The sequence below is a fragment of the Pipistrellus hanaki genome (genome assembly GCF_964339955.1).
Source record: "Pipistrellus hanaki genome assembly, chromosome: 5".
NCBI lineage: Eukaryota > Metazoa > Chordata > Mammalia > Chiroptera > Vespertilionidae > Pipistrellus > Pipistrellus hanaki.
In genome coordinates this window covers 19,565,210-19,698,439 of record NC_140507.1, presented here as the reverse complement: position 1 = coordinate 19,698,439, position 133,230 = coordinate 19,565,210, and the positions used below count along the sequence as shown (strand labels likewise).

General features: G+C 44.4%; 2 protein-coding genes and 3 long non-coding RNA genes across 14 annotated transcripts in view; 4 read left to right on the top strand and 1 right to left on the bottom strand.

The window, feature by feature from the left end:
- Window positions 1-9,202, top strand: part of LOC311622823 — an 18,116-nt gene extending 8,914 nt beyond the window's left edge. Inside the window, exons 3-5 of one of the 2 annotated variants that reach the window (XR_014795032.1) lie at window positions 3,248-3,332; window positions 5,984-6,117; window positions 8,662-9,202. This is a non-coding gene — a long non-coding RNA (uncharacterized lncRNA). Of the gene's footprint in view, window positions 1-3,247; window positions 3,333-5,983; window positions 6,118-8,532 lie in introns of both variants that reach the window. The other variant, XR_014795033.1, reaches the window with a different exon arrangement.
- Window positions 9,203-25,928: 16,726 nt separating this feature from the next.
- Window positions 25,929-32,977, top strand: LOC311623711. The gene is made up of 3 exons (XR_014795201.1): window positions 25,929-26,030; window positions 28,931-29,011; window positions 32,290-32,977. It is a non-coding gene; the product is annotated as an uncharacterized lncRNA (long non-coding RNA).
- Window positions 32,978-35,967: 2,990 nt separating this feature from the next.
- On the top strand, window positions 35,968-48,703 carry LOC311622826. The gene is made up of 2 exons (XR_014795036.1): window positions 35,968-46,492; window positions 46,564-48,703. It is a non-coding gene; the product is annotated as an uncharacterized lncRNA (long non-coding RNA).
- Window positions 47,427-86,515, bottom strand: CSNK1A1 (casein kinase 1 alpha 1). Of its 6 annotated transcripts, XR_014795031.1 has the most exons (12): window positions 85,787-86,515; window positions 85,032-85,138; window positions 71,914-72,040; window positions 69,003-69,101; window positions 66,618-66,701; window positions 62,699-62,838; window positions 61,388-61,466; window positions 60,060-60,134; window positions 57,760-57,866; window positions 56,660-56,808; window positions 52,711-53,091; window positions 47,427-52,002 (listed from the first exon to the last, which is right to left on the bottom strand). XR_014795031.1 is itself a non-coding variant. In XM_084884221.1 (11 exons), exons 1-11 carry the CDS (start codon window positions 85,907-85,909, stop codon window positions 49,871-49,873), a joined length of 1,098 nt encoding a protein of 365 aa, XP_084740347.1. In that variant the 5' UTR covers window positions 85,910-86,515; the 3' UTR covers window positions 47,427-49,870. The 6 variants fall into 6 exon arrangements, 5 of the variants coding, with proteins under 5 accessions (XP_084740347.1, XP_084740349.1, XP_084740351.1 ...); XM_084884221.1 differs by lacking the exon at window positions 52,711-53,091 and having other exon boundaries at window positions 47,427-49,878; XM_084884223.1 differs by lacking the exon at window positions 52,711-53,091 and having other exon boundaries at window positions 47,427-49,878; window positions 56,696-56,808.
- A 15,070-nt stretch (window positions 86,516-101,585) lies between these two features.
- ARHGEF37 (Rho guanine nucleotide exchange factor 37) lies at window positions 101,586-132,943 on the top strand. 4 transcript variants are annotated; one of them, XM_084884218.1, is made up of 13 exons: window positions 101,586-101,979; window positions 112,082-112,278; window positions 114,285-114,408; window positions 115,082-115,229; window positions 118,362-118,561; window positions 120,306-120,436; window positions 121,114-121,218; window positions 123,176-123,286; window positions 124,218-124,547; window positions 126,460-126,588; window positions 127,610-127,805; window positions 129,220-129,377; window positions 130,058-132,943. In XM_084884218.1, exons 2-13 carry the CDS (start codon window positions 112,093-112,095, stop codon window positions 130,265-130,267), a joined length of 2,028 nt encoding a protein of 675 aa, XP_084740344.1. In that variant the 5' UTR covers window positions 101,586-101,979; window positions 112,082-112,092; the 3' UTR covers window positions 130,268-132,943. The 4 variants fall into 4 exon arrangements, with proteins under 4 accessions (XP_084740344.1, XP_084740345.1, XP_084740343.1 ...); XM_084884219.1 differs by having other exon boundaries at window positions 101,705-101,979; window positions 124,221-124,547; XM_084884217.1 differs by having other exon boundaries at window positions 101,705-101,979; window positions 124,221-124,547; window positions 130,052-132,943.
- The last annotated feature ends 287 nt before the right edge of the window (window positions 132,944-133,230 follow it).

Genomic DNA, 133,230 nt, shown 5'->3' with positions numbered 1-133,230 from the left:
ACTCTCATTCCATCAATCTCTCTTCCTTTGTCCTCTCTCCTCTCTCTTCCTTCTCCTTCTCCCCAAATGATCCTTCTCCCTTCTCCCCACATCTTCTCAGAGTCAGCTCCCCTCCCCCACTCCCTTCCTTGGATCCTGTTTTTGGTGGTTGGAGAGAGTAGCATATCTGCGCGCCACCCCTCCTCCCTGCCCCCCTCCCCACCCCCCACCTTCTTAAACACTATTTACAACATAAATTCCAAACATCCGCCATCTGGTTCTAGGAAGGGCCAAAAGATATTTGGGAAAGGAAGTCATGATTATTCCATGTTCAAAGCCAAAGGAACTTAAAGGCTGTCCTCTCCCTCCTTCCTGCGGGCCCCTTTGTTAAGATCTGAGCCATTAGGATCCCTCAGTGAGTAGAAGGGGTCAGTCCCAGCAGGGCCCCCACCTCTCTGCATCTGCTCTCCATGCCTCAGTCCCCTCATCTGAACAATGTGGGTGAAACCAGCCCTCATGCTCTGAGGCTTCAAGTCCTGATGTAAAAAATCCACCTGATCCAGGTCACTGGGGCTGAGCAGTAGGCTGGGATGGGGGCAAAGGAAGTCAAAAGCTCCAGCCTCAGTACTTGCTGCCCAGTGTCTTCTCTCTCTCTCTCTCTCTCTCTCTCTCTCTCTCTCTCTCTCTCTCTCTCTCTCTCTCTCTCTCCCTTTCTCCCTATCTGCAGATCTATGCTGACCATTCACCTTCCTTCATACTGACACTCACACCAAGGGGACAGCATGGGGTCCAACCATCCCCACTTATCTGACGCTCAAAAGACTCTGGATGCCATGGAGTCCAGTCCACTACCCACCATCATGATGAGGCCCAGAGAGGGAGAGACACTTGTCCACAATTACACAGCACATCTACAGAAGACATGATACCTAACACATCCCGTCCAACACATCCCAAGAGCAACCAACGCTTGTGCTATCTGAAAGGCATGGTCCAGTCAGAGTTAACTGGAGCCCTGGAGCTCCCAGTTCTTTGCAAAGTGGGCAGGCCAGAGGGGAGAACTAACTCCTTTATCATGTTTTTTTGGTTTGGGTTGTTGATTTTTTTTTTTTTTTTTTTTTTTTTTAAGCAAACAGCATGTGAGGGAGAAATACTGCTGGAAAGAGGTATAACAACAAATGAAATGAGAAGTCCCCTGGCCAGGGCCCACATGGCCTCCACTGATACTAAAAACATTTTCTCTGTTCACAACCCCCTTTCCACACCGACTCACACACACCTGACAACGTGCCACAAGATACTGTCTCCTGTCGTTGCTCTGTCAAGACAATGCCATGAAGTGTCTGGGGTTACAGAGGAGCCTAGCAAATGCACTGTGGGCTGCCTGGAGCCAATCCTGATCCTGGCCCTTACTGGCTGTGAGACCTTGAGGGAGTGCTGTAACCTCTGGGAGCCACAGCTTCCTCATCTGTAAAATGGGGGTAAAAACGGCACCTAACTCCTAAATGATTGAAGGAACATATGTGAAAACCAATGTAAAATAAAGAACATAGCAAGTGGGAGGCACATGGAAAGCACCCAGTGAGTTAGCTGTAACACCCAGTTGTGGCAGTTTTTGCTCGACGCCAGCATGTCCCAATGTAAGCCTGATAGGTGGCAGCTACTATCATTGTCACTGTTTTCCAGTTTCTGTTCTCACTGGAAGGTCAGAGCCATGAGGCTGTTGGTCTCTACCCCCACCCTCCCAGAGCCCCAGCTACTCCCGGGCCAGGCAGGTCTGGGCCCCTTTCTTCCCTTTTTCCTGCCTCATTCTTGTTTCCGCCTCAAACTGCATTCCCAGGGCTTGCTCCAAAGTCCCCAGGCAGCGACCTTCCCTGGGGAGGAAATAGGGAGCGTGTGAGGCTGCTGAACTCGGCTGGGGTGTCAAGGGGATGGGAGGGCACTCTGGGACAGAAGCCTGGAGCAGCCCACACCGAGGCGACATGAAAAGGGCTCCACACGGTGGCCCCCACCGAAGCTCCCATGTCTTCTCTGGGTACCCCTTTGGGCCTTTGCCTCATCCTCTTGCTTCGACTCCTCCCGTGCCTGGGCCTCACTGCAGGGCCGGCCCCATGCTCCTAGTGGAAATGGCAGCCACGTACTGTGGGCTTGCTACGTGCCAGCAGCTGTGCTTGCACTAGACATTCCACCTTCACAAGCAACTGGGAGGCTGGAAGCCAAGGTTCAGAGAGGTGAAGCCACCGGCCGGAGATCACACAGCTAGAGAGTGTTAGGGCGAGAGTCCGGTGCAGGTCTGCCCAGCTCCAGGGCCTGTGTCTTTTCTGTTCTTCCCAAACATGGAGCCCCGGGGGAACAGCAGCTGTCCTACGTGCACATGCTTCAGGGAGTCGAGGAGGGGCCCTCCTGAAAGAACCAGCGTGGGCTGGGTCCGTGCACCCGCCCAGAGCCCCACCCTCAGCTCCCTCCCGCTGCCTTGCCATCTGGCGCGCAGATGTGGCCCAGTCCCGGTTTCTTGGAAAGGAGCGAGGCCAGGAAAGGGCACAGGGGCTTTTGCAATGACCGTAACGACGTGAGCTTTGTGTGGTGGTCCTCCAGCCAGCTGCTGCCCACGTTCAGGAGACAGTTGGGTTGAGCATGAGCAGCCTTGGGTTCAAGCTGGCCTCTGACACTCCACAGAGGATGACCGGGGCTCATAGTAGAGCCTCTTTGAAGCTCAGCGAGCAGAGGCAATTCCTGCCGCCAGGTGGTTGTGAGTGCTCCTGGAGTCAGGGAGGGAGCCCTTTGCAGGCTGAAGACCGGGTGCAGCTGGTGGCCCCAGGGCTGCACCTGGCCACAGTGTGAACCCCAGGTTTTGATCTCCCCCTTCATGGCTCTTTTCCCGTGTGTTAGGCTGGAGGTGGCATCTGAGGGGCCTCTGGGGAATCTCCTTCCAGACCCGTTCTTTCACTGATGTGGCCTGAGTGTGCTCAGAGCAGGGAGCCTCCCCTCTCCTCGCACCGAACCCCCCAACTCGGCGAGGTTGGAGCGGCTCAGACGACTCCCTTTGAAAGCCAGGCAGGCGAAGCAGGAATAACGGCCACCGCCTAGGGCCGGAGAAGCCGGCTCTTTGAAGCCTGGAAACCCTCAGCAGGCTCAGCCCGAGACTTCCGAGGACCCAGCAGCAGCCAGATCCATCCTCAGCCCCTGGAGCTGGCAGCCTGGCCAGAGCCTGTAAAGGCCACAGGACATCCCAGCATCTCCTGACAGGTGGCATCTTCATTCCTTTCAGGAAAGGGCACGGAGGAGCCAGCACCCCAGAGGAGCCTCCTGAGGACCAGAGGAAGGCAGGCAACAGGGACCCTGGAAACAGAACTGTGAGTGCTCCCCACCCCACGTGCCCAGCTCCCACCCTGATCCACATCTCAATCTCACACACACACCCCACCCCATGGCAGCTCCCGTGGTAACCCGGGCCCACGGGATCCCTCCCCATCCCAACCCTCAGAATGACCGAGAAACCAGGCCTCAGATGGGAGGAGTGGGCGGAAGGCCCCTGCTGGTTGACGGGGTGCCGGCAATTCGGGGCTGTTGGGTCTGGGATGAAGGTGAAACACGTGAGACCAAAGGAGGAAACAACCAGGGTTCAGATACCGACCCCATCCCATGCCCTGTGAGCTCTGGGGAACACAGAACTTGGAAATGCGGGGAACCACGCCAGTCTTCCCGGGAAAGGAGTAAACAGGTTGAACTCTAGAAGCAGGTAGACCTGGGGGTAGGGAGCCTGGTGATGACAGAGCCAGCATGAGGGGCTCTGACAGGGCCCGCCAGCTCAGGTGTGTGCCCTGGAGCGCAGTGCTGGGCACATGTGGCTACCATAGCGGCTGTTTTTACCACCATCTTATTCTCCCCGTGTCTGCCCGTTCTTAGTGCCCTGCGTGTGGAGCAGGCAGGGTGACCTACTGGCTCCCTAAGACAGATGGAGAAACGGAGGCCCAGGGAGGCGAAGGAACTCACTTAGAATGGCCCAGACAGCCAGCTGCAGAGGGGGCTCCTGGCACCAGCTCGTGTAAGAGCGGAAAAGGTGGAGGAAGACTTGGCGGTGAGCGGAGGAGGCCAGGAGCTGACATTCGGGGGACATGTGACAAGGCCCAGGCCCGGCTTACATAATGCAGCACACCTGCTCACTTCTGCACGCCCCACACGTGTGTGCAAACGTGCACCCCGGCACGGCGCACACACCCAGCCCCCTCTCGCTGGCCAGCAAGCCCGGAGACTGGGTCTAAACAAATTGGATTAGGAGGGCTCCAGGCACCTCCTCCCGCCACTGTCCCGCGCAGACACTGAGCAGTCCTGCAGAGCTGCCAGCTGGGGTGTCTCGGCCGCACTGACAGTCAGTCCTCAGGACCCCCCCTCCTGCCCCCCCCCCCCCCGTCCTGCCCCCCGGCCCCAGGAAGAGGGCCAGGGTCCGAAAGGATGCCACGGTGATGGATGGGCTGAGGGAGGCTCCAGGGTTAGCTCAAGAGCACACAGGATGTGAGTGCTTGTGCGAGGCTCGTTGCTGAGCTGTTCCCAGCAGCCCAGCCCCACCCCCACCTCCCAGCCCACCCTCCCCTCCTGCAGCCTCTCCCACGGCCACTGCAGCTGGAGCCTGAGCCCTGAGCTGAACCACCGCCCTGATCCAAACCACCCTCCCCTTGGCCCCACACCTGACCCGAGCAGGACTGGACCCTGTCAATCCAGCCCAGGAGACAATGGCCTAGGGATGAGACATAGGCAGGCACTTGAGAGGGAAGAAGGAACTTGTGAACAAAAAGACAATGGCACCGTAAAGGCTTTCGCATTCACTGTTTTTATTTACTCCTCAAAATGTGCCTGGGAATTAGAAGGTTGCATCCATAGCACAGATGTGACCACTGAGGTTCATTTATTTTTTAAAAATATGTATTTTATTGATTTTCTAGAAAGAGGAAGGGAGAGGGATAGAGACCCAGAAACATTGATGAGAGAGAAACATCGATTCAGCTGCCTCCTACACACCCTCCACTGGGGATGTGCCCACAACCAAGGCACATGCCCCTGACCGGAATCGAACCTGGGGCCCTTGAGTCCGCAGGCCGACGCTCTATCCACTGAGCCAATCTGGCTAGGGCACCACTGAGGTTCATTTAGTCAGTGATTCCACAACTCCCCTTTCCTGAGCCCTGAGTCTGCACCAGGCCCTGTGTGAGGTCCGGGGGACACAGAGATGGATGTCTTAGAGCCTCTGCCCTCATTGTTTAATGAAACAGTGTCCTCTAGCTGGTCATTGGGCCTTGGGGCCTCCCTGGTCTCCCAGGGACCAGCTGCAGCAGAATCCCCTTTCCATATGGTACATGTGAGCGGTTGAATGTTATCACCAAGAGGAGCCTTAGCAATCCTCCCAGTCAGAGCACAGACCCTGAAGTCAGATGCCCAAGTTCAAATCCAGCCTTGCTCCCTTTTTGCCAGATAGCGGTATCCATTAGCCTCTCTAGCCTGTTTCCCTTCAGTGAAATAGGGATACAAAAGCTCCCCACCAATGGGGCTGACGGTGAGGGTTAACTAGGATTTTCTACACCCTCATTGGACACAGGGAGAAACAGGCCAGGAGAGAAAAGGGCGTGGCCAGGGTCACACCATGCATTTGAGGTGACAGAACCAGGTGGATTCCCTCCTCTCCACCCCTCGTTTCTATGGAAATCCTCCCACTTGGTCCATCTCCTGCAGCCCATAGGCCACAGGGGGCCAGGTTGCACAGGTGACTATGGGACCATGTCCTGAGTCCCACCCTCCCTCCACCCTCAGTCCTGCCCCCGCCTCTGCAGCCCCAGAGTCCCAGGTGGCCAGCGGGCCCCCGGCCCTCAGTGGTGGTGGAGGGTGGGGGAGCGCAGCGGCGAGCTCCCAGCCCAGAGCGGCCTGGCCATATAAGGGAAGGAGCCAGGGAGGCCTCCTGGCTCAGGCCTGGCGAGAAAACCCAGACAGCCACTGTTTATTTTCTCCTTCCCAGCCTCCCAGGAGCTTCCCGACAGAAGACAGAGGTTCCCCCGGGCTCGGAGACATTTCCTGAAGACAGTGGGGAGCAGGAAGGAGGAACGGCTCATTCGTGGAGCAGCCCCCCAGACCGCCAAGGGCCAGCACCAGGTAAGATTCTGAGGTCACCTATTCAAATGCCTCCTTTGACTGAAGGGGAAACAGCCGCAGAGAGGAGACGTGCCTGTGAGGAGCAACTGAGCCAGTTGGTGATAGAACCCGAATTCCCCAAGTGGCCCCTTGTCCCCTGACTAGGGACCCAGAGCCTCTTGTGGGGGGAAGTGACATAGGAGGGCCACCGGCCTCCTTCTCAGTCAGGCCAGTGCTGTCTGCAAGCCGGGAAGACACAAGAGTCAAGGGAAGAGTTTCAGGGGCCAGGGAGCCAGGTCCTCCCAGCCCAGCCACACCTCCTCTTCCTCCAGGAAGCTCTCCCAGCTTTCCCCCAGGGCAGGACCCTCTCTGTCCTCTGAGCCCTCTGCAGTCCTTTCTCGGGCTCACGTCCCCTATTTGCCTTGCATTTTCTTTCCATTTCCACCTGAAGGCACTCCTCGAGGGCAAGGATGACACCAAGTTCAGTCCCGTCTCCCCCTTGGCACGCAGAAAACGGACTCGGTGTGCCGGATGGGCAGGTGAAATGGTTAGACTGTCTCAAACCCAAAGAATTGGTCAGGGCGGTGAGACATCGAGCATAGAGGCTGAAATGGGGGCCCTGGGCCGGCTGTCCATAGTGAGGAATCCCAGCTCAACTCCTAGCTCCCTGCCCTCAGAAAAGTCCCTTCCCACGGAGCCTGGGGGATGCATGGGGACTGACCCAATGACAACATTCAGTAAATGACTGTTCTTAGCACAGTCTGCACCCTTAGGATTTTTCTAGACGTAAAGAAACAACGAGGCAGCTTATCGCCACAGAGGAACTAGAGGCCAAACCCTCCCCTGGTCAGAGGCTGTGCCTCAAACCCCGGTCCCTGCGTCAGAGGTACTCCCGCAGGAGCGTGGGACTGCCCCGTCCACTTCCTGTTCCTACACCCAGGAGAGCTGCTCTTTTTTCAGTGAGCCCGGTGGGACAATGGGATGTGCTGGAAATAGCCCTTGGCACCCCCACCCCCTTCAAGCTGGACTGTGACCTAGAACCCTTCTCCTCCCCTTCCGGGTCCTCCATGCGGCGGCGATAACATCGCCTCGCCCGCCCCCTCGCCCCCTCGGCTGCTCTGAAGATTAACTGTGTGGCCCAGATTGCCGTCACTCAGGTGCCCTTTTTAAAAATGTTTACAATCGTAACATTTTCAAGTTTAAGGTGTCATTGTTAATATCTACATCTAGTCACTAAGGATGAAAAACTGTAACACTGACGAGATGAGAGTCAGAACACAGACAGTGAGAATGACCAGGGGTTATCGTACTCTCCCCGGTACCCTGGCGTGCGAGGCCCTGGGCCTGGGGCTGATAAGCAGGCGTGAGGAGAGTGGCGGACGGAGAGGGCCGGGCCGAGGCTTCTCCTCCGGGGAGACAGGACTGAGAGCGGATGGACAGGCTGGAGTCTCTCTGTCTTCCACAGGTAGTTAGTGCCGAGGCCGAAGGCTCTCCCCCGACTGTTCACTCCCTGTGCTGCACCCCCAAGTCAGAGCTGGTTTTGGTGAAAGGCTTTTTTTTTTTTTTTTTTAATATATTTTATTGTTTTTGTACAGAGAGGAAGGGAGAGAGATAGAGAGCTAGAAACATCGATGAGAGAGAGTCATTGATCAGCTGCCTCCTGCACAGCCCCCACTGGGGATATGCCCGCAACCAAGGTACATGCCCTTGACCGGAATCGAACCCGGGTCCCTTCAGTCCCCAAGCCGACGCTCTATCCAGTGAGCCAAACCGGTTTCGGCTGGTTTTGGTGAAAGGCTTTGAGGAAACCTGGGCACCCACTGGAGCAGGGGCTGGTTTACCTGCTTGGTTCCAGGCAGCAGATGATCCCTTTTTTGGAGCAGCCCTTCCTGACTCCTGACTGAGACCTCCACCTGGGTCAGGAGAGTGTGCCCTCTCGCAGGGCTGAGGGGAGCATCGAAGAGAGGAGGGACAGGCTGTTCCCAAGGCTGGTCCTGATGTTGGAATACCCAGACCAGCGCAGTTTGCAGAGTTCCTACAAGAATTCCATGTGAGAGGCAGGCAGTTCTTTGGCTGGCCACGCCTCAGGAAGGGGCTGCTTGCTTAGGGGGCCCCCGGGGCTGACCAACCTACCCCAAATGTCAGAGCAGGGGAGAAGGCTCTCTGGATCGGGGCCTGATTTCAGACTTCTGCTAGAAGCATCGGAGACGCGTTTTAGTATCAACTGTGTTTTTCCTGCTCACTTCCAGCCCTGAGGAAGGGTTGCCCACCCCCACTTTGCCCTGGCATCCCTGAACATTTATGTTATCTGGCATCAAGGCCACCTCAGTGGGCATCCAGAAAAGAAGGAAGATACTCTCAGGGTGCCCTGAGATCTTGGGGGACAGGTGGAGTGCAGGGGGGCTCTGCCTGCTCACTCAGATGTTCCCACCCAAGCCAGGTCTGAAGAGGAAAATGAATGACCCACATGCCAGTCATTCATCCCCTGGGCCCGTCATCATGTACGAAGGCATCAGCAGAGCCCAGGTCACCCCTGCATTAACCAGAGGCGGGTGTTGTCCCCAGGGAACTGGAAGTCCAGCCCAGTCACAGCGAGATGCAACGGCCCTGACACCAGAGGGAAGGAGGCTGAGGAACACGATCCAGCTACCGGCCAGGGCTGTGGGGTCCACACCGTCTGAGCTTGCTCTCCGTGGTGAGTACCGCTGGCATGGTCCCCTCCCGTGCGGCTGGGCCGCAGCCCATGAGTGCCAAGTGGTCTTAAACGAGACGGCCGCGGCAAAGGATCAGGAAAAGGGCACAGGATGTTTGAGGACATGACCCGGGTATCCTGAGGTCTGAGAAAGTGAGGGAGCTCGTCCCTGAAGAAGTGGCCTTTGTAGTCGGCACTGAGCCCACGCAGAGCAGATAGGCAGTGGGGTGGCATGGCACCTGGGAGCCTGAGGTGGTGGGTGCAGGGCTCCCTGGAGGAGAGGCCCAAGGGGAAGGGGTCTGCCTTTGGTGATGGTTTCAGAATCTAGCTGGAGGGTAGTGGGAGCTCTCTTGGGATTTTAGGAGGGCAGAGATAGGACCATATTTGCATTTTGAGAACTCACTCTGGGTGGAGGGCAGGGAGGGGTGGGTGGGAAGTCTGGGTGTTGGGGGTAGAAGCAGGGAGAGCAGGCAGGGGCCGTGGCAGGCGTTGGGTGGTACAAAATGTCAGTCCAGGGCTGTGCTGTTTGTCTGGGATACACCGAGCACAAAGGAGGGGCACGGAATCAACATATTGGGAGACTCCATTTATTGGAATGTCGAGAACAGGCAGCGCTAGAGAGACCAAGTGTGGTCTGCCCAGGGCTGGGGCCGGTGGGGGTGGGAGGGGCTGCGTGGTAAGAGGTTTCTTTCTGGAGGGATGAAATATTCCCAAGCTGATTGTGGCGATGGTTGTGCAACTTTGTGATGTACTTACCCCCTTCATTGTACACTTTAAAGGGGGAGAGGATCTCATTGCCATAAAGCTCTTTAAAAAATAAGCAAATAAGAGGAAAGTTGAGGTTTGGTCCCAGAGGGCTCAAATGCCAGGCCAACGAGGGGGGTGGGGGGTACAGTCGCCTGAGGGGCAGAGAGGGTGGAGCAGAGGCCCATCCCAGCTTCCCTGCCCGGGGCCTCCCTGCCCGGCCGCGCCTGTCCCCCAGCCTGAGGTGCAGTGCTGCATCTCTGGTCAGTTGGGAGTCTGAGATGAAGCACTGTAGCTCAGGAAGGGAGAAGCTGTTCAGCGGACACCCACCGGAAGCGGTAAGTGCTGGCGTTGTGGGGGAGGGGAGGGGACCAGGAGGGGCACGGACACTTCCCATCTCCAGACTGTCAACGGCTTGTGCTGAGGGAGTCTCTGGACCCCAGTCTCACCCATGCCACTATCTGCTTCATGATTCTGGGCAAGTCCTGGCTGCTCTGAGCCCCACAGTGTGTCCATTGTAAGATGAGCGGTTGGAGCATTTAGTGTGGCCATTACCCAGCACCCTGACTCTGCTTTTTCTGAGCCGTGGCGGACCCCGCTAATCTGTCAAGGTGTCCATTCTTGAAGCACTCAGATGCAGCTTCAGAATCCTTCTCAACACTGACGTCCCATCAGGGACTCAGAGCTGAAACCCACTACCATTTGGGGGTTGGACAAAATCCTTCCATCCTAAAGATAAAGTCCAGAGCTTTGAGCCAGGCTCGACTCTCTTGGAGCTGCTAAGCTTGCTCCAGGCTAAAACCAACCCAAACATCTCACAAACGCCTGCTGTCTCCTAGAGGCTTCAGACCAGCAAGGAACAGCAGAGGAAAATCACTGGGCTAAGCACAATTTTATTTAACCTCCCAACAAGCTTGGGATGTGGGTAATGTTATGGGCCCATTTTACAGATGAGAAAACTAAGGCTCAGTTAACTAATTTTCCCAGGGTCACACCTTGATAGTATTGAAGCCAGGGTTGTAGCCTAATCTGTCTGCTTTCAGATCTGTATTGTTACCCAGTGCACATGACATTGAAACCTGGGGATTGGGGCCTGGAGGTGAACATAGTAAACCCTGCTCTGGTCTTGTCCTTACATTTTGGATCACTTTCAGCAAAGACAGGCCCAGACACTTTCCGTCAATCTTATCAATTCTCTGCTCCCGAGCCTCCACCCCCTAAATTGTATTTATCTCAACTAATCCAGTAGGTCCTCTACAATCCCATTTTATCGTTGAGAAAAGCCAAGGTTAAGTGACAACAACCATAGAGGAAGTTGCCAGAGGCCAGGGACTGGATCTGCCCAGTTGGTTTAGAGTAAAACCCTCCCTCTGGCTGGAGACTCAGGAATGCACACAACTCATGGCTGTCCTGGGAAGGGGGGCCGGCTTGCTGGATGGATGCTGGTCAACAACGTGGCCTTTGACCCCAGGGAAAGTACTTTCCAGGCCACTGGGAGTTCCAGTCACTACGCCTCCCGGAGCCACATCCTGCGATACGGGGCGGGCCCACGCCGGCCTCTGCAGACGGGCTGGATGCAGAAGACACTGCAGGTGGTCCCGTGGGGACGTGGCACTCTCACCTTGTCCTCACGGTCCAGTTTTCCCAGGAATCCCTTAGATACTAAGATGGGGATTCCTGGAAATACTGTTCTTGAGGTCATGGCTTAACAGCTGGATTCGCCTCCTCCCCATCCCAAAGTTGCCCCCGGGGCCTCGGCTCCAGCACAGCAGGCGGGTCAAGTGGAGGCCTGCGCTGGAGGTAAGAGGGCTTGCAGACTGTGTTCTTGACCTTTAAGTTGCTTTTCTTTCCATTTGGTCTATTTCGTAACATCCCTTTGAGGCTGGATGTGGGAACTTCACCACTGTGGCACTCTTGGGAAATTCGTGCCGGCACTCAGCTGAGCTGTGGTGGAGCCAGGGCACCATACGGCACCAGTTTCTTCCCTTCTCCACCCACCCTCGTCCCACTTCCCAGCATGCCGGATGGTGGGGACACAGTATCGTTTCCACTTATTGAGAAACTAATAAATGCACATCGTATTTGTAAAGTTTATTAAATCAGTTAGGTAAACTAAAAACCACGAGTCTTAGATCACTTTGGAATGGAGCCATAGAAAAAGGAAAATTTTTTCAAGGTAGAGAAGACAAAGCTCAGAGCACCCTCTTGTGGTGATGCCTGCCTCTGCCCACTCCAGGAATACTGTGTGCTTGTGCGCGCGAGCGCGCGCGCGCGCGCGCACACACACACACACACACACACACACACACACACACAACCACAACCACTCACACCTGCAGAGACTCCTCCCCACTAACCCGGGACCGCTGTGGCCCCATCCATCATCTCATTACCAAGGATGCCTCCATCAAAAGTGTACTTTTGCATCCATACCCTGGCTTCTCCTCGAAGGTCATGTAACTAGTGAGGCTCAGAGAGGTAAAGTGACCAGCCCAAGGTTGCCCAGATAACAAAGGGCAGAGCCAGGAATGGATTCCAAGTACAGTAGACTATGGCAATTCCTTAGCCAAAAGCAAAAAGTACAGGACAAAAAAAAAAAAAAAAAAGACTTTCTAAATAGACATATGATATGCTAATTAATGACTGAATGCCAAAGACTGGGAGTGGTCCAGGCACAAACCTAGAACTTTTTGCAAACCCTTCCTGGTGCTTTCCATGGGGTTGGTAGAGACAGTAGGTTCCACGGCCCCAGAATCCTCAGTTTGGGGTCTGATCCCCATATTCCCAGGGGCCAGGTGGCTCCCACACGTGTCACAGGCTGTCATTCTAACGGGCCTCACTGAAGGCATTTTATGAAGTATGAGATCCCTTCCCCTCAAACACAGAGATTACTGCTGGCCTGACCATGAAGAAATATGAGTTGGTCCTAATAATAATTAATAATAATAACAGTTTTACTCACTGACTACATACAATTTCCCAGACACTGTGCTAAACGCATCATGGGTGTTATCGCATTCAATCCTCATAACAACCCAGTGAGGTAGGTCCTATCGTTTCTCCGTTTCACAGATGAGGAATAAGCCAAGTCTCAGAGAGACACAGAGGCTTGCCTAAAAATCACACAGCCTGTAAGTCATGAAACCGGAATCAAACCAAGTCTGTGTTTATGCTGTTAACCTGCCCTTGTCCCCTTCCTCCCACTGCCTGGCCGGAGGGTGGGGGGAGTGGCGGGCTGACCCCGATGACTTCCTCTGTGGAAGGGCGGGAAACAACCCTTCCGTGAGACCCGAGTGGTCTCTCCTGTGCTCTGTGACTGTAATAAAGTGCTGCACCTTGACTTGTGTCCTGTTTCTTCCTGGGAACGTGGTGGAGGGAGGGGACTCGGGGTGCAGGGGGAGAGGGGGTGCCAGGGGAGAAAGCAGGGAATGAACCTGTCAGCCTACTCTAGTTTGCTAGGACTGTCACAGCCGGTGCCACGGACTGGCAGCTTAAGCAATAGAATTTTACTTTCTCCGAGTTCTGGAGGCTGGGAGAATGAGATCAAGGGTCTCGGGGCTGTTTCCTCCCGAGGCCACGCTCTCTAGCTTGTAGACGGCCGTCTTCTCCCTGTGTCTTCACTCTGCGTGTCCCTGTCCTAATCTCTTCCCATAAGTACACGAGTCACATTCGACTGGGCCCCACGTGAATGGCCTCATTCAACCTTCATCATCTCTTCAAAGACCCTGTCTCCAAACACAGTCACATTCTGAGGTCCCGGGGGTTGGGGCTTCAACATGAATTTGGTCCCAACTTAGCACATAACAGCCGCCCCCTCCCTGCCCCAGGGAACCCCGGGTGCCTTCACATTGCCAGAGCTTCCAGAGACCAACACTGAGAGCAATCAGGACCCACACGGGGAGTCGAAAGCCCCAGGGAGCTGCCATGACAAGTCTGGGAATCCAGCTATGGAGGGTTAGAGGCGGGAGGTACGGTCCATTAGGGTGGGACCAAGGTAAGAACCAGGAGCACGTAGGGCCCAGACACACAGCAGCCACTCACCTTCAGTCCCAAAGGTGTGACTGACCAGATTACTTAAGGGAGTCTGAAATCACACCCCACATGGGTATCAATTCCCTTCTTCCTAGATTCCACCCCCTAAATTATATTTTTCTCACCTAACAGGCCTCACTGAAGGCATTTATGAAGTATGAGACCCCTTCCCCTCAAACACAGAGATTAGAGCTGGCCTGACCATGAAGAAATATGACTTGGTAATAATAATAATAATAATTAATAATTAATAATTAATAATAATAATAACAACTTCCACTCACCAGGGTATTAGGGTTCAGAGTAAACTCTGGACTTCAGCTGTCCCATAGGCATTGTGGCCAACATGTGGGGACATTTTAAACACAGGTCCCCCACCTCTGGCATGATCCTCCAAGTTCAGCTACATTTCAGGAAAAACCCAACAGCCTGACAACCTCTTCCCCAGCTCCCCACACCATCCTCCGCACCCCAGAACAAGTTGAGAGGACACCTGTGCCTGCCCTTCACCACTGAGGAGTCAGGTCCGTGAAGATGCGGTTGTGAGGACAGACTCCTTGGCACGCACCAGTCTGAGCTTCCGCACTGCCCTTGCAGAATGCCAGCGCTGAGACCATTTCTCAGCACAGCCCTAAAGGAGCAACACATTCCTGAATGCTGTGCCATGGCCCTCCATCCATGGGGAGAAGGAACTGACACCCCAGGGACAGGTCCTGTGACAGATCCCCAGGAAGAGGCCCAGGCTCTGCAGCAGTGAGGGAGGCCAACACCAGGTCCCTCCTGGGAGATTGGCCACTGGGACAAGACTTGGGCAAGGGAGATGGTGCCCTCTTGTGACCAATCCTGGAAAAACAGGCTTCCTTGCTTAGAAGGACTTTCTGTTATTATTATTAACTAGAGGCCCAGTGCATGAAAATTCATGCACTCAGTGGGGGTTCCTCAGCCTGGCCTGCACTCTCTCCCAATCCGGGAGCCCTCAGGGATGTCTACCTGCCATCTTACGCCGCTCCCCAGAGGATTGGTCCTAAGCTGGCAGTCAAACATCCCTCTGGCAGCCTGGAAGCCCCTGGGGGATGTTCGACTGATGGCTTAGGCCAGTTGGACATCCTTACATCCTTAACGCTGCTGAGGAGGTGGGTCAGCCCAGCTTGTGGCTGAGTGGAGCTTCCTCTGTAGGAGCACACTGACCATCAGGTGGCAGCTCCTTCATTGAGTGTCTGCCCCCTGGTGGTCAGTGCACAGCAGTTCCCAGTTATTCAGCCATTAGGGTCAATTTGTATATTACCCTTTTATTGTATAGTATATTATCAGTAACCATTGCTTAACACATTTGCGTAGGATTGTACATCTCAAAATGCACTTTTCTTCCCATGACCTCACTTAATCCTTGCTATGAGATGCATATCATCATCATACTTTTGCCAAGGCCCATAGAGGTCAAGCAATACTTAATAAAACAATAACAGTAGTAATAATAGTACCTATTGTTTACTGAGCTCTTACTCTGTGCCTGGCACTTTGAATCTGATTTGTGAGATTCAGAGATTTGTGAGACTTGTCCTTCTGGTGCAGATGGAGAGCAGTTCAGAGCATTATACATGTGTCTGGGGTCCCATAACTGCTAAGCAGCTGTGTTAGGAAGCAAGCACCAGCCCCATTTCCAGGCCAGCCATCTCCCATGTGAGCTTGGAGACAGCATCGTCCAATCTGAGCCCCGGAGCCAACAGCCTCTCTGGAGGGGCCATCTCCTGCCTCCTGGTGTGCCCCAAGGAAACCGACACCCCGGACTCAGCAGAGATTTTTTTCCTGCTTCAAGGAGAAAGGTTCTGGGCTCCCTGCGACCTGCCTCTCTCAGAAGCGGACACCAGGAAGGGCACCCTGAGATTGCTGTAGGATGTGGTCTGATGATCCAGATAAAGGATGTTCAATGAGACGTTCTGGTCCTAAAAGAAAGCTGCTGAGTGTGAGGAAGCCGAGGGAGGCCGGAGGAGGACAGTCTGGCCAGCTGGCAGCCTGTGCACGCCAAGGTCATTGCTGCAAATGGACAGTGGCCAAAAATGGAGATCCAGGCCTGTCCTTGCATTTTTCACCCAGACCGCCCCTCTCAGGGTCACGGAAGCAGGCAAAGTAGAAACCAGCTGCCGAGACCAGACTTGCTCTTTGTATGTGAAATATGGGAATGGCACTCAAATGAATCCACTCTGGGGACAGAGGCATGTCAAGTATACTCTAGCCTGTGGAAGGCTGGAAAGACCCAAGCCTACGTTAACTGAGAGACTGTCCCCTCTGAGCCAGACCATGTAACACTCCTAAATCCCAGGACCGTGTGTTTCCTTAGCCTGCTCATCCCAGAACAATTTCTGACAGGGAGGCATGCACATGTGCTCGCATACCTCCAGTGACAAGGACCTCACCACCTCACCAGTCATCACTACGGTCGGTCTTGGTCAGCGTGGAGGTCCTTCCCTTGCTGAAGTGAAAGCCTTTTCATTTCCCGGGTTCCTCTGCTGCCCATGAGATTTACACATAGTAGCTCTGGCTTCCTCTAGGTTGGCCACATATACCCAGACCCCCAGTGGGCCTTGGGGACTGAATTTTTAAGCTTGTTTCTCTTCTTGCACAACCGAGCCCTGATTTCAAGACCCCACCGTGTCTTTGGGGTCAGGACCCCTTTGAAAATCCAATAAAAGCTGTCAGCTATCTCCACGAAAATCACGCATGTCCACACAAAACACGACATACCAGAGGGTCCGTGGACGCTGTGAACCCTCCTTGAGTGTGCACCCCAGCTCCTACAAAGCGGTCGGCCTTTAGGTTTCATCTTTGCATTCGACAAATGTTTACAAAGGGCCTATTGTGTGCCAGGCACTGTGTAAGGTCCAGGATGGAGGCGTAAACAAACCAAAGCCCAGCTCCTCCAATTTAGTCTAGAGAGGGAGACAGACACAAACAAGAAAACCAATGCGTGGTCAGGAAAATGTTAGACTGCAACAAATTCAGGAAAGCGAATGAACCCAAGCGCTACTGTGAGTAACAAGATGAGAATTGGGAGGTCAGGGAGGGCTTCTGGGGCAAGTGGCCTTTCAATGAGAACTGATGGCAGGAAGGCAGTGGCGACGAAAGGGTCTGAGGGTCAGGCAGGAGCAAGGAGGGGAGTCAAGACCCTGAGGCAGGAGGAGCGTGGGATCTTCATGCAGGGAAACGGGGGGGAAGGGGGAAGATGCTGCAGGCTGGAGTGAAGGTGGGGGGGAAGGGTTGAGGGACAGGGCCCAGGGGTCAAGCCCACTGAGTGCATATCTAAGTATAGTGAGTGACCCAGGCAGATATTCTAAAATATCATTCTTAAACACGGCAGAAACATGTTCTTATATCTCAGTGAAGAGCCCTGGACACGTCAAGAAGACCCTAATAAAAGCAGTTACCTAGAAAAGCTAGATTTCTCAATGTTCACATTTTAGGTTGTTTTGATATTTGAACCACACATGTATATCCCCTGTTTTGGTTTCCTGTGAACGCCATAACCAATTACCACAAGCTGGGGGGCCTGAAACAAGAGGAATGTATTCCCTCGTAGCTCCGGAGACCAGAGGTCCAAGATCAAGGTGTTGGCAGGGCCATGCTCCTCCTGAGGGCACAAGGCAGCCTCTGTGCCCCGCCCTTCCATCTTCCGGGGGGGGGGCTCCGAGCTTTCCTTGGCTGGCAGCTGCATCCCTCTGATCTCTGCCCCTCGGTGTCTCCTCTCTTGTCTGTCAAGTCTCCCCAGTGTCTCTCTCTCTTTCTTTTTTAAGCTAATTCTCTTCTCTCTCTCTCTTTTAATGTAGTTTTATTGATTTCAGAGAGAAAGGGAGGAGAGAGAGATAGAAACATCAATGATGAGAGATAGTCATTGATTAGCTGCCTCTTGCACACCCGCTACTGGGGATGGAGCCCACAACCCAGGCATATACCGTTGACCAAACTCAAACCTGGGGCCCTTCAGTCTGCAGGTTGATGCCCCAGCCACCGAGCAAAACCAGCTAGGGTGATTCATTGATTCTTGCATGTGCCCTGACCAGGAATCAAACACAACCTTGGTGTATCGGGATAACACTCTAACCAGCTAAGCCACCCGGCCTGGGCTCCCTGGCGTGTCTCTTATAAGGGTACTTATCATTGATTCAAGGCCCTGGAAAGTCCAGGATGATTTGTTCATCTCAAGATCCTTAATCACATCTGGAAAGACCCTTTTTCTAAATAAGATCACATTCACAGATTCCAGGAGTTAGGGTGTAGACATACATTTTAGGGTGCCACCATTCAACCCGTCACAATACTTATTTAAAAACCTTGTTCTAGCTTGGCTGGTGTGGTCAGTGGTTGAGCATTGACCTATGAATCAGGAGTTCATGGTTCAATCAGGGCACATGTCCCACTGTACAGGTTTGATCCCCAGTAGGGGGCGTGCAGGAGGCAGCTGATCTATGATTTTCTTTGATGTATCTGTCTCTCTCCCTTCCTCTCAGAAATCAATAAAAAAAAAATCTTTTTTTTTTTTTTTTTTTAAATCTTGCTCTAGCTCTGGGGTGTAGACAGAGCAGTGGATGCCAGCATGGAGGGAGAGGAGAGCAGGGAGTCGGAGGAGGATGGGTATGTGTAAAAACAGAATCACAGGTCTTGCAGAGGCATCTGACAGAGGAGGGAGAACAAGTCAGAAAGCAGCATCCCCACCCCCACAGCCTCCCGGAGTCTGGCTTGAGTCAATGGGCAAGCTCTGCTGCTATTTCTGAGGATGGGAAGGTTGGAGCACAAGAGGGCTGGCGGGAGGTGAGAGGTGAGACACAGCAAGGAGACATGTTAGGCATTTCAAGGTAGAAGGTACGCGTAGGTAGCTGGATGTGCACACAGAGAGGGCTGCCCAAGCCTTTAAGGAAATGAAGCCTTGGGTGGCCAATAGGCCCAGGCTGCAGAAACCTCATCACCGCCCACGTTTCGAAAGCTCCGAGTCTGCTGACGACGCCGGGCTGTCACAGGGGGTGGCTGTGACTCAGATGGGAAATCTAGGTTTCTCCCATCCTACCCTTACGCAACCGATTCTTTGAACCTAAATGCAAGACTCCTCGTCTCCCATGTAAATTTCAAGATCCCTCTGACTCATCTTTCCGCATTAATTCTGCCTCCAAACCAAACAGGACGGAACACACAGTGTGATCCCTCTTGGCGGGGGAGAAAATGACTGTGTGTGTATACATTTATGAAGCGACGCTAATCCCCGCTGAGCTGAGCGTTCGGCTGAGCACTGCAGACTTTATTTAATTCTCTCAGTAACACTTTGAAGCTGGTGCTATGGTGATTCTCATTTTACAGAGGAAGCAAAGGGGGCTCAGAGAGGTGAAGTAACTTGCCCGCAGTCACCCAGCCAGTAACTGTTGGGACTAGGACTTGGACCCTGGCATCCTCGGCCTTCGTGTCTGTAATCATCGCTGTCGCCTCCTCCTTTATGCCCACGTGCGGTTGTCAATGCATGTGAAAATGTCAAGGAGGTTCCAGAAAGCTACCGTATGGTTGGTTCTGAGAGCGGCGTGGGAGGGAGTGCCCAAGATATGGTTTTGCATGGCTTTGAATTGTCTGCAGGGAACACACGTTTAAAACTAAATTTTAAAATTAGGCATCTGTTCATCCAAAGGAAAATTTGGAGGAACATCCACCAAAATGTCGGCAACAGTTAAATCTTGGAGTGTGGACACGGTAAACTGCCCACCTTCTACATTACGTAATTCAGTGTTGTTTCCTGATTTTGTAAGCAGAAAAAGTAATTAAGGCAAAAAAAAAAAAAAAAAAAAAAAAAAAGGCTAGAGAGGAGGGTGACTCAGCAACTCTTCTGGGATCCCTAGCAGTTCCCAAAAGAGGTCCCATCTACTTTCACGAGCCCCTTCCCACCTCAAGCCCCCCCTCCCCCTTCCCCGCCCCTTGCAGGCATCCTAATCAGAAAAACCTGTGCTGCCTCTCTCCTCCCAGCCTCCAAGCCAGGCTTCTGCTGACCAGATTCCACGTGGCAACAATCTCCCTTCCCCTCTACCAGAAGCTGTGCAGTTTATGGACCATCTTCCCAGGCCAGCTCAAGTGCAATCCCAGCGACCCTGTGAGCTGAGTATGCGCATGCCCACTGTACAGATGGCAAAGCTGAGTCTCAGATCAGCTAAGATCCTGGCCCAAGATCACATCACCTGACTGTGATTGTGCCTGAGCCCGAATTCCCCGGCCAGGCTTGTCCATCCCTGCATCCGTTCAGGTTCCTGTCGGGAACTCGAGTTTCGGCACCTGAAGCTGGCCTGTTGGGTCTTGTTTAGCCACATGAAAGAGCAGCTGTGTTCCGGTTCTCTGAAGAACCCAGCCCTGTGGCACCCCAGCGTGCTCAGCACAGCCAGGCCCCCGAGACTCCCTGGAGCCTCTCCGGCACAGCTCAGCCCGGGCCTGCGCCTGAAGAGAGAGCCCCGACCAGGAGGGCAGAGAGAAGACTGGGGAGGGGCAGACACCCAGCATGCTTACAAGGCAGGAGCAGGCAAACCCTCCAGTCGAGGGCGAGGGCGGTGGGTAGGGTGTGGCCTGGAGAGGAATCCTGGGCTTCCCCAAACCAGTTCAGCTCCTTCTGGTGAATGTTTGCAGAGAGCCCACTCTGTGCCAGGCCCTGGGACAAGCAAATGGGATGGAGGGATTAAGTGGATTTAGCTCCTGCTCTCACTTAGCTCACGAGCTGTTGGGGAGGCCAGCCCAGAAGGAAGACCATGCGATGGGCCTGCAGTGTGGAGGAATGATGTTGGGGATGGCACTGGGCCCCGTGGTGTGGGGCCTTCGATGCTAGACTAAACTGTCTGGGTCTTCTCTTGTCTGCCAAGTAACCACGGGATATTCTCATGCCCATTGTACAGATGGCAAAGCTGAGGCTCCGACGGGAGGTCTTAGAGCAGGGGAATAGCTGACCCAGTCATCTCACTTAGAAATGGAATCTTAGACCCTGGCTGGGTAGCTCAGTTGGTTAGAGCATTTCCCCGATGAGCCAAGGTTGCAGGTTCAATCCCTAGTCAGGGCATGTACAAGAATCAATCAATGAAGGCATAAATAAGTGATCAATGTTTCTCTCCCTCCCTTACCCTAAAATCAATAACTTAAAAAATTTTTTATGGAATCATGTGTTCTGTGACCTGTGACCTGAAGGGCTCCTGAGCCATCACTGAGGTGGGCACAACTGGGGATGGGGTAGCATAGGAAAGTGGGGACAGACGCCTAGCCCTGGGTGGGACCCTCTAGGCTAGGGGTGTCAAACTCAATCAGAGAAGGGGCCAAAATCTAAAATCCAGCCTAAATTGCGGGCCGAATGGTTTACTGAACAGTCATAAACTGACAATGTCATAAACTGACAGCGGAGTGCAGTGATGACAGCGCGGTGCGGGCCACATTGCAAGGCCTGGCGGGCTGGATTTGGCCCGCGGGCCTTGTGTTTGATACATGTGCTCTAGGCTGTAGGGAGGGCTGCAGGGAGACTGGGTGAGGCCCTCAGAGGTTAGGAAGCTCAGCTCCAGAGAAAGAGCAGGCAGAGTTAATGGGCTGCATGGGGAGTGGGGCTGCTCACGGGGGTGATTTCATTTTCTTGTGGCTTTTCTGTGTTCTCCCTTTCTTTGCACTGAGTGACTAGAATACGGTGCCAAGCTGGTGTTGTTAAAAAATCCTGTGGAGGGAATCTGGTGGCCCTGTCTCACCTGAGGCACAGGAACAGCTCCTAGGCAGCTGGAGGGAGCGAGCAGGACTGGTGGGGGAGGCTTGGTCGGACATGGACACAGCGAGCTGTGGCCCTGGGCAAATCTGGCCCCTCTGACCCTCGGTGTGTGTGTGGGGGGGGGGGGGGTAATGATGCGGTGGCAGAGGCAGTGGATAGAGTGGAGGCGTCTGCCCCGCCCCCCCATACACACACCCTCTGGCTCCCAGGTGTGTCTGTCCACGTCATCCTCTGCCCGGGCGTGGGCCAGCTCAGCACAATCTGGCAGGACCAGCCTGGGTGCCCAGTAAAGACAGGTTGGGTTCTGGCCCTCGCTGCCCGCCTCCCCAGCCTAGCCCAGCTGCCCCAATTTGTGGACAGCCTACTTCCTGTGGGGCAGCCCAGTCAGGTGAGGAAGTCTAGCTCTTTCTGATCAGGAAAAGGCCAGGACTCGCTCCCCACTGAAGCCCTGGGCACCTGGAGGGCTCTATGAGCTCACTGAGTTCCCCGCTCTGGGCCTCAGTTTCCCCTTTGTCTACTGAATCAGTCCACTCCATACTGAGTAGGAGACCTGCAATAGCATCCAGGACCTGAAGGGCTCCTGAGCCATCACTGAGGCGGGCACAACTGGGGATGGGGTAGCATAGGAAAGTGGGGACAGACGCCTAGCCCTGGGTGGGACCCTCTAGGCTGTAGGGAGGGCTGCAGGGAGACTGGGTGAGGCCCTTACCCGCCTTTGGGAGCATCCAGCAGGGCCCCTCGGGAGCCCCCAGTGGCAGCAAAGCTGGAGGGGAGACTGCTCTGCGTGGTGAGGTGGGGCCTGGGCTTCCCTCTGTGTCCACCCGGGAAGATGCCCAGGAGAGGGCGGCAGAGAGCAGGATTCAGCGGAGGGAGCCGTGACCTTGGAAGTCTGCAGAACGGAGGCCTGGGGATTCTCAGCCTTGCGGTGTCAGGAAGATGGTTCACGGGTACCTCTGCTGCATCAGCGTCCTCTCACCTGGGCCCCCAGCCGCCCACACCCCCACGCTCCCCAGTCCCAGGAGGGGCCCGCCCAGGGCGGCCTTAAAACTGAAGGAGCAGCTGTGACCAGCATGGACCATCCATGGCACAGGGTCACTGTCACCTGCAGGAGCAGTGGGCTCCCTGTAGGGTCTTGAAGTGATCCCTGTGTGTTTTCTACAGATCATGCTGGTGCTGTGGGGAGGACAGACCCACACACACACTCAGACACGCTAACACACATTTTCACAAAAATCACGCCCTGCTCACACTCAGCTACATATATGTACCAGCACATTCATATACTAACACACACATTCCAATGCTCTTACACTTTCACACAAATAAACCCTACACCTGAATGCACACACCCATTTTCACACCACACACTCGTAAGCACTCTCACACTTGTGTACACACACAGCCCACACACATTCATACTCTCAAACACATGCTGATGCACACCCATTTTTTAAAATATATATATATATTTTTTTTTATTGATTTCAGAGGGGAAGGGAAAGGGAGAGAGAGCTAGAAACATCAATGATGAGGGAGAATCACTGATTGGCTGCTTCCTGCACACCTCCTACTGGGGATTGAGCCAGCAACCTGGGCATGTGCCCTTGACCCGAATCAAACCTGGGACCCTTCAGTCTGCAGGCTGGCACTCTAGGCAAATCGGCCAGGGCTGACGCAAACCCATTTTCCCATACAGTTCATACGAGTACTCACACATGCAACTCTTACATCTGTCAGCCACTCACAGTATTGCACACTCATACACGCGCCCCTCACACATTCACACGTGTGGGGACCTCCCTGGAGAAAAGAGCGGGTGGAGCCAGATGGAGGCTGTCAGCTCTGGTCCCTCAGGCATCTGGGACCCACTGCCACCCACCCACTCCCCACGGGGATCTGAGAGGATGGTTTGGAAGATTAAATTTCAAATAAAACAGGATAATGGAAACGATGAACTGGGAGGTAGAAGCATTAAAAGCATGACCTCGTTTCTCTAGGCCCAGGCCTTCGGACCTGGGCCCCCAGCCGTCTGAGTTCAGAGCCCCAGGCACACAGCGCTGCTCTGTGACCATCCCACTGCCCTCCGGCCCTCGGAGACCTCTCTCCCCCCAGGACTCACTCCCTGCCAACATGTCTAACTCCACCTGGGCTGTTAGGGCACCCCAACATCCACAGCTCCCCAGCATGTGAATGAGGCTTCAGGATACAAGGAGCTTTGGATTCTGTGATGCAATAATTATATGTCCATGCAGCTTGAGACGCTTGGAATATGTGATAAGACTTCCTCACATTTGTATAGCAGCACTTTCGTAATAGGAATAGGAATAGAAATAATATCCCCTTTACAGAAATGGAAAGGAATACATAAAATGCAACTTAATGGTGCAAGTTAAAGATAGGAGAAGAATAAAGAAAAACAAAGGCAAGTGGATTATAAGCTATAAGGAGACCAATAGATATACATCATATATGTGCAGAGCGTAATGAGGTACTTTGCTGCCATTTCTCAGGTGCTGATGCCCCGTAAGGCCCCAAATAAGCAGGGGGAGCCATGCCATTAAATCCTCATGAGTATCTCACAAACTCTATATTGTTATTTTGCAAATAAAGACAGCGAGCTTAAGGGAGGTGAAGGGCCCTTTCGAAGGCCCCAGGGGCCCTAATAGTAAAGTCTCCCCACCAGATCAGACCCAATGTGTGCCCCGCACCCTGGAATGTTCTTCCCTGCCCCTTTCTCAACGCACACACCCATTTCCTCCTCCACATCTCCGTTTAAATGTCACCTCCTGGGAGGGCCCCTCCCTGACCCCTCACCTTCCCTCTCTGATCATTCCTTGGTGATGAGTGTTCTCCTGTGCATCCCCCTCACCGAGCCGGGATGGCAGCTGCCTTGTTCGCTGCTCCATGGGCAGCACCTGGTCAGAGCCCAGCACATGCAGGGACTGACGCGTTGGTGAGTGACTGACAACCGTGCTCAGAACCTTTAGATCGCCTCGCCTTCCTGGAAGATGTCACAAACCCTTGACTCCCAGGACTGAAGTGTCCCTCAGAGCTCACCTCATCCCATCCCCGCCTAGTAGAAAGGGGAAACGGAGGTCAGAGAGGGCAAGGGGCTTGTCAGGGTCCCACAGGGGTAGACACAGAGCTGGGGGAGAGCAGACCCCACCCCAGGCCACGGGCGGGCCTAACGGGGGGAGGTTTATAAAGTGAGACAGCACAGCACCCGGATGGAGCTGGGGGGAGGGGCTGCTGAGAACAATGTGGTGGCCGGGAGGAGGTGGAGAGGCCTGCTGGCCTGGCCGGGAAGGAATCCAGAAGGGCCTTGCTCGGTTTCCTCCCTGCACAGGGGGAAGTAAACACATTCCTGGGCTGTGCAGGCATCCCCCGCTCCAGACACTCCACTGGCTGGTGAGCTGCGGAGGGGAGGGCCCCTGAGAGGGTGCATGACTGCCTCAGGGTCAGGGTGGCATATGGTGGCTGGTGCCCTGTGCCAGGCTGCCTCCTGAGGACATAGTGTCTCTCTCCCCACCAGCCCTGTGCAGAGGCCCAGGGACAGCTGGGCTAGGACCCAGCCGGGCTGGGCCCCTCTAAGGATCAGCATGCGGTACCTGCACTGGCAGGTCAGAGAGGAAGAGGGCACTGGAACCCGGGTCAAGGCCGGGACCGCTCCTTACACACACATGGACTCACCAAGGCCCAGAAGAGCAAGGATTGCCCCAGGTGCCACAGCAAGACCAGAACCCAGGTCTTAGGGACAATGATTCCCTGCCATCTCCCAGCCTCTGCAGCCCCCTCTCCCACCCATCCCTTCCTCCCCTCAGCTCTGTCTGGCCCTCTGCATATGCTGATTCTTCCACCCAGAATTCCCTCCTTGAACTCTCTGGACCAGGCAAACTCCTACCTGCACTTCAAAACCATTCTGAGCTTTCCCAGCGCTCAGAGCAGCTGGCCTGGGGGCAGGGCGGGTCCCACCACAGCAGTGCCAGCCAGGGCTGCAAGCGCAGCAGCTGGGAATCTGGCCTCTTGGCAGCACCAGCAATGAGTCACGGGGAGTGGAGAGACGGGAAGGCTTGGTTGTCACCCTGAGTAAGAAGTTTGAGAGTCACGGAAAAGCACCCAGGATCTGGGTCGGGAGACTCGCCCAGGCCCGCCAGCCTCTCTCTTCAGACAAAGAACCTCCGAGGGAGTGCTCAGCCCTCGGAGAGACATTGTGGAGGCTCAGACTCCTGAGTCTGGAGGTAGAGCCACAGGGCAGAGTTTAACACGTGTGTCAGCTGCATGTGATGGGTGGTAGCTGCGCCGGGCACGATGTTAAGGGGGATTCGGAGGAAGGGAATCCGGTGGTAGAGCCACACATATTTGATACCCCTGGGCTGACATGTCTCTAAGGGCCCAGCCTGTCCTGTGATTTGAATCAGCAGTTCTCAAGCTTGGGCAAGGCCTGAGGGCAGGCAACAGGGCAGGGCCCCACCCCTCCAAGCCTCTGGCCGCCGCCACCACCACCACACACACACACACACACACACACACACACACACACACCCTGGCACGCCCCTCAGAGGAGATAAGGGCCCTTCCCAGGCAAGGCAAGTGGGCCTCTGCGGCCCTCTCCCCTCTGTGGGCCCCAGATAAACATTCCTTCCAGCTTGTTCCAGCCGCTGGTTTTCCTCCCCGGTTCCTGCTCCTCTGCTGCTGCTGCTGGGTTATTCCCGCCAGGTCAGCACCCAACAGACTCCGCAGGCAGGAGGCTAAGCTGCTTCCTGCCTGCTGCTGGGAGGGGCAGAGAGGGGAGGGCAGGGAGAAAGCAGCAGAGGCTGGGAGGCCGAAGTCCAGACCCCAGCTGATAAGTAGCCTGGGTCGGTCACTGCCCTGAGAAGGATGTCCTATTGTGCTTCCTTCTTCCTCCGGAGTGTGGCTCTGTCCCTCCTCCAGCGCCAGCTGTAAAATGAGGGAAACAGTACCCGATGTACTGGGACCGATAATGGCAAAGGGATTGTGCTGGGCTGACTAGCGTACACCCCACCATTCACGTTCACCAAGATGGGCGCATGAGTGAAGAGAATAAAGTCTTGGCACATGAGAGCCGTGAAGATGGGGTCCTACGGGATTAGGGCAGGTCCCCGACTGGTGTCTTTATGGGAAATTTGGGCCCCAAGACAAAACACGAGAAACCCACAGAGAGGGCAATGGGACAGCGGAGGCAGAGGCGGGAGACGCGCCGTCACAGGACAAGGGATTCTGGAAGCCACCGGGGCGGGGAGAGCCGAGGAAGAGTTCTCCCCGTGGCTTTTAGAAGGAGCATGGCCCAGCTGACGTCTTGTGTTTGGTCTCCCGGGCTCGGGAGTTGTGTGAGGATAAATACTGTATGTGAACACCCAGCTCGGAAACAAAGACAGAGGTGCCTCTGAGCCTGGGGCGGCCACACAGTGGCCACTCAATTAAGGTGACCTTACACTCAGTAGAAGGTGCCCCACAACTGCGCCTGGTGTGTTAGTCTCTGGCCTGCCCCCTCTTCCATCCCCTTTGCCCTCCTGAGCAGTGGCCTTCCCTACTCCCAGCCCAGGGTGCCTCCCTCCCCTTGGGCACAGAGTCTGCCATAGCCGCTGATCCAGGCCGGGCAGGAGGGTGGATGCCAGACTAGACGTGTGGGGGTGGAGGGTGGACGCCAGTCTCACCCAGGCTGGCTGAGACCAGGCCCGGAAAAGAGCAGTGTCCCACCCGCTGTGTGGAAGACAAACGTGGGCAGGGGCCCTCAGCAGCCGCTGGATTCTAGGCTCCATCCCACCAGGTGCATTTGAAGATCGAACTGGCTGGATAACATGATTTGTGAATCTGGCAGCATACTAAGAAGGGCACTTCAGGAGTGGTACAAAATGGAAGGTTTTTACAGGCAAAAAGGGGGTGGGCCAAAACCAGGATAAGAGTGGATCATTTCAGGCAAAGTCACCTTCCCTGAGGGGCGGGCGGGGGGTTCTCGCAGACAGATTAGCTCACCAGTGCTGACTAGGACATTCAGGCTAATTGGTTTAAAACGCCACTCCCGGGAGAGGTTGAAAGTGTCTTGAAGTTAAGCGTTCCGTTCCGTCCTGGTGGTGCTTAGCAAAAGCGATTCCATTTTGGGTCTGTTGTTTCTATGAACAACTCCCAGCTCCATGAGGGCAGCCGCCAAACCCACTCTGTTCCTCCAGCTCCTGACACAAGCCTGGATTCCTCTGTCTCCGCCGCTCTTTGTCCACCGGACAGCTTCTGTGTTTTTGCTCAACTGTTCTATTCTAGGTGCCAGGTCCCATTCTACGCGCTTAGATAAGTAATGAAAGGCTAACGCCAGATTGCAACAAACTCACACATGTTGTCTTAAAGTCCCATCCCGGTCCCCCAGCTGAAATCTGTTACTGGGCCCCCAGCTGAGGGCAGGTGTCCCAGGGAGGATGCCACACTGCACCCACCCAAATGGCCCAGGAAACGAGTTCTCACTGGAGTTGGCTGTCCTTTCAGTCACCCCGACTCTGTGACCTCGCGGCATGTCCTCAGGAGCCCCCCCATGACATCCACAGCCGGAGACGGGGACTGGACAAGCCTGGAAGGTGGGCTCAGCCCCCATCCCTCAGCCTTCAGTGCAGGAACAATACCTTTGACTGGAAACCGGTCCAGGGGGCTCTGGGGACCTCACTGATAAATCAGCAGGCATAGCTTTTACCTTCCACACCCTGCCCTAGGGCACTCCCAGGGACTGATGTGTCAGGAATTGAGAAATTGAGGGTTGTCACACCTGGGTGTATCCTTAACCCAGTCAGCTTCTCTCCTCTCTCCCTACTTCTCTTTGTCGATAGAACAGCTTCTGTTTTTTGTGGTCAACTGTCCTACTCTTTGCCTTGAATTCGTGTTTCCCAATAGGGTCTACTTGGGGAAGTTAATTTTCCAAACAGACCACCCTAAAGACTGGTGAATCTGCCTATAGATTGGGTCCTCACCCACCGTCCAATGGGCTGCCACCATGGAGGTGGGGTCACCTGGCACACAGGACTGAAGAGGCTGAGGGCGTGGTGGGCAGGCTGAGGCTGGCTTGGACAAGTGCTGCCAACAGTCTTTTTATACCTGCAGAGCCTAGTTCCCTCCCGAGGCTCCCATCGGCCCCAGGAAGGGCCTCTGAACTGCCCCATAGATTCGAGTCAGGATGTGATTTTGGTGCAGTGCAAACCCACCACCCCTTACTCTGTAACCATGGCAGGCATTACCAATCCATCCTAGCACCTGCCCTCCACCCCGTTCACTGAGCTGAGCACCGAATCAGGTAGACTTGGAATCAACAAGGTGCTTCAAGAAGCAGTGGCCAAGAGATTCCAGGTGACATGAAATAAGGAGACAGGATGGGACAAACTCTGGACTTGCCCAAAGGCTCTGGTATGGCCTGAGTCTGAGCACTTCGCTCAAAGCAGAATGTGCAGGCCGGGAGGGGTTAGTGATCCTAGGGGAGGTTCTAACTTGGAGGATATTGGCATGGGCCAGGCTTGGGAGGGTTGGCCCAACCCAAGAGTGATGCTGGGGGTGAGATGCTGACTCACTGGCTCTGGCTTTGAAGTTCATCCCCTGAACTCCTTTTGTCTCTGTCTCTTCAGGGATTCAAACAGGCAGCTTTCCCCACACCTCAGAGGTGCTCCTCAGCCAGCTCACCGAGATCGGCCGTGGGCTTTGAGAAGGTACTAACACATCACCTTGGTGGGGGCCACCCCAAAGGCACAGGGACCAGGGTGTCTGTCTGCAGAGGCACCCAGTATATCAAAGGGGGACCACTATGCATTGGGAAATTGAAGGACTTCTTAATCCTTAATACATTCACGTCATCTGTGCGTCAAGGGCAAGGATGTGCAGGGCTTCCTCAAACTGTTGGATTTATTTTGACAGATGGACATAGGCGTTAAAAAATAATTCACCCACCTGTGGAAGGAGATCGATAACAGAAACGAGGGAAGGGGGCCGGGGATAAGGAAACAGCCGTGGTTAAAAGGCTCCTGACTGAGGAGCTCGGGGCTTAGCTTGTCAGAAACCAGAGCGGTTAGGAGCTGGGAGGACTTGTTTGCTACCTGCGGGCCCCGACCTCACCCCACACAAAGGTGGACTCCAGAGGGGTTCGTCTCCATGGAGAGGAAGAGGCAAAGCTGTTCAGTTGGAGAAAGAAATGGAAGGGAATGTCTTTGTGACCCTGAGGCAGGGAACAATGCATGAAACAAAACTCAGCAAGTATTTGGTTATAACAAAAATTCAGGATTTGAGTTCAAAGAGCACCTGCAGGAAAGGGCCTAGACAAAGAGACTCAGAGATGTACGCACTGTCGAAAGCAGTCAGGGGACTAACACGTAGAATACACCCGAGAACCCAGGAGAAACAGAGAGAAACCCAAGGTGTAGTCTCAAAGAACTCAGCTCAACCTGGTGGGCCCCCTACTGAGCCACAATCTTGCAGTCTCAACCGCATCCCACGCTTAAATGTCAGACAAGATAATGTGCACTGCATTCATCCGATACAAAGGCCTTAAGTTGTGAACGTTTGCAGCTCCTTCCTCAACCACTGGCTCGGCCCTTCCTTCATGAGGCCTTTAGAGATGAGTGGAAGCAGAGAAGACATAGGTCTGGGTCTGGGTCTGGGCCTGGGCCCCGATCTCCCTGCTCCTGTGGGAATGTAGCCCATATCAGGGGAGGAGGGGTAGGAGCACACAGCCCCTCCAGAACTTTCCTGGGCCCACCTCAGCTCCTCCATCATCCCAGCTGTCTCTCTAAGGCCCTGGCAGAGTCAGAGTCAACCCTGTTTCCTCACCTGTAACATGTGGATAAAAATAGTCCCCACCTGTAATAGCTTGCTAGGGCTATTTACAACCAAGGACCATCAACGGAGGGTTCCTTCTGAGGGCTGTGAGGAACAAGGTGTTCTAGTCCTCTCCCATAGCTTCTGGGGCTTTGCTGGTAACCTTTGGTGTTCCTTGTTTTTGTTTTGTTTTGTTTTGTTTTGTTTTTTGTTCCTTGGTTTTTAGACAAGTCACCCAATTTCTGTCTTTATCATCACGTGGCCCCCTCCCCGTGTGTGTGTGTGTGTGTCCTTTTAATAAGAACCACCACAAGTCATTGGGTTGGGACCCACCTTAATAACCTCATCTCAACTTGATCTTTTTGTAAAGACCCTGTTTTCCAAAGACCATCACGGTCACCGGAAATGAGGGTTGGGGCTACATCTTTTTGGAGGACACACAATTCAATCCATAACGCCCCCTCCAGAAATGGTGGATTTTTAAAAAACCTTGTTGATTGATTTGAGAGAGCTAGAGAGAAACATCGATTTGTTGTTCCACTTATTCATTCATTGGTTGCTTTTTGTATGTGCCATGACTGGGAATCCAACCTACTATCATGGTGCATCTAGACGATGCTCCAACTAGCTGAGCTACCTGGCCAGGCAGACATGTTGACTGGATTAAAAGAGCTAATACATGAAGTAATCACTCAACAAATGTTCTTCCTTATCAGTGTTATTCCACTGCGGTGGCTGCCAGCGTGTCCTGTGGGCGAGGTGACTGCCACAGGACAGAGTGACTGTATCCCGGGAATGTGGCCGGTGCTGGCTCCAGAATTTCACTGTCAGGATGAACTTAGGGGTGACAGGGAGTTAGCATGCTCACCTACAGTTCTGAAATCTCACATACGAATCCACAAAGACAGAAATGGTTCTGAAGACACTTCCCGTGTGGCTCTGAAATTCTCAAATGATCCACCCACATCAAATACACTTGCTGTTGTTATCAGTCCTTTGTAGTGGTTTGTAGGAGAGGTGACGGTCATCGCTGGCGGGGGGTGGGGTAAGTGCACCCTGGACACGGCCACCGTGGTGCCACGTCACTGCGGTCAGGCTGAGTCATGAAGTGACGTTGGGATCCTCATAATGTACCCAGGCCCCCTCCATGGGCCTGAGCTTGGTGTGTGGCCGCGTGGGTAAGGACAGCAGCTTTCTGGCGGGGAGGCACTAGACCATTGTAAGTGAGTGGGAGTGGCTCAGACTTCTCCATCTGCAAGAGCAGGTTGAGTCTCAAATTGGTGCCTGCCTTCTGCTGTTAAGCTACTTCTTTACTCAGCACTTTGTGAAGCTCAAGTTCAAAGTCCTGAATGAAAGATCTGATAATGAATCCTCTCCGAGGAGGATACAATGGTTTCTTTATGGTGCTTGTAAAAGGCCCCTATATATGTGTGCTTCCTTATATTTCTTCCGGGTTCCGGTTGCTTTCTGTGCCATTTATAAAAATGTTTTAAAAAGTTGGGGAAATTAGGCCGAAACCGGTTTGGCTCAATGGATAGACTGAAAGGTCCCAGGTTCGATTCCAATCAAGGGCATGTACCTTGGTTGCGGGCACATCCCCGGTAGGGGGTGTGCAAGAGGCAGCTGGTCGATGTTTCTCTCTCATCGGCGTTTCTAGCTCTCTAGCTCTCTCCCTTCCTCTCTGTGAAAAATCAATAAAATATATTAAAAAAAAAAAAAAAATTGGGGAAATTAGCCGAAACCGGTTTGGCTCAGTGGATAGAGCGTCAGCCTGCAGACTGAAAGGTCCTGGGTTCGATTCCGGTCAAGGGCATATACCTTGGTTGCATGCACATCCCCAGTAGGGGGTGTGCAAGAGGCAGCTGATCGATGTTTCTTTCTCATCGATGTTTCTGTCTCTCTATCCCTCTCTTCCTCTCTGTAAAAAATCAATAAAATATATTTTTTTTAAAAGTTGGGGAAATTGAGGCCTGAGCAGGCAGCAAATAGCTGTGGATTGGCAAAGATCCCAAATAAAGACAACTATGGGGGAGTGTCTGGTGGTTTAAGCCATAATAAAAATAACTAGCACTTAGCAAGCATCTACTATTCCTGAGTACCAGACATATGGATCGTGTTCTTTCATCTTCACAGCAATGCCACACAGTCATCCTATAATTATATGTGTGTTTTCCAGATGAAGGAAGGAAATGAAGGGTTAGTGGCTTGCCCAAGGTCACCTTGCCAAGAAGTGGCAGCTGAACAATTTGAACCCAAGCCTGATTCCATGATGCTGGTTTGGCTTTGATGCTGGGCTGTGATGAGGTCCCCAAGGCCGGAGCAAAGCAGCTGAATTTCTTCAGTCCATTCATCCAGGAAAAGCCGGGGCCCAGAGGGCTGAGTGTGGAGTCTCCCATGTCCCTGTTAGGCCTTAAGATGTGGAGAGGAATATATATATAGAAATAAAAAATAAAAAAAACAATTCCTGTGACACAGGACAATATGGGGAAGCCTTGCAGACACAATGCTGGGCAAAAGTCGCCAGACACGAACAACACACATCCCATGTGGTCCCATTTAAGTGAAGTTCTAACGGGGACAAAGCCAGTCCCGTGGTGACAACATCAGGAGAGTAGTTGTCTTTGAGGAAGCCTCCTGCGTGACAGAAACTGCTCACGTCTTGACTTGGGAGGCTCTGACCCAAGTGGACATGCGTGGGAAAGGTCATCAACTTGCACGCTCCAGGTCATAGCTTCTATTGCATCTAGTTTGTACCTTGATTAAATACAAAAAAAGAAACCAGAGGAGATTCAATAAAGAGTGGCGATTGGGAACAAAGGGATAAACTAAGCTTCCTTTCAATAGTAAAAGTGTGGTCCTGGCCAGGTAGCTCAGTTGGTTAGAGTGTCATCCCCATAGGCCAAGGTTGGAGGCTTGATCCAGGGTCAGGGCACTGCAGGAGCACAGCTCCCCAGACGCCAGGTATTAGACAAGACAGGAGACGTCGTAGGCACATACAGAAGAGGCTTTTTTGTAGACTGAATAGCCATTGCTTCTACAGGAGCCATCAGACAAAGCAGTTCTCCAAAGCAGCCCCACAAAGCAGCCTAGCCCAGTTGGCTGGTCAAACAGAAGAGGCTGTGTGCCAGTTGGTGATGCTCGTGCTACGGTAACATAATCAGGTTACATAAGGCTGTGCTTGAGAGTACGTATACTGCTACTACTGAGTCATTGCCCTCGCACATGCGTAGGGCAAAGGGGCCTTTCACCTAATAATACTGCTGTGTCCTCACCTGCATGCATGGGTATGGCCTTGATCATCAGTGTACTCTCATTAGGGTTCCCATAGGCACATACAAGAATTGGCCAGTGAATGCATAAGTGAAACAACAAATCAATGTTTTTTTTCCCCTCTCTCTTTAAAATAGATTTTAAATACTGATTCTTTTTTTTTTTTAAATATATTTTATTGATTTTGTACAGAGAAGAAGGGAGAGAGATAGAGAGTTAGAAACATCGATGAGAGAGAATCATTGATCAGCCGCCACTTGCACACCCCCTACTGGGGATATGCCCGCAACCAAGGTACATGCCCTTGACCGGAACCGAACCCGGGACCCTTCAGTCCCCAAGCTGACGCTCTATCCATTGAGCCAAACCGGTTTTGGCCTTTAAAATTGATTTTAAAAACTTTTAAAATTCATTTATGCATTTCTTCGTTTATCTTTTCAGTGTTCAACAGGCTTTTGTAGAGGGCTTGCTATGTGCCTGGCACCATGCTGCATCCTGGGGATACAGCAGTAAATAATCTGACAAAAACATCTCGTGTCATTGTCCTCCTAGCCAAGATTGAGATTATTGTTACTTTAAAATAATAAGTATACAGTATGCTTGTTGAAGAAAAACAGGGAAAGGGGTGAGGAGTAGGGTGGTTGGAGAAGACCCTGAGAAGGTAACATTTCAGCAAAGATCCTAGCGCTGTGCTCCAGGTCGTCTGCAAGTGCAAATCCCTGCGACAGAAGCTGCCTGTCTCTGGCCAGAGGGAAGCTGTGAGGGGTCAGGGTGGCTGGAGGGTGGTTGAGGGAGAGCCATAGATTGAGATTTAGGAAGTGACAGAGGGTAAAAGAGAGTGTAGAGTGTTCAGACTTGTGCTTTACCAGAGTGAGGTGGAGTTTTGAGTGGAGGGCTCAGTGGATCTGGCTGAGTATTAGTAAAGGGAGAGCGCTGCTGGCTGCCACCCTGGAGAGAGACTGTAGGAAGGCCAGGAAGCCCGGGGCCAGTTCTGGGTTCCCTCACTGCACTGCGTCTCTGCTCTCCCACCTGTGCTTCTCCAGGGGGACCTTGACCTCTAGGCACTGAGAGACAGGAAGGGGCCTTGCTGTCCCCTGTGGAGGCCAACAGGACCGGCTAGAAGAGGGAGAGGAGCAGCCCCCAGCCTCTCTGGACAGGGTGTGCGAAAGCCTTTGGAAAACGCAAAATGCAGACATGGACTGCTTCCTTGTGATCCTCCTGGAGGCTTCCCAAGGAGGCAGAGGTTGCTCGACAAGGCTCCTGGCTGGAGCTGGAGCAGCAGAGGTGAGATGGAGACTGACATCACCCAGGCAGGGCCCCCTCCCCTGCTTCGGGAACTGCTGACCTCACCTCTCCTCCTCCAGGTGGGAGAGGTGCAGAGCACCCTGTGGGGCGGGACAAAGGGATCCCTCCTATAGCAAGGCTCTTTCTCCCAGGGCCAGGAGGTGTTCTTTCACAGGGAAGTCTGGACTGAAGGGAGGAACTCTGCATTTGCAGGCCTGGCTCTCCCATTGCCTGCCTGCCCGCCCTGTGGCTTGTGGACATCAAGCTGTGACTGAGCAGAAATTCCATCTCTTGAACGTGACCCTTCCTCCTTTCTGTCCATCCACTCCTTTCCTTAATCATTAAACCCTAGGACATCAGAGTCAGGTCAGCATCAAATCATCTTAAGAACAAAGCCTCCGGTCTGTTGACCACAGAAACAGAGCTGTGGTCAAACTAAAAAATATAAATATATATATATATATATATATATATATATATATATATATATAATTGATTTTACACAGAGAGGAATTGAGAGGGACAGAGAGTTAGAAACGTCGATGAGAGAGAAACATCGACCAGCTGCCTCTTGCACGCCCCCCCCTCCCCACTGGGGATGTGCCCACAACCAAGGTACATGCCCTTGACTGGAATTGAACCCAGGACCTTTCAGCCCCCAGGCCGACACTCTATCTACTGAGCCAAACCAGCTAGGGGTAACAATAACTTCTTGACTTCAGTCGTGTTTCGGCCCAAGGCCCATGAAAGTGGAACAATCCTACGTACCACACCCCCATGAAACCAGACGGAACACGGCCCTGGCTGACATGAGACCTGATCTACTGCTCCCTACTCTGGCCCGGTGTAGGCAGTTAGACTTGAGCTAGGATGATGGGCCAGGTACAGAAGATCACCAGGGTGGAAAGCCCAAAGTGTCTAGCAATGGACAATCAATTGTAGGGGGAACCTCACCTCTGGGGTGACTCTCCCTCCCCTAGCATATCCCTGGTTGTGGGGTTTGGACCCCCTGACATGTCCTCCATAGAGATAACATCTAGGCCTCAGTTGAATTTCAGCTCCAGGCCCAAATACTCAACAAAATCAGACTCGGGACCAGCTGCATCGAATCAAGACCCCCTGCTCTGGTGCTGGCCAATCAATCAGTGGAGCCCACAACCCTGAAAGGACACACCTGGAAAACTGCTGAGTATTCTATTGAGATCTTCCCCCGGGGCCTCCCCTAAACTCTCCGCCCTTCAAACCCTTACGGGAGGACCAGGTGTGCTCTCCCTGCAAGCCTTTCCCTTCGCCCTTCCCTTCACCCCTCCCCGCCCCAGGCACTTACCATTAGCTCCCTCACTCCTGAGCCCCAAGGGCCCTCTTTTACCTCTATAGCTTGTTTCCTAAGTCCATTTCTTTTAGGAATTATTTTTCTACCTTTATGATTTACCAAATAAATGTTCTTTTACAGTTTGAGTCTTGGCTCTGAATTCTTTTCTAGCCAGAACCCAAGTACCAAGGTTGCTGAACCCAGTTTTGGTCTGACCCCCCTGGTCAGACACCTGGTGCCGGTTCACCGCCTCCAACAGCCCCAGCCAATCAGTAGAGCCCATGACCCCAACTCCTTTAACGATTTAGCGGTCTTTTCCCCTATGTAGTGCATCTTCTGGAAGCCATCAGGGAACCAGGTCTTTTAGTCTGGCTTACCTGTGACTCCAGGCTTTGCACCACTTTCTCAACTAATAAACTACTTTCTTTGCTACAAACTCCTGTTTGAGTATGATTGGGCTTTGATGTATCAGGTGAATGGAGCGCCTTAGTCCGGTAACCAAGCTCCCATTCTGGGCTCTTCTCCCTCCTGCAAAATATAGGGCCTGGCCAGAGTCCCCAGTGACTTTTATATATATTATTGATTTTTTTACAGAGAGGGAGAGAGAGGGAAAGAGAGCTAGAAACATCCATGAGAGAGAATCATCAATCAGCTGCCTCCTACACACCCCCCTTAGGGATGTACCCGCAACCAAGATACATGCCGTTGACCGGAATCGAACTTGGGACCCTCCAGTCCACAGGCCGACGTTCTATCCACTGAGCCAAACCGGTTTTGGCTCCAGTGACTTTTTCTTTCATTTTACAACCATATCCAGAGAGCCCACTGGGATCAGGGCCTAAAGGAAATCGGTCCAGGAGTATCCTAGAGCCAAGCCTAGGGTCAACCACTGGCATCTTTCCTGAAGGGTGAAGGGTAAAGGAGGGTGAGGCTACCTGCTGTGGGTGTGTCCAGGGTAGGCTGTTTTGCCTTGTCTTCATGGTCTATGTCACCTCCCCAAGGAAACAGGCCAACCCTTATATTTAAAGACACAGTAGAGCCCTGCCTTCCAGAGCCCTGAAGTCACCCCTAAACCCTTGCAGACACACTGACAGGCTCCCGGTGGCCTACGATGTAAAAGCCTGTTTCTATCATCTGGCCTTCATGACACACACACACACACACACACACACACACACACACACACACCCTAGTTGAGGCACCGCCCCATCTTTCCCCTTCCCCACCTGCACTCAGCTCTTCAGAATTCTCCTTGGCCTCCTCAACCCTCAGGAGACATCCCTTTCCACCCGCAGCCCTTGCTTTGGCTCTGCCTGGAAAGCCCTCAACTCCACCAGCGAGACGTTTGCAAAGTCCTTTATATTGACCTGTTTTACAAAACATTATTGAATTCCCATAAAAATTTCATGGGGCAAGTGTCATCCCCTCCTTTAGAGCTGAGAAGGTGAGTGATTTGCCTAAAGTCAAAACAGCTAGAGTGTGTGTGGCTGGAAGCCATGCCCAGAGCTCCTTCCACTCCCCCACCCCCCGGAGACTCCAGTGCTGAGATCTTGACCACACACGAGCTTCTCCCAGCTCCTGTCTGCAGGTGGGTCTCTTTGCTCCAATAGACCTGAGTTGTCCGAGGCGAGGCTGGGGCTCTTTCCCCGGTGCCCCCGGGAGCATTTCCCATTGCCCATCTCAGGGCTGAGAACAGGCTCTTCCCCGGGCAGCCACCCCAGGCTGGACTGGTTTTTCCGGGTGGCCCCAGCCTTTTCTCCACGAGGCAGGTAAGGCTAACTGCTGCCCAGGCATGCAGCGCCCATGACTCATCCACAGCAGGGCACCACCCCAGCCGCCCCCTGAGAGCTGGGGAAACCAGCTGGGTGGGTCCAGCTGGCAAAGCAGTTGGCCTGCCCACTTTCCCTACCAGCTCAGACCTCAGCCATGTGGCCCTTGTTAGTCCAACTGGGACGATGATAAACTTAACATTTCAATCCATCAAAATCCACCTAATCTATCATGTTCCCCAAGATCATGAGAAAGATTTCCTAGTGCCTCAAATTCTGGGCAGCGCCTTCCTCTTGGATATTAATACTGGCAGATAATATTAGTCAACAGCTCCCTGTGTGCTTGGCACTCTTCTGAACATAGCAGCTTTCGCCTTCCCCTTGATCCCAGGTAAGAGGATAACACAGAGCAATGTGTATCTAATTGTTCAGATGCAGCAACTGAGTCTCAGGTGGAGAGGCAGCTAACCAGGGTTTCTGTCGGGAACAGAGTGAAGTCTAGCAAACCTCATCTTCTGTCTCCACTAGTATTTCCAAGGCCTCAAGCAAGTTGCCTTCCAGAAGCTCAGAGGATTCTGGCTTTTGTTTCAGATCAAAGGTTAATGCAAGAGGAAGTGACTGATGTACATACACAGCTTTGATGTTATGACTTCATCTTTATTAGAAATGGGAGCCAGCCAAGGAGAGTGAGTCCTGGTGAAACCCGAGATAATGAATGTGGTCAGAAAGAGGCGAGAATCCAAGTAGGTTTAGAGACAAAAGCCAAGTTAATGCCCTGAACGAAAATGCTAACGGAGGTGAATTGGAGCCAACGCCACAATTCTCTAGAGTGGTTTAGTGCAGTGGTCGGCAAACTCATTAGTCAACAGAGCCAAATATCAACAGTACAATGATGGAGATTTCTTTTGAGAGCCAAGTTTTTTAAACTTAAACTTCTTCTAACGCCACTTCTTCAAAATAGACTTGCCCAGGCAGTGGTATTTTGTGGAAGAGCCACACTCAAGGGGCCAAAGAGCCGCATGTGGCTCACAAGCTGCAGTTTGCTGAACACGGGACTAGTAAATGGGATAGAGCCAGCTAATTCCCTATGCTGTGTCAGAGCTGATTGTGACTCAAAAGCTGACACCGAAAGTTTTCAGGAGGAGAATGTTCTCAGAGGCCACGTCTTGGTGGATGCTGTTTTTGAGAGCCACACCATCATTTCAGACAGCTGCTTTGATTTGCTAATTACACAGGGTGAGTCTTTATCCCACAGAGAGAGTCAACTAGGAGAGAGGTGGTTCGAGTGGGAGACAGAAAACAATCCTGCTTTTCAGCTCTAGGGAGTTTCTGGCACCAGATCCAGAGATTTAAACCTGGAAAGAGAAAGATAGAAACGGAAGAAGAATCCCAGGGACTCCAGGAGGGTTTAAGTCCCTGAGGGCTGAAGGCAGCCGGGGCCCTAGAAGCTTCTACTCTCTGGGGCCTCCAGCCAGTGGGCGTATGGTAAAGCTGCTCCACCTGGTTCTAGAAGCTCCTTCAGGGAAGCAGCCTTAGAGAAAAGAGGTCATGGCACAGCACTGGAGAGAGCTCTAATGGAGTTGCTCACTGATATTCGATCAAAGCACTCTGATTTTTGGCGTCTATAGCATACCCAGGAGATACTGCGGCTTTGGTTCCAGACCACCGCAGCATCGGGAGGATGGTCAGCTTAGTTTGGAGGAAGAGAATGGAAGTTGTCAGATTAGGCCTGCAACACACTGACGACCCTTTGAAAACTTTCTTCAACACGACATATACATACACATGCCCAGGATCAGGCATTGACAAAATTCCTTTTACAGCAGGGAGAAGATTACAATTCTGTATTCAGGAAGCTGAATCTGGAGAGTATGTTGGAGCCATTTAAAAGTTTTGAGTCTAAAATCAGCATGTAAGAATTTATTTTGTTTTACTTTTTGCATAGGTCCAAGATAGATGTGGCCTGGCAACAGACCTTGAAAAGAAATAATGAAGGACTTTAATTGACCGCAAACCCAATGACTCAACAGCTCACTGGTGTGTGTGGAAAGAAGGCTAATGCTATTCTAGTCTGCATTACTATGCAACAGCAGCTTTCCGGGTCACCTTTTTGTGCTGGGCTCTGTGAACACAAGGGAAAAAAGAAGCTATGGCTTCTGCCCTAAAAGACTCCTCTTCCAGCAGGGGAGACAGGCTTTCCTTCCGAATTCTTTTGCCGAAATAGAACTGTAGCCGCCACCTCCCCCCAGCGGCAAGCAGCTGTTGGTCATTTATGGGAAAGTGGCAAGGCTAAGCCCTCAGCAAACAGGCAGGTTATTTCTTGCTGTGTTTACACATTTCCTAGCAACGAGAATGCATGGCTTGCTTTCCTGTGTGACAAGTCCCAAGGAGAGGCGTGCCAGAGAGCCATCAGGGTTAAACTCCAGGCTCTGCCTTCCTGGATCTGGCCTGCGTACTCGCCAGTTCCAACAGCAGGCCCCCGACACACCCAACTTTCTCTACAACGGCACTTGCAAACAGTCCGTGACCAAGAAGGTTAGAACTTCCTAAATACTTGTCCTTTTCCCTATATTGATGAGGGTTCGTGGCAGATACATTTTAGGTCTGGCCAATGGTTGTTGGGGGGGGGAAAAAAAAAGATACACATCACTCCTGCCGAGGCAGTTGATTGCTGGTGTGCCTCCAGATCGAAGGAGAAATGCATTTTCCATAAAGTCACTATTCTAGAATTTGTCCACGCCCGCAATTAGCACGAAGTACCTTGACTAATACAGCTTCTCCCTCCACCTCCGGCTGACTTTCTGCTGGCCCTCTTTTGTAACTGCTCCCCATCCTTCCTCAGTAATGCATCCTTCTTTATCCTCGTATGCCCCAGAGCTTTGTGTTCAACCTTCTTCACATCGAGCAAAACTGAGCCTGGAAACACTCCCTCCTAGTTCCAACTGTCGCCCTTGTACTGACAATTCTCCATTCTACTACAGCTCTCTCACGCAGGGCACTTCTGACCCCAGCCTGTTATTAAAAAGTGTGAGGCTTCCCAGGATTTAGAGGAGTTGATAGAAAATGAAGTCCTTGGGTTATGTAAGCCAGACTTTTCTCCTAAACCATTTTTTTTTTAAAGTTTGCAACTTACAGGGATTCTAACAATCACTTAAAAAGTAATTCTAACTCAAGTTCTGAGAGTTACAAACCAGGACAAGGAACTTTGTAATCGAGCCAGTGGAGTGCTGGGGTGGGAGTGGGCGGGCAGCCCTGGTTATATAGGGTTTCCCATTCCCCACCACAGCTACTTTGAGTTAACATGTCACCAGGTGTGGAATGGGGCAGGGATGTTTCAGCCTTCCACTGTCTGGGGCAAACATTTTGACGTATATGGTTTTTTTCTGACCACTCAACCAGCAGCATGGTGACAATCTAGTGATTATTCTCTTTTTATAGATGAGGAAACTGAAATAGATCTTTACACTTAGGTCTTTTGCCAGTTCATTTTGGCCCGTTTCTCACTTCAGGGCTGATTCTGCAGGTCTGGAGCAGGGCAGAGAATTTGCATTTCTAACAAGTCCCCAGCTGCTGCTGGTCCGGGAACTAAGGATAACTGCCCTGGGCTTGGAGTAGTTTAGTGACAAAAGGGCATCAGCTGGGTTCAGTCCTAGCCCTGCCACTAATCAGCTGTGACCTTGAAGAGGATATTTCATAGGCAGATCAGAGAGAGCTTCAAAATGCAATGACCTTTGTTTACTTTCCATGCATTGCTATTTTCTTGCTTATCCATCTTAGCTTGTTATCACTCTGTATATCTTGAGACAAAAGGCATAGCGTTGGCTATATCTATACTTTGAAAGCTGCAAAATCTTATCAAGGCTCCTGACAATGCACACTTGAGTAAAATTAATGTCTGGAATTTCCCTTCCTCATGCCCAGTTATAAATATAGCACATTTCCTGCTAAAGATAGAAATCAAAGATGGACAAGTGGCATTTAAAACATTAGAATATATTTAGACCAGAGGAGATTATCAGCCTTAGCATCCAACAGACTTGCTTCAATGTGATTGAGCCCAAGGAGTCCTCACCACAAATTTGAGGCTGTTCTTACTCTATCCACCTCCTCTGTCCCCATTTACCTCATGATCATTCAGATCTACTTGTAAACCAATAACAATGTCTTTAGATAGATGTGGCTGGCTGAGACTTTTCCTCTTACTCTAAACTTGACTCAGGACAATCTCGTCATCTGACAGATGTGAACCTCTAGCACTCACCACCTGTATCACTCATCTTGGCTCTATTACACTATTCACGTGGATGTGTTTTGCTATACCATTCTTCCAAGATTAGTTTCTTCAGGGTGAGTCTACTTGGCCTCATAAAATCATACTCATCCTTCAAGATGTAATTCTGAGATTATCTTCTCTGGTCTCTATCTGCTCCACAAGTATTGCATTTATCTTGGTAAACATCCCATATTGCATATATCCCTGGGAGTAGCAGTTTCTGGCACTTGAGACTCAGTAAATGCTCCTTAATCAGTCATCTATTTGAAGTAAAATTAATCCCTATCATTGTTTGTGTAGAACTTGCACTTTTGTATAATAGGCTAAAAAAATCCATGCTGTCACAAAATTCAAGATAAAGCAGCAGTTCTTCACTAGTTGACAGGGACAGCGGGGTAAAGAATGCTAAAAATTGTTGAAAGTATTTTCAGATTTTTTTTTTTTTGACACACACACACACACACACACACAATCCAGAGACTAATTTATGTTTTTGTCTACATCTATACTACCACTCTTAACAGAGCTGCATGCTAGCACAGTGCAAACCAGTCTTGCAATTAAAAAAAATATTTACTTAGCAACTGCTGAAAGCAGTTTCTAAAAATATTCATCTCCCCCCTTTCTTCCAATCCTAAATGTCTAACGTAGCACTTTATCACCACTATGACTTGTGCCACTGTCCATTGGCAGAGAACCAATGGACGGCTGCCTGACATCCCAGGAATTGTTTCCAATGCTTATTCAAACTATTTCATTTCTTTGAATCAGTAACATTACTGACTTAATATGGCAATGTTAAGAAAGCCTACATTTTTTTTTTGCCCAGATATTCTACTCCATAAATGACATTATCAGGACAGTAAAGTACTTTAGTACTTGGGGGGAGAGAAGCCCCTTTCAGTAAATACCAGTATATTAGAATAGCCTATACGTAAAATCCTAGTTACATGGAAATGCTCCAAACATGGGAATAAAATATTCACAATTGCAAGCAAAACTTAATCAAATTTACCTAGAATACAAATTTTACTAATGCATCCTATTCTTGAATATCATAATGTATCTTAAATTCACCTCATATTAAAAAATTTTCGTTACCTGATTTAAAAACAAACAAACGTACTTTCAGTTTTTATTAAGACTGTAGTAGCAAACTGGCTTTTTTTTTTTTTTTTTTTTTGCTATCAATACACAGCTGAGATACTTTGTGATAAATAGGTAAAGGTTGGCTGACAAATGCAATATAACAATGCTCTGGCTTAATGGTGTCACTAAAAATGTTTTAAAAAATGTGCACAGTACTATTTGGCCCTGGTGAAGGCCCTGGTTGTGGGAACCTTAACACACCTGTACATCTTTTTGGGCTTTACTTTCACCAACTGATCTCCAAAAGGCCCAAGAAAACAAGATCTAGCATTTAGTCCTAAGTGTGGACCCTCACAATCATTATTAGTGGAGGACTTATTTCTAAAAACCGTCCCATCACATCATCTTATTTGATATTCATTTAAGATACACAGACATTATCTTTTAAAAGGGCAAAAGTTCTCATTTAAGAAACTAGAGAACTTAAGCACCCCCTCCAATCTTGTGCTTCAGTATACTCGAATGTAAAGTGGGTCCAGACTTACCTCATAGAAGTTGAGGATTAGGTAAATTAATACATGTAAAAAACTCAGAAAAATACCTAGCAGATAGCATTGATATATATCATTCTGTATTTTAAATGGTGATAAAAAATAAAAAGGGGACATCATGGTTTTAACTGTATGAAAACTTAAGGAAATCAAGGTCCAGGCCTGGCTATGAAAAATTTACCAACCCATCTCAGCTTAAGTAGTCCCACGTGTTTCTTGGTTATCTAAAGGGAATGACAAGTTAACCGTTTCTTGCAAGATATAGCAATCTTTAAAATGGGGATGGTCATACTTCCCCACTGAGAATGAGGATAAAAATGTTAATGTCTGAAGTGTTCAGGCCAAGTATTTTTAAGCAAGTAGGCACCTCAATGGTCCTGGCCGGGCAGGTCAGTTGATTAAGAGTGTCATCCTGATGTGCCACAGTTTCAGGTTCACAGGTTAGGGCACACACAAGAATCAACCAATGAATGCATGAATAAGTGGGACAAATTGATGTTTCTCCTTTCTGCCCTAAAAAATCAATAAAATAAAAAATTGTTGAACTCCCTCAACAAGTAATGTGATTGTGTATAGATATTTTTAAGACAATGTATACGTTCTGCTCATCTAAGTTGTACTTGCTTTTAGGTAAATGATTGTCTGATGCATTATTACATTTATTAGCTGACATTCTAAGAGCTTTCCCTTCTCCCCATTTTTTATATCAACACTAGAGGCCTGGTGCACAAATTTGTGCATGGGTGGGGTCCAGTTGGCCGGCCCAGATGGGGGCCAGCGGGGGAGAGGGCCCAGGGTAGTTGGCCAGGCAGCCCTGCCCCAATTGGGGTGTTGGGGGCGGGCCGGGATCAGGGTGGTTGGCTGCTGCAATGCACGTCATAACCACCAGTCGTTCTGGTTTTCTGCCATTCTGGTTGCTGGGCTTTTATGTATATAAATGAGAATTTTGAATTCTCATTCACTGTTACATTACTACCATTATTTGAATAATGTATTTGACGTAGATTTGGTAATAAGAACCCACCAAGTGGTTCCCATGCCCTTTGGACATGCACCATCCTTTTTTGAGATTTCCTTTCTTCCCGGGAACAACAGAAAGTACAAGGTTCATCTTGTACTTTCTCTGCCCTGGGATTAAAGTTAGACATTTCTCCAAGAAGCATGGTTCCTTTCTGTATGTAGAAATTGAGATCTGGATATTAGGTGTACACATTCCTGCTGTAGTTACTACAGGTTTTAGGTCCTCAGTGAACACAGCTGCAAAATAAAACATTTCAAACACAATCCCAAAGTCATGAAAGACAAATTAAGGTCACTACACAGACCCACTCAACAACTGAACACAATACATGATCCTTGCTTTGGATCCTTCAGAGTTTGATACTAAAAAGATTGGATGTCAAACCCATGTCAATATTAAAGTGTCCTGATTTTAGTAATTGAACTAACCACACTAAAAGTATTAGGTGTTTAAAGGGACAAGATCTGTAACCTATTTTCAAATGGTTAAAAATTACAGAACAAATGAGATAAAATGTTAAACAGCCTAAGGGAGAATCACTGTCCTATTCTTGCATTTTAATATCAAAATTAAGTTACAAAAAGCTTAAAAGCAATTTGTAAACTAAAGGATTACAAACCACTGAGATGGCCTAGTATGAAGCTTATTTGTTTTGTGAAAGTTTGATAATTTATTTAGTAGATTAATGGGGCAATTTATTCTTTCTTCAGAGACAAAAGCTTTTATCTTAACCGAGGATAAAGTTAAAACAATTTATATTAATATTTAAAATGGTATCAAAAGAAACTTTTACATTTTACTGTGGGCAGTTTTTGCGAGTAACTGGAAGTAGTTCCATATAGCTGCTCAATTTCAGCCTAATAGGGAATGATCCTTTAAAACTTCCCCCAGATAACTGAAGTTGGAGAACTGATATTTGGAACTGAAACAGACACAAACCCCTTTTAAACCCTACTATGATTCTTGTCACCTTCAGCAAAGGTGATGATTCAGTCTTTTTCACGATTTTGATAGAATAAGGCATAAGCTGCAGATTCCGTCTTTTCACTACCAATGGATGAGCCAATCCTCTTCGTTTTTGTCTGAATTTCCTTCCAAAGGGCACTTCCAATTTTGTCCATCTCTTTAATGGCCCTGCAGTTATTTTATTATCTTCCTGACATTCTCAGTCCTATCCTTAGCTCAGATTTTTCATCTGCTGCTCTCACCTCTGTCTAGATTTCTAACCTACTCTTTCCAAAAGCCTTGAACAACTTCAAGACTGAGTTGGCTGTCCTTGCTAGGTGCTCCAATACTTCCTCCTTTGCAATGTTTATACTGTGGTATAAAATTGCTCTTTTCTACACCGTGAACTGTTAGGATGGGATTATTTTGATCACTTCTGACTTCCAGCTCCAGACAGCCCAAAGCAGTTCAGTTCATTTCTTCAAACTCTTCTGCATATATTTACCTATGAAAAAGTACATGCTTGGGAGTGATAAATGACTAAGTAAAACAGAAAATCCTAAATTTAAATAACTATAACACACACTCTGGGTGGCCACCTCACTATGAAGAATGTGGACCTACTGGTCTAATAAGACTTTCTCCACATCCATTTTATTCTTCCATTCATTCAGAAATCACTCAATGTGTCAGATGCTCTGACTCAGATCTTGGGGTAGTACGGACACCAATTAACTCATCATGCTCCCAATACTTAAAGTAACCAATATTACAAACGTTTCTTCATTATTTTGATTGTACATTAGAGATAGCAGGAGTACCTCAAAAAACCTCTTCAAGTGATCTGGTTAGACAAAAATAAAAGGTAGACTGAACCCATTCACCCCACCAGGCTGGAAAGGAGCACTGAACCCATTCACCTCACTGGGCTAGAAGGAGCACTGAATCCATTCACTCCACTGGGCTGGAAAGGAGCAGAGACCAAACCAAAAAAACTAAGTGGGAATTCTCAGGTCTCTTAAACTTGCTGAGTCTGTAGTACCACAGAATTCCAGTCACTGTGGGTCCACAGTGTCAATCAAAATAAAAGGCATTTGATCAACAACTTGAAATGTGTCTTACAGTTACTCTAATAGCTGATACTGCTAATTTTCATTATATTTTTGCATATACAGTAACCTCATTTCAGAAAACAATCATTTTACTTCAATTACATACTGGTTAATGATTAAATACAGAATGCATAGCCTGATTAAACTTATACTCGATGCACCACCTCTAGCCTTTCCAGATAAAAAGTAGACTAAAAAGTTTGTCATTGTTAACATATTCTAAGGAGGAAGTGGAAAAATTTGTTTTGGGAGTTAATCCCCAAAATGTTGTGAGCAATAGAAATGTGATTAAAGTAGTCCCATGAGTCTATTTTAAAGGGAGAGCACATCTGAGATGCACCACAGACTGCTATGCTGAAGCGTCTAGGCCGCCCCTTCTTGAAATTCTCAGGGTTCACTCTAGACAAGTTGTCAAGAACTTATTGATAGCTGGTTCAGCAAACATCAGGGAAAACTATTGGCTTGGGTTCTAGAATCCTTGTTTGTTCTTTTATTATAATGAAATTAAGTTTGTAATTGTTACAGTGTACTCTGCTTAAAACACTATATAGTACTGCAAGGACTGGTAGAGATTAAAATATCTCTTAATATTTGTTGATAAAATATAATAAAAGCAACCCCCCAAGATTCTACTTGTAGGCCTTAGGAGCATGAGCACAACCATATGGGGAGGAGATAACCAGTCTCTCCCTTCATATATATTTTTTTATTTTCTTGTTATACCTTCCCAAAACAGAGACATTCAACAGTAGTTAGAATGGCCATCTCCCAACATTAAAAAAAACCTGTACCCCCAAACCCCAATGGGTGAACAAAGTAAATAGTAGTAACCTAGAGTTCAGCTGAGTGAGCCATTGTGGAGCCTTAAGTGGTGAGGTCTTCCAATTTCAGAGTGATGTGTCTTCAACTTGTATCATCATTTTAGTGGAAAAACACAATTTAATTTTGGTGAAATGAGATTCATCTCCCAACAGGATTAGTAAACAGCATTCACTGAGTTTCACATTCTTCTTTTGTGAACTGTGAAGGAAATGAATGGTAGCTAGAAGATCAATGGGATTCCAGCTCCAGCTGTAGATGGAATGACGATATACCAGGACAAAAACACCTATATTTTGATTTACAAAGCTAACAGCAGTTATAAATCTGCAACTTAATTACAGACCAACTACACCACAACCTTTTCAAATGGCAAAAATACAAAAAAGTGTTACAAAAATATTTCAGAAAAAGTGCATAGTCTAAGTGCATAGTAAATAAAAGCACTGAAAAATATCTTGCTAGAGGGAGTTCAGCTTGGAAAAGTTATTACCAAAGCTAAACATTTTTATTTTACACAAGCTATACTCAAAAATAGCTTTATGAGACTGATTTCTGGCTAAAAGTTTCAAAGGGTTTATTAGTCAAGAAACAAACACGTTAACTGACGTGGGTGGATAGAAAAGAAGCGAAGCTGCCTACCCCACAAGTTCATACTCATGATTTCTGCAGTGTGATGGTGCTAATATATCCTTTAATAGCAGAATGTAGTCATCATGGAATTATTGCTAAAGAAGTTTTCAAATAAAAAAGAAATATTAAGCTTGACACAATCTGACCAAACTAGTGTCAATTTACAATTTCAAGATTATTTTACAAAACACATTTTTTACACTATAGGCTCCTGGCAGCATTTTCAGACGAAAGTACTTTTAAATGTATTCTGACATGCTCTAAATGAATAAATTACAGTTAAAAAAAAAAAACACAAAAAAAACCCTGTCAATAAACCTTTCTTTCTTTTAGGTCAGAAAAAGAAGTCTGGCATATAAGATTGAGGGAAGTGCAGAAAAACTACAGAAAATGAGTGGGTTAGGGAGGGTCAGTGATCACATTAATCTCACATGTGATGTTCTCCAAGGTTAAGAATCTGCTCAGAGCCAATTAACAAAAAATTTGAAGAAAAACTTCATTCTGCAGTTAAACCCTTTAATGCTTTTTATTTATTCAGAATCAGTCCCGCTGTTCTTCTGAGGCGCTGGAGTTACAATAACCAAGTCCTAGCAGTGGTAGCACTAGGTATTTGTGCCTGCAAGTCATTAAAAAAAAAAAAAAAAGTTTAATTTGAGTAACAGTTTTATCACTAAACCTAAAATGATTTGCAAAGGGATTTTATGTAACAAGTGGCTTGAAGTAGTCTATTAAAAAATTGGGGAGATTTTGATTTCATAGTGACTCAGCAAGGCATTTTTGTTGTTTAAAAAAAACAACCCTCATTTCCTTACAGAAAGTTTTTAGTTTTTAATGAACTTGTAAACAAAAAAGCTCCCGTTTCAAAATAAAAACAAAATCCCAGATCATATAGATGTTTACAGTGATTACATTTATCTAAGCAACATACATACATATTCAGTTTTAAGATGTTAACTAAATTTCTGTGACAAATATGCTTTTTTTTTTTTTTTAATACCAAGAACATTATAGAGTTAATGCAGAGTCCTAAGGATAATCTAGTAGTCACTAAGTTTTTTTCTTAAGTCTTCACTTTAGATGCTGTTATTTCTAGCACAGGTAAGCAGGCAGTCTTTCATATGCTCAAACACTGGAATCTTTGGTTGCTACCATATCAGCTGGCTTGCAAACAAGAAGCCAACCATTTTAAGAATGTTTTAAGTGAACAACTTGCAAACCCCAGGGGTGGATAAACCCTAAGAATGCACAATTGTGAGCATTTACAACCATCACAACTGTGGCTGAAGACTGTTCATGCCGTTCTTCTGAAATGAGATCTCAAAGCAGTATAGTTCAAAGAAAAAGATTTTAACAAAAAATTGGCATATGCACAATTTCTCCACCAATTTGTGGTGCCAACCATTTAGTTAACTTTTCCACTTGAAAAAATGCAATAGAAAACTGGACACCATGTTTCACTATCTCAGTTAATATTCACAATTACAGCGGCTACAACTCGGGACACAGCATCACCAACGCTGCCCAGAGCCAGTTTATACTGAAATTAAGTTCTTTACACCAAGTAAATGGTTGTCCACAACCACTGGCTAGTGTACATATGAACTAAAATTTCTAGATTTTGGGAGAAACAAATGCTGCTCCGATCATCTGCACTGCTTCTTCTGTTCCTTGATTCATGCTTAGAAACCTGTTCAAAAAAATAAAAAACAGGAATAAAAGGTTAAAATTCCAAGTTAAAAAACAACAACTCTTAAGCCACACCCAAATTAAGGAAATTAGGTAGATCTGAGCCAATGACTGCTTTAGAGTTGTGACTGTTGATTTTTATCTGTTTGAAAATCACGAGCTCTTTTTAAAAACAAAACAGAAAAACAAGAAACATTGTTGTTCCTGATTCTTCTAGATAGGAACAGTGTACAGTGATCCCATTCAGCATACAACCCTCAAGCTAGAGAAATGACTGTAATTCCTATAAGCCTATTTTTTTAAATTTGTGTTTCTAGTACCTAGAACATATGTTTACAACTATTTGTCAAATAGATGAAAAACGGATTGCTCTAACAAATGGAAAGTATAGTTTTAATCATACTATGTGTGAGTAGGATTTTTCTGCACATTATTTCTGATACAAATAAGGAACAATAAGTTTGAATAAATGTATTCAAAGCATAATTATTTGAGTTATTCCACTGAACACAAAACTAATTATGGTTTTTTTTTTAAAGAAACCTCAGATTCTAAAATTTTTTTTAATCTCCATCAGTTGCATTAAAAAGAGAAAAAATCAACATGATATAGAAAAATGTTAGTTACATGCAAACAAGTGGTTAGAATAAGATGGAACTTGGAGACATTGTAGAAAATAGGTTAGGCAAAGTTCTGAAAATTAGGTACAGCGGCAGATTCGGAAATTACCGAAAAATCAGTACAGCGGCCTGGCAAGGTAAAAAAGGCTAGGTTTTGTCTCTGATTTGAAAAAGTAGACAAGCTGCTCTTTTAGTTTTATTTATTGTACCTCTCATGCCTTCCCACCCTGCACACACCTCCCTCTCAGCCACAATTAAACTCTAGGCCAGTGGCCCGCATGTTTGACAGGCTTGCTGGGCTTCCACGTAAAGGCTCGTTACCCTGATAGCCAGCTCTATTTGATCTCCTACTTTCTTAGCACAAACCATGTTTCTGTCAATCACAAACTGCTCCTCTTTTGAAATATTCTCTCACTTGGTAACTAGGAGTTTGTTTTTTATCTGAAGCCAAAAAGTCCTCATTCATTCAATAAATATATTGTGCTAAGCCCCCAGGACAAGATGTCAGTGCTATACTTCCTGTCTCTCCATAGTGCCTAATAGAGGCTAGGAACAGAACAGGTCTTTAGTGCCTATCCCAAGTACTGTTCATAAACCAAATGCCAAAAATAAAAGATAAGGAACTTTCTGAAAATGTACTTTACTACAAGGAATATCATTATCTGGTATATATTATCGATAGGATTAGCAAGGTAAGCCATTACCAAAAAAAAGCTATCAAATCAAACCTGATTTAAAAAATCTGACCACAATCTGTAATCCAATCCCAATTTTAAAATAGAGTATTTTAAAGCAAATTAAAACTATGTATGGATTAGTAAAATAAATGACCTCTTTTGTGATGAGCATTTGATTTAAAGTACTGCAATTATTGTTAAATGCCATAAAAAAACTTTTCACAACTATGAAAATGGTTGGGTTTTCTTTTATCATAGCTTGCTTACATAATTATATGGAATAATTACTATGTTGAATATCCAAACAGCTTTAAATGAAAACCATAGTCACTAACAAACTAAAAAGGAAATGTTACATTGGAGGCAAAATATGAAAAAAACTAGTTTCTTTAACAGGGATAAAAATTATATCTAAGTAATAATTTTATCTGTTCATCTTTTAATCTGATTTGAAGAACTGCTGGGTCAATTAATGATTACAATTGTTAGGGATTGGTTAAAGGCTAGCCTAACAATATTCCTGGTACAATACAGCAGTCAAATCCAGATTTAACTTCAGATTAGCCGGTAGTAGGTGGGACACTCCGGCCAGGGATCAATGTTTCTCCAGTGAATTGTCCTAAGATGTTATTACAGTTTGTTCAGAAAAAAAAATCTCAATAGGAGCATCCAGGAGGTATCCGACATTCCATCTTCAAGTACTAAGCATTCTTTTCCCCAGTGTGCTTGGTTTTGGTCTTGTGGTTAGGTGGCATCGCCAGGCTTCTCAAAGTCCAAGCCCATCTTCACTGCAACAACAGTTAAAATAAAAAACGGGTGTCTTTGTTCCTACAATAAGAGGGGAAAGAAAAGTTAAAACAGGTCTGGAGGGTTAATGTGACAGATTAAAAAATTAATAACTATATTTAAGTTTCTTTCCAAATCTGTGAAAGAAAAAAAGTTTATTTTTATGTAACTAACTAGGAGATTCTATCCCTCAATATGAAAAGTATGTATCTGCTCCCATTTGTGAATTAAATTCAGATGTCCCTGAATATTCTTTTATAGACCCACAAACTAGTTCAAAGGGATTTTTATTAAATTAAGGTAAGGCTTAAAAGTTTATGATGGGCTTTTAAAATTTAAAATCCTTTCACAGTATATAACATTAACTTTAAAAATTTTTTAGATATAATATTCATATTCATCATTATGCAATGTCATTTATATTAATTAACTTTTCCTATAACGTGCTTGTGTGGTTTTCTTTTTTTGGTCACACAGAATCAAGCAGATAGGCAGTATAAAAGTTAAAGAAAAACAAAAAACCTATAGTAACTCTCCCTTCTCCACAGAAAAGCATTATATTAGGAAAGATAAAAGAAAAATATTTTATCTTTATCACTGCAAATAAGATAAATGATAACTTAAGTATACCAGGTATACATCATCCCTAAACTGCATTAAAAAAAACAGACTGATGATCTGATTTCTTGTCTTCCCTGTCACAGAATTCATTCTGCTATAGATTTCTGAGTTTGCAGAATTTTAAAATACCTGTTACAATTGATTCCTTCCCCAAATGGTAGATGGTCTGCATTAAACGCCACTGAATCACAGTGACACTGTATTCTTCTGGGTCTTCTGAACCGCCGTATCATCCAGTTTGACAGGTCCAGCAAGCCTTGAAGATGGGCTTCAAATCATCACAAATCAACTCTTGCACACTCATCTTCATTTCCTGTTCATTTGTGTTAGTTCTCTTCTCTCCAGGCTTATTGTTCCACAGTGAAAAAAGCTGACAAAAATTTCAGCAAGCAGATGCAGCTCCCTTGTACTTCCTTGAACTGAGTGTATTCAGAGCACACCACTCGCTCCAGATATTTCAAGGTCTTCCCCTGTGATTTGGGTTACGTTGCTAAGTGACCAGTCACGTTCCTAGCAGCAATTGGTGAAGTCAGAAAAAGTTAAGCTAGACATAAATGGTACGTGAAGCCCAGTAAATACTGGAAGGTAATTCAAGGAAGACCATAGATATGGTAGGATAATGTGATGGAAAACCATTTTTAATATTTTTTTAATGCCAGCAACTTGACATCCAGGTATTTATGACAAAATTATGCTTAGTACTGATGGCTGGAGTAGTGAACTGACTGATAGATGGGTTAAGGTGATAAGAACAGTAGACTTATGTGAGGATCAACCTTTGATTTACTACCTTCTGAAATTCTCCCATCTCTGCCCTTAACTAAAGAAATGAGCAACTTAATTGGACTGGTAATATCTTGCAAATATTTCCTTCTCCTTTACTTTTTAAATGTCTTGAAAAGTACTTGGAAGTATATTAGAAGTGAATCTTTTCTTTTTCTCTTTAACATGTATAAAAACAATAATTATAATCATGTGATATCTAAGCACTGAAAACTAAAACAGAGCACAGTAGGCATTAGGAGAAACATCTTGTTTCTTATATCATTCTTTTTTTAAAATATATATATTTTATTGATTTTTTTTTTTTACAGAGAGGAAGAGAGAGGCTCAGAGAGTTAGAAACATCGATCAGCTGCCTCCTGCACACTACCTACTGGGTATGTACCTGCAACCAAGGTACATGCCCTTGACCGGAATTAAACCTGGGACCCTTGAGTTCGCAGGCTGACGCTCTACCTACTGAGCCAAACCGGCTAGGGCTTATATCATTCTTTTGATGAGCTTTGGAATGGAACATTTCAAAAGATCTTTTCTTTAGCAAAGTGATTAGGATAGAAGCCTATTACGTATAATAAACCTTTTTTAGCTGAATTTAGACTTAAAAGTCTGGACATTTTTAAATGAATTGCTAAAACAAGTCATTATAGCTTTCTATGAAGAAACATTAGAGATTTTTCAAAAATAAAAATAATCTCATAAAATATACAAGTGAATGCCACCATTTGGGGGATTTTTCCAGCAATACATATTCCTGTGATACAAAGCTTTACTTGCCGAAGATTCACTTAAGAAACTGGATTCTCTGATGTGAAAAATTCTAGAAATATAACTCCGTGCACAACAAATAGACAGGATTTATTTGAAAAGCACCTTATAGCCCTGGCTGGTGTGGTTCAGTTGGTTGGAACATTATCTCATGCACGGAAGGGTCTCGGGTTTGATTCCCTGTCAGGGCACGTAACCTAGATTGCAGGTCCAATCCCTGGTTAGGGCGCGTGAGGAGGCAGCCAATCGATGTTTCTTTCTCACTCTTCCCCCAACTAGAGATTGGAATCAGGAATAAGCAATCCAGACCAACTTTCAAACTCAATACTTCAACAATTTCTTAACGGATGTATTACCCAGAAATGGTTGGGGTAAAGATAAGGGGAATTGATTCCCTTTACTCATTTCATGTCACCTTCAAACCCATTAAAATCCCGTTTTGTGTAAAATTTGCTGGGGCACTAAGTTCTACATCCAAAATAAATGTTTTCAAGAAGTCAAAAATCAAAAAAATTTTTGTTCTTTGTATTCTGTGGAATGACACATTTTAGTTGAAAGCAACTAAATATTTTGCTTGGAGTCAAATTATACCTCATGGACATTCATCTCTGAAAGTAGTCAATGACATGTGATGTGTGTTAAGCAAAGTCCATTTTAATGTAACAATTCGTATAACCTCTGTGTTGTAATGCTATAAGATTTTTATAAGATTTTTAAGTTGCTTTTTATAAAAAAAATAGCTACGTACAAAGTAAGGATTAAACTTAAGTTTAATTTTTTCCCCCAAGGAAACATACTAACTCAGTGGATCCAACTGTTCATCTTTAAGACCTGGATAGGGCAGGGCAGGACAAAAATTTTACTTGTTTATTGAGTAAGAAACACACAGTAAACTAACAATGAAACTAGCTCAAAATAAGGTATAATTCTTTCAGAAGGCTGCTGAATGCCTGAAGTGAAATGTTCTAGGTCAGCTGAGATTTCAATCTAATTTTAGTTCTAGAAACTGCAAATCATGATGATCCTATTATGCTAGCTAGCTTTAGGCAAAAATTTTGTGAGAAAAAGCAAATATACTATAGGTGTCAGATGTAACAAGGTCTCAGTTTAGAGACTCTAAGTTCTTCTACATTCTTGGTGCTATCATTAGTTTTACAATGATTAAAACACTCAACAGGGGCAATTAAGTCCCAACTGAGATGCACAGGCAGAACACTGGGCAAGCATTAGTGTTTGCTATCCTGAGCTGAAATTTCATCATCTAAGAACCCTCACTACATTAAAACTTCAACTGTGAATCTTGCCCAATATGGAAGCATCTCAACTTCATTCCTAATAGATGAGCTGCTGGGATGAGGATGACATCAGTTAATTATACTTCTTAAAGTATCCTCAGATTAGAGCCTACTTTTATATTACAAAAGAGTTTTAACACAACCCTAAAAATATGGATCAAAGAAGACCAAGTTCAGACTAGAGCAGTCATTTAGAAATTAAACAATGAAAGCCCCCAAACCAAACTTTACCTGCCCTCTACTTCTATTAATAGAAAGTAGGCAGGTGTTAGGAGGTAAGCCCCAGAAAGGGGGGAAAAAACAAACAAAAACCAGGAAACACAGGAGTCGAACTGTATGACAACAGCAATGGAGCTGTTCCCTAACAGTTCTTCTCCTATTAGCACCAAGAGTGTTGGAGAAAGACAGAAAGAAAACAGACTAGCAGTTCAATGGCATTTGCCCCAGTTTTTTTATTTGTTTCCAATTTGCAAGGCCTAACTGCAGAATTCAAGTCCACATCAGACTCCTAGAGGCTGAATATTAGCATGATTTAAAAAAATAAAGCTAAAAGTAAAAGATCATTTGGAAATTAAATAACACATGTAGGTAAATATTAGCTAAGAGATTTATGCATCGAGCTTTTCAGTTATTTGAGCATATAAGAGCTTAAACTAGATGCTCTACAACTGAGAAGATAGACACTTTGGGGGCAATGCCAAACTCAGACTCACCTCTTGAAATCAGACCGTATTCACAATATTCCATTTAAATGCTAAAGCATTAACATGCAGAAAAAATTCTTAACTGTTAGTCTGAAAGAAAGTCAAGACATCATGGCTAACCAGCTTCATTATTAATAATCAACAAGTGTTAGGTCTAGGATTTTGGATTTATTGACTATACCATATTCCCAACACCAAATGTTTATTTTGGAAAGAGTTAATGAATGAGTAAAAAAGATGCAGTTGTTAAAAATGACCCAAAATCCCAAGAGGAAATGATATAATATACACACATATATGTATATACAAATACATATACATGTATATATGAACAAGGACATTTCGGGTTTAAAGTTAGTAGTCAAATTTTCCAAGGACGTTTTTTTTTTGTTTGTTTGTTTTTAAACAAAGCCGAATTTTTATGTATTTTAAAACCACCTCCTTGATCTAACACTGTTAGAAATGAATGAATTACCCAATTTTGTGTTCAATTTTTTTCCCTGTAACGTCACTTGGTTCTTGGCTACTAACCTTTCATGTTACTCTTGGTTTTGTCAGTTTGCTTGCCTGTGGGGGTTTGGGCCTGCTGACCCTGCCCACTTGAAGAGGCTGCCTGCTGTGCTGCTTTCTGCTTTAACATTGTCCAATCAAATGTGTAGTCATATTGGTGGTTCAGGGTTCTGGAAAATATAAAATTATATGTTAATCCTTCAATAAGACTCTAGTTTAAAACACAACTGAACTTTCAAGACAGGGCATTTTTTTTTTTTTTTTTTTTAAAGAAAATGAATATTTTCTCTTAAGAGTAATAACTTTCAAAAGATTTCTTTCCCTATTGTTTTTTTTTTTTAACCATTCAGATAATTAATTCTCACTTTATTCATGTCATGATAAAGTGGGAGGAAAATTATGTCACCAAATTTGGTATGCTATATTTGATAAATCCTCTTCCCTTAAAAAAAAAAAAAAAAAAAAAAAAAAAAAGCCTTCTTTAAAGTTTCTTAAAATGGGCAAGAGGGTGGGAATGGAAGGCAGCATGAATAGCAAAAACACTGTCAGTTATTTTGGAGGATAATCATAACAAGGGTAGGAAGAGGGTAGGAATGGGTCTCTAAGTCTGTGAGAGAGATATCTATGCTGGTGGTTTGGGAAGAGTCTAAGTTTTACAAAGTATTCTTAAGCTATTCTATTTTCTAGGGTGAACATCTAAAAATAAAGTCATGAATATATTATATATCCAAACCCTAGAGTTTGGCCTGCCTCCACACTATCAAATACCCTATGATTGATATTTTAATTGCTTTTCATTTCGGTATTGAATAAATCTCCAAAGTTGGAGAGTCCATGGACCACCAATGTCACTTAGATGTAACGTAAAATACAATTATTGTGGAAAAGTTTGATTCTACTTTGAGCCTGATTCAACTGTTTATCCATCCCAAACTAAAATAATTTCAAGTACATTAATACTATAAGTGGTAAAAAGCCAAACAAAATCAATTTCTTAAAAATTTTACTCATGTTGGCTGGGCCCACTTTAATTTTCCACTTGTCAGAATAATTGTGTTAAGTAAATTTAACTAATTCCCCCTTCACTGGACTTTAGAATCTTAAACACCTTAAAAACGGACCTGAAAAGAATGCGGAATAGCTGCCTCAGATACATGTAATCAGGGGCTTCCTCAAAGCGCAGCCCACGACAATAGTTTAAGTACATGGCGAATTCTGCAGGGAACCCCTGTAAGTTCAAGAGTAAAACACAAAGTTATAAAACAAACTTATTTCAGGATAGAAAAATAAATGCTCTTAAATACAAACAAAATATGTATTTGAGGAGGGGGTTTATTATTTTACTGGACAATCTGAAAGTAAAATAACTGACTTGGTATCCTCATAAAATTAACAAAAGTTCATAATCTTGACCACTTTATTATTACTTTATCATTTAATTGTGGTAGAGAAATATTTTCCCCATTAACATTATATTGTAAGCATCCTTTTGTTAATTTCCAATTGCTTCATAAACCTCTGAGTTGGCTGCATAACAATCGACATCATAATTAACTTGTACCCTTTAACTAGACATTTAGGGGAGCCCAACTTTTTTTTTTTATAAACAATACTAATAATCACATCTGTGGGCATAAACTTTTTCCATGTTCAATTTCCTAAGGAAGATTCTCAAAGATGTTTATAAACATTCTAAGGCTGTAGATATTAGTCATCAAAAGTATTTTGCCACCAGGAATGTAAATGTGCAAAGCATTAAAGTAACAAAAATCCCTACATCTCTTCTCCTTCAGTAAATGTGAAAGTGAAGGGAGGTAAGTTAAAAGTCTCTTTGCACAACTTTACGATTTCAATGAATTTCTCACATCTACAATAAGGCAGGATAGAATGGATTTATTTGCAACATTTATTTTTATTGACTGTATTGATATAAACAGCTTTAAGTTTTACAAAGTATTCTTAAGCTATTCTATTTTCTAGGGTGAACATCTAAAAATAAAGTCATGAATATATTATATATCTTTGTTTTTTAAACTCTTAACCAGATTTAAAACTCCTCACTATTTTATCATAATACCCAATACTTTTGTGTTTAGTACACCCTGAATCAATTGTGACTAATCCAAAAAAGATAGTCACAGCCCACAATTTCTACATCAAATTAAGATGTAGTCCACACGTAGAGACTATTATAATCCTTTCTCTTCTGGAAAAATGGCTGACTTTTCTAATGAGCCAAATGAAACTTTCTGTTCCATGGAAAATATGTCTATAGAAAATATGTTTTGCTTCTTGAAGCATACAGGCTTTAAAGTTACTTGGGTGAATTATAACACAAAAATGTCTTATTTATTAATCTAAAATTCATTTCATAATTTGAAAAAAATGAATCCCAAGGTGTCTCAGAAAAGATCATAGTCACCCACTCCATTAGCTCTTCTATTATAGACTAGAGGCCAGGTGCACGACATTCGTGCACTGTGTGTGTGTGTGTGTGTGTGTGTGTGTGTGTGTGTGTCCCTCAGCCCGTCTGGGAGCCCTCGTGCCGCTGGGGAGACAGGCTGCTGTGCTCACCAGCCGTCAGCCACAGGGCTAAGCAGAGCTCTAACTGCGTGAGAACACTGACCACCAGGGGGAAGCTCCTGTGCCGAGTGCCTGCCCCCTGGTGGTCAGTTGTGTCATAGTGACTGGTCATTCTACCTTTCGGTCAATTTGCATATTACCTTTTTACTATGTAGGGTATGTATAAAAGGGGAAAGCAATTTTATGAATGGGGAGACACATAAAGATATCACCAATTACCTCCTCCAGAGTACTATTTCAACTAATGCTGATTTCTACTTTCTATCATCCAATTATGTAATTACACATTATTTTCTCATTATTTCAGTTATTCAATAGCCTAAAAGACAACCATGTGGTCTTCTTTCTGTAGGAAACCATGGCTAACATGGTTTCCCACAGAACATCTTTCCATTCTAAATTCATGTGCTTCTCTATAAAGTCTGAGATTTCAGAGAAATAAGCCTGATTCATCTATATTGTCACACATGTGCTATTTTATATTCTGTTCTGCTAGCCTTTGTTTCCCTACTCCTTTTGTACCAACTGTTGATGTCCTTTTTTTACTTAGAATATTTTTAAATGTAATTTTTCTCATAAATTAGTGAGGCTCTATTAGAAAAGTTTGCCTGCTCTCTTATTTTCTCTATAATTTTTAACAGATGACAGAACTCAAAGAAACCAGAAACAGTAAAACAAACAAACAAACAAACAAACAAACAAAAAAACCCCCACACATACTTAATGGCAAATGGCTAGCTCCTAAAAGGATGTTTATGTTCCAAAGCTGGCAAGTAAAGTGTTTCTTTTTGTTCTTGGATCATTTATATTAAAAACAAAATCAAACATACACACCTACCTTACATAAAACTTCCACAGGAGTGGACATCTTCTTTTCACTAATTTTTTCATATTTTTGTTTCTTTGTTGCAGCCTGTGGAAAAGAATCAAACCACACAGACATGTTCAGTACTACTGAGATCCTTACTAGTTTAACATACTAGACATAAAATGTAAACTTAAGATTCAAGAGATCATAACTTACGATTTAAAAAAAACCCCAAAGTACAACATATTTAAGTCCCCTGCCCCCTCCAAATGGTTAATTTCTATGAGTTTCTATTTCAATAACATTTTTAGCTATTAAGAGAGGGTGAATCTAATAGGAACATGAAATATATAAGATTTAAATAAAACATGGGTGGTCAAATTTGAAATTTTCTTAACCCATAGCCAGCACAAGAGCAAAGATGTAAGCAAATCAACACAAAAAAATGAGCCCATCATTTAGTGACATTAATATCTTGTGTCGCCCGGCCAGTGTAGCTCAATGGTTGAGCATCGAACCAGGAACTAAGAGGCTATCAGTTCAATTCCCGGTCAGGGCCCATGCCTGGGTTGCAAGTTCAATTCCCTGTGGGAGGTGTGCAGGGAGCAGCCGATCAATGATGTTTCTCTCTCATTGATATTTCTATCCCTCTATCCCTCTCCCTTCCTCTTAAAGAAGGGAAAAAAAGCAATAAAAAAATATAAACATAACTGGTGTTAAGTCAAAATACTTTTCCAATGAAAAAATATTAATAATGAATAAAGCTACTCACACATAAACACAATTTCCTACTCTCAGAGATAACTTTAAAAAAAATTACAGAAACCATTTTCCTTTAAATAATGAATAAAATATTAACATAGCCCATTCAATTCTAAGACAGAGACTTAGCATTAATACACACAAAAGAAATGTCAGGATAATTGAATAATAGAGCTAGTATTACTGGCTAAGCCAGTTTTACTGTACACAAAAGTATAATGGCAACACATCAAAATGAGAATGTCTCCACCTAATTTCTTAGCCCATGTTAACTTCTATCCAGATAAAGCTTCTGGTTGCCAATGGGTACCTGGCCTCCTGTCTCCCAAAAATTGTTCTTCAGGTGTGAATGTCGGATTCTATTAGCTTATTCTTACTGAAATGATCAGATTTTATTTCCCAATAAAAAGTAAAAATAAAGTATTTCCATTTTAGAACACCTCATATTTGAAAGAGACTTAAATAAAGATCACCCCAAATATTATTTTTATTCTTAAAACAAGAGGGGGTGTGGGGTAGAGAGGGAAATATCTGTAATACTTTCAACAATAAAGATAAATTAAAAAACAAAAGCTGGTCATTTGAGTCTGGTTTACCTTTAATCCTTGCCATGGCAGGCTGGTTCTATTAAAATACATCAAAACATATCCTAATGATTCCATGTCATCCCGGCGACTGGAGAAAAAAAAAAGTAAATTTATAATCTGAAATTATTATGAAAAACATGTGAAAGAAAGCCAGGTACACAGAAGAATTTTGTCAAGTGAGGAGCAATTTGATGTCTTGTACAAGAAGGTACATAGTTAAGGTAATAAAAAAATTCACTAATGGGTTACTTCTAAATAAAACCCATAGAATCCCCAATTATAAAACTTAACATTTCCTTGCAACTTAATTTTTAGAGAAGAGCAAAAAGGATTTAGCTAAACAACTTTCCAAACCAAAGAGCAGGACTCTTGTTAAGTTTTGCAGAACCTCATAACTTTATCAAGGCTGAAATAAATTAACAATGTAAACTTAATTAAACACCAATATGATCTCTCTTTCTCTTTCTCTCTCTCCCCTTGAACAACACAAGTTTGAAATGCAAGGCTCAACTTATGTGCAGACTTTTTTCAACTGACCACATTCAACAGAACAGACCCACTGTAGTGCAAACCTTACTTGTTCAAGGGTCAACTATCACATACATACATACATACATACATACATTCATACATACATACATACTTTCAGACAGATCTGTATATTTAAGAACTGGTAATACTTTGACCTATAGAAAATGTGAAATCAGTTTAACCCAGAGTAGTCAGATATTCATGGATATTTTCTAAAACTTGGCTTAAGGAGCAAAAGATGATTTATAAAAGAGGGAGAACATGAAAACCTAGAACTCAAGCAGAGAAACAGCAGATTATGAAGATTTATTCAAACTAGATGCTATTAATTTATGGTATGAAAGAGTAGGTCAGAAGAAAATCCACCAACCCCTTTTGGTTCATTAGTACTCAGATAACATTTTCCTTGTAAAAATAACCTATAGTCTTCTTCCAAACTCAACTTTCACCACTACAATATAAAAGCCCAAGATCAGCATTAAGAAAATGAGTACTATCTTCAGCTGCAAATATAAACATCATGATAAAATTGCATTTATGCATATAACTTTTTATCATGCAATATTTTTCTTCCCAAGGGATGAACTTCAACAAAGAAAACAAAAAGGCCTCATTTCACTGGCTTTTCTGCACTGGCTAAAGCAGCAAGTAAAAGGATTACTAAGCACCCTTCAAATCCTCAGCTAAGAGACATCTTTAGATACTGTAAGAAACTAACGGAAATATTAAAATGACACATTAATAACATTAGCTATGAATTTTATTAACACATTCAACTGTCAAACTCACCTCTGTTCAATACCAAGATGTGCATTGATGCTAGCATATCGGGCAGTGCCAGTGAGATTTTTATCTTCTCTGTATGGTATGTGTTGCCTTGTCCTGTTGTCTCTGTACTTTTTGGCCAAACCAAAATCAATAAGGAATAACTTTAAAAGAAAATGAAAAGACATTATTAGGTTTCCACCTTGTTTAATTAAACTACTTTTTATTCATTAAATGGCATCTATTTTCTTTGTTCAAATACATCAAAGTATCATAAGTAGAACAGATAATGAACAAACTTAACACTCCAATAAGCTTTTATTAGTCCTCATCAAGTTTTTAAAAAAAGTCAAGTGTTTGATTCTGTCAACTGAACAATTTTACAGGCTCAGTTCATTCCACACCCAAAAGCCTGTGTGCTGTGTGCCATAATGGAACCCGATATCCAGTTACTATTGGTAAACAAGACAGCTCTTAAAGTTTGATACTGACAAGGAAAAACAAGATTTTTTATTAACAACAACAAAAAAAAGCATTTTTTTTTAAGCAAGCATGCATTACGTTCTACTACGTGAAGTGACATTTATGCATTTGATCAGGTTAAACTCTAGAAACTATAACAAGTAGACCTAAAATCTTTAAAAAATACTTAATATCAAGGTGGCTTACAATCAGCAGTTTAGATAACCTAACCAAACACCAAACTAATATTGTATTATAAAATAAAGTTTAGTGCTCTCTTTCAAATATATGGTACAAAGAGATTAAGATACTCATTTATAATGTTGATTTTTTAAAAGTAATTAAAACCTTTAAAAGAGCCCTAGCCGGTTGGGCTCAGTGGACAGAGTATCTGCCTGCAAACTGAAGGGTCCAGGCTCGATTCCGGTTGAGGGCATGTGCCTGGGTTTCGGGCTTAGACCCCAGTGGCCAGTCGATGATTCTCTCTCATCCCTGATGTTTCTCTCTCCCTCTCCTCTCTAAAATCAATATTAATAATAATTAAAAAACACCTTTAAAACAACAAAACTATTTTTGACAAAAAAAATCCAACATGTTCATATTTACTACCTAGCTTCTAAAGTAAAATAAACAATATTTACTTAAAAGTATAGCTTTATCATAAAACCCCATTAAGATTATTAAGCAAAGCAAGTCTACAGGCCCTTATACTAACATAGCCCTAGTTCTTTCCATTAGGCTGACATTGGGATTCCTTCTGTCAGTTTATAATTTGTTAAATGCTGGAAAACTGATTATCTAGTCTGTTAGGGTTTGTGCTAGAAAATAAAGCAAGTTATTGATTTAAATGAAAAAGATCTGACCAAGTGTTTCTCTTAGGAGGATGAAAAATACCTATTTTAGGCAGGCACTGTTAACCTAGTCTCAGCTCTAAGCTGGATCAAAAAGACAATGAGGTTGAGCTTCTGTAACTGTTAACAATATTTATTTTATTTACTACTATAAAAAATGAAGATTAAATTTTTTAGTAAAATGTAATTAAAGAAAACTCTTACAAAAATACCAACTTAAGCAACTGAGTTAAAGAAATATGAAGTGTTATAAAACACACAAAAAAACTCATGCTGTTTGTCTTATTATGAATATCAGTTTAGTACACAAGTTTCAAAATGAGCAAAATATTTCTCTTAGGCAAAACAGAAATTATATGACTTAAGCTCCGCAGATTCACATTGAAAATCAATCAAGGGAAAAATAAACACAAAAGAACATCCGGCCTCAAGGTATTTAAAAAACATCCCTAAGAATTATGTGGATTTTGAATAAAAAATAATTAGGACATAGAATCTCCTCTAAGGGCTATTTTCCAGAATTTCTTTGTTCAGTACTTCAAAGTAGAAAAAATAGGAACATCTCTGACATGATTATGTCTGATAGCTTCATTTGTGTCTAAATTGACAATCAGAAGCTCTATTTGCAATTCAATAATCAGACACTTTTTCACAACTAAAAAGTTCATTAGAGTATTTTTCCTTCCACAACTATAAAGGATGAAATGTAATGAAGAAAACAAAAAACATTCAAACACTATCTTCTTAAACATCTCAAACATTGGTATCAAAACAAAATACTACAAGGCAAATAAATTTAAAAACTTCTCTTGTAAAATCTAAGTCAGGAAAAGTAATATCACTGCCAAACAAAGGTATCCTATTTTAAGAGCAAACAATTGAAAATTAAAAAAAAAAAAATTTAAATTTCTTGGTAATTCATCATTTTCTGGGATCTATTAAACATCTTTAGTAGCTCTTTATGTTTTGAATTTAAAAATGAATGTAAACATATAATGAAAGTGTATACTTGAAACCACATGATTCCAAGGATACAAACAGGTGCAAATATGTAAAGATAGAACAAACAAGGAAGTCATTATTTAGTAAGTCATAAGTAATGCATTTTTATAGGTTTATATGTGCAAAGAGAGGCCTAATTTCTTTGGTGAGTCAAGCATATTTTCTGTGGGTTTTAAAGATATGTATGTTCTAAGTAAAATTTTTGACTGTCTTAAAGAATACAGCATGATTCTTCAAAGGCATGTGGAAATGAGTTAATGTTGAATATACTGGGATAATGCTATTCGGTAGAGATGCATTTGCTTCAGAAACATTACTGCCAATTTTAGTTTTTAGTATTTGTAACAATTTATCCTAATTAGGGTCACATTACCCTGCCCTTCCAAAAGACTTAACAAAGTCACCTTTCCTTACAACCCAGCTAACCTATAGCAAATATAAACAATTCAAAAAAATTTAAAATAAAATGTGTGAATTAATGAGTAAGTAAAAAAGAAGAACCAAAATTGCCTTACAATGTGCCTTACACACTTACAACATTTCCCTCTTTTCCCAACCAAACCTAGTCAACACAGATGGTACTACTTCTTTGTCCATGAATAAAAATAATGTAAATTTATGAAACCTTTATAACATCAGGAGAAGGTGGTCCCTAAAATATGCTGGGTAGTATGGACAAAAATTAAACATCACTCAGATGATGCATGTGGTAATTAAGGAACTATAACATATGCCCATATATAAAAAACAATTTTCTTTTTAAAATTACTCGTGGCAATACTTCCTTCTCAGTGTATCTTACATTGATAAGGGTCCATTTGCTCTGGAGCTTCAAAATTTATCTACCTAAATTTTATGATTAAAAAAACTATTATTTAAAAAGAAAAAAACCCCACCTCTTTCCCCTTGTTTGTCTAAAAATTCATCCAGTAAGAAAGCTGTCTAATATCTATAAATGTAAAAGATTGTGAATAGTTCTGCTTATGTTTTTAAAAGTTAGTAAATTATGTTTATCTAGCCTGCCAAACACTAAATAATCAGATTATACTTTCATTTAATTTGTGTTATTAATGGTAATTGTTTAATTATGTTATTGTTATATTGTTAGAATGCAATGTCTTCTATTTCCAGAGCATATGTTCTGAGGTAAATCAATTCTAGAAACCCTGGAACTGAAATCTGACCTACACTTACCTGAAGGTCACTGGGGAAGGAGAAGAGAGTTAAGACACAATATATTCACCATACAGTACTGATGTATTTCATGCATTGAGTTATACAACTCCAAATACATTTTTAAACTAAAAAGTCTGTCTCAAGTTTATCACTAAGAATTTCCATAGTAGACTAACACATCATTTTCTCATATGGATGTTAGAGATCTAAACACAATCCTGTTTTCATTAGGTTTTCTCTAAACTTTAGAAGTTTAAGCGACAGCCACAAAGAAACATCTTAGTAATGTTATGTTTGCCAAGTATGTCTGAATAATGCCAACGTAAGAGGTGCTTGAGAAAGATCTACATTCTCCAAAATTAAAACAAAACAAAAATAATCAAAATAAAACAATAAAAAAAGAAAAGCACATGAATTTGGGATTGAGTTTGGAATAGGAGACAGTTTCAGACCTGGTTTAATCCTGAGAAAGATGGGTCCTGAGAAGTACTAACAGTCATGCTTCTTTTCCTCTTCCCCACTGGAGATTCTAAACACTAAACAGACAATAGAGGGTGGCAGTGCATCAAACAGTATTGCTTACATTGCAACAATGGCCGGCGCAGACAGGCAACACCGAGGCATTAGAGAAAGAACAGGGTAGCCAAATGCCATCCTTCTTCCACCAAGCACTGAGCTTCTCAGTTTTCCAAATAAGAATCACATGCTCAAGAACATTTGAATTCTGGAAAATACTCAGGTTCTTAATGCCGCTATAGTGTCACTGCCTGAAACAGGGATAGCAATGGTGACATTTGGCTCTTTAATTTTTTAATAAAAAATGGGGAATTTGGATTTGTAATCTTTAGTACCATAATCTGCCCTTCTCTCCCCAAAAATTATACAGGGGGGGAAATCTTCAGTAAGGAAGAGGTAGAAGGCATTTAGTCACCTTAAAAAAATTTATTTTCATAAGCATGCAGGGCTGATTACTGGAAGAGATGAGCAAATTCACTAAGATTGGAGTAGCCACTCCTAAACATCAAATTCAGAACAATTTTCAAAATAATAAATTTTACTTAAAAAGTCAACCTCAAAAGCCCCCCCAAACTATGTTTTCCAATTAATAGAGAACTACTGGAACAAGTTGACCAAATAATCCAGTCTCATACAACTGGCATTTTTCAAACTACAATACAGAAAACACTAAAAACCAACTACCGGTACATAAACAAAACACTAGTCTAAAATGTTCAAGAACATTTAGAATTTGAGTCTTAGCTAAGTTAAAACATTGTGCTTCTACCCTAAGGGCTCTCTGAATCTGTGTAACAGCAAGTAGCTCCACAGTATCCTATTTAATATCTCTAAAGAGGACACAAAATCCTAAAGATTTTCATCGCTGGGCAATTTAGAATTTCTAACACAACTATGTGATTAACAATCTACTTTATAGGGAGGAGGGGAGGAAGCAAAGAGGAATTATCTAGATCATAATTTTGTTTAAGGCAAAAACCATGGCCTTCAATGTCAATACAGATCATATGAGGATAACAGATCTTAGATAGGGGGGAGGAGGGGAAGAGGGGAAATGGGAAGAAGAGGGCTGGGATATGCCCAAAAGATTAGGGTCAAACTGACAAAATTGCTCCAAAATTAAGACCAGTAAATCTTTTCAATTATATTACCAGGTTTGGCAATAACAATCAAGAACCTGGATGCTTCAAAGAAAGAAGCAACATAATATTAAAAAAAAAATGATGATGCAATTTGGGAATGGCAAGGTAAGTTATATATAGATTTAAACACCTTATTTTTTAAATATTTAACTCAGCTTCCAACAAAAAAAAAAATTAATTTCCTAAAACTTGGTCAGACCAGCATTAATTACATCTCACACATTAACAAATAACACCAGCTCTAATGGTAATAGCTCCAAGTTGGCATTCATACAGGCAAACAAAGGTAAACATATATAGCTAGACCTAAAACACCAAACATTTCCTAATGGTTTAATAAATCAAATGGGAATCTTCCTTCCAAAACATAACAAAACAAAAAAACATAAAAAACAAAAAGCCCCCAAGTTGTCCTGAAGTTGAGAATTTCTATCAGATCATTAGATCACAATAATGCTTAGTGTATTGCCAATGCTGCCTGTCTGCCCGAGCTCAACATTGAATCAATTGATAAATAAAGCAATTCACTCAATACACTAATAATTGCAGAAAAAGTTAACACAATTTAGTTTCTAACTTCAATCATGCGTCACTAGCTAAAACTCAACCATCCCAGAAAGTTCAACCGCCCTGAGACCCAAATGAACACTAATTTTGGTGTATGAATATTCATTCCACTTAATATTTTCCTTTGAAAGGGGGAGAAGGGATAGAGAACCCACCCAACTTGGCACCCAAGAAAATGCCAACTACTTTTGAAGCAGGCCCAAAAGTTATCCTTTTAAATACAGAAATCCAAGGACTAAAGAATGCTCATTATCAACTATGCTTAGTCAGCAAATGTCAACACTATGGTTTCCACGCTGGCACAAGCACATATGAATACAAAATAGCTAAAACTGTTCAATAGCTCAGTAACAGATGGTTATATTTTATTATAAAGCCCTTGGGAATTTTATATTTCATATAGATAACTAACCTTGGTTGGGTAAGTTGGAGAAGATTTATTTCAAGTTACTAAGTTAATAAGAGTTAGCTGATATTCTTCTAGTACAATATTTTAAAGCAATTATCAACAGCAAATTAAATTTACTACAACTTTTTAAAAAAATGTGTTTACCAAAGCAATTCTTGGAGTTTTTACTTTGTGTTCTTTCATGCAAAGAACATTTGACTAACCTTATTACAGTGACGCCCAATACCCATTAGGAAGTTATCTGGTTTAATGTCTCTGTGTATAAAATTCTTTGTATGCACATATTCAATTCTACTGATCATCTGGGGAAAGAAAAAGGGAAGAGAAAATTAAGTCGAACGATTTGAATTAAACAATAAAAGCTATCAATTATGATTGTTTTAAATTGAAATAGAAACACTTTATTAATTTTATTCTTGTTTGCTTATTTATTTTTAATTACACATATCCAAAACATTCCTGGAAGTTGGTAGCAAACAAAATAACAATATGACTTTATATAAAGGAAGACATATACATGCTGAATTGCCTTTGTTTAACATATTTTGGCCCCCGCCCCATTTTTTCTCCACATTATATAATCATATTCAAAATCTGAATTACCACCATGCCATTCTGACAAGTTTTTCTTGAAAATTCTATCAAGTCAAATGGTATAGGTCTTAGCATTCTTTAATGGCTACAAATATTCTATGGTATAGATTAAGTTTTCCCCCATCATCCCCAACTCACAGTATTGCTAGTTTCCAGTATTTCCCTACTGTAAGCAATAATGCTATTAGTAAACTTAAATATCCTACCTACTAGTGCTTTTATTTCTATGGACTATAAGACCCACACAATTTCAGAGAGCTGCTGGGTTAAAGAGTATTTTTCATTTTGATAGGTGCCTTTTAAAATAGGTTATTAACAATTCATTTTTAACAAGAGTATATGAGAGTATTTTTTCCCCCACTAGTAAAGTCATTTTCAGTTCTTTCTAAATTTTGCCACTTTGACAATTATTCCTAACACTTATTTGGAAATCTTGCCACTTTGACAATTATTCCTAACACTTATTTGGAAATCTGTTCATTTGTACTGATCATTTCAATTTACTATTCTATAAACTGTCAATATATATTTTTTGTCCATTATTCTTTTGACTTGTTCTTTTCTTGTCAATTTTTCAAAAATTCTTTGTATACAATAATCTTTTATCTGTAATTTATTATGTGAATAGATTTAATTTTTAAAAACCTGTCTTTTAACTCTTTATGATATCTCTTCTAAAATAGTTTTAACTTCAAATGATCAAATATGTCTACCTATTCCGTAAGAGATACTTAGAAATAGTTTTATTTGACAATGTTCGCCATAGCCAGACTGCCAACATTACCTCTTTACCCATGTTCTTGGTCTTCTCAGTAGTACGTTGTCAAGATTATATTTTTTTATTTGTCCCCATTTTCCTGAGTTTTTATTACTATGAATATAAAGATTCTGAAACTTGTTTACCTTGACAAATATCTTTTGAAGCCAAATCTGTAATCTCTGGCTTACACTGTTTATATTCTCAAAGAAGTAGATAAATGAAATGTCCAAGTACCACCTTGTTCATTAAGGAAATAAAACATTTGGCTCACTTAATGTACACATTCGTCCTAGCTAAATAATATCCTTCATTAAACTGTGACTATTAACTCACTGGGAAAACACTGGGGAAAGACAATGGCACAAACCTTAGGCTAATTTGATTGTTGCCTATTATCAAGACTTAGCTGTTACCTGCTAAAACAAATGCTTTCCTGTATCCTGAATTATTCTTTATCCTTTGCAACCAGTGTACCCAGAATATACTTTTATCACAGAACCTAGAACATTGTATTTTTCCATTTTTTTCTAATACTAGTAAACTCTAAGTTCCTTGAAGGAACTAGTTAGACTTCTTCATACCCTCTCTTCCCCCAGTGCTAATTACAGTAGCAGGCCCTAAATGTTTCCTTATTAATGCCTATGTGTTTTTGAGGCTACAGAATATAAAACTTTTTTTTTTTAGAATATAAAACTTTTATTAGGATTTACATGTTAGTTCAAGCATATTAAAAGGTTTTTAACTTTTTAATGTGTGAGCCCATAATATGCCACAAATAGAACACTGTACTTTACAAATATGTTAAACGTGGGGAATATCAGGCACTGATTACAAAAAAAAGTGAGCACTACTTTCTAATCCTTTAAATTTTTATATTTAATATTTTCCCTAAAAATCTACCTCAAATACTAGTTCTGTTTATCATCTCATTTTACTTTCTTATGATTTCTGATCTAAATTTTTAAAATGTTTTTCTCTGCCACAGCAATTTTACACATTAAGTTAACGTGACCCAATTCCAACAGTTTCCTGTCCTTAAAGGTATCTTGACCAAAATTTAAAATTATACACATTATCTGTTTCTAACTCCATTCCCACATCTTAAAAATCTTTAACACAAATTTTCTTTCTTATTCTCTAAAATTAAAAAAAGAAAAATCCAAGCTCTGGCTTTAAAACAATTTAATCTAACACTAGCCAATGCATGGATCGAATTCATGACACCTCAAAAAATTCCAACTTTGCTTAAATTCTACCAATGGCTGAGTTTCTATTATTTTGAAAAACATCTATTTGGCAATTTTTTTTAAATTATATATATATATATATATATATATATATATATATATATATATATATATATATTTTAGTGCCTTTTTTATTAAAATATAGCTTTCATAAGATTCCAGACCTAATACAGAGCATTCAACCTGTTTAACCAAAATTTCAATATGTACATTTATCTATATTTATATACTACAATCTGAACCCTTTCTTCAAACAAAATCTTGTAAGGAAACTTGCTACATTTAACACTAAAACAAATGCACTTCATCTAATAGAGCACCATGAAAACTACGAATCTAGAGTGAGTAGTAAACCAGCATAATCCATTTTTTGTCCTGTACTGCTAGGAAAACATCTACAAGTCATATCATAGTAGTACACTTGAATGAGCATATCATACTATTTTATCTTATTTGCTGATCCTAAGGTTAAACAATGGTGAACAGTTGTATTCTCATCAAAACTTCACATACCTGGTCAGCTAACATAAGTACAGTTTTCATTGTGAACCTTCTTGAACAGAAATTGAAGAGGTCTTCAAGGCTGGGCCCAAGAAGATCCATGACTAGCACATTGTAGTCTTTTTCCTGACCATACCACCTAACAAAACAAAAAGGGAAAAGGAAAAGCAACGGCATTATGAAAAGCCGATTATCACTTAATACCACCAAATTTTTTAAAATTCTTAAACCTTAAGAATAAGTTTTCCTCCTCTGGTTCAGATGATGAACCCACTAAGTACATTGTGAATACAAAGTAAGGGTAAAGAGTCTTTTCTTCCGTCAAGTGACCCCATTGACCTATTAAGACAAGTCTTGCCTGGCAGCCTTAACACCCCTCTTACGGCAGCTGAAGTTTATACACATCTGCCACGGATTCCTGTGACCTTGGGCAAGTTCTTTAATCTCACCTGGTCTTACTTTCTAACTGAAGAAATGAAGAAGACTATGCATAGCAGTCATTTCAAAACATTTCAGAAAGCAAAGATCCCTAATATTATATCTCTTGTCCCATTCCCCACCGAGTATTTAATCAATAATTACTTATCATTTTTCTTTAAAGTAGTCACATTTTTTGTTTAGTTTCAGATTACAGGTAACAATCAGTATTACCACAAAGATGAAACTTGTTTTCCATGGGAATCATGTTTTCCTTATCCCATACTATATTGTGAAAATATTTGTTCCCAATAACTGCTAATTTCAGAGACTTCAAGGGCTTGGAATTACTGTAATAAATGATTTCAAGTTTCTATCTATACTAATAAAAGCCTAAATGGCCCTCGCGCACAACATCATCACAAGATGCTCGCCACAGGATGGCTGCCCGCACAGCAGAGGCGGGGCTGGTGGCTGCTCTGAGTGGTGAGGCCTGTGGGTCCCACAGTGTGGAGGAGGCCTGTGGCGACAGGGGAGGACAGTTGCGGGCAACCATGCCAGCAGGGGAGCAGTTAGGTGTCAATCAGGGCGGCAGGCAGAAGCGATTAGGGGCAATTAGGCAGGTGAGTGGTTAGGAGCGAGTGGTCCTGGATTGTGAGAGGGATGTCCCAGATTGGAGAGGGTGAAGGCTGGGCTGAGGGACCTTCTCCCTGTCCCCCTCCTCCCCCCTGCATGAATTTTGTGCACTGGGCCACTAGTATGACTATAAACATTACTGCCCTAACCTGTGTGGTTCAGGCCCAGTTGTTTGGAGCATCATCCCTTTACCAGGTCTGATTCCTGGTCAGGGCACATACCTAGATAGTACGTTCAGTCCCTAGTTGGGATGTGTGCTGGAGGCAACCAATTGATGTCTCTCTCTCTCAAATCAATAAAAAAAGTAAAAACTAAAAAACAAAAGTCCATATTCCTTTTTACACTTCAGCTTCAACTGTTCTTGAAAACTTGATGCATGAATAACTGCTATCAAACACAGAAGGAATTTATTTCACACCCTCTTTGCTGAAATAGGTATGCTGGTGGGGAAAGAGTTTCTGCTTAAACTTCTAGAAATTTTGCCTACTTAGCCTAAGAAAAGCAACAGATGTGGCTATGGCAGAATTGGTCTGCCCTTTTTTAACGGTATGTAAAAAACATTTTATTTCCCCCCCCCCATTTTTTTTTCCATTTATTATCTGTGTACATAATTTACCATTGCCCCCATGTAGCAAAATTTTAATATAAACCTAATTTATTCAGGTTATAAAAAAAGAGAACTTTTCTATACAACAACACCAAATCCAGAAAGAGTGAAGGCATTAGGGAAAAGCACAAAAAGTCAAAGGCAAAAGGGAAAACATAAATTAATTCTCATAAGACCCCCATCTCCTCTGTACATCAGAGGTTTGCACCAATGGCTTGCTGACAAAGCTGCAATAAACAACCATCCAAGCCCAAATCCAAACCTGAAATGTAAAAGACACAAATTCATACTTCATATATGCATGCAATTAATTACACATAATTTCACAAACACTTTTTGAGAAGTGCTTTAAAATAAGCCTTAACAAAATGCTCCTATAATAATTACATGAGCTTAAAAAAAAAAAAAAAAAAAAAAAATCAGGTTTTTTTACCAGGCCAGTGTGGCTTAGGGGTTGAGCATTCACCTATGAATCAGGAGGTCATGATTTGATTCCCGATTAGAGCATGTACCATGGTTGAGGGCTTGATCTCCAGTGGGCAGTGTGTAGGAGGCAGCTGATCATTACTGATGCATCTCATTACTGATGTTTCTATCTCTCCCTCCCATCCTCTGAAATAAAAAATATATATATATTTTAAAAATAAAGTTATTGGGTATTTTTCTCCTTACTTGCTTAGTGTATAAGACATATCCACTATTCTCAATGTGAAGATTTTATAAATCAGCCATAAAAAATAGTTTAAAAGTAAATGTTTCAAAGGCATTTCCTCCCCATGGAATAACCATGCATTTCTAAAACAGTTACATCTTCCTGCTGTGTGTATGTCGGTTATACTTCCTTTTGGTCTCAAGGAACTTATAATGTACGGTAGCTTATTTCTCTAAAGCTAACACCTCATACTCTCTCCATCTGTGCTTTCCACCTGTCTGACTCATCCAGACATTATTACACACAGATTAGAAGCTAGGAACAGTCTTCTGTTTATCTGAATCCTATTTATTCACTTTCTATCTTCACCTCTATATTTCCTATTTCTATTCTGGGAGCTTCTATTGCATCTTGGAAAAAAAAAAAAAAAAAAAAGGTACCTTAAGGTCTGAAGAATATGCTCTAAGACAGTGGTCGGCAAACTCATTAGTCAACAGAGCCAAATATCAACAGTACAACAATTAAAATTTCTTTTGAGAGCCCAATTTTTTAAACTTAAAACTTCTTCTAACGCCACTTCTTCAAAATTGACTCACCCAGGGGGTGGTATTTAGTGGCAGAGACACACTCAAGGGGCCAAAGAGCCGCATGTGGCTCGCAAGCCGCAGTTTGTTGACCACTGTGCTAAGAGAAGGCAAGGTCCACTTTTTGTTCTCATCTCCTTTCCCCTGAACCCATATCCAGACTAAATCTAGTTTAAAATATTAAGACACACATAAAAGCACAAATGTAAGCACACATTCACAAGTTACTGGGGCCGACAAAAAATGTTAACATAAAATGCAGACCAAAACATCACAGGAACAAAATTTGTCCAAAGAAGCCTCATGAAAATGATCTGTTCCAGTCAGATCCTGAAGAAGGGACAATATTCTGAAAGGGAAGGTAGAAGAGAGCATGCTAGACAGGGGCAAGAACAGACCTACTGAAGAAGAGTCAAGGTGGCTGATAGCTTCGGACTATATTAGACAGGCCAGTGGTCGGCAAACCGTGGCTTGCAAGCCACATGCGGCTCTCTGGCCCCTTAGTGTGGCTCTTCCATAAAATACCACGTGTGGGCGTGCACATACAATGCAATTGAAACTTCGTGGCCCATGCACAGAAGTCGATTTTAGGCCTGGGCGAGTCTATTTTGAAGAAGTGGCCAAAGAGCTGCATGTGGCTCGCAAGACGTGGTTTGCCGACACTGAGCCAGGCTAAAGAGTTTTTAAATTTTATAAATAACTAGGGGAATTATCAAGAGTGTGACTGGAACATAATTTAATTAAATCAATATTTTAGGGTTAGCCTTGGGAACAGAATGCAATATGAAAATAAAAAGTAAGGAAAGGAATAACAGTGGCATGGAGACCAATTAGAAGTGTCAACAGTTGGAGATTTGAGGCAAGGGTTTTTTTTTTGTTCTGTTTTGTTTTAGGATTCTCTATAAAAATGGAAATATCTTAGAAAAGAAATGACTAAAATAATTAAAATAAATAAGTAAATAAATAAGTAAATAATGTGTTGCTATGAGACCTAAGGACTTCCCAGAGCAACAAACCAGTGTAATTATCTTAAGTATGCAGTTCAGATTAAAACACCCAATTATGTTCCATTTCTATGAATAGGACAATTACAACAGAAATAAAATGTATTTGTTTAATGTAGGTCCTCCCCTTTAGAGTATCAACTTGATAGGTGTAATGGTTAATTTTATGTGTCTACCTGACTGTGGTAAGGTAAGCTAAGTAAACCATTATTTTGGGGCGTCAGTGACAACTAGCATGAGTCAAGAATGACATTTGAATGACAGACTAAATAAAGATGATCATCTTCCCCAAGTTAAAGGGCCTGAATAGAACAAAAAAGGTGGAGGGAGGGAGAATTCACTCTCCTCATGGTACCCACACTCCTGCTTTTCAGGCTTTTAGGCTTAGACTACAATTAAACTGGTTTTCCTAGGTCTCCAGCTTGCAAACCAACAGATCACAGGATTTATCTCCATAACTGTGTGAGCCAATCCCTCCTAATCCCTTTCAATACACCTATATATAACCCATTGGTTTTATTTCTCTAGAAAATCCTAACACACACACAAAAAGAATATCCTAATACAGTAGATGCAGACACTGTATCTGTCTTGTTCACAACTCTATATTCCCAGCTTCCAGCACAATGCCTTATATACAGGAAGCTCAGTAACATTTGCTGAATTAAAGAATGAAAAGCCAAGTAAGAGGCTATAAAATTAAATGCTTGATTTGACAGATAAGGCAAACAAAAGGAGTACAGAATACTCTGCACTGAAAGTTTAAAGTCAACAGCAAGCACCTATTCACCTTTGATTCAAATAAGCCAAACAATTACACAACTTTAAAAGTGAAAGTTCTTATATAGGCAAAGGTCTTTTTTTCCCCTATGCCATTTATTTTCCCATCTTTAGGTTATTCATGTCAGTCCTCAATAAACAATGAAAAAGTATAAACACTGAATCAGTGCCATAATATACCCATGTTCACAGCATCTACATTTTCAAGACCCTGTCTCTTACGTTTACTTTTGACAAGACATCATCATCCAAACTGCTCTCAGACCATACCACTGAGTCAACTAAATATATTTAGTAAATGTATATTTACTAAACATTATATACTGGGCTTCATTCCATAGCAAAACCCCAAACCTTTTAAAAATCTCACTTCCTGTCTGTTTCTTGGATGTATATTACCTCTTCCTAAAAACTGATTTCTTGTGACTTCAATAGCCCATTATCCCAATTCTCCCCTTGATAAACTTTGAATTCCACCGGTCATTCTTCTCAATTTATTTTCTCTGCTACCTCTTCTATCATGATTTTGCTGGGATCTAAACCCAGCCCTAAAATAAACAAACAAACAAACAAACAAACCCAGTCCTAATTCCCTGGCCTAAGTTTAGTTCTGTATTTTCTGCTACTAACTTCAATATATAAATGAGCTAAACTTGGGTTACCCTGTCACTATAAACTCAACATGTCTTTTCATAAAAGCCACCTAAAGGACAGAATGGTCTATGAGGAGAATCAAAGTTTTGCCACCCCAAAATATGCCTTTGTGGATACTGATTTAAGCTGGTTATTTAAAAAAATAAGACACTGAATTAACCTTTCACTCCCCCCTCACCTGCCTAAAGAAATGCAGATAGAAACTCATGCTTAAAGGAAGGAAACATATTCTTAGCATCATAATAAGAAATGTGGAAGAGTAAGAGAAACCTAGCAATGCCTGTTTGAACTTTGTCTGTGTACCATTGTTTCTGGGTGGCCAAAAAGAATTTGTTTACCACCTTTGTTCTTTCTCATCTACCTGCAAACTGTGGGCTTTAAAATCTCAGACCTCTGCCCCCATTTCTTTCTCCTTTGTCCAAAAGGGCACACACTGGTAAAAACCTCAACAGCCTAATGCTCCTTGGGGTCTCATATTTTTTTACGGCACCCCTGCACATACATCCACAATAAATTTTGGATATTTTCTCCTGTTAATATTTCATGTTACCTTGATAAGCTCAGCTAGAACTTAGAAGGTGGGAGAAATTATTTTTTGACCCCCTGCATTATCTGACAGAAATTAACTTCCTAATGTTGCTGAGCTAGAACCAAAATAAATTCTAAAATGCCAACACCACTGAGATGCTAATAGACATCTAAACCACATGTGTCAAACACAAGGCCCGCGGGCCAAATCCAGCCTGCCAGGCCTTGCAATGTGGCCCGCACCGCGCTGTCATCACTGCACTCCGCTGTCAGTTTATGACATTGTCAGTTTATGACTGTTCAGTAAACCATTCGGCCCGCGATTTAGGCTGGATGTTAGATTTTGGCCCCTTCTCTGATTGAGTTCGACACCCCTAATAAACTGATGAATGTTCACAACAGCAAGCCTTTACTGTGAAATTAACGGACACTGGCATTTAATGATTGGAATTCAAACCTAAATACTCTAGTTTACTTTTTGTAAACTGGCTGCCAGTTAGTGAGTGCAGCTGAATATTTAAGAAATCCAATAAAATAAAAGCCTATTATGCTAAGTGTCTGAGTGTTGACCAGTTGCTATGATGTGCACTGACCACCAGGGGGCAGATGCTTAGGTTAGCTTGCTGCTGGTGTCCAGCTGATTGGGACTGGGCCAGAAGGATCAGAGCCCTCCCTCCCTAGGTCCCTCCCTGGCTGGCCGGCCCCAATTGGGACTGGGCAAGACGGGTGGACACATCCTGGAACTGACTTGCAGTACCTCCCCGCCCCAATGATGGACAGAGATGATGAATATTCCCATAGGAACTGGAGTTAATGATGCATGGTACTCCTAAAATTCTATGTGTGAGCCATAACTTTCTACAGGGCTCCATTAAAAAAAGTAAATGCAAATAGATAGAATGAATCATGCCTTCTCTTTACCCAGCACTATGCTAAGAATCATAAAAGATACTTTCATCAACGAGACATAGTTCTTTCCCTCAAGAAATTTCTAGAATGCTTTCCTGTAGGAATGCATCTAAGTGAACAGGAAAATGATTCACATATTGTTTTTCAGAAATCAAAGCATTTGATAGTATGAGATTACAGGTAGTTTCTAGTACTGTGTTTCCTGGTATAGGGTTTCCTGAATTAATCTAACTCATAGGAGGCAGCAAGTAAGAATCCTTATCCATTTGTAGTTCTAAGAAAACATGGGGGTCGGTGGGTGTGAACAGGAAGCACTATTATTAATCTGTGAAATATGGTAGAGTACAGTGTTTACTAAACTTTGCTGTACACCAGAGCTTTTATAACTTATAATGACTAAGTCATACCCCACACCAATTAAATCAAAGTAAGTAGTTCAGGTTAGCTAGAAGCCAGGTGTCAATATTTTCTAAAGTTCTCCAATATGCAGCACAGTTGGAGAACCACTGGTGTAATTGAAAAGCAGTAAAATATATTCAAATAACATATTAGTATGTGACCACTGAGACTCACAATTTACATGAAACCCCAACTTAGGGGATTGTTGTAATGATTAAATAAGACCAGGACATTTAAGTTATTAGTTTTTAAAATCAGTACTTTTTAATGGAAACAACATGACCAAAACTCTGTCACAGAATTTTGAGACCCATTAAAATAACAAAGTTTAATGAGAAAGAAAAAAAAAAGGAAAGGAAAGGAAAGGAAAGGAAAGGAAAGGAAAGGAAAGGAAAGGAAAGGGAAGGGAAAAGAAAAGAAGACCAGGACAATGCTTGAATAATGGGCAAGTATTTTTTTCTCTTACATGAAGTCATAAAAAGGAATGTTTAGCCACAATGAAGTGAACCAACTACCCACTTATTTCAATAGTATTTATCAATGTGGCAAACATACATTAAAGGCAACCATACATTAAAGTTAGAACACATCATTACATCAGAGAATGAAAGAGGTATCTTTTATCCTTATCATCCAATCAATTTATGTAACACATTTAAAAAAAAACCTCTAAGACCTAGTTGGTCTTACAAAATCCCTTTTATAAATGGAAGCTGACATTACAAATTTCAGGTTCAGATCTATATGAGAGCACAGACAGAATCCTAACTCTCATTGTAACTTTTCCCATTTTCCCTTTATATTGAGGAATGGAATATGCTAAACCTTTTTGAACAGCACTTCCAAAGTCCCCATTAAAACAACACATTCCACTGATACCTTACAGGAAAGAAAAAAAGCAGTATCCTAGTTCTTCAAAAGAGTAAGGCAAAGAGCTCAACTGCTACTAAGCATTCACCACCCCACCTGATTATTTTATTAGGTAAGTATAACAGTATAGTTCCTGTTAATAAATATTACTAACCTGCAGCTCTGCATAGACAAATAACAAAATTCAGAAAAAATATGTAACTGTAATCCAAAAGATCAAATTAAAAAAAAAAAAAAAAAGAACCTACATTGTCACAGAGTAGCTTTATCAAAGATTAGCAGTATTTTTTTTTAATCAAATATTCTTTCTCTCAGTAGGAACTACACCAGTGCATGTATTTGTTAAAACAGACTCAGTGGCACATTAAAATCTGAACATTCACTCTGTAAATTACACCTCATTTTTAAAAAATCCCATTAAGACATGCATTAGTTCATGTTGTATGATTACTGGTCATTCAAAATTTCAAGAACTATCTGAGATGATACTGGAAATAAACTAACAAAAAGCATCATTTAAACTAGCTAATTATTTGTATTATGAAAGCTATTAAGGTACTCATTTAACCTCAGAAAAACTTCTGTTAAACTCAAGCACCAATTTTAATATAAACATAGTAATTGTAAAATACCCAATTTGTAATATGTGCTTCAAATTCTAGTTTTGTTTTATAGCATTCTTGACAATGACAAATGAGAAAACCTTACTAAATGCTACTTTTAGGTACAGCTTAAATATATTTTGAAACAAACTATAACTAAAAATAAACCAAGGTAGTAAATTCCATGTACTACACTACACATGGGTTCACAAATATTTACTCCAATTTAAAATACAAAAAGTTTTCATCCTGCAATCCAGATTGAAAAGGGAGAACAAGAATTCTAAGCACCTAAACAGTAATACAACCAATACATTTATAGAAGAGCTTTTCAGTTTCTCTGTATGAAGCCAATGCCATAAAGTGAAGGTGGCAAAGTATGGCTCTGCAGCATCAAAGGAAAAGGTGTGGGGCATGTGAACTGGCATGACTTGACCTTGGCATAAAGGTGAAAATGGTTCACAGGAAAATTCAGAGTTAGGAGATTCTAGTACCCCTCTGAAAGTCAACATCTAATTTGTATTATGAGCCGTTAGGCTGTATCTCTCAGGTCTCTTCCAGTCAAAAATGCTACCTAAGCATCATTACATCATTTCATAACTAGGAATCCATTATAAGCTAATAAAGCATCTTTAGTATACTGTGGATTTAGTTACCCTATGAGTTCAAATCACATTTCTCATGCATTCAGTGATCTTTCTAATAAAGACATACCCAGTACAGATGTCACCTTTGTTCTCTTATAACAGCATTAGAATTTATTTACAGGACATATCCTCAGTGCCAAAAAGCTAAGATTAAAATTTAAGCTGCTTTTAAAACTGAAGAGGAAGGATTAATTAGTACTTTAAAAATACCTTCTAGAGAATACTTGACATTCGGGGGGGGGGGGGGGGGGGGGGAATTAAAAATACAAGGTAACAATTCTTCTTTGTCCCTCCCAACTTCTTTATTCATAATTTCCTTATAAAAATAGATTCCACTAATTTACTTCCTTCTAAATGATAACCTATGGAGATGTCATTTGTAAGAATCTTTAGTGGTGTCTCATCCTATATAATAAAAGGCTAATATGCAAATCGACTGGACAGCGGAACGACTGGTCACTATGACATGAACTGACCATCGGGGCAGACGCTCAATACAGGAGCTCCCACAGGGGGAGGTGCCACTCAGCCAAAGCCGTTAGCCAGGCTCACAGCTGGCGAGCGCAGAGGCGGAGGCAGAGGCAGAGGTGGGAGCCGCTCCTGCCTCCATGGCAGTGGTAAGGATGTCTGACTGCCCGCTTAGCTCCATTCCCGATGAGGGCATTCCCCAAGGGCTCCCGGACTGCAAGAGGGTGCAGGCCAGGCTGAGGGACACCCCCCTCTTGAGTGCACAAATTTCATGCACTGGACCTCTAGTAACTAAAGAACTTTCATAGGTAAGATCTAAACATGACATCAAACTGTGATGAAATGGTTTAACTTCTATCTGAAAACAAGTCTTAAAATGTCAGGGCTGAAATTTCTGAGATCAACTAGGCCAGTGACTTTAAGTAGGGAAACTTGTTCAAACAGATCCCTACTCAAAAGCTCATATGCAAAACTTTTTCTAGAAGAGTACCGGTAGGAAACCTTAAACCTTTCTGTCCGCAACTCTCCTTTCCCACTCTAACAAAATTAGAAAATTACTAAGTTGGTAATATCCTTTTTATTTCACAGATGTAACAAAATGATAGGCCCAAAGAGGTTAAGGCACCGACTAACCCCAGATTACTCGGTCTACACATGGCAGATCTAGATCTTGGTTTTACCATAACTGTTTCTTTGGAGAACACATTAATTCAGAGTGCCACAAAGAAAGAGAGTGTTATAACAGAAACACAGTAATTTTAATTGAGTTTCCAGAGGCCAATTCACAAGGTCCAAGGATTTCAGATTCTTAAAAATATCAAGAGACTGAATGTCATCCTCTCACTCTTGCTCTTTACACTGGATGCTATGTCTCTAGGTAACAATAGATACTTTAATAAGGTCCTTACTAGGTAAGGGGACCTGATTAGGCAGATCTGCTATGTAGGTCAGGTAATTTGCAGTTTTTTTTGTTTTTTTTTAGAACTATCAGAGTATATTAAAGAAAATGGGAGTTGGGGGGTGTCAACACATCAACACATCTAAAACAAAGGATAATATAGTTTGCCTTATTCAATCTAGCTGAAGTCAGTTTAATTCACTATTTACCAAATAAATATTTGAGTGTATATGATGTGTAGGTAATGTGGGTAAAAACTGCCGCCCAAAGAAAGACTTTTCTAACTAAGTCTTCCTTAGTCCTTACTGCTTCAGTGGGGAAACAATTCCTACACTTAAAACCAATGAACCACTTTTGTGTCTATGTACCATTCCTAAAACAAATTTACTCCTTCCCCACCCTCATCCAATTACACATTTCTGCCTGAGACTACTCCCAGAAGCCACTCTCTATTCTTGGATGCCTGGCCCAACCAGTTCACCAAGCTCTCCTAGAGCCAGATCCTGAAATCCCATCTCCTCTCCCAGAAAGCCTTAACTTGAAAGCCAGGTTAATCTCTCTAGTTCTACCCACACAGTTTATAACTACCACAACTCTCCGTACACATCTTACAATAGATGCCTATTAGTTTGTTCACAATTTCCTTTACTCATTGTTTATTCAGTATATTAACCATTACTTTTGTTAGGTACCAGTGTCATTATTAAATAAAAGCTACTGGATAAAAGGGCATGTACTTAATTTGGGTTTAGCACTGAAAATGCCAGGTGCTTAATGGTTTTTAAAAAATGCCTTTTGAAATGATTCCAGATATATTAAATTCAACATGATTTGTGAAATTTACAAGATATCCCAAAATGGATAAATCTAAAAAGCATTATGCTAAGTGAGAGAAGCCAGACACATATACTAGTATGATTGCATTTACATGAAACTCCAGGAAAAACTAGTGATGAATGCAAATCAATGGGTGCCAGTGATGGACAGATTACATGCGAAGGGAAAAGAGTTTAACATTTTTAGGCTAATGTAACTGACATTTTCTTTGAGAAGGAAAACACGGAGGTAACACGGAGGTATCAAAAATTTCATTCTTCCACAGTAACAAACTTACTTTCCCACAAAGCAGGGTGTTTTGTTTTTAGGGATGGGAATAATTTAAAATCTCAAATCTGGATCATTTTAGATTTCACATTAATCTTTATCTCAAACGATAAACCTGGCATTTTCTACCAAATAATTTACTTTATCACTTAACAACCAACAGAACATTTCATTATTCAATTTCTCCATTTAAAATGTCTATCAACATTGGAAATTATTTCAGGATAGTGTTAAATTGATTGTTTCCACATCAGAATGAATGTATGTAATCTAGTTCTTAATTCAAGATTGGAGGAATAAATATTGGAAATTGAAGCCACAGTACATATCAATTCCACTTAATTCTCAACTACCCCTGGATCTTTTTGTTATTTTTGAGTAATTGCTGGGTTTTAAGCTATCTTTTAGTATCTATTCTAGGAAAGGGCCCTTTAATCTCAAAAGCCAAACTATTCTAAAACCCTTTAAACAATTTCCCCTGATGTGACTGGCGAGTTACTGACAACTCAACAGGTTAAAGTTACTTATCAAACTGTGGTTTCGTGATCAAGCTTTCTTTGAACACAACTGAGACTGAGTATGCATTTCAACATAGCGCTGAGCTCCAACTGCCTTTGCCATTACCCACAGACATTTAAGTGCCCAGACTGAAATGTAGCCAACCCTGCCATTCTTGAGAGTAAATTAACACCTTGGGAAGGGCTTCCTATAGTATAATTTAGTAATTTCACGTCGCATCTGCTGCAGAGATCAGACTGTCATTATGCCACCTCCTTTCTTGAACCCCCACCACCACCCGCAGCTTTCTTCTTGGCTTTTCAAAGGTTTAATCCACTCAGGACTGCCCACGGGGGAACCCGGGCACCTTCACTTGGGAACCCCACGCAGAGAAAAGGGCAGGAAAATGCGGTTGAGTCACGTCGCTCCGCCATTTTCTAAGCGGAGGAGGAAGACATGTTGGAACAAAAACACAACAAAAGAGCAGCCATTTCCCAGGCCGGCTCCGACAGCAGCCCGCGCGGGCCGGGCCGGTCCCCTCGGCACCTTCAAGCCCTCCTCGCTGCACACCCCTAGCGCATCCGGGGTGCCGGGCGGAGGGAGGGGAGCAGCCTCCGACCCTGCAGCTCACCCGCAGGCTCCCGACCCGCACGCAGCGCCCCGGGAAGGACGACGGCAGCTAAAACCGAGCAGGGTGTAATCCACTGGAAACCGACATTAGGTTGACAAACTGAAATGCACTCAGTGATGGTGGTGACGAACGGTTCAAAGACAACCCCTGGCTCAAGGCAAACCCAGGTGTAACTCAAATCCCAGGGCCCGGATGCAGCTCGGTCCCCGTTCCCGACCTGTGCGTGTGCTTGGGGTTCTTACCGTATGTGGGGGATGCCAACCCCGCCCTGAAGGATTTTATAGAGTTTGCTCTCGTACAGCAACTGCGGGTGTCTGGCCTTCTGAGACTCTAGCTTCACTGCCACTTCCTGCGGAGGGGAGAGGGGAGAATGGCATCAACATCCCTGTGGGCTCAATGTCACTCGCAAAGGAAGGGAGACATGAGCAAAAGCTCCAGCTCGTGACCAGAAGGTGAAAGAGGGAGGCCGGGGGGAGAAAGCGCTCTTTGTCAGGATTATAAAAGGAGGCTCCGGCCTCAAAGGCCTTTTCACAGGGGGGCAGTGACGAAAGCCGCACGTCCTCTCTCAAGTGCAGGGAAATGATTCATGCAGAAAGCGTAATGAGGGGTTAGGAAGACACCGGGCGATCGGAAGCCGTCCTAATTAGAACAAGAAGACCAGTCGGATTAAAAAATAATATATATAAAAATAATATATAATATGTTTATGGACATATATCGCTGGAAAAAAGGTTTTGCCGTTTTCACCTTAAACGACGGTAAAACAGATTACAATCCTGGGAAACTTCCCAGTTCACCCAAGCTTTCTATCGTGGTCTTTCCCTTTTAGGGCAAGAGCGTGGGAGAGGTTCCTAAGCCGGGAAGCGGGCTCCCTCTGGACCCCGGAGCGTGCGGTAGGGGTGGGGGCGGGGGTGGGGGCGGAAAGGCCCGAGCGGTTGGGGCTGGGGGTGAGGACGGCGGGCGCAGCGTCGTCGCGAACCCCACCCCGGGAGATTACCTCGCCATTGGTGATGTTGATCGCCAGATAAATGTCCCCGAAGGAGCCAGACCCGATCTTCCGTACCAGTTTGTATTTCCCTCCGACAATGAATTCGGCCTTGGAGCCGCTGCTGCTCGCCATCGTGGGAGACAGAGGCGGAGGCTGGGGCCCAGCCCCGACACCCCGGAGAGGAGGACGCGGGCCTCTGGGCTGGTCCCCTGAGCACGGCTGCGGAGGAAGGCGGCAGGGGACCGAGCACGTCGGCTTCTGGCGTCACAGGGCCCCGAATCCGCCGACGGGAGCCCGATCGCCGCCGCCGCCCAGTCCGGTTTCTTTCTGCTAGGTTGCAGTTTTAAGCGGGGTTCTCGCGGCTCCCAGGCTGGGCCACTTGTGTCCGGGCGGCCGCCACTGGCCTCGCTCTCGCGGCGACGTCGCGGGCTGGAAAAGGGGCGCGGTGAGTTAGGGCGGTGATACCGCTGCCGCCGGCTCCCGCCCGGAGGGACCCCTGTCACTCCGCCGACGCCGCCATCTTGTTACTCCGGCTCTAGCCAACGCAAAATGCCCCCAGTCCCCGGCAGCCGCTTCTTCACGGCGCAGAGCACTCTGGGAAAGGCGTCTCGGCACTAGCCCCGGAGGGTCGGCTGTGAGAAGAGGGCGGAACCGGACCCGTGAAAGTCGCGGCTCACGCTCCATGCGTCACCCCGTCACCGCCCAACTGCTCATGCGTACTACAGCCCGGCTGACTGCGCAGGCGCGCGGTGGCGAGCTCCTCGTTCCCGCCTCCCCCCCCCCCCCCCCCCCCCCCCCCCCCCGGCTCATTTTCACTTCCGGTCGTTGGCTGGTCCACTCTTGCTACCTGTTTGTTAGTCACCTCGGCAACGCCCGGCCCCTGAAAGGCCTTGCGGCGCCAGGCCTCCAGAACAGTTAAGAGAGGAGTCACCTCCATTTTTCTTGTAAGGTGTAAGCTTCAGGTCTTGGAGTTGAGTATTATTGACCTTTGCTTTCTGAAGCGGTTTTAAACCTTTGATCTTTCCGCCACTCCCTCCGCCCTCGACTGACCTAGTCCAGCTCAACTTGTTTTGAAAGGAGCTGTCGCCCCTGGTGGAGAGGTAGAGAAAAGCAGCCCGGGACTGGCTGGGTTTGTTCAGGGCTCTCCAAAAATCAATAAGAACATATTTAAAAATAAATAAGTAGCCAGGCCAGTGTTGCTCAGTGGTTGAGCGTGGACCTTGAAACCAGGAGGTCAGGGTTGGATTCCTGGACAGGGCACACGTCCTGGTTGTGGGCTCCATCCCTAGTAGGGGCATGCAGGAGGCAGCCCATCCATGATTCTCTCACCATTGATGTTTCTATCTCTCCCTTTTCCTTCCTCTCTGAAATCAATAAAAATATATTTATAAATAAATTAATTAAAAAAAATAAAGTACTTTGTGCTGAGGTCTTATAAAATGGTGCTAATGGTAGGTAGCTGTTTTGTTAATATTCTTTTTTGACAAAATTAAAGTTGACATTTTAAGTTAAAAGCTTTTGAAATCTCACACTCTGGAACCCATTAGTTTAAATGACTTTTAGAAGGCCTTCCAACTGAGATTCTATGATTTTGTGTATATATTTGATGTTTCCTCATTTGTTTCCAGCACTGACAAATACCCAGCAAAATGATATGGGTGGCCATAGCCTTTTCAAATGTTATTTCATTTTATTCCATCTTAAGATTTAAATTTGTCATACTTAAAGAAGGACAAAGGTTGGTTTTTGTTTGTTTTTTAAGAAAGTGAAGCTCTTAGGTGTCAGTTATGATTCAGCCTTTTCCTTAAAATCATGTATCATTTATGATTTACTTTCAGCCTCAGCAGTTGAAGAATTACCTGTTTTAGGTCCTGCTATTTTAAAGTTACAAGACATTCTGTGCTTATTGAATCAGCAGCAGCTTTGGTGTAATGGAAGAAGTCTTCTAAAATGTGCCAAAATGCAAAATACTCCTGGATCAGATGAATTCACTAAAAATGTAATCAAAAGTATAGGCCTAGGGTGGTCTGGGTGAAGGAAGCGGGGGAGGGGAGCATGGGAAATGGGGACATTTGTAATACAATCTGCAATTTAAAAGTATAGGATAAAATTTTAGACTTTGAAGAAGATATCACATCTAGTTCAATAATCATATTTTTAAATGCTTTACAATTTTCACATATCAATTATGCCCTACTAAGACAAAAGTGGTTTGCCCAAGATGATATGGATGATATTAGAGGCAAAAAAAGGACTAGAACCCCAACCTCTAACAGAAAGATAAAAAGGAAAGGGTAGGATGCAAATTGGGACAGTCATGCCACAATGATACTTCTATGTTTATAGAGAGGTCAAGATGAATTGAAAAAAAAAAATGTTAAGCCCTAGTGTTTACCTAAGAAAAGGTCACTGGTAACCAGAGTATGTTTTGAGTAAAATGATAAGGACAAGCACCAGAAGTATAGCTAGATGTTGTAAGAAGGAAAAATAAAACACAAGGGCAGCCTGCCAATTTCTAGAATTGATTGGTGCAAATAAGTAGAAAAAATGGAATGCCTTAGAATATGTCACTGTTTCAGGTGTTAACTGTTACACAGCCTCATGTACAATGGGTTATCAGATAAGTTAGTGGAGTGATAGAAAACAAGAAAACATCAGAAATGTCCTTTTGGGTCAGAGTGATAATCCATTCAGCCTGTTTTCCAGTCATTGGCTATGACAGCATTTTCTGTGTCCCTTCCCTCCTCTGCTGTTATTCAGAAGGTTTTGTGAAAGTAGACTGCTGCATCTGTGATAGCAACTTCAAAAACATTTGAGATATTCCATGAACATTTCTTACATTTTATGTAGCCATTTATTTCAATCAATTTTATTTGAATTTATGCTTTTGACTCATAAGGCTTCAAGACTCTAAAGATTGATAAATTTCATGTGTATGTGATTAATCATTTAAATATAAAATATTCACTATTCTTTTCCTTATAAAAGTGACATATATTCACTTGAAAATTTTAGGTAAATCAGAAAAAAGAAAACAAAAATCTCTTAGAGATAATCAACACATGTTAACATTTTGAGTTATATAAATGTACAGTCTTTTTTCTGTGTATGTCATGTGTGTATATTGTATGTATATGTGTGTATACATATATTTGATTTTATTTCTTAAAACTTGCAACAAGTAATCATAGTGTGCATTTAGTTTTGAGACTTGTTTTTTTCATTTAGTGATTTGTTGGAGTCATGGTCCCATATGAGTAAATAATCTCTCAAAATATCATTTTTAATGTCTATATATTAAATATGTATTATATTGATGGAACAATATTTAACCAATCCCAAGTTATATTGCAGTTATTCTCAAACTTTTGCTAATAGTATAAATAATGCCTTAATGAATATTCCTGTAGTAAATCTTAGCTCATATCCAAAATTAATTGGTTAAGGTATATTTCTTGAAATCCTACTAGTCTTAAAGCCCCTTATATAATAAACAACAACTTCTGGTTCTGTTTTGGTACAGTTTGTGATGGATAAAACTATGTTCATGTGTTATCCTATTTTCTCCTTTCTTACACTTATCTTCAAATTTAAATTCTAACCCTTCACTTTCTTAAAAGTGGTAGTTGGATTTTGTCTGACCACCCATTGTTGAAAAACCCAATAAACTTAGAAGAACTCTTCGCAACTCCCCTATTCTCTTCCCCACACATTTCAAAATCTCAAGAATTTTGCAAGTTCTGTGGTTTGTGATGTGCTCATACAATTGAGAATGTCCCTTTTATGGACACAGCTAACAGGACACATTTGTTGGTTTGGCTATTGGTGAAACAATTGTGTTTTATAGATATTTAGGTTTAGTTGAAGGAGGGGAGTGGGTAGTGGGAAGAGTGGAGGGATTTGTTTCCTGTAAGAGGTCAACGGACCCTCAAAATCAAGAATATATTTAATCAGTTATGAAAACAGAATAATCTCATATATGTTCAAATCTCTCATATTTTGCATGAGCTCAAGTTTCCCACAGAAATAAATGTAAAAGGTCTTAGAGATGGGGAAGAATTCCATTTGTCACTGTTCCAAACAGATTAACCCAGGCTTTACTATAGAAATAGTTTACATTTTGAGTTAGGCATTTCAGTGTACTTTGTTAAATGAGAATGCGTCCTTTTCTACCTTTTGTTTACAAATAAAATGTTGTCATCTACATTTAGAGTAGTAGAAAACCAGGAAGTTTTCCTAACTTTAAGCAAGAGCCATGGAAACAATACAAGAGTAGTAGAAATTTATTTTATTTTTAAAAAGTAGTTTGGGCTGGGAGAGGAGAAACCAAAGTATCTCTTTATTTGGGTATTTAAGGGCTAGGTTAAATAGTGTAAGGAAATATATGCTGACCTAAGTTGTCAAGAAATCTGAATTTTAGTTGTGACTGAAACAGGCCAGTAAACCAGGACAAGTGGAATAGGGAAACTGAGACCAGATAGTTAAATAGCAGTGTACAGCCATCTAGAAAATCCCTGTGTTCCCTAAACCAAGAACATCTACACTAATAAAAGAGAAATATGCAAATTGACCATACCTCCATGGCGCCCACCAACCAATCAGGGAGTGAGTATGCAAATTAACCCAACAAAGATGGTGGATTAATTTGCATATGCAGCCTGGTGGGGCGGGATGCCTACTATGAAGGGGTAGGCAGAGGCTGGAGGGAGCTACAGAAGTGAAGACTTGCAGATTCCCTGGCAGCCGGGAATAAGGACTTGTAGGGAGTGAAGCCAGGGGAAGGAAGGCCTATTCTTGCATGAATTTTCATGCAATGGGCCTCTAGTTTAAGAATAAATTATTTACACTTCTCCCCAACTAGAGGGTAAATAGCTTAAATCACCCTATTCAGGGAGACAGCAGAAATCCAGTTAGTGCCATTTGCCAACCATACCAAAGGACACATGAAGTTAAGAGAATAGCCTAGGCGTTTTTCTCAGTGGTTAGAGCATGGCCCAATGACTTAAGGGTTGCGATATGATTCCTGATCAAGGGCAGTACCTTAGTTGCAGGCTCGATCAGGGAGAGTTTGGGAGGCAACCAATCGATGTGCCTCCAGCCCTTTCTTGTCTCACTGTCCCCTGCTTTAACAAACGTTCTCTAAAACTCACCTGAACTCATGCTGTGAAATTTTTCTGCAGGAAATCAAGAACCCACACACTACCCGCTGGCCCTAGGCATACCCATTTAGGGCCAGGTCCCCTTTCCAGTAACAACTCTACCTTAAATATTTTTCTAGGCTTCAATTTGTAATCTTTTTTAAAAAAAGTCAGATTCTAGCTTTAAAAATATTGTGCTGACGCCTGGCCAGTGTGGCTCAGTGTTTGAGCCACGACTCATGAACCAGTCATCTGTTCAATTTCTGGTCAGGACACATGTCCAGGATGCAGGATCCCTAGTAGTGGGCGTGCCAGAGGCGGCCAATTGAACTTTGTCCTTCTCCCTTGCTCTCAGTAAACTCAACGGGGAAAAAAAAAAAAAAAAAAAAAAAATTATGCTATTTACTGAAGATGACTTGTATACTTTGGACTCACAAATTAGAAAAGATTGGGAAATATCTTTTAAAAATATTTAAGAAAGGCAATACAGTCATCCCTCAGTAGCCATGGTGGGTAGGGGGATGGCAGTTAGACATGACCAGTATGGAAGGTTCCATATCTAGCAAGGAGCAATTATAAGGTGAGATGTCTCCTCCAAGGTGACTTTTCCTCCCCTAGCATACCACTGGTCATGTGATGTAGGACCTCCCCTCCCCCACCCATGCACACACCTTTCATGGTTCTGGATAATAGCCTCCTACTACTTCCATAAAAGCCTTGCACTAGCACTCCCTTAAGCCTTAAGCCTTAAAGATAACATCTAGATCTCAATTGTGTTTCAGCTCCAGACCCAGAAATGCAGGAAGGCCAGGCAGGGCAATGCCATGGCTGCCATCAGGACTGGCTGCCAGCAGGACCGGCTGCCATGACAAATGACCCCCTGCCCCAGCACCTACTGATCAGTGGAGACCAGGACCCTGAAAGGACACACCTGGGAAGCTGATGAATGTTCTATTGAGATCCTCTCCTGGGACTGCCAGATAAAAACCTTCAACACACGTAAGAATTTTTTTGTGAGTTTATTTGAGCCAAACTGTTGACAAATGCTGGGAAGCAGAATCTCAACGGATTGAGATAATGCTCTGGAGAATGGCAGTTTTGCACTTGTTTTATAACTACAATCAAAAGAGGAGATATAGGTGGGTTACATGAAATACACTGGTCATCACCAGATTAGGGAGGCGGGAGAAAGCAAAGCAGGGGGTGGGGGAACCTCTGGGGTTTGGTAAAAAGTGAAATGATAGACGCATACTTCAATGAGGGGATTTGTGGTCTCTGCAGAGCAGTGCCTGTGCTTTGGAGGGGTCCAGGAAAAGAAAAATTACTTTGACATTTCAAGGATTTGTTATCGTAGATACAAAAAGACAATAGGCTCAGCTAAGATAAAGATTGACCTTTCTCAGGGAAGATACCAGCCAAGGACATGACTACCCGCCATAAATTGCTTTTAGTTAAAAAGCGTTAATTTTAGACTGTCTTTGTCATTACTTTAGGTCTCGGGTGAGTTTGCAAGGCCACCTCGAAGGACTTCCCTGAGCTAGTCAACATGTGGCTCCTTTTCATCCATAAGACAAAGGTCTCTCTCTGGCACATACCTTTCCCCACCACCTTCTTTCTGGAGGCTAGAGCTCTCTCTGGATCAAGCTGGGATCTTTCTCCTTTCCTTCCCGCAGGCGCATTTTTTTTTTTTCTTTTTTCCCCTCTGTGACTTGCTTCCAGAGTCCAGGCAGCCTAATTGGCTTACTTCCTCCCTGGCTCACTTGATTGTGATTTTCTAGATAAACTTTCACTTATATCTGAGTTCCTTGGCTCTGAATTATTTTCTTATTAGAATTGAAGTCTAATATCTGGTCCTGATCGCTGCTAGAATTTCAGGATTCCCAAGAATACCGAAGTCCACAGAAGCTCAATTTTCTTATATGCAGTGGTGTAATATTTGCATATAACCTATGTACATCCACTCATACACCTTAAATCATCTTTATATTACTTATACCCACTACAGTGTAAATGCTGTGTAAATAGTTGTTATACTGTATTGTTTTGGGAATAATAATAATAAAAATAATAAAAAAGTCTGTACTTGTTCAGTACAGACGACCATTATAGGCCTAACTACATAGTACGTTTCAGCAAAAACGTAACATCCCCTCCCCCAATATTTTTTATATGTTTGAATTCACGGATGTGAATGAAGAACCAGAGTACAACTATAAAGGGCCAACTATAATGCTATCTTAGTTTTCAGTACAGCTCTCTCTGGAGATGAGGGAGGGGCCTCACTTAAACATAATCTCTCAGTGTCCATATTCTGCTGCATGGTGATCAGTCAGAATCTGGGTCCTGTCTTCCAGCTGAGTCTGAACTCCCACAATTTTGAAGGCTGACACCCATCGCTTCCATGGTCCTTGTTAGTCTTAAAAAAAATCCTTGCTTATTCTCAAAGAGAAAAAGTATGAAATGATTTTATTTTTCAACAGTCTTATTCTTGGCAAGGAATGGTATTTAATAGTGAAAATCAAGCAAAGCTAGTTTTTCTCCTATTATATTACTGTTTCCACTAGCCCCACCCCTGCCTCTTAGAGTTGCATTGAATTAATGCCTACAGCTTTAACTCTTTTGTCTACAGTGAACATTCTGCAGCGTAATATTTAAATGCCAGAGATATGTCCCGACAGGGAGGAAATTAAAATCACTAATGTTCCTTGCACTCATTGAAAAGCTTGCTAAGGCCAGGACTTGAAAAGTACTATAAATGATGTAATTCCTAAGTTTCCCCTGTGTTCCCCAACCCGACTCCATTATCTTGTTCTGGTCACTCTGTCTGACCTGGCAATATTTAGATAATCAAATTGTACTTTAAAATCTCTGTTTTAATCAGATGAACCATTAATTCCTGGAAATGCACTGTGATGCATGGCATTTGGGGATATTTGTGCTAGCTATTTTTATTTGGGAGCATTTTATTAGTGTGTTGAAGTTTCTTCAATTTCTGTCCCCCTTTTCTTTCTCAGACGTTATCTTCCTCTGCATTGTTCATTAGCAAGGGCATGGAACTGTGCTCCTTGTGACTCATTATTACTCACTATAGTAATCTATTCTTCCTTGTGAGACTAAATTTGGAAGATGCTTGAGTTGCCATTCCTGAAAAAAGCCAGTCCTAAGAGCACATCCTGTTAACTCTCAACTCTCCATGCTAATACCAGGCATCAATGATAGAAATCATAGGAAATGAATAGCTGCTGCATTTGATTCTGGCTAAGCCTAGTATCACCCCAGAAAGATTTACTATAGTCAACAAAGCCAGGGGTTTGATTGAAAAAAAAAAAAAAATTAAAAAGCCAGGGGGGAGGGAGGAACTCTGGATTGTAGGGCCCCAATGCACAAAGCAAAAAAGTCACACTATATTTATATAACCCTTTACAATTCATGAAGTATTTTATGCTGCACTAACTGGTGCATGGCCAGTATTAGAAGTAGGTAAACCAGCTATTGTTATATTCATTTTGTGTGTGAGGAAGCTGCAAGAGGTGTGGTAACTTATCCAACATCACCAGCTTTTGAGAACTCCCCATCATCCACACCACTGTTCTGTGATATGTGCTTGTTCATCCTTGAAGTTAGTGTGTCCTGTCCAGACCCCGGTACTGTGTTAGGTCTGAACAGGGAGCACATTAGCAGTCACCACCACAGCAGACCTACATTCAATTTAAATCACCCCCTTCCAACTGAGTGGCTTAGCTCATCTGCCACTCAATTGATCTCTTGGGGTCCATATCTGCAAGTTGGTGCTCAGTCAGGGTCTGGGATCAGACCTTCAACTGTGTCTGAACTCCCACAATGTTGAGGGCTGACACCCACCTCCTCCATTGCTGAGTCTCAAACCAAGTAGTCTCTGGCTCTCTAGCTGGTTCCTTGATCCTGGCTACCTGATCTCAGTTATGTACCTCTATCTGCCTGTCCCCACCAACTATCCCTCCTAGACAATGATGCTTACTCCTGCCTTGCCAGTGTTAGTTACTCCTGTCTCTCATCTTTTGAGATTCTGAAGCCACTTCATAGATTTAATAATAATCTTAGCTACCTCCTGGACTTTCTAGACCCTTTTTACTTCCTATAGGACTCTGAACCTGATCTGAACTCCTAAGAACGTCTTATCTGTTGTGTAGGCCAGGCAAATGATCGACATAGGCCCTTTCTACTTACCTGTCAGCCCCCTGTAATCTATATGAAATTAATACTTTTTAATATTTCATTGCTTAGAATTTCAAATTCTATTGACCTTCTAAGCCTGTATTTTCTTGTCCAACACAATCATTGATTGCCATAGGTTTTACCCTAGTTGAAATAGGATATCTAAAAGCACTTTGTTTAAGCCATAACCCTTGTACAAATATACTCTCCTGCTGTTATTGTTAGGCAATTCAAGCCAAAGATGACCTTTTTTAACCTTCCTGTTGGAGGGGAAAAGGCTGTTAGCTAAAGTAGGACCTTCACAATTATTGTCCAAAGCCCAAATAAGGCAAGTATAACAACAACAAAAAGTGTAATAACTATGATACTACCACAACTGGTTGAATTATATATATTATCCCTTCTGAGAAGGTCCCCATCCTAGGCTTTTAAGATGTGTCATAGGAAAGAAATATTCTAGGTGATTCTAAAGGAATCAGAACCTTTCTTCCAATCAACTTGAAGATGCTGAGTTTTCGGATTGCATCTACCCTGATTGGTAATAATTCCACAGCATTTAAAAATATGTTTTTATTGATTTTAGAGAAAGAGGAAGGGAGAGGGAGAGAGAGAGAAAAAAAACATGGATGAGAGAGCAAAACATTTATTGGCTCACCAGCACTGGGGATCAAACCTGCATCTTGATATGCCCTAACTGGGAATCAAACCAGAAAACTTTCAGTGTACCAGATGATGCTCCAACCAACTGAGCCACACAGGCCAGGGCTATACAGCATCTTATGTCATAAAAATAAATATTGTGGAGAAAGTAATTTCATCATTTTAGATTTTTAGATAGGACAACTGAGGCCCAGAGATCTTAGTTAACTTGCCCAAGTGCACTAAATGAATTGGGGATATCTTGTGTCAGAACTCAGGTTCTTCTGACTCACAAATGAACTGCTCTTTCATTTTTCTGGTCCATGCATTTCAGAACAGTAAGACTTCTGAGGAAGGAATCTGTCCATATATTTCACCAGTAAGTGAAGCTATAAAAACAGGCATCCACTTAATAGATCACAGAACATGCCACTGAGGAATGTGTTCAAAAACGTGGTCACACCCGATTTTCAATAATTATACAATGCTGCCATCTTGTGGATATGCTCATTTGCTGTTACTACTTTATCCTGCTTCTGTAGCCTGATATCATGCATGGCCAGAACTGCCTAATTGAATCTGAACAGTCAAATGGTAAATGCCCAGAAAAGGGCTGGAGTCAAAGAACGTAGAATAATATTTGAGCATTCATTGGTTGATCCTTGTATGTGCCCAACCAGGGATTGAACCCCAACCTTGATGTATCAGGTTGACATTCTATCAACTGAGCTACCTGGCCAGGGCTCATCACCAAATCTTAAAAGTTCATGTGAAGACCTTAACTGGGGTCAATCATGTACATAGGAGGCCTTAACAGAGTTTAGTCATGTACCCAGCCTAGATAGTCTCATTACCACATTACTATCTCAAGGCTGTGTCCTTGGGCAGCTTCTATCTAGTTTCAGGGAAGACAAGTAGAGAGCATAGGGCAGGAAGTGAGGAGCCTCCAGTTGCCCAGGTCCAGCTCACAGGTCAAACTGGCGGTCATGTCTTCTTGATGACCTTAAAGCCGAATGCTAGAACAGAGGCATTTATTTAATAATGCAGTTCTAGCTGAGACTGGTTTGGCTCAGTGGATAGAGCGTCGGCTTGGGAACTGAAAGGTCCCGGGTTTGGTTCCGGTCAAGGGCATGTACCTTAGTTGCAAGCATATCCCCAGTGGGGGGTGTGCAAGAGGCAGCTGATCGATGACTCTCTCTCATCGATGTTTCTAACTCTCTATCTCTCTCCCTTCCTCTCTGTGAAAAATCAATAAAATACATTTTAAAAAATAATAATGCAGTTTTAGCAAAGTAAACTTAGTGGGACTCTCCTAAGCTTCAGAACTAAGGTATCTATTTTTATTACTACTGTAGAAATTAGAGTGGTAGATTTCACAAAATTGAATGAAAAAATAGATATGATCCCAAGACTGAGACTCTAAAAGAGGTAGGCAGTTGTTTTTATTTCAGAGAGAGGGAGAGAGAGATAGAAACATCAATAATAAGAGATAATCATGGATCGGCTGCCTCCTGCATGCCCCCCACTGGGGATTAAGTATGTGCTGTGACTAGGAATCGACTGTGACCTGCAAAGCTCAATTTCTGAGCCACACCAGCTGGGCGAGGTAGGCAGTTTTTATTTTTATTTTTTAAAATATCTTTTTATTGATTTCAGAGATGAAAAAAGATAGATAGAGAGCACGGCCTTTGTCCCACTTAGGGGAAGCCCAATGTTGCTTTGTTGGCCAGGTCTGCACTGCTGTTTCTCTGTAAATGGCAAGTGTGCATCACGGCAGCTCCTGTGTTGAGCATCTGTCCCCTGGTGGTCAGTGTGCATCATAGCTACCAGTTGGAAGGTGGGAAGGACACTTAGCATATTAGCCTTTTATATAGACGGATGACTGCATAGTGGGCATTGGTCATATTTCTGGTTGCCCAGCCCTCAAATTGCCTTTATATGTTTGGGGAATAGGCCACTGTGTGAGGCAGGCCTTGGTATCAGTTTTTCTTGATCACTGACTGCTTGGGACCCAAGCATGACTGGTGAGCCAATCCCTCCGGATTGTGATGCCAGAGATAGGAGTCAAGAAAAGCAGGCAATGTGTAAAATTTATGCAGTGAAATCCAGTATCTTGTAGTAGTGACTGTAGCTGGGCCAGCTATGGCACCCAGTCCCAGGGCATTACTAGTGCCCAACAATAGCATCTCATGGCATAGTTTCCTCTGTGGGTCTAGCCTTCCTTGGTACCTGCCTGTATTCCTAGCCTGGCTCTCTAGCCTTTTCATTGATTCTTTGAGCTCCCGCTACTCTTTTAAAAATTTTCTTTTCTGCCTTAGTTAACTAGATTCAATTTTTGTTGTTTACAACCTAAAGACTCTGGCTAACACATAGTCTTTAGGTAATTTTCAACCCAAAAGAGTATGATGCTACTGGATAAAGTCATGGTCAAATTTGCAACTGGGCCCTGGCCGGTATGGCTCAGTTGGTTGGGCATTGTCCCGTGCAGCGAAGTTTGCCGGTTCGATTCCTGGTCAAGCCATATGCCCAGGTTTCTGGCTTGATCCCAGGTGAGGGGTGTGCAGCAAAGCAGCTGATCGATGTTTTACTTTCATGTTGATGTTTCTTTCTCTCTCTAAAAATCAATAAAAATATTTTTAAAATTTGCAATTGGTCTGGGAGATTTGTCTGAGCTTCCTTTAAACTCATGTACCTCAGGTAAAATGTCTGCTGCCCCACCCTACACCACCTCTCTGTCTTCCACAACTTGTTAATTCACACTCACTCAATAAGCACTTATTCAGCACCTACTATATACAAGGCAATATGTCAGGCACTGAGAGACCAATAAGCTGTAGCTCTGACATACTTTCAAATTTGAACCCGGTAAATATATTTTATTTTCAAAAGTAAATTTAAACATTGACCTCTCTGTTGAGAGTAGAAGTGACAGGGAACTCTTTTTATCTTTGAGTTAGTATCACTGGGGGCAAGGTGATATCCATTTCTTTCTTCTTCTTTTTTTTTTTTTTTAAATATATTTTATTGATTTTTCACAGAGAGGAAAAGAGAGGGATAGAGAGTTAGAAACATCGATGAGAGAGAATCATCTATCAGCTGCCTCTTGCACACCCCCTAATGGGGATATGCCCGCAACCAAGGTACATGCCCTTGCCCGGAATCGAACCTGGGACCTTTCAGTCTGCAGGCCTACACTCTATCCATTGAGCCAAACCGGTCCCGGCGATATCCATTTCCTTATAAATGTCCCAGAAATAAATCCCAAAAGGTAACTGCATTCCATTATTAGAGGTTTCCAGTAGAAAAAATAAAACAAGTAGTTCTATAGAGCACTGAGAAAAGAATACCTTTTTTTTTTTTTTTTTTTTTAATTGATTTTAGAGAGAGGAAGGGGGAAAGAGAGAAAGAGAAAGATAAACCAGCCACCTCCCTTATGTTTCTCGACTGGTGATCAAACCAGTAACCAAGGTATGTGCCCTGACCAGGAATTGAACCTGCAACCTCTTGGAATAAGGTACACATACTAATCAACTGAGCCAGCAGCCAGATAAAAAATGTCTCTTTTGAAGTTGACAACTAGATTGCTGCTCATCAAAATATTTGTGATGAGGATGAGAGATGGGGAATTAGTGCCAGTGCATTAGAAATTTAACTCCAGCCCTAACTGGAGTCCCAGGCTCCAGGTTTGATTCCAGTCAACGGCATGTACCTTGGTTGCCAGTACATCCCCAGTAGTGGGTGTGTAGGAGGCAGCTAATCGAGGTTCCTCTCTTATCTATGTTTCTAACTCTCTATCCCTTTCCCTTCCTCTATGTGAAAAATCAATAAAATATATTTTTAAAAAAGTAATTTAACTCCAGATAATGCAGAGTCCTAACATAGAATCAAAGAAACACCAGTACCACATACAAATACTATCCAGTTTGTCTCCTTTTCCTTAAATTACCAAATAAAGATTTCTCCAGGGTAGTGGGGACCCTGTTACCTCTGGAACCCCTATAATACAGGAATTTCCCAGGAGGGTTGACACTTGTATCTGAAAACAGAATACTCAGCACAATTAAGGAAGAAGGACACACATTACTAATGTAAAGTGGGTAAAGCAGATGTTTCCACACATCCAAGGAAAGACTGCTCACATACACCACACTTACTTTACAGGAGTTTACACAAGACCCTCACACACAGTAGGAAGTTTGATCCAAAAGTGAGACTTTGGGGGTCAGGTCTGCACTCCTTGGGTGACTTTGGGCAAGTCATTTAACCACTATAGGACTCAAGTTCCCTTCAGACTTCCTTCCGAATTGGAAGAAAACTTAGAGATGATCTAAACTGGTCCTTAGCTTTTACTTTTCTTTGAAGGATCCCCAATCTTCTTGAATGCTGACATTTATTAAAAGGATGCTCGCCCTCTCCAGGTGACAGATGTCAATTTTGAAATGCTCTGATTGATAGAGAAGTTCTTCCTCACATATTTGCAATGTGTCTCCCTATAGCTTTGTTCATGGTAGTAATCTCTAAGGTCAAGTCTAACCCATGGACAGCTCTTTAAGAAAGCTCTCAACTTCCTTTGCTTTTCTCCTCTATAGGCTACAACCACTCCCTCCTCTTCCATTGTTCTCATCCATCACATTCAAGATAACAGCACCATTCTGGGCTTCAGATTTTTATGGATGTGGAGTAGAGGTTCAGACTCTGAGGCCTCAGTCAGAATTTGAATACTGATCCAGTCACTTAACTGTTTGACAGTGGGCAAATTACTTTCATTTCTTGAGCCTGATTTTCCCTCTAAAAGGAGGATAATAAAAAAGATAATAAGCAGCAGCAGCAAACCTATCTCTTAGGGAAGTTGTTAAAGAGATAAATGAAAAAACACAAGTAAAATGCTTTTATAGTACCTGGCACTATTACTGCTGCTGTCATTAATAGTAATAAATATATAAGCTCTAATAATGAGGATAAGAATAAATATTAGAATCCAGAAAGATAATAAGCAGCAGCAGCAGCAAACCTATCTCTTAGGGAAGTTGTTAAAGAGATAAATGAAAAAACACAAGAAACATGCAGTATAGTACCTGGCAATATTACTGCTGCTGTCACTAGTAGTAATATATATATATGCTCTAATAATGAGGATAAGAATAAATATTAGAACCCAGAGGATTTAGAAATGTTAATCTAGTCTAGCCGGTGTGGCCCAGTGGATGAGTGTAGACTTATAAACCAGGAGGTCACCCTTAGATTCCCAGTCAGGCACATGTCTGTGATCCCCCCTAAGGAGCATGCAGGAGGCAGCTGATCAATGGTCCTCATCTTTGTTTCTCTCTCTCCCTCTCCCTTCCTCTCTGAAATCAATTAAAAAAAAAAAAATGTTTGAAAAAGAAAAGAAATGTGAATCTATTCAATTCATGACTCCATAAATAAGGTTTGGTTGCTCTGATATGAAACTTCGCATACATTTCATAGCAATTATCACTTTCAGTGTGTCTTCAATGTCTGACCCACCCCCAAGAGGGCGAGTTGACTGCTGAATACTTAGTTTCAGAACAGGGTCCCATTCACACTAGCAAGAGAATGGACACCTTCATATCATAAAAAAAGAAAATGGGGTGCAGGGGGGAGGAGGAGGGCTGGCAGATTTGTCTTAAATTCTGCACAGGGCTCCCAGGAGAGCTGGGACAAGAACCAGAGGTACTGAGCAGATGACGCGCAGAATTAAATCAAGGTTCCGCCCTAACGTTAGGCAATTCGAGCAAAGAGGACAGCTATCTAGTGATCCAGGCATCAACATTCCCACTGGGTGGCCTAAGTGCCCGCCCCTGTATTTGGGGTGACTACCAAAAGAAAGACCCGACGAGAAGGCTGCTTCCTTGGGTGGGTGTGCCCCGGGGCATGGCGGCAACACCCACTTGTAATGCTCCGTGCCTGGCTGTGGCCGCTCAGGGGTGTTGCTGCTGCAGCTGGGCCACCTCCCAGGAGCGGCGAGAGGAAAACAACCTGGCTCCGCTCAGATAATTAACAAAGGCCGGACCGGGCCGCGCCTTCCTGCCGCACGCACGCAGGCGCGCAGCGTGGGCAGAGCGGTGTCAGCCCGCGCCCTCCGTGGGGACGGCCGCTCGCAGGCCCGGCGTGGCCTGGGTCCCGGCCGCCCGCCGCCCCGCCGCCCTGGCCGCGCAGTCCCCTGGCGGCCGAGCTCCGCGCGCGCGTGAGCTCCGGCACCTTGCAGTCGCGGTGAGTCTGCCTGGCCCAGGGCCCGGGAAGGGTGCAGGGAGCGGGCAAACGGCTGCTGTCAGATCTGGAAAGGGTGGTGGGGGAGCGTGGGAGCGGAGATTCACAGTCCCAGGTTGCTCTGTAGTCAGCTTTGTGTCTTAGGGGACGCGAGCCACCTGATCCATGGGACCCAAGAGAGTCAGTCACTTTACAGGTGGCAAACTGGGGCCCTAGAGAGGTGAGCTGGTCTAGAAAAACCTCATCATGCCTTGTTTCTGTTTATCCCTGCCTACTTCAGTGTAGGATATAGGCCATCTTTTAGTAAGAACTCATGGAATAATACAAACAATGCTAAAGAATCCTTGCCAAGGGAAGTATCATTATAATCAGACAGGCAAGGCCAGGGGACAAGCGAATGGGAGATCTGATGTTCATTGGGTGGGTTGCTTTGGCCAAGAGGGCCCTCAGAAAAACTGTGCCAAAGCTGGGACTGGAAGCCAGAACGCCGGGCACTGTGGCAGCGCTCTCTGCCCAGTGAGCCCCTGGACCTTAGAGGGGAATGGAGAAGTGAGCCTGCCCAGGCACTGGTTTTTAACCTGGGATCACTGACCCCTTAGAAGTCTGGTGCCCTCTCCACAGAGGGATTCACCCATAACTTTGCACACAATTTCAGATTTGACATGAAGCATTCTTACTGTCAGGAATAGCTAAAAGCTGTCACCCAGCTGCAGTTTCAGAACAGTTTATCTTCTCTTTTAAGGCTGGTTACAGAGTATCTGCTGGAGCCCAGACAGTGTCCTGGTGTGACCAGCTGTGTAATCTTGGACATATAGTTGATCCTCCCCAAGGCCTAGTTTTCTTTGTAAAATGGAGATAAGATTGTCCACTTTATATTTCAGGCCACTGACAGACTTAAGAATGAATGCAGAGTACTGAGCACATAGTAAGTGCCCTAAGCCCCGTGAATCACTGCTGTGCCATTTGGAAAGGGTGACAACCTGGAGAAAATTGGTGTGTATCCAAAATAAAATAAACTTTAAAAGGTTATAAACCCGAGAATATAAAGTCAAGCTTATTATGACTTACAAATGGCGGCACATACCTTGGTGGTAGTCATCTAAGTTAGAGTGCACTTATTTAGGATAATGCAGTAGACTTAATATTTGACCCGAGGTCAAATGCTAAAAGTAGAAACAACAAGACATTAAGAAGAGAGAAAGCAAACCAAACCAAACCAAACAAACAAAAAACCCATGACACTACCAGACATTCTAGCAAACACTGTTTATTGACCCTCTTTGACTGGGTCGGCGCTTATAATTTTTAAATGAGAGGAAAGAGGAAGACATAGGTGGGAACCTAGGTAATATCCAGTCCTGCCTGGCAATGGAGGTTCAGCTGAGTTCCTGCCAGGATACTGGAGTTGCTGGCAGTTGGCTCACATCCCTTTTGGGTCAGCTGCTTGCTATGGAAAACAGTGCTTTGGTTGATTCTCCTCCTGATCAAATAAATGGCTTTTTATTTAACTAATGGGAGGAGGGAATCTTTGGATGCTGCAACTGAAGCAAAATGGCATTTGTTAACCGTGATTTTCCAAAATCTATAGCTTGTTTATTGACAAGCTTAAGAATTAAAACATCTTCGGATCCAAAATTGTGGGGACAGGGCCTCGGGCAGGCCTATCTATAAAAAGAACTGCTTTTACTAAATACAGGGTTGTGTTTTTTTCCTACCATTTTAGGCCTTATAATTATAGCCAGGGAAAGATGGCGTAGGGCAAATAGCTAGGGATAAGAATGTGCATGACTAATCAGTGCTCCCGGTGATTCCTATACACCTTTGGTCACATGTGTTGGGCAGTGAGGATTAGTAGTAGGATACTATTCTTTTAAATTTCTGTAGTCTTTGTCTAGTTATATAATGAGTGAGAGCCTCTTTTGTAATTTTAACAAACAAGTAAACAAACCATCCATGATGTCTAGTGAAGATGTGTGGGTAGCAAAAAAGCACTAGAAAAGATGCTCAAGATCATGAATCATTGGAGAAACACACAATAACTTTATAATGAGATATCACTTCATACCTATTAGATATGGCTAAAATGAAAAAGACTGACTACACCAAGTGTTAATGAGGTTGTGAAAGAACTGGAACTCATATACTGTTGGTGGGAATGTAAAATGGCACCACCACTTTATTTTTATTTTATTTATATTTTTAAAATATATTTTATTGATTTTTTACAGAGAGGAAGGGAGAGAGATAGAGAGCTAGAAACGTCGATGAGAGAGAAACATCGACCAGCTGCCTCCTGCACACCCCCCACCGGGGATGTGCCCGCAACCAAAGTACATGCCCTTGACCGGAATTGAACCCAGGACTTCTCAGTCCACAGACCGACGCTTTACCGCTGAGCCAAACCGGTTTCAGCGGCACCACCACTTTAAAAAGTTTTATATTTTCATCCTGGTTGGTGTTGCTCAATTGGTTGGAGTGTCATCCGGGTTGCAAGTTTGATCCCCAATCGGGACATGTAGGGGAGGCAACTGATTGATGTTTCTTTCTCACATTGGTGTTTCTCTTTCTCCCTCTGCTTTCTTCTCTCTCTAAAATCAATAAAAACTATCCTCAGGTGAAGTATATAAAAAAAGTTTTACATTTTCTTAAAAATATGAATATGCACATATCATGTGACACAGACATTCCATTCCTAGGTCCAGCTTTATTGTAATAGACAAATGGGAAGTGACCAGTGGATAAACACACTGTGGTATAGCCATATAATGAATACTACTCAGCAGTAAAAAGTAATGAACTATTGATACATCCTACAAAATGGATGAGGATGAACTTAAATATAATTTTTTTGAAAGAAGCCAGATCAAAAAAATAAGAGAGTATATGCTGTACAATTCCATATATATAAAATTGACTTCAAACTTTTGGTGGCTTTCAAGAGTTGTGTGTATGCCTATGGATGAAGACAGTGGTGGGGGATAAGGGCATGGGGTGGGGTGGGGAATCAGGTGGAGGGGAGCTATGGGGGGAAAAAAAGAGGAACACCTATAATAATCTGAACAATAAAGATTTATTATATTTAAAAAAAGTTGTGTGTATGATCATATTAGTCTTACTCCACTTATAATAGTGTCATTGGCTATTTGATCATTATTCTGCCAAATGTTTATCCATTTTGGTCATTTATTAATTCAACTAGTTTAGCACCTACTATGTGCTAAAGCTATAGTAGTCACTAGGTCTACAATATGTTGATGAATAAAAGAGACATGACCCCTGGCCTTGTGACCTTAAACTCTACTGAATTAACTAGTAAAACAAGTAAAATAAGAAAAGTAACTATTGAGGGGAAGGAGTGGTTCTTTGGAAGGGGGATGAGAGGGAGGACTTGTCTGGGTTTCCAGCAGGGAAGTAAAGCAAGCAATTCCATGCTTTTGAATGACCACTCCACTCTTGGGCTGTGCATTCAGTCAGGAGAAAGGTGATAGAGGTTTAGATTCAGGTGGTCTTAGAGATGGAAAGCACTAAGGGATATCCTTAATAAGACAGGGCAGATCACACAGGTTGGTACTGATCAATGCTCTTTGAATTTGGTAGTTTTTATCCATTAGTTTACATTACTGTCCCTGCCTTCAGCCTTCTTTTCCTTAGTCCTTATTTGTAAGGGTGTCAGGAGAGACTGACATCAACATCTTGCTGAACCAGTTTCACTAGCTTACAGCATTCCTTTGATCTACTGATCTAGTTAACTTTCCGTCAAGAAATCAGGATAGCTTAGCATGACCTGTTTTTGTTTTTGTTGTTGCTGTTAGCTCTGCTGGCTCCAAGGGCTCTGTTTCCTTTTCCAAGGGTTGACAGACCATCTGTTTTAATCAGGTGGCCCAAACTCAACTCAGCATGGATTACATCAAAACAGGGTGGGGGTGAAAATATTAAAAAGCCGAAAAGGAATCAGATTTCATCATGGCTGGCCTGAGGAATGCCATCAGGGCTCAGGCTCATGTCCCTCTATCTCTCAGCTCCATCACTTTGGTGTCAGCTGTGTTCTCCATCAGGCTCTGGTGTGTCGTTCTTCTCATTTATTATCATGATGACCTGTTCTCACCATCTGCTTCAACATGACCAGTCAAGTGTCTTTAGACAGCTTCTTTATTCATCTGATCCATGGTAATGCAATGGTTTCCAATTTAACAATAATAGCAAAAGCAACAGATACTATTATTGAGAGCTTACAACATCCCGGGCACTCTGTTAGACACTTTAATTATAAGAAAGGTTATATAATTTTCCTGGGAAAGCCAGCCAATTGATTGCAGAATCCAAATTTGAAATCAGGGTTTCAGGCTCCAGGGTTTGGGCTCCGAATCTTCATAGTGCCTCCTACCATCACTCGTTCGGGCCAAGAGGGAAGCAGAGCCATCAAATGTGTGCCCATTTCTTACTTTTTCTGAACATGAGCCCTAAAATGTAGTTGGCAGTCCTAGTAGGGGCAGAGCTTTAGAAGTTCTTATCATTTTCTATATTCTAGCTCCTCTGAGTGTGTGAGTTCTGAAAGCTATCTGTAGGGGACCCTGCCCTCTGAGGAGTGTTTATATCTTTATAAACCAGTCTCATGAACCAGGATCCCCATGTGGCCACTCTTGTTTCTTCCCTTTGTTCTTCAGCGGGGTCTTGGCTATCATGATGCTTGCACTTTATTTTTGACAGCCTTCCCTAACCCCTAGAGCCTCAACCCGGGGGTTTTACTTCCTTTATTTCCTCTTAAATGTTTAAATTGACCTACCTCTAAAACTTGAGGTAAGAGGATGGGTGTTCAACTTTCTTTACCATGACATTTTACTTTCTAAAAGAACTTCACTTCTCCATATAGAAATGAAAGTCAGAATCCAGTTAGGAGTATTAATTTCCCCTGTTACTTCCTTCGTCTTGAAAAAGGGATGAAATAATCAGGACATCCATCCTATTTATTTAGTTCCTCTTCTTCCAGAGGAGTGAAACATGGAACAAATAGCCAGATAATTCAGCATGGTTACACCTTTAAGGATTTATTGTAAAGTCATTTTTATCTTGATCTTTGTATCCTCAGAGTCTAGGAGAATGCTTGGCACCAAGCAGCTGCTCCAAATATTTGTTGTGAATGTCCAAATTCTTCTGTGCCAGTGTGGACAAAGGAGAAGAGAGAGGAGGAGGGGGTTAACTGGTTTGTTTTTGTTTTTAAATATATTTCATTGATTTTTTTTTTTTACAGAGAGGAAGGGAGAGGGATAGAGAGTTAGAAACATCGATGAGAGAGAAACATCGAACAGCTGTCTCCTGCACACTCCCTACTGGGGATGTGCCCGCAACCAAAGTACATGCCCTTGACCGGAATCGAACCTGGGACCCTACGCTCTATCCACTGAGCTAAACCGGTTAGGACTAGTTAACTGTTTTATCATCCTCTCTTAGAGTCAATAGCAGTTGCTGCCAGACCGATTTTAGTTCCTGTTTGGCTCTCACAGGGCATCAAGGCGATCTCAGGATGGGGCGTGGACTGGACTGTAGGGAAAGCCATATTTCCCTGAGTGTTCTCTAAGGCAAGCCTCCCTACTACGCCCACCAGGAAAAGGAACAAGGGCATCCAGCCTGCTCTCCCGGGCTTTTAAGCTGCATTTATCCTGAGAATGTTGCAAAGATAGTGGATCACTTAAGCTATAGACGATTCTGTTTATTTTTAATTCTTTTGAAACAGTTTTAGATCAACATGAAGTTGTAAGGCTGGTACAGTGAGGTTCTGTGTCCTCTTCTGCAGCTTCCTCTAATGGTTACAACTTAAATATCGCACAATATCAAAACCAGGAAATTGGTGTACTATTATATATATGTGATGATGGTTCTATTTTATTACGTGTGTAATAGAGCTGGCTTTCTATCATCACAAAGTCCATTCTGGTGCTGTGTTTTAATAGAACAGTTACCTGCCCTTCACCCTCATCCCTAACCAGATGGCCACTACGCTGTTCTCTTTCTCTATAATTTTGTATATTACATGTATGGAGTCACACAATATGTAGCTGTTTCAGACTGATTTGTTTCAGGCAGCAGGATCACCCTCAAGAGCCACCCACATTGTTGCTGTGTATCAATGGTTCACTTTACTTCTGAGTATTCACTGATATTGGATTTATCACATTAAAAAAAAACACCACTCACCTATTATATGTACCTATAAAAGCATTTCACTGTTTCTAGTTCTTGGCCACACCGGCCAGGGTGGCTGTACCATTTCACATTCTTACCAACAACCTACGAGAGAGCCAGTTTCTCCATATCCTTGCCAGCAGAGAATATTTTTTTGGTAACAGCTTTATTGCAATTTAATTCATCCATTTAAAGTGTACAAATTAGTGGTTTTGAGAGTAGGCACTGAGTTGTGCACCATCACTGTAACAGATGTAGAATGTTTTTATCACCCCCCAAAAAAACCCTGCACCCAGTAGCCACCATGCCTTAAGCCCCTATCCCTTCTGCATGAGAACCACTGATCTAACGTCTGTTTTTAAAAAACAAAATAAAACATTTCTAGAAGATGTCTGGACTAGGAAAGTCTATAAAACAGATAGTTGCTATGGAGAGCTTTTGCCAGACCTGCTTGAAGGTCTAGATTGCAATTAACTAACTGCAGATTAATGCTATTTTTAATATTTAGAAGTTCCCTATAAAGTATTATGTATGGTTTTTGTTTATGTAGCAACAGTTATGAAGAGTGGGATCTGAGAAGTTCTCCTGAAATCCTATGGGGATCTTTCTAGAGAAGCTGGGCACGGGGTGGTGAATGGCAGTGATTCCGGCCAGGGACAGCTCAGCAGACCACAGGTGGTGATCAGAAGCTGGAATAGATCTGTGTAGCAACAGATGTGTTCCAGGACCTTTCTAGGCCCTTTGCCTTCTGAACAGCTGTCCTCAAACACTCAGTTTATGGCACAGAACAGAAACTTCTGCTACTAATGCATCCAAAAGGACCGTTTGTGCATGCAAACATGAGGCATAGAGGAGGACACAAGATGAATTGGTGCTCATCTTATCTCTAAGAGCTTAGTGTCTAGCCAGGAAGATGAGGCGTAGCCTTAAATAACCCAAGTACAAGGCTGAATGGGATGCATGCCACTTTAAATATTAGGAAAGATTTTTAACTATCAAGACAAGAACAAAGAACAGTAAACAAATGCCTATGATCTTCCCACCTAGTTTTGTTTAATTTTAACATTTTGCCATATTTACTTTAGTTTTTAAAAACGAATAAAACACCTTAGATGTTCAGCAATAAAAAGGAACTATTGATACACCTAACAACTTACAGGAATCTCCAGGGAATTGTGCTGATTTAATACAGTCAGTCCCAAAGGCTCCATACTGTGTGGTTCATATATACATACTGTATGGTTACATACATTCTTTTTTTTTTTTTTTTTTTTTTTTTGGTACAGAGAGGAAGGGAGAGAGATAGAGAGCTAGAAACATCGATGAGAGAGAGTCATCGATCAGCTGCCTCTTGCACACCCCCTACTGGGGATATGCCCGCAACCAAGGTACATGCCCTTGACCGGAATCGAACCCGGGTCCCCTCAGTACCCAAGCCGACGCTCTATCCATTGAGCCAAACCGGTTTCGGCGGGTTACATACATTCTTGAAATGCAGAAATGGAGAACAGATCCTGGTTGTCAGGGGTAAAGGATGGCGTGGGGCTGGTGCCAAGGGTGAAAGGCAACATTAAGGATCTTTGTGATGGAACTGGACTGTATTTTGACCATCAATGTCAACCTCCTGGTGTGATATTATCTTTTTAAAATAGTGTATTGTTTTTTAAGTACAATTGACATACAATATTATATTAGCTTCATGTATGCAATAGTGATCAGACATTTATATAACTTACGAAGTGATCACTCTGATAAGTCTAATACCCATCTGACTCCATACATAGTTATGACAATATTATTGACTATATTCCTGTACTTTACATCCCTGTGACTGTTTTTATAGCTGGCAGTTTGCATGTCTTAATCTCTTATTTTCAGCCAGACCCTTGGCCCCCTTCCCATCTGGCAACTTGCAAAATGTTCTCTGTGTCTTTGTTTGTTTCTGTTTGTTTATTTATGCATTTATTTTTTACATAAAAATGAAATTATATATGGCATTTATCGTTTTCTGTCTGATTTCCTTCCACTTAACATAATACCCTCTAGACCCATGCATGTTGTCACAGATGGCGAGATTTCATTCTTTTCTTTGGCTGAGTAATATTTTATTGTGTGTATGTACCACATCTATCAATGGACACTTGGGTGGCTTCCATATCTTGGCTATTGTAAATAATGCTTCAATGAACATAGGGATGCATATGTCTTTTCAAATCAGTGTTTTGGGTTTCTTCAGATAATTCAGGATAGTAGTAACTTCTGGAAAAGGTGACAGAGGAATGGGATTAGGAGGAGTATCAAAGGGGATTTAATGTTAGCTGAGGCTTTAAAAAAAAAAAACTTTTAATTTTGGAATACTTATAGACTCATATGTTGATGTAAGAAATAATACAGAGGTTCCATGTACCCTTCAACCAATTTTTCCATCTACAGTATCATTAACATTTTATTTTTGTATTTTGCCAATTTGATGGAGTGAAATGTTTCATTGTGGTTTTAATTATTCATATTTATCTAGTTATTAGTGAATTGAGCATATTTTCAACGGTGTATTAGCCATTTAAATTTTTTCTTTTGTTTATTATTTGTTCTTACCTGTATTAATCAGGGTTTAATTGGAGAGAACACAAGCCATTTATTTTCAGCCAGAAAGGGGTTTACCGGGGGGCATTACATGTTTACCAAATTAGTGAGGAGATGGAGGAGCAGGCCACAGAGTGGGCCTCTGAGCAATACTACAGGAATGAATCTCTGAGCAATACTACAGGAAGGGCCTGTGTGGGTCGGGGAATGGTGTTTTTTTTTGTTTTTGTTTTTGTTTTGTTTTTTAGATCCACCATTTCACCAGAGTCCTTGGGAACCCCAGTTCTGTGAAGGGGATTGTCTCCTGATCCTGCCTGGGCACTACTGCCTGAATCCCTAGTTCACTGAGCTCGGCAATGCCCTCTGCCCTGCCCACTCCAGCCACTGGGACAGCTGCACAGCTCAGCTGCTCCTGCCCTGCTGATTTCCTTTACTCTCTTGCAAGCAGTGCCATATAGCAAAAAGGAAGCTTGTTATAGCTGATCTAGCATTTTGATATTTTGTGGTAGGGAGGGTTTTCAGGCCATCTTGTCGATTACCATTTGTGTTTTTTAAACTTGGAGATAAAGAAGGTACATCCAGCTGGGAAGATAGGAAAGGCCTCAGAGAAGGTGAATGTTGGAGGATATAGACAGGAGGATATAGGCAGGTGCAAAAGCAGAGGAGGCCAGAAGCGACCATGCATGTATGGAGAAATGCATGTAACTTTTCGCTGGAGTGGTCTAGGAAGGGGAAAATGAGGTTGGAGCGGGACCCTGAGCCACAGGAGACATCTCATAGCAGGGACTACTGTAATTACAAGCTTGCTTTCAGGAAATTTTAACTGGAACCTTGTCCAGGATGAATGGGTGTTGGGGGCAGCAGGTGGGAGAGGGGTTTGGATATAGGAAGCTGATCTTGGAGGCTGTGGAAATAGCCCAGATAACATGTAATATGGCCTGCATGGGGAAGACAGGAGTCAAGAGAAGAGGGAACCACTTGGAGTATGGGTGGGGTTGAGAGAGAGAGAGAGAGAGAGAGAAAGAGAGAGAGAGAGAGACTGACTCAGCTGAACCAGATACAGAAATCTGGGTCAAGAGCTGGGGCAAAAAAATAGAAGAAAAGCCAGACAAGCACATTGTCCTTGGCCATGAATTTAAAATGTCAACCATGTCCTGAGTAGTGTTCTACCTTTTAAGGTTGTTCAGATACCTCCCACAAATGCTAACACACAGTTCATCTTGACTCTGTGCACAGCTGAAGATGTTTCCTGGCTGCTGGGTGAATAGTTAGCTTTGGATTAGAGACAGCATGTCCCAGGAGAGCTCCTGGAAATGAGTTGGCATGTGCTTGTCTTCCCCAGAACCTGCTGGCATGGCCGATCGTGGGGCCGATGAGCCATCCTCCAGGACAGAGAGTCCGGATGGAGAAAGCAGGGTCTCTGAGGACAGGTGGTCAGTCCACCAGAGGCTGGCCATCAGGGAGCTCATTGACACCGAGGTCTCCTACTTGCACATGCTCCGGCTCTGCGCCTTGGACATTAGGAGCCGCCTGAAGCAGGTACTTGGGCAAAACCACACACAGCCTGTCTTTCTGGAGGCAAAATGGGTCCTCGGTTCTCACAGTGGCTCCTGGAACACGCTTGGTGGACGGAAAGTCATGGTGTATGTGAAGTCCTTTACTTCCATTTATTGGCCATGGAACGTTCAGCAAGGCCTGGAGCCTTAGTGTGTTCATCTGCTGAATGGGGAGAGGGATAATCACCTCAGAGATTAAGTGAGCTAATGGGTAAAATAGCCCTTCATCAGTTTAGAGCAGATTGCTTAAACCGACCTACATTCTCATTGTCTCATTTGGGGGATGGTGGGAGGGAGAGGTTATTACTATGCTAGCTTTCTATTTTAGTACTCATTTTTTAAAATTTATTTAAAAAAATATATTTTATTGATTTTTAAGAGAGAGGAAGAGAGAGGGACAGAGAGTTAGAAATATCAATGAGAGAGAATCATCGATCAGCTGCCTCTTGCACACTCCCCACTGGGGATGTGCCAGCAACCAAGGTACATGCCCTTGACCAGAATCGAACCTGGGACCTTTCAGTCTGCAGGCCGATGCTCTATCCACTGAGCCAAACAAGTCTGGGCATTAGTACTCATTTTTATGCCTTTTTCTCCCTGAATGCAGAAATAATACAAGCTTTCTCTATAAAACTTCAAGAATTCCCTAACATGTAAACTCCTTGAGAAGAAAGACCACTTAGTTTAATATATCTCAGTTCTTTTAAAAAAAATATTTTTATTGATTTCAGAGAAGGAAGGGAAAAGGAGAGATAGAAACATCAGTGATGAGAGAGAATCATTGATTGGCTGACTCCTGCCTACTGGGGCTTGAGCCTGCAATGGGGCATGTGCCCTTGACTGGAATAGAATCCGGGATCCTTCAGTCTGTAGGCCGACGCTCTATCCACTGAGTCAAACCAGCTAGGGCAATATATCCCAGCTCTTGACATATAAATAATGGGCTACAATTAGTGTTTTTTAAATGAATGAAATACTAACATAGGTAATGTAGAAGGTGAAAATTCTCTCCTATTTTACTCTCCAGAAATTAAGATTTTTTTTTTCTGTAGCTATAAAACAAACAAGAATAGATTATTACTTATTTGAAAAAAAAATAAGATTGTACTCTAGGTATTTTTCCACAGGTCATTTTTCCCACTTTGTTATGCATTCAGGACATCTCTTTCTACATATCTATCTCCTGTGTATGTCCCTGCACATAAATATAGGATATCCCCCCAAAATGTATATATACTTTAATAACTGAGAGCTCAACTTTTAAAATGAAATGTATTTGAATAAACACTGCCTTTATAATTATTCAAAGTGTGTATACATATTTTTGGGGCACCCTGTAGATGTCCAGAATCCTTTTTTTTTTTTTTTTAAATTCTCACCTGAGGATATTTTTTCCATTGATTTTCAGAGAGTGGAAGGGAGAGAGGAGGAGGGAGAGAGAGAAACATCGATGTGAGAGAGATCAAGACATCGATTGGTTGCCTCCCCACAAGTGCCCCACTGGGAATTGAATCCGAGACCATTTGGTCTGAGAGTCGATGCTCCAACCATTGAGCCAATTTGGCCAGGGCCCAGCATCCTTTATAACAGTGGTATAGCCTAGTTAATAGGGGCTGGAGTTCAGAACACATCTCAAGGTCACTATGGAGGTGTCATGTATATCAGAACTGGAAAGAAATCCAATTTTCCACCCTTTTATGACAGATGGGGAAACTGAGGGAAGAAAAATGATAGTTGGCAGCAGACTTAGGGTAAAACCCCAGCTTAGCTTTCCTTCCATGCGGAGTGCCCTTTCCTCTCTTGTAGAATAATGGAAATAACCTAATTTACAAAATTGCAAAGTCCTTGCAAACATTCCACTGGGGCAATCTTCCCAAGAGTGATGGGACCCTGGGGGCGTGAGTGTTCTGGACTCTTCCCCAAAGCCTACAAATCAAATCCCTCCACTAACCTCCCAGCAACCTCCCATGACTTCCTTGTTCCCTCCAGCTGCCACAGGGAGATCTGGATGTCTTGTTCTCAAACATCGATGACATCATCAAGGTGAACAGCAGATTTCTTCAGGATCTGCAGGGGACAGACGCCATGGAGGAGAAACAAGTGCAGCTCATTGGTAAGCAAAAGTCAGGGCAGCTGTCAGCCTTAGGTTCCTGTGGAGTTGTCCTCAGCGTGGGGTCATTGCTGAATGGTGTCCAGAGTTTCAGGGAAATGCAGCTCAATGGGAGTCTGGGTTTGGAACCCTTGAAACCTAGCATGTCAGAGCTGGCAGGACCCTCAAATAATATCTAGTCCAATCCACCAGGTTACACAACTGGAAAAGGGCTGACTGGAAATCTGGCCCTACTTCTCCCTGAGCCCGAAACCCATCCATGCCCGTCATTTCCTGGGCTGTGCTATCGTATGTCTGTGCTACATAGCGTGCTTAGTGCCTTAGTGGTTGTATTTGGCACACCCAGTCCCTGAAAGACATAACATGAGCATGTTTTGTCAACTGTAAAGCACCTTACAAATATGAGTCTTATCAATACTATTGCTCTAATTATAGCTACCATTTGTTAAGCACTCACAGTGCATTAGCCTGAACTCGGCATCATTCTGTCACCCAGTCCTTCTGGCAAAATGATGGGAGTAAAATGAAACAAATGGAAACTCAGGAAGATGAGGTAACTTGCCCAAGGCGAGAAAATGGAGTAAGCTGGCAGTTGTCTTCCTCACTACCTCCCTGTCCCAAGCAAGGACCACACAGACATGCCTTTGTGAACTTCTTGTTGCTTTTCCACTCTCAGGTAACTTGTTCCTGGAATTCCAAGAGGAATTGGAGCGAGTCTATAAGGTCTACTGTGCCAACTATGACCAGGCCTTGCTGCTGGTGGAGTCGTACCGAAGGGAGCCAGAGCTGCAGCGGGAGATCCAGGCCATCATCGAGGCAGTGGTGTGAGTAGTATGACAAGTAAGAATTTGCATGGACCCCAAGGTCAGGGACCATTGAGGTCTCACCTCCATTTGGTGCTGCTCACACAGCTTTAGGAGTGTCTCAGCAAGGGCTATGCTGGGCTATGTTACAGAACCAAACAACTCCCAACTCCCAATGGCTTCAGACAACAAAGGTTTATGCCTTCCTTTTTCTCCTTGCAGAGTGACTTGGGCTCTGCACTATCCTCCAAGCTGACAGTAGCCACAGGTCAGAATTTTGTCACTAATTGTGGCATAGGAAAAAGGAACTCTGGAGGGTTTAATGCTGGTAACTGAATGCTCCAGCTTAGAAATGATATCCATCACTTCTCATTATTCATGGGCCAGAACTAATCCCATAGCTTTATCCAACTACTAGGAGGCCAGGATGTGCTGTTCTGCCATGTGTCTAGGAGTGGAGAAGCATAGACGTTTGGTGAACACCCTTTTTGACTAGCATAGGAAAGGCAGTGAGGTCGGGGGGAACCACATGCTCTCAGCAACAGTGTTAGGAGGCAGGCCTGTAACACCTGGGGAGGCCTCTCTACAGATGGCTGAAGTTCTGCCCCATGGAAAAGGCTCAGAACTGCCCTGGTGGCATCACAGCCAGAGCTGACACCAGTGGGTGGAAGCTGCAGGTAGATATATGTAGAGAACAATTTTCTAAATTGAAATTTTGGATGGGTAACATAGTCACATGGTTCAAAAATCTTTAAAACATTCAAATTTATACAGTAAAAATGATCTTCCCAATCTTCCTCCTTTATCCACTCAATTACAACTCCAATCTCCAAGGTTAAGGTAACCACTTAAAACATTGTAATGGATCTTTGCATAATTCCTTTATTCATATACTAGCAAATTCAAATATATATATATATATAATAGCTGCATTGAGTTCTTTTCCAGGGCAGGTTTATGGTTTATTTAACCATTATCCTATTGGTAGATATTTGAGTTGTTACCAAATTTTTACTGTCATAAATATAGTTGCTGAAAAACTTCTAATTTTCTCACATGAGTTGATATTTATGTGGGTAGATTACTAAAGTAAGACTGATGGAACAAAGGGTTTGTACATTTCATGTACTGCCAAACTGCAATCCAAAGAGATCTCACCAATTGATACTCCTACCAAGAGGGACTATTTTCTCCCATTCCCCTAGTTCTGGGTATTATCTTGTCATTTTTGTTGCCTTCTGAAAGGCTGCATACAAATTTTTCTCCCAATTACCTTAGGAAAGCCTTATAGGCTGCCGTTACTCTGCGGTGACAGGGTTACTTGACAATTGCAGAGAAGAGATGTAGTCATCTCTTTGAGGACCCCCTGCCGTCTGATTCGTGAGGTGACAGTTGTCCTCATGAACAGTTGGCTTTTTCCTATGGAAAGTAAAGCCAGAGGACAAATTTTGCCAAAATCTGGCAATTGCTTCCACCTCCCTTGCCCATGGTCAGCCAAGCACTAGGAAACCTTTGGTGAGAGCAGATGGTCGGCGTAGGTGTGTCCTGAAGGTTTGATCCTACTGTCCACTCCCTGCAAGGGAGTGGGGGGGTTCCCACCTGCTCGCTTATATTTAGCCTCATGGCTGAGCTTTCCTGGCCATTTAGTCTGGAGCTTCTTCCTTAGGAAAAAGAGCAAGAGGCTAAGGTCTCATAGAAAGGGCGGCCAGAGAATGGTCATGAGCAGCACTTGTGAGTCTTCATGGAGGAGGCATGCTTGGACATTGAAGTTTGGAACCCTCTTGAGTTTCTCGAAAGCCAGGGCTGAGGGCTACGGGTCATGGTCAAGGAAAAACTCCTGGAGATAACCTGGATGTCCCAGGTGCCGTTGACTTGGGCACTTTTTCTGCAAATACCAGCCATCATCAAAAGGGGATTGGAAAGAGAGACATCCGGTCATGAACCAGGCTCCCAAAGGGACCTTAGCACTATTAGCTCCTGTACTTTATTTTTTACTTTTTCTGATGACAAATTTCAAACATATAGAAAAATAGAAGAATTTAATGAACACTCACATACCCACTACCTGAAATGAACCAGTGTTAATCTTTTGCTGTCTGCTTCATCTATTTTTATGCTAAACTATTTAAAAGAAAATACAGATGTTATGATTTTTCCCTTACATATTTAAAATGCATCGCTAAACATTAAGCTCCTATAATTTTAAAGGCTTTTCTTTTGTGAAGTAGCAGAATCATTTTTATTAAATGGCATATCATGTGGATTCCCAATATAGAGAGTTGTGCTTGGGACATTTCCAAGTGGAGATATTAAATAGGCCATGGGAATCTGGAACTCCAGGCAGAAGTTAAAAATGAAGATCTGAGTTTTGGATGTGTTTAAAGCCATAGGGCTAAATGAAGTCAGTAAGAGAGTGGGTGAAGCGGGATGAGAGGAGGCCCCAGAGCACCCCAGCCTGGGAGAGAGGCCAGCAGAGTTGGCCAAGAGAGCGGTCTATGGATTAGGAGATGGACAGAGGGAGTGTCTGAGGCCTAATCAAAGTGTTTCTTTCTTCCTTCCTTCCTTCCTTTCTTTTTCTTTCTTCCTTTCTTTCTTTCTTTCTTTCTTTCTTTCTTTCTTTCTTTCTTTCTAAAAAAAATATATTTTATTGATTTTTTACAGAGAGGAAGGGAGAGAGAGAGAGAGAGAGCTAGAAACATCGGAGAGAGAAATATTGATCAGCCGCCTCTTGCACACCCCCTACTGGGGATGTGCCTGCAACCAAGGTACATACATGCCCTTGACAGGAATCGAACCTGGGATCCTTCAGTCTGCAGGCTGATGTTCTATCCATTGAGCCAAACCGGTTTCGGCCAAATCAAAGTGTTTTGGTAAAGAGGGAGCGGCCATCTGTGCTTGCTGTTGGGTGAATGAATAAGCTGAGGGTAGAAAGCTGATCATTGGCTTTGGTGCAGATGGGGAACCAAGGTTCATAAAGGGGATAAAATGAAAACCAGCAGCATCCATCTAACTTCTGGACCTCACACATTACAGATGAGGAAACAGCCACAGAAGGAGGTGACTTGTCTGAGATCCCTCAGTGAGTTCAATGGCAGGCCCCCTGATGCCCCCAAGGGTGGGCTTTACCTACCTAATACCAGCCTTCTCCCTCAGGCCACAAGCTGGACCCTCAGGCCTCAGCTTCTTACTGGTCATCCCTCTGCAGAGGATTACCAAGTACCCACTGCTGCTGCAGAAAATTCTGGAGAACACACTTCCCGATGCCAGTGCCTATTCTGTCCTCCAGAGGGCTACCTCTGCCCTCCAGGACGTGAACACCAACATCAACGAGTACAAGAGGCGCAAGGAAGTGGGTAAGATCTTGGGGAATTTAGAGGGTACATCAGTGAGCATACTTCCTGTTATAAAAAGCTCATAGCAGATTGGCTTCCTCAGTGAAGGGCAGGTAGTAGCTCATGTAACCACAAGTCCAGAGGTAAGTGGCCTTCGGGTAGGGTTTGATCAGGTTGCTGGATCAGTTTCCCTATAATTCTCTTGTCTCTGTTCTTTACTGAGTGTCACCTTCATCTTCAGATAGCCTCCCTCATAGCACTACATGGCTGTTGCTATTTCAAGGCACACATCTGGCCGAAACTGGTTTGGCTCAGTGGATAGAGCGTCAGCCTGCGGACTGAAGGTCCCAGGTTCGATTCTGGTCAAGGGCATGTACCTTGGTTGCAGGCACATCCCCAGTAGGGGGTGTGCAAGAGGCAGCTGATTGATGAATCTCTCTCATTGATAATTCTAACTCTCTCTTCTCTCTGTAAAAAATCAATAAAATATATTAAAAAAAAAAAAAGACACACATCTGCATACCACACCCCCCAAGATAAGACAGGGCCTTCTTCTTCTTAGCCATAAAAATTAAACTGGAGCTTCACTCTGATAGAACCCACTTGGGGTCATGTGCTCACCCTGAACCAATCACTATGGTTAGGGGAATGCCAAGAGCTAATTGGCTTAGTTCTTTGAGCCAATCACTGTCACCAGGGGGATGGGATTATATGGATTGGTTTATAGCACTTAGCACCCACCCCTTGAACTAAAGTGGGAGCAGTTCCATCCAAACCACATGGCTGCTATACTGTGGAGGAGAAATGATGGGGTGGGGGGTGGGGGGTTAGGGAGGCAAAGGGCTGTGTACATACCTAGGCCGGGAAGGGGGATAAGTGGGGTTCTGCCTCTCAGATTTTTTTTTTTGATGACTTAACATTTATTTTCTCATAGTTCCAGAGGCTGGAAGTCTAAGATCAAAGTGCTCTCAGGGCTGGTTTTTGGTGAGAGCTCTCTTCCTGGTTGTAGAGACCACCTTCTCTCTGTGTCCTCACATGGCTTTTTTCCTGCCTCTCAGATTGTTAAAACAGAAAGGTTTGGGGGGGGGGGGGGATAAAGCAATGTCCTAAGGAGAGAGAAACTCATTTGCACAACTGAGACAGTATAATAATTTAGCTAAGGCTTAATACTAAGGGCTAACTAGGACATGTTTTTCATTTATTATCTTGTTTGATCCTCGAGGCTGGCACTGCTAGTCTTATATCACAGTTGGGTAAACTGGAAGCATTAGTCATTTGCTCCAGGTCACAGAGCTGATAAGGGACAGAGCCAGGTTTAAAACTCAGGCTTGGGGTCTGGCAATCAGCAGGAAGTTCTGAGCCAGGAGTAGGAAACTATGGGCCCAGTTTGGCCAGACTAACCGTGACTGAGGGACCTCAGGCAAATCACCTCTCACTTGGCTTCTTCTTTAGAAAGTACAATAGATTTAGACCTATCATCTTAGGTGATCCTCCCAGCAATCCCACGAGCTGGCTGACCTCATTTACAGATAAGGAAACTGAGACTTGAGAGGGGCGAATTATCCAAGTCAAGCAGGCTGCTCAGCCGGGGCTCACACCTCAGAGTGAGGGCTCAGCCTGTCTGTGTTCCCTGACTCACAAGCTTTTCATGGGTGTGACCCTGACTTTGAGAAGAGGGCCCAGTCAGGTGCCTAGCCAGCTGTGCTGGATGCTTGCTTTCCTGCCTCTGCCTCTGTCCCCACGCCCTCCCTCTCTGTTGGTGCAGCTTCCAAGTACAACAAAGTGGAGCATCTCACCCTCGGGGAGCGGCTGGCCCGCATCAACACGCACACCCTCTCCAAGAAGACCACCCGGCTGAGCCAGCTGCTGAAGCAGGAGGCGGGGCTCGTGTTGAGGGTGAGCATGGGCAGGAGGAAGGGTCGCATCTCAAGGGACAAGCGACACTGTGCAGGGCGTGCACGGGTCAGGGTGCTTAGACCGCTTTCAGAGTTAGGAAACTGAGGCTAAGGGAGAGAATGACTTCCCAGCATTGATAGCCAGGTACAGGCAGAGTTGGCACCCTACTTGATTCTGTGGAGCCTGGGGGAGGGTTTCTCCACTGCACCTTGTACTGCTTTCTCTCTGGGTCCCCTTTACACAGGTAGCAGAGCTAATCTCTGGGTCTGGGCATGGAACCAGCTTTGATTGATGGGTGCCAATAGCAGCTCAGGCTGATTAAGTACTTACAGTGAACCAGGCACTACTTGGTCCATACAATGAAGTTGGTGTTCCTATCTCCCCCCGCCCCCCCCCCCCCTATTTTGCAGATGAGAGGCTCAGAGAGGGTAAAACACCTGCCCATGGTCACACAGCTTGGAAGCAGGGGAACCAGGACTCATATGCTTGTGTATTTGATTCTGTGGTCTGAAAACAAAACCACTAAGTTGCACTCCCTGCCTCTAACTGTCCCACTCAGCTTTGGGGCAGATCTGAGGAAAGGTGGTCCCCAGTGAAAACTTGAGGATGCAGGTATATGGTGCACGCTGCCCCCTTGTGGATTTTCATGGCTCTCACAAGAATAACTTGACTCTCAGACAGAAGACAAGGAATTTGATGACTTGGAAGAGAGGTTCCACTGGGTGTCGCTGTGTGTGACTGAGCTGAAGAACAATGTGGCAGCTTACATGGACAATCTGGAGGTGAGCATCCTGCAGTTAATAATGGGAGGGGCTGGGTTGGGATCCCTGGACAGAAGGCGTGCAGGGCCCATTGACAAGCTGGCAAAGGTACCAGCTGCAGGAACCAAATGGAAGAGGTCTTCCCTCGGCTGCAGGCCAGAAGCGGGCCCAGGGGCAGGCACTCCTCAGCCGACAGGCCATAGACAGGGGCAGCTTCTGAGCCCACTGAGCTGTCAGGGGTTGGGGTTCCAACTAGGCAGGATAAAAAGTCACTGGGGTGAGAGCTCTCAGAAGAACCCTGTCAGACTAGCACCCAGAGCAGGGGCGAGGGGCCAGGTAGGTAACATTACTGAGTGAAGTGTCCGTGTATACAAAGCCTAATGTCTGTTTATGAGGACTTTTTGGTAATTAAGTCAATATGTAATAATGTTTGGAATTTGAATGACTGACTGAACAAATGAATGAATACATTTTAAAGGGGCATTTATTACTTGGCTCAGGGGAGTGGCTGCTGTGAGCCCTGGTCAGCCAGTTCTGATTGTAAGGAAAAAAAAGAAAACTGGAAATTCAGACTTTTAGGTGAAATCTCACAATGTGCCCATGGGAATAGCTCATGAAATGAAAATGTAAGTGTTGTTCAGGCCCGAGGAAATATATTTCTATAAACTGAATCCAGCCCACAGGAACAGCAGCTGGCATTCCTGCCCATCCGGCATGTTATTTTCCTTGCGCCCAAATCCCCTGCTCATTCCTGTCACCGATGTTGACTCATTCCATCTCCTGTGTCCCTCTTACGTGGCTTTGCTCTCAGGCATGTCCATGTGCGCAAACCCAGCTTTGGTCACACGACAATGGGCTATTTAGATAATGGGACTTGGGGTGGCATTCCGGAAGTACGTACCAGGAGGGGGGTGGTCGTGTCACACTCCTCTGTGGACACATCTCCCTGCTTGTTCCTGCTTCATCCTGGCCCCCCTGAGGAAGGATCCGATCAGCACAGGGAGAAGCAAGGGAAACACTCAAGGCCCGAGGGAGAGAGGCCAGAGGCACAGGAGAGGCCTGTCTGGCTTTGTGGGGGAGGGCCATGTTTGGAGGCTCTCGGGCTGCGTTTTCCCGGAGGCAGGACTTATGGGACAGACCCAGGGTTACATGGAATCCCACAGGGACAGAGTGGTTCTCTCTGTTCCTCCTCTGAGTCCAGGAAAAGCCACCCTGGCTGGCATGCTGCTAACACGGCAGAGGCAGTTTTGGGCTCGGAGCCTGCAGCCGTCAGTGACATCCAGGCAGACTTAATAATTTTGTTTCACAGCAGTTATTCTTCCATGACTATTTATGGCAGTTATTACTGGTTTTCCCTTTAGGGTAGTGTCCTAAGGTGTTTGTTTTTTTAAATGCTTTGTTTCAAGGAGGAATGCTTAGTTGATTTAAAGAAAAGTGTTAATATAAAAAAAAAAGTGTGGAATATAGACATGGCAAAAAAAAAAAAAAAATCCTAAGGGAGGTGTGCAGATGTGTGAATTTGGGAAGCGCTGGAATAGGGAGAAAGATGTCAGCTTAGTCTCTCTCTCTCGTTTTTAAAAAAATATATATATTTTTATTGATTTCAGAGAGGAAGGGAAAGGGAAAGTGAGATAGAAACATCAATGATGAGAGAGAATAATCTATCAGCTGCCTCCTGCATGCCCCTACGGGGGATCGATCCTCCAACCCAGACATGTGCTCTGCCTGGTGATTGAACTGTGACCTCTTGGTTCTTGGTCGATGCTCACCCACTGAGCCATGCCAGCTGGGCTCAGCTTAGTCTAGGAGGAACTGTCTAATCAACTAAGTTTTCCAAGGACAGAACAGGGTGTGCTTCCCTGTCACAGGGGAGGTGCAGACGGCCTGGACAGCCTCTTCAGAGTCCGGTGGAGGGGATGCAGGTGTGAGATGTCCGTGACGGGTCATGATTTTCTGTCTCTCATTTGTTCTGGCCCAGGCTTTCCTCCGCTTCCGGCCGCAGCAATATGACCTGGACATGCCCACGGGGCCTGTGGGGCAGTATTGCAACCTGGCAAGAGACCTTCAGCTCCAGGCCTTCCCTGAGTTTGTGAGTGGAATTTCTCCCTTCCTCTTTCTTTTTTGGGGAGGTGACAGAACCTATAAGGGTAATATTTAGATGTCAGGTCCTTCACACATTGTCACATCCATAACTACCCTGGGTAGTCAGCAAGGCAGAGATTATTTTTAGTGTGTTTAACGATAAAAATAGCCCCAGCTAATGTTTACTGAGCCTACTGTCTGCCAGGCACTGAGCTAAGCCCTTCGCATTCTTCACCTCATTTAATCCTCACAATACTGTTTTCGGGCTTAGGGGTAGATACTATTAATAGCCCCATTCTGCAAATGACAACTGAGGCTCGGAAGGGCTGGCCACCCACGTTATTCTGATGGTCGGTGACAAGCTTGGATCTGAGCCTCAAAGTCTGTGATTTTGACCACCCCTCTATACAAAATCTTTTTCAATATCCAAGCATAGTAACGATATTAAGAAGTGACATATTAGCCCTAGCTGATTTGGCTCAGTGGATAGAGCATCAGCCTGCGGACTGAAAGGTCTCAGGTTCAGTTCCAATCAAGGGCACATGCCTGGGTTTCAGGCTTGATCCCCAGTAGTAGGTGTGCAGGAGATAGTCAATCAATGATTCTCTCTCGTCATTGATGTCTCTCTCTCTCTCTCTCTCTCTCTCTCTCTCTCTCTCTCTCTCTCTCATCAATAAAAATATATTTTTTAAGAAAAGAAGTGACATATTAAATACCTATTCTATTCCAGGCTCGCTGCTAACCTCATTACCAGCACTGTTCCTATTTTTCAGATGGGCACTCTGAGACTCAGACAGGTTAGATAGCGTGCTAGAGGCCACAGCTAGTCAGTGGGGGGAGGGCTGGAACCAACGCCTGCCTACCTTCAAAGCTCCCTTTTCCCGGTGCCCACCCGCTGCCACCTCCTTCCTGGATTCCCAAGCTCCCCTCTCCCACAGAAGCAGCGGCTGGAAGACCTGGTGTGGCAGCCACTGTGCAGCCTGGCCAAAGCACTGGCCGGTCCTCAGAACCTGATCAAGAAACGTCTGGACAAACTTCTGGACTTTGAGCGGCTAGAAGAGAAGCTGCTGGAGGAGGGCAGCGTGACCTACGAGGAGGAGGCGGCCCGGCACACGTACCAGGCTCTCAATTCCCTGCTGGTGGCTGAGCTCCCACAATTTAACCAGCTGGCCATGCGGTGGCTGGGCCAGATCCTGGGCACATTCATGGCTCTCCAGAGGGACCTTGCAAAGCAAGTGTTGCAGAGGGCAGAGAGCAGCTCGGCCCAGGTGAGGACTCCAGGACTGTGGCACCTCTGGGGAATGGCCAGGCAAGGCCACGCAGCCCCTTCAGCCGTCTTTTGCAGGAGCCAGGAGGGAGGTTGGGCCTTCCAAACAGGCCATCAGGTGCTGAGGAGGAGGCCGTGGGGACCTTCCGGATTTCTCTCATGCCTGTTCTCCTTTCATTAGTAGAGTCAGATCATAAAAGCAAGGATGGGACAGGAACTCCAGGCCATTTCCAGGCTCTGGAACTCAGAAGCAGAGAAGCTCTGCTGGGAGACTAGCACTTCCAGAACCTGCCTCCTGGGGTGATGGATAAAGCTGTTTCTCCTCTTTGAGGGGGGCTGAGACTGTAGGCTTTTCTTCCTTTTGGTCCTCACAGCATTTAGTATAGAGTTCTCTCTCAGATGCTCGTTTTGAATTGAATTAGGCCTGAACCAACAGCAGGAAGAAACCTTTATCTTTTTTCTTAAAGGCAGAGGGGAAATCTGATTAGATGATATTTTCATTCTCCTCTCGCCCTCTAGGGTTTTCTCCAGACCCTATTGTATTCAAAGTCCAGCTAGGATGTGCTGGACTGGGGAGTGTTACAGATGTGGGTAGGGGAGTTCAACTTTATAAAAGCAGAAAGAGGGCACGTCTTGGTGGGTCCGTAGACTGTTGGGGCCTTTCCATGACTGATGGACTCATCCTTGGAGCCTGGAAAAGACCTGCGTGGTAGACCCTCAGTCCGTCTGCATCCTGGGGATGGGGGAAAGGAGGCTCTAAATCAGAATGAGAGCAGCAAGTTTGTTAACAGAGAGGACGCGTCTTTGTTAGCTGTGGGGTCTCACTCACTCCTAGGTTATCTGATCAGAGTGCAAGAGATGCCTAACAGGCCAAAGTCTCTGAACAGAGTGTTATTCAGAACTCCTCGGGCTCCAGACCAGGTCAGGCATAGAGAAGAATGTATTGTCTTGCATAACTGGAGCGGATGGAGGTGGAGACCCAGCTGCATTCAGTACAGATGATGTTTGCAGGGCCAACTTCACTCCACCCCTAGCTCTGTTTCCCTCTTTGGATTGGCTCTGTTCTCAGGCCGGCCTTTTTCTATGTGGTGGGAGAGATGGCTCCTAACAGCTCCAAGCTCTTACCTTTCCATCTCAGGATCCAAAGGAAGAATGACCCTCTCACTCCCAGCCTTCATGGCCTAAATCTGATGGGAAGACTCCACATGGATCCATTGCCCCACTTGGACCCATTGTCCGATCCTTGGGCCAATCATGGGGCCTAGGAGAAGGGGTGCTGCGGTGGGGTGCTTCTTTTTTCGTGTCCCTCATGGAAGGGGGGAAGGACAGGTTTCTGAGTGGAGGAGCTGGGGATTGAGAAAAAAGAGAAAAGAGACAGAAATAGGTTCAAGCTGGTGCTGGGTGGAGTTGTCACTCTGATGAAGGGACAGCCACCCCCACCATAGACAACACAGCTTATTTATTGATTTCCTAAGGGGGGTTTAAGGTCAAAAGGAGTTCCAGGTGTGCCCAGTTCCTATTCATTGAGACCTGGGTAAGTTCCTCATTTTTTGGTACAAGGACAGAGATTTGTTCCTCATTCCAAGCACATGGATAAAGATAAGAAATCGGTACTGATTGACATTTTGGGAGGCTGTTTCCGGGAGATGGCCATGCTAGTCACCTCAGACTCAGCTGACATTAATTTAAAGGTCATCCATGTGCATTCCCAAGGGGCCCTCTACAGGGTACCATGACTGCCACTTCTGTGGCCAGAGCACCAGGATGGGCAGTTCTACTGGACCCCATAGAAGGACACTTCCTCAAAGGAATGTGGGGCACTAGGCAGACAAAAACGACGGCTGACCAGGACACAAAGGCCCATCTTAACACACCGGGTTTACTGTGGGCTGACAGTGTCTGTCCCTACCCAGCTGCCCCACCACCACCTCTCGGAGCCGGCCTTCAGGAAGCTGGTGGAGGATGCACTGGGCCAGACCGGTCAGCAGCTTCGCTCCTTTCAAGAGAACTTTGAGAAGGAGCTGACACCTCCCACTGTTCAAGTAAGTGACCCTCTTTGATCCTCTGTAATGGGGTGAGGCTCAATCCCCTATTTCCTCCCCTTTTTGTAGTTTTAATGTTTCCTGTTACCCAGGACACATTCTCCCTTTCCCTCTCTCCTTTCTTCCTGAGAGCTGGGGGTGGGAATTATTGGGATTCCCATTGTCATTCACCCATGCTCTTCATGGCCAATAAGCATCAGAACAGAACCCATGGGTCAAGAATAAGAAAGCCCAAACATTTTATTATTAAGTGAAATTAGGCATAATAATGAACAAGTGGCATTTAACATCCAAAAACCTGGAACTTCTTCAAAATTTTCATCAAAATTTACTGTCTCTTTATCACCTTCTCATTGGCCTGCTTCAAATACCAGCATTCAGAATGAGTAAAACATTTAAATAAGAAGTCATTTAAGTCCTGGCTAGTGTAGTCAGTTGGTTGGAGCATCGTCCTGTTTACTGAAAGGTCAGGGGTTCGATTCCCCGTCAGAGCATATACCCAGGTTGCAGGTTCAACCCTTTGTCGGGGTGCATGCCAGAGGCAACCAATCCAGGTTTGCCTATCTCTTTCTTTCTCCCTCTCCCTTCCTCTCTCTCTAAAATTAATAAAAATATTCTCAAACAAGGATTAAAAAAAAAGAAAATTTACAAAAAAAAAGTAAGACATTTAAATTTTCTTTTCACTATAGAATTTCTTAAAAAATTAAAGTATAGTTGCTCTAGCCAGTTTTGCTTAGAGCATCAGCTGCAAACTGAAGGGTTTCTGGTCTGATTCTAGTCAAGGGGAGCCTGCAACCAAGACATGTGTCCTTGACCAGAATCGAACCCAGGACTCTTTGATCCTGAGGCTGATGCTCTACCAACTGAGCAAAACAAGCTAGGGATTTTAGAGGTTGAATGAGGTGAGATTCCCTTGGATACCAATTGCATGTGTTCCTCATCTGATCCACTGCCTGTTGGGCAGATATCGGCCCCAGCTTTGACACGTTAACTTAAGCACTGTCTATCCCTCCTCTCCCAGCCACTCCTTCCAGGGGCTGAACGCCAGGTGCAGGCTCTCCTGACCAAGTACGGCCCCGGGAAGCTGTACCAGGTGACAAGCAACACCAGTGGCTCTAGGACTCTCGACCTGTCATTGCCTCGGGGCCAAATCGTGGCCCTCCTGCAAAACAAGGACACCAAAGGCAACAGCAGCCGCTGGCTGGTGGACACCGGGGGTATGTGGGACTTTGTGGGCCCTTCTCCTCCCTCTGGGAAAGCCACCCAACAGGACCAGTGGGAGACACAGGTGCCCTCAGAGGTCAGAGTCTGGCCTGCAAATCCAAGGAGGGAATTGAGCCCAGGCGAAATGCAGGGCTTGGAGCATAGCCAGGTCAGGGTGGTGCATGAAAGGCCAAAAAGAGGGGTTCAGTCTTCCATCGCCACATCTATTATCCAGCACCCAGGGTGCTGGGCGCTGTGCAAGGGAGACAAGGACCCTGCCTTGGGGACCTCACAGACCAGAGGGTGGACAGAACTTCACCCTGTGAGCCAGAGAAGGGGGTGTTTGGATCTGGCTACGTGGACAGGTGTCTGATGTCCAGAATGAGGGGGATCTTCCTGTGCCCTGGTCACACCCTAGGGGTGTGGTGCTCAGGTCTGGGTGCCCGAGTAGCCAGGCAGGAGGCAAGGGGCACCATGAACCCAGGAAGAGATGGACCAGTGGAGCAACTTCCAAAGAATATATGGCCCAGAGGCTGGGGTTACACAGGATGGTGGGAGGGATCTGTGGACAGTCCCTCCCCCATCAGACAGTTCATTACCATTGCTACTTAAGGATGTTAATTTTATTGGAAAAAAAATAACTAGTATATAAACCCATGACTTTATTTATTATTGTGTAGTACAAGACCAGATTTTAAAAAGTGAGTCTACAAAAACATTAAGGAGAGTATAAATCCAGCAGAAATGGTGGAAGAACAGTCACATGACTCAAGCTGAAAACAACTGAGTGGGGATTAAAGCAAGGCTCCTGGTGGGAGGAGAGGGGGAAAGAGGGGGACAAGGACTGAGTGTGGACCCCAGTCCCACCGCTTCACTAGCTGCATAGAGCTGGAGAAGTGTCGGAGCCTCCCAGCCCAGCGGGCTCAGCAGCAAGATGGGGAGTTGGTGTGAAGACTAGGTGATCAGTGCCGGCCTGGCACCTAGGGTGGCCATTCCTATGACAGCAGCCAGAACAGCACTGGAGTAGTTCCACATGAAGAGGAGCCGGGCTCTTGGAGATGAGAAAGGCAGTGTCTGCCTTGGAAAGGCTGTCCTGGGTAAGGAAGCAGCTGCCTCAGGGGAAAGGGGCCGGTGGTGCAGCTTTCATCACAGACCGAGAACTGGTTCTCTGTCAGAGAGTTCAGAGCCGAGTGGCCGCCTCAGGAGGGAATGAGCTGCCTGTCACTGGGGGTGTGCAAGCAGAAGGTAGAGACAGCTAGTGGGGGGGAGGAGGGGAGAGAGGAGGCGCTGAGAGGTTTCTAGATGTCCTTTTAGTGCCAAGAAGCTGTGTTGGTGGCATTGTCATCCATGCATGGCAGTGATTTCCTCCCTCACGCAAAGGGGTGGGGAAAGTGGCCTGTAGCCAGTTACCGTTCGCTGTGTCCACAGGACATCGAGGGTACGTGCCGGCTGGGAAACTGGAGCCGTACCAGATCGTCCCCCGGGAGGAGAAGCTCAGGGAGCAAGCGGGGCCTGGCGAGGCCTCCCGGCATCCAACACCGGAGCCCAGCCCAGGCCTGGTTGCCGCTGTCCCAACCGGGACCCAGGTGAGTTTGGGAGTGCAGGGGGGCTTAGTCTGGAGAGGGGCTCTGATTTTCCTCCTCTCTGGAGGGGCCACTACCAATGAGTCTGGGGCCTTGATTGGTAGGTGGCCACACCAGTGTCCTGGCCAGGGGTGGGGCCCAGACAAAGGAAGTGCCAGGGCATGCTCCCACACGTAGTGAGACACAGAAAGCCGTGCCTTGTATGATTACATGCATATGAAATGTTTAGGGACAGAAAGGTCGGTGGTTGGCAGGGGCTGCGGGAGGGAGGGATGGGAAGTGACCACTAACGGGTGTGGGGTTTCTTTTTGGGATGATGAGGATGTTCTGGAATTCGACAGTAGGGATGGTTGCACAGCCATGTGGACACATTAAAAACCACCCGTGTGAGTTTGAACAAGTTCCTTAACTTCTCTGAGTCTCAGTGTCCATATCTGAAAAATGGGGCATTTGGAGTCATAGAATTGTGACAATCAAAAGCAGGCAAAGCGCTGGGACAGAGCCTGCCACGTTGTGCGTGTTAGCGGTGGGAGCAGCAGAAACAGAGAGACCAAGGATGTGCTCGGGAGGCGATGCCTGCCCAGCAGTGGGGACTGATTGGCTGGGAGGGATCAACAGCCTTCCTGGGCGGGGTCTGTCTGTCTTCCCACCCTGACCATTGCTGTGTCACTCTCAAGTTTCAGGTGGTCGCAATGTACCCCTTTGTGGCCAGAAACAGCCATGAAGTGAGCCTGCAGGCGGGCCAGCCAGTGGTCATCCTGGAGCCCCAGAACAAGAAGGGGAACCCCGAATGGAGCCTCGTGGAAGTGGACGGACGGAGGGGATATGTGCCTGCCAGCTTCCTGGCCAGGGCCCCGAGCCCGGCTCCCTGGGGCTGGAGTCTGCCCTCCTAGGCTGCCCTCCTTGGAGCCCAAGTTGCCAAGGGATGAGGAGGACTAGAGGCTGTGACCCAGGAGGGAAGAGAAGAAAGAGCAGGCAGGGTGGAAGGGGGAGAAGCCAGCATGCGGTGGGTGAAGGGCACCCAGGAGGCAGCCAGAAGGGTTGGGCTGCCCTTGCATAATGCCTGGTATGGGCGGGCACGGAGGGCTCCAGCCAGGACGGCTTAGATGTCTTCATGAAGAGCTTGTTCCAGCCTGGAGTCACAGCGTGGAGGATGGCAGGTCACGGTGATGAGGATTTGCCGTAGCTAATGGCCAGTCCTACCAGGGCTTCCCTCTGGGCCTGCCCAGGGAGAGGGCCACCCCGGTGAATGTCACCCGTGTGCTTTGTGGGTGTAGAGAGGGGCGCTGGAGAAGCCCAGGGCTGCTGACCTGACAGTCCACTTCCTACTTGTGGTACCAGGAGGCACCGCAGCTGACCCATCTGTCATCTTTAGTTCTCCATGCTGGGAGTGAGGTATCGTGGGCAGCGAACCCCTGAGATCCCCTCTCTGGTTGGGAAGCAGGTTCTTGTTGGGACAGCGGACAGGCTTTCAGGACAGTCTCGCCCAGGCCTGGGAGTGGGTGTGGCCAGGTCACAGTTCTGGAATGTGTGTAGGTACATTCAGAGCCCGTTCCAGGGGAGAGATTTGGAGGGTGTGTTGGGTGGGGTGTGCGAGGCTGTTGCCAAGCAGTTGCACACCTTTGCTGTGTTCTCTGAACAGGGGACAAAGGGACATGCAAATCCCAGAGGAAACTGAAGCAGGTGATCGCAGGCCCGGTGGGTCGGGGAGGTTAGGTCATGGCTTGGTTTCCTGCTTCTGGAAGCGGGGAAACCCCGGTGGTTTCAGGAGGCCACTGAGGGCCTGGAGCAGCAGCGGACTGATGTCAGGTGACTGTGGGACACAACCTCACGTTTCCCATCCATAAAGCCCTAACTCACAGGACTGCGGTGGGATTGGCGCGAGGTGAAGAGCATGGGAGCTCCTTGCAGATTGTGCATATAAATGTGAGTTACCTTCGGTAGCAGGATGTGCCGGAAGTGGCCTCAGGTTGGCCCCCACATCAGCATTCATTCTGCTACTTCCCCTGCCCCCGGCAAGCATTGCTAATCTACGCGGCGTCCTTTCCCATAAACCCAGGGTCTGCCGCGGGCTCCTTCTCAATGCTGCAGTCCAGGAGCCAAACTCATGAACTTGGTGAGATCGAATCTATTGTCATCACTTCCTAAAACCTGGAAATGGAAGCCCCTCAATAAAGAATGACCCATTGGGGCAATTTTGGATGCAGCTGCTATTGAATCACCTCTAGGATGTCAGTGTGGGCTAGGATAAATGGTGAGGCTCACAGAAGAACACAAGGGTGACCCAGCATGGTCTTTAATACAAACGACAAAATTCGGGCCAACCCAAGTTAGTGTGTCTGTAAAAACAGGTGGCAGCTGAGACTTAGTTCCAAGAACATCTCTGTTGTTATAACCGCAGTGCCTGGATTGTGGAGGGCTTTTGAGATGCATATACCAGTACACGCCTGTGCCAGACAGTCTGTCCCTCACCGCCTCGGGGCTTGTGAAAGCGTGAAGAATGCATAATGCAAGGGAAGCTAGTTCCCACAATTCCTTTCCCGGTTCCAGTTTACTTTACAAGATGCTCTTGATTTATTTTCCGTTCTCTCTCCTGCTCAGGTTTCTGATACAAATAGGAAGCAGTGGGGAGCAGACAATGAAATAAATCTGTCTGTGGTCCCACAGTACCTACCGAGAGCCTGCCCTGGGCTAGAACCCTCGCTCAGGGATTCTCAGTGTGGCCGCTCACTGCAGCCACCTGGGCAGCTTTCCACTGTGCCCACCCGGAGATTCGGATGGAATTGGCCTGGGGAGTGGTCTGGGCCTCAGGACCTCAGGATGTTCTCCAGGTGCTGGGTGTGCGGCCAGGTTGGGAACCTCTGTCCTAGGCACGCAGTGGTGGACAAGAGAGTCCTGTAAGCCAGGACGTGCCCCTCTGTGCCTTGTGCCAGCTCGGTGGCTCTGAATAGGCAGCTTTAGAAGTGGTTTGAAACAGGACAGCCTGTTCTGTCAGGTCCCAGAATGTATATTTAATAAGTGCCGTTAAAAGGGACCTGCACAAAATTGGATGTTCTTGTAGGCACAGGGGAGGAAAAGGAAATACACTTGGAACTAAATGGATCTCATGAAGGGAAAATAAAAATGTATCAGTCGCACATGGGGTATGGTTTCTCGTGGACCAGGGGATGAGATTGAAAGTCACTGAAGGGTGAGGAAATGCATATTGAGAAGATGGAGAATGGCCTGAATTTTCTCCAGGGGACTTCATAATGTGTTCCTCCCCCCCCCCCCCCCCCCCCCGCAATGCCTAGGACCACTGCACTGTGTCTTGTTTATTTCACTGTTGAGCCTGCTAAGGTATTTGCCTTTGAACTGAACAATACTTCTAAGAGTGGAAGACTGATCCCTTGCTCCCTGCAGTGGAGTGACACCTCTCTGACCTTCTGGGCCCAAGCCCAGTTTTGGACAGGAGGACAAGATTACAATATCAAAGGAAGGATGAGTGGATTCTTGGTTAATGTGATGAGCTCTAGCTTGGTGAATAACTGATATGAACCAATGGGAATAAAGGACTTCAAAGATAAAAATGCCTCTTGAATTTGTGTGTCTCTAACCATTGGATACTCAGATTCTCCAGGGTGACATTTGTTCTCTGGGGTACTTGCTACACCTAAAAATGGCACCTCATTCATTCCTGTGTTCACTTAAGAAGTGTCTATAGCACACTTTGGGTGCCTCCTGGAGTTGGCCTTAGCTGGTGGGGAAACAGCAAGAAGTCAGACAGTTGTGGCCTCCCAAAGCCCACAGTTTGGTGAGAGAGGCCAGTCAGCAGTGTTACATGCAGTGTGGGTGTTGGGGCAATAATAGATGCCAC

Coding starts and splice junctions, on each gene's coding strand:
- CSNK1A1 (XM_084884221.1), bottom strand. CDS start 85,909: ATGGCGAGCAGCAGCGGCTCCAAGGCCGAATTCATTGTCGGAGGGAAA. Junction 62,839..66,617: donor CTTTCTCAGGATTAAACCAG/GTCTGAAACTGT, acceptor TTTCTTTTAAAG/TTATTCCTTATTGATTTTGG. Junction 60,135..61,387: donor TGCCATGGCAAGGATTAAAG/GTAAACCAGACT, acceptor TCTTTTCCACAG/GCTGCAACAAAGAAACAAAA.
- ARHGEF37 (XM_084884216.1), top strand. CDS start 112,093: ATGGCCGATCGTGGGGCCGATGAGCCATCCTCCAGGACAGAGAGTCCG. Junction 121,219..123,175: donor CTTACATGGACAATCTGGAG/GTGAGCATCCTG, acceptor GTTCTGGCCCAG/GCTTTCCTCCGCTTCCGGCC. Junction 127,806..129,219: donor CTGGCTGGTGGACACCGGGG/GTATGTGGGACT, acceptor CTGTGTCCACAG/GACATCGAGGGTACGTGCCG.